This window comes from Gymnoscopelus microlampas, assembly GCF_963454915.1.
Source record: "Gymnoscopelus microlampas genome assembly, chromosome: 22".
NCBI lineage: Eukaryota > Metazoa > Chordata > Actinopteri > Myctophiformes > Myctophidae > Gymnoscopelus > Gymnoscopelus microlampas.
The window spans coordinates 35,712,129-35,856,307 of NC_139959.1; the positions used below are offsets into that span (position 1 = coordinate 35,712,129).

Consider the following 144,179-nt stretch of genomic DNA (forward strand, 5'->3'; position numbering starts at 1 on the left):
ATTCACGTTTTTCCTGCAAAGCAGAACATTGATCGAGCCGAACCATCTGGTTTCCCAAACTTTTTAGCTCAAGACCCCAAAGGAGAAATTAGACGTTTGACCCGCCCGGCCCGGCCCCAAACTATAGTAGCAGATCTACAACCTCACCAACACTACGCGAAGATCTGCTATTTTCACTACTTCTTTCAACTTTTTTTAAATGTATTTATGGAAATGAGTTTTTTTTTTAATGAAATATTTTAGAAAAATGTTGGAATCGTTTTTAATTGACCTCCTAAAACTGTCTATTGTGCATATTTCTTGTTTTTCATACCAGTAACCTGTAAGCTGATTGTATGATGTTCTGCATAGTAGTGTATATTTGTATGTCTTCTTAAATGACATCATGATTGAGTGCACGTGGATCTCATTTTAAATAAGCCATTGTGCTTTTATGAGCGATCCAGTTTAGAGGACCTTGTATTGTGAATTGTACTTCCATGTACTGTTTCCATGTCTTTCTAAATAAAGTATTCAATCAATCAATCAATGACTTTTAAGACCTTTTTAATACTAAATTGTCAAACAATACGTAAGAAAGAGGCAAACAATGTGTGCAAATAGCCGATCTGTTGTGAACTTGTTTCTATTTTCACAATATTTATTTGTGGAACTAGTCAAACTAAATGTAATGCCTACAATTCCTACAAAGTGCTTGTCTGGCTGGGGAGTCAGACATGTTGTGTGGTTGCTGATTGAACACCAGGGGGCGCCAGGACAACATCACTCAACGTTATGATCAGATCAGTCAATCAAATTGGATATTAAAGAAAGGATTTTGGCAGATCTAGATTAGACCACTATACTACCTCTCAGGCATCCACATCCATGTCTCTCAGTATTATCAAAGCGGGATTTGAACATAAAACCTCTGTGCCGAGCATTTGTTCATTAGACCACTAGCGCTAACACGACATGTCTCTTAGTTTGACGCATGCTTTTTGTATTTTAGCCATGAAAATGCCAGCCTTCAGTTAGTAAAGTTGCAATACTATGCCAAAGAGTGAAGAGTGCTTTTTCCACCACTGCTTTTTATAGTAGTAATATATAGTAGTTGTATTATAGTAGTTATATTATAGTTGTATTATAGTAGTTGTATTATAGTAGTTATACTGTATTATAGTAGTTGTATTATAGTTGAATTATAGTAGTTATACTGTATTATAGTAGTTATAATATAGTAGTTGTATTATAGTAGTTATACTGTATTATAGTAGTTATACTGCATCTTTCCCCTCCCCTTATCTTATCTTTCTCCCCCTAGCCCCATCCCCACATCTAGCCCCACCCCTCCCCTTTCTCCACCTAGCCCCTCCCCTTCCTCCCTGCCCCTATCTAGCCCCACCCCTTCCTCCGCCTAGCCACTCCCCTTCCTCCCTCCCCTATTATATTAGTTATAATATATCTTCTGTTATATTGTATTAGTTATCATATATTGTCTATTATATATCATATATTATCATATATCTTCTATTATATAGTATTAGTTTCCTTGACATGAAAAAGTTTGAGAACCACTGATTATAGCAACATATAGCAAAAATCTCCCCCAGATGCAAAGATTTGAGTTAGAAATGTTCGCTTTAAAAAAGATTTGAAAATAACAAAGATGATTTTTAGCGGCGCTCTATACCTGACTTTGTCCGTGTTCACCGTCAACGTTCTGATTGGTCAGACCCGTCAACGCTCTGATTGGTCAGACCCGTCAACGTTCTGATTGGTCAGACCCGTTCTATACTCTATACCTGACTTTGTCCGTGTTCACCGTCAACATTCTGATTGGTCAGACCCGTCAACGTTCTGATTGGTCAGACCCGTCAACAAAGTGATTGGTCAAGCTTCACGTGACACATGGCTATAAACACATTATAAACACATATCGATGACATAATGTATCAAAGGCGCCGCTACCTTCACACAGGGTGTGATTTTTTTTTTTAAATGGCAGATCTACAAGCTCATAGCGTGGCACTCTGTGCCTTGTAGATTTGCTATTTTTGAAGGTGGGTCATGGGCCCCAGTCTGAGAAGCAGTCGAATCAGTTTGGGAGGTTTGAAGCTTAGTCTTCAGTGACATTGAGATTTTGGAGTACCAATGTGACACTGCCACATAAATGTGTGAAATAATGTATTTCCTGTTCAGGTATGATGAGTATTGAAAGAAAAAGATACACAAGAAACACAACATACTTGGTGATAACAGGGGAATATATTGGTTAAGATACGGTTGAATATTTAACACCTAAATGTAGTGTACATTTTTGTTTTGTTTTGTGTAAGGTGATTATGGCCATTATGATTAATTTTATGTTGACATGGTTCACGCATGGGGGGAGCTTGTGGGGAAAAATCAGCAAAAGTTCCACAGGAAGTGAGGTATCAGGAACAGCTATAAAGGTACAGGAAGTGAGGCGGCGGGGGGTTCCATTTTAGGTATTGAATGTTTGGTGGTGTTTGAGAAGGAGACTCTTGTAAGCCTGTACTAAACCAAAATCAGGAATTGATAAACCACTGAGTAGCCGGAGAACTTATGGAGTTATGGATCTGGAAGGAGAGAAGTTTGGTCGAGGAATATTTCTGAGGGTTTAGCTCTGAAGCCAGTCAGAGCGTTTGGACAAAGGAACCCATGTGGCCTGAACCCTGACTTGAAGGTTAGGTGAGGATTATATCTTTTCCTTTTTATGCAATGCTTTGCCTTTGTATTTGCTGGATTATTGGATTCTCGGAAAATAGAAGATCTACAATACTTTTGGATTACTTTTGGGCAGTGGTGGAAAGTAACTAAGTACATTTACTTAAGTACTGTACTTAAGTACAATTTTGAGGTATTTGTACTTTACTTTAGTATTTCCACTACATCTCAGAGGCAAATATTGTACTGTTACTCCACTACAATTATTTGAAAACTTTAGTTACTAGTTACTTTGCAGATATAAATGATAATATTATGAAACATACCTTAACCATTTTAGCCCTATTTTATACCTAGGCTATTTGAAACCTGTGGAATATTATTTTTTGTCTTTTGAAAAGTAAAACTTCATGTACATTTTTACAACCGTCTGGAGTGAATTATTTTAAGAAGACATAACAGTTTTTGGTTAAATATGAAAGTGAGTGACCGAGTAGGCCACATGCTTCCTTCCAGTGGACAATTTAAACCTCTACAGTCAGCTTGTTTTTATAGAGTGACACCATCTGTGTCCATTCCTGATACAAGAGCCAGTTGCACCACCTCACACTAAGTCCAAACTTAGCCTAGTTATAGATGAAATGGCTTTTAAAAAGCCATTTAACCCATTTAGCCGGGAAAGTATCTGTCATTTTAGATTTATTTGGCTATTCAAAAATAATAGATCTACAAGCTCATAGTGCGGCACTGCTATTTAAAAAAAATATGAACATTTGTGCAAATCTTTAAATATTTATATTTAAAAAATATATATATATTCAAAGATTTGCACACATTTTCACGATAAAAATAAATAAATAGCAGATCTACAAGCTCATTGCGCGGCACCAAGTACCGCGCAATGAGCTTGTATATCTGCTATTTTTGAATAGCCAAAGAAATCTAAAATGACAGGGATGTGTCGCCGGATTGAATGGGTTAAACTATAACTATAGGCTAAATTTGAACTTAGTGTGAGGTGGTGCAACTGGCTCAAGCTGACAAGACCTTACCATGAAAATGAAATACAGTCAGCTTTTTTTATAGAGTGACACCATCTGTGTCCATTCCTGATGCAGGACAGTGGATAGTTAGCATGCTTGATGTAAGGGACACTTTTCCCCTTGGTGATCAATAAAACTCTAATAATGAGTGTCCTCATTCAGACCACATTCAAACCACTTTATTTTCCCTTTTCTTTTTACCTCAGCAATGGTGTTCTGTATAACAATAATACTGTATAAAATGTCTACAGGAAAAACACATGGAGCGAAGCTTTTCAGTTTTTGCACTGACAGCGTTTAAATCGGCTCTCTCCCTCCCTCCCCCTCCATTGTTCTCTTTCTATACTAATTATATAGGAAATAAAAGACTGTCCTGACTAATCAACTGCACCACAAATGATCTTCTTTCTTTGTAGATAAACTTTATTTGGCCGCACTACTCTCATAGACATATAAAGGTAGACGCCTCCTCTGGCTCTGAAGCGTCTGTATGGCGGACGTGCTTCCGCTTCTGGGTGGGCAGCTGGAAATTTCCGCGTGCGTCACAGAAGGGGGCGTTCAGTAGGCCAATCAGAGGCAGGTGGGGGCGGGACAACTAGATTCTGACAAGTCCTGGAAAAGACGCGCTGTGATTGACCAGTGCCCGTTCCCCCCCATTTCCGGCGGGAACGGGCACTGGCCAATCACAGCGCGTATGGCGGCCACCATACAAAACAGGTCGCTCCAACGAACTGCAGAGGCCAATGAGGTATCTAGGTTTCTATATCTATGGCACTACTCCTCCCACAGTTTGGGCCTGACAGACTGCACTGTATGCTTATGCAGACTGCCGATCACATAATCACCTCTGTGTCCTGTACAGACCACCATCGGAGGCCGGTCTCTTTGCTGTGGGACCTGAGACGAGGGCGTAGCTGCACGTCATTGAGCTGGACATCTGATGATGACACACAAAAGAAGGAAGACGCCTGAGTATCACTTCTGTTTGTAATATATTGTAATATATGTAATATCTGTTTGTTTATGTTTGTAATATATGTTTCATTTTGTCTCGCTGTTGATCTGCAGTGAACTTTGGAGTTACATCATGGCAAGGTAACTACACAATCCAAACCGCACACACACAGGCACACCGGAAAAACACACAGGCTGACCGGAAAAAGCGGAGTGGATTCCTGGAGCTACCCACCCCCCCCTCTCTCTCACACAAACACAGTATACCACTGGTTGCCTCATTCATTCGTTCGCCACCACGGTAAAGGTCGTGGGGCATTTTTATTTTTTATTTTTTTTAAATTTTGGTTAACCATGGTTTCAATACATTTGTGAATAACCTGTTTTGAAGGAACAGTGGGTTGTGAATAGTGACTCTCTGTGAACTGACGCTAAACTGTGTGGTATTGGACAAACTGTGGACTGGATTAGGGATTATTTTACCATACAAAGTCAAACTGAGTTTTTTTGTGTCTGTGCATTTCATTCATTCTGTTGTTTATTGAGTTGAAGGTATTTTGTGGGTAATCAATGCCTGGTTTCAGGTTTTAAGGTTCATTTGGTTCTACTAATTGTGCATTTAAATCCTCTGTAAGGTTGGCTTTTAAAAAAGCGTTTTTTTGTCCAAACTGGACTAAATTGGTGTTAGGCCTTGGCCTAACTGGCACCCCAAACAGTAAAATCAAAGCTAAACCGTTACATAAAAAGTGGCACCCCAGATGTTTAAAAGGACTTCAATCTCAAGCAGAGAGATGCAAAACCGGATGAAAAACCGGATCATTTTCAACAATCAAAGGAACAAACAAGCAAAACTGTGCAAACGAGCTCAGTGGGAAATAACAATTTTGTTTATTCAAACGCAATCGAAAAGGGAACATTTGCAATTTCAAAATGGCAAATTATGATGGAAACTTGCGGGACTTTGATGAAATGGAAACTCAACACCCGTGTTGGTGTCAAACCCACCACCCTCAAACAAATCAGCCTCAAACAATGTCAACTCAAGCTAACCAGCCTCAAATACATGAACCGGATGGAAATTCACCTGCAATAAGTGAAATAAATCAGATCAATGAACCGGATGAACATTCTGCTGCAATGAGTGAAATAATTCAAATCAATGAACCGGAGCAAATCCACGAGCCAGATGGACAATCAATCAATTACAGTCTAATTGATACGGACATTTGCGGCAATGTCGCGGCCGACCTCTTCTATAGCACCGGGACCCACATTGGTGGAACTGGCTGATGCTATGGAAGGAATGTGTAATGCCCATCACCACCTGGAAACAATGGTCAAAATCAATTTCCAACAAATAAAAAAAAGAGAGCAAGAACGTAATACAGAGTCACTGAGAGATGTCAAAGACAGCCTCACTCACACATTACAATCACTGAGTTCTTGAAATCACACCAAAATGCAGGATGAAATGAGAGCATTTAAGGACACCATGGTACACACAATAACCACAACAGTGGAACGAGGTCACACCAGACTGCATAAAGAAATGACTGATGTGTAGAGTTCATCCGTTTCTCAAGTAATTGTGTTAACAGAAACTGTGAAATGTGTTAACAGAAACTGGGCCTCACATTTTAGAAAATGTTTTATATCATGTTTTGTACTTTAACCCTTTAAGACCTGAGGCGATTCTTAAAAATGTTTTCTAAATCCTAACAGTTTTTTGAAAAAAATCAAAAAAATGTTTTTTCAAGATTTTTCAAAAATAGATTTGGAACCTGGAACGCATCTATGTCACTGTAGATTACTTTGGCTATTCAAAAATAGCAGATCTACAAGCTCATAGCGCGGCACTCGGTGCCGGGCTATGAGCTTGTATATCTGTTCGGTGCCGCGCTATGAGCTTGTATATCTGTCTGCTATTTTTGAATAGCCAAATAAATCTAAAGTGACTGGGATGTGTCGCCGGATTGAATGGGTTAAACTATAACTATAGCCTTAGTTTGAACTTAGTGTGAGGTGGTGCAACTGGCTCAAGCTGACGAGACCTTACCATGAAAATGAAATGCAGTCAGATTTTTTTTATAGAGTGACACCATCTGTGTCCATTCCTGATGCGTTCCAGGTCTTAATGGGTTAACAGAATCTGATGTTGATCTGTAACTTTTTTCAATAATCAATTTATAAATCCAATGTCAAAAATGTCAATCAAATGCTTTAAGGCTGTCTATTTTTAATATGGATATGTTTATTTTTACTTTATAGTGCATCCGTATAGGCGACCACCTTTCCTATCGCACCATGGAAGTTGCAGTCCAGCCAGGACAACAATGTGTTACTCAACGCTTGTTGAGTATTGATGTCAATTTATGAAATATGATACTGATGTATTGGGTACACACAGCAATGAAAGCAGTTATAAGCTGATTGTTTTGTTTAAGATTCTGAAAATCAAGCCCTGGATGGCCTGGTGGATGTCGTGGTGGACACCATGTCTGTCGAATTGGATCATGCTGAGGGGTCTCGGCACAGGGAAATGTCTACACACAGTGAGTATGCATCACATTTAAGCAGTCACCTTTTGTTTACAAATCAATATATGGTATCTAAGAAAATTCTTTGTCTTTTCCAGGCTCCCGACATGCAAGTGTAGCACCTCGGAGCAGAGAAATGTCCACGACCCTTTCTCCATTGCACCAACAAATTTAAAGTACATTCAGGTGTTACATGTTGTGTATACTAAAAAAAATCACACCCAGTGTGAAGTGGGCGGTGTGTGGTCATCACAACATGACTCACCTAAAAAAAAAAGGATAATTGACTTTTTTTTAAGTCCATACTGCTATTCATAGGGCTGCACATGTGTCATGTGTTTCGCTAGCCAATCAAAGTCCTGAATTTGCAAAGTCAGCCAATCACATTACAGCTAGTGGTGATGACACTTGCTGTAATGTGATTGGCTGACTTTGCAAAAGTATAGATTTGCATTGACTGTGGAAGGGTTAGGGGTGTAGACTGCGTTGTAGACTATTGGCCAATCACGGTGCAGGATTGGTCAGTGTCCAAAACTCACTTATAGGGGGCGGTTACACCGCCCCCAAAAAGCATTACCATACCTAATTCACAAGCAGTGAGTAAGTAGTTACAGGCTCAATCACGTGTTTCAGGCTTGCCTCGCCCGGTGGAGCCTGCTGAGGGATCGCGGTGCAGGGAAATGTCTACACACAGTGAGTATGCATCACATTTAAACATTTACCTTTTTGTTTACAAATTGATGTTTGGAATCTAAGCACATTCTTTGTCTTTTCCAGGCTCTGGACGTGCAAGTCTAGCACCTCGGAGCAGAGAAACGTCCTCCACACGCAGTGAGTATTTGTCACGTTTTAAAAGGTCACCTTTTTGCTTACTAACGGAGCCATGTTAAATCTAAGAACATGTGTGTTCTTCAAGAGCTCAATAAGCAAACCAAAAAGCAGCGAGAGGTCCTCCAAGGCATGGCTATCGCTCCAGGTAAGTTTAGGGCACAGCATCAGTAGCGACTGACTTCTACTGGTTGGTCTCCAGCCCTTATCGCTGCCCTAGTGATTTCCTACAGCTTGGTCTAGAATACCTGTCAGCAGAGGAGATGTGTGATTGTCAATATCTAAGACCAACCAGTAGGGGTGAGTCTCTTTCAGTGTAACATGGTATTGTAGTGGTATCAAAAATGAAATGGACACAAATGTTCTAGGTCTAGAAATGACAGATCCAGGGACACCATCAGGCATGGTGAGTTGTCCAAAGGCCACAAGTAATGAAAACCTTTATAAATTCAACAAGTAGTATTGTGCACCCCTAATTGTTACAATGTGACAGGTTTATCATTTCTCCTGGGTACGATTTATAGTCATCTGTCTTGGAAAGTTTTAATGCAAAAATATCACTTTGTAATTTCTAAAACATACTTTTTGTTCTTATTACAGGTGCTATGCGATGACTGAGAGGCCAACATGGGCATTGCCAACACAAGGTAAGTTCTGAGCTATTTCTATGAAGACAGGACACTGGCCAAGAAAACTGGGGGACACTTTTAATTTGCAACCCTTCTCTCTTCTGCCCTTTCTCAACTTTCTTCCTTTACTGTTCTCTTTGTCCTTGTCTCCTCTCCTATTGGGACACAACAACTGCTCTTCAATTATAGACATGTCATGTCAATGACATAATGGTTGAACATTAAGTGAAAATTAGTAGTATAAAGGGTGTATACCATGTTTTACAATAAATCCTAGTCCTACTACATTATTAACATAAATGTCATTTTTTTTTCTTCAGGCTCTTCAGTAGTTGAACACAGTTGAACATGAAGGGGAAAAAAAGAGAAGACTGCTTTGGAGAAGACTAAGACTTTTTAAAGCAATACAAGGTAAGCCCATATTTCATGTTGACCAATGACAGACAAGTGGCACCTGCCAATCTCTAAATTTAATTGGGTAAAACATGTCCTTCCCTGTTGACATAAAAAAAATACAATGCCAACTGTCTACTGTTGGCTATCATAACATTTTAAATAACTGTGGTGGTTAGGTGTAGAAGGGAGATGGCTTTGTATTAAACTAGTTGTGTTTTTGGGCCCAGCGGCCCACCGGGCATTTGCCCTGTACGCCAAATGGCCAGTCCGCCGCTGCTCAGACTCGTTTTATTGCCACTTCCACAATACACACTAGGCATACAGGGGAGCAAAATACCGTTCTCCACAACTCATGGTGCATATTAAAAAGTAGAGAGCAGACAACATTGGTAAAAAGTGCTGATGCATTCAAAGTTCAATCCATCTTTCAAGATGTTGGTTTTGGGGGCAATATATGGCGGGCATGGGTTCAGGGTTCTGATGGTTTGGGGCAGCTGTTGGATGCTTCCCCTTGAGCTTTTCAACCTCCTACCAGATGGCAGGAGTTAAAAAGCTGGTGGGAAGGGTGGGACGAGTCAGTCGTTATGCTCATGGCCTTCCTGACACATCGATCTGTGTATTATGTCAGATAGGGACTAGGACAGCATGTTGCCATTGCACATGTTTTATTGTCTTTTTCTACTATGCAGATGCAGTCATGAAATTCAACCCAGAAGCCAAAGAGGACCTCATAAGGCAGCATGCCGCAGACCACCTCAAGCAAGCTCCAACGAGAAGGGGACGCGGAGGACACACAGCAGTTACCACCATGGAGGCCTGTCTTTGATGTGGGACCTGAGACGAGGGCTTGGCTGCACATCATTGAGCTGGACATGTGATGATGACACACGAAAGAAGGAAGACGCCTGAGTATCACTTCAGTTTTTAATATATTGTAATATATGTATTATCTGTTTTTTTGTTTTTAATATATGTTTCATTTTGTCTCTCTGTTGATGTTCAGTGACCTTTCGAGTTACATCATGGCAGGTAACGACACAATCCAAACCCCTATCAAAGTGTGTGTGTGTGTGTGTGTGTGTGTGTGTTTGTGTGCGCGCGCACGCACACGCGCACACACACGCACACACACGCACGCACGCACGCGCGCACACACAGACACAGACACAGACACACAACACACGCGCACACACACACACACACACACACACATACAGATTTACACACTATATTCACTGTACTACTCCCACAGTTTGGGCCTGACAGACTGCACAGTATGCTTATGCAGACTGCCTATCACATAATCACCTCTGTCCTGTACAGACCACCATCGGAGGCCGGTCTCTTTGATGTGGGACCTGAGACGAGGGCGTGGCTGCACGTCATTAAGCTGGACATCTGATGATGACACACAAAAGAAGGAAGACGCCTGAGTATCACTTCAGTTTTTAATATATGTATTATCTGTTTGTTTATGTTTTTAATATATGTTTCATTTTGTCTCTCTGTTGATTTTCAGTGACCTTTCGAGTTACATCATGGCAAGGTAACGACACAATCCAAACCCCTATCAAAGTGTGTTTGTGTGTGTGCGAGCGCGCGCGCGCACACACACACACACACACACACACACACACACACACACACACACACACACACACACACACACACACATAGAGATTTACACACTATATTCACTATACTACTCCCACAGTTTGGGCCTGACAGACTGCACAGTATGCTTATGCAGACTGCCTATCACATAATCACCTCTGTGTCCTGTACAGACCACCATCGGAGGCCGGTCTCTTTGATGTGGGACCTAAGACGAGGGCGTGGCTGCACATCATTGAGCTGGACATCTGATGATGACACACAAAAGAAGGAAGACGCCTGAGTATCACTTCAGTTTTTAATATATTGTAATATATGTATTATCTGTTTGTTTATGTTTGTAATATGTTTCATTTTGTCTCGCTGTTGATTTGCAGTGACATTCAGATTAATTATACTGTGTGATGAAGCAAGGGAAAGTCATTCATCATTGGTGGTTTTGCCATTACCTGAGGAGGAAATTGCAAGGCAAAATGCATGGTTTCAACCAAAAATGTATATTCTGAAAGGTTTTGTACAGGATGTACACCTGTGGCTATCAGAGGTGAAACAGCAAATGCATGTCATTGTTCAGAAGGAACCACCAATACATGTCACTGTTGAAAAGGAGCCACAAACACCGGTCACTGCTGAAAGTGAAATGTTGGGTGCTGTACATTCTGATGACATTCGACCCCATGACAGTATATCAAATGTATCAAAATCCTCACACAAATCCACTCCATCAAAAGCATCTTCAACTTCATCTGCTCATCATAGCTCAGGCTGAAAAGGCTGCTCTCATGGAAAAGGTGGCTGCCTTACACAAAAAAACATGAAATTGAAGCACAACAGGAACAACTCAGAATGCAAAAGGAGCAACTGGAAATGGAGACTCAGCTGGCAGCAGCAAATGCAAAGGCCCATGTACTGGAAACCATGGGCCAAGGAACTCATCAAGAGTGTCAAGTGGGACAAACTCAAAGAAAGGAGCTGCTGCTCCAAAGGAAACAACCCCATTCAACCCAAATGCAAATACATGCCTACCTGATAAAACTCCACAAAAAGGAAATGTGACAATGGAAACCACAAATCCTCCCTCCGAGCCACAGGGCAGCTATCAAAATGGGAGGATGTGAATTGATTGCAGGCATTTTCTCTCTTCCTCAGAGGCTGCTGCAATGTGATGGAAAATATGGCTTATATGGAGATGAACGTTGTTTCAAATATGGGGACCAGTAACACCCATAGAAACAGCAGTGCAGTCAAATGGAGTGGAAAGAAGTGTATTCATCAGCTATCATAATTATTGTCTTTTCTGCGATAAAAGTGGTCACACATTGGAGCGGTGTCCACAGATGAAAGAGAGAAGATACAGAGAGAAGATGGACTACTTAAAGGAAAAGGGAGTCTGTTTTGGCTGTTTGTAAAGAGGACACTTAAGCAGAGTCTGCACAAGTCGTTTAACCTGTGATACATGTGAACAAAACCATCCTGATATACTCCACATTGAAGAAACAGAAAAGAAATCAATAGGAAACAATGCTGTCTTCTCACCTCACACATGTGGTCATATTGGGGCCGGTGATGAAACCTCCATCTTCTCCATAGTACCCGTTCAAGTGAAGAGCCACAGGGAGACAGTGTTGCAAACATATGCATTTTTGGACCATGGAAGCACATCCACATTCTGCACTGAAAACTTAATGAGAAGGCTAAACATTACCGGACAAAAAACAAATATTCTTCTCCGCACAATGAACCAAGTGAAGCCTGAGACCAGTCACCATATCTCAGGTTTGGAAATAGCCAAGTTGGACAAAAATGATTTCATACAACTCCCTAATGTGTTCACTCATAAAACCATGCCTGTTTCACAACACAATATTCCAAAAACAACAGGGCTTGACACCATGGCCTTATTTGAAACACATCAAACTGCAAGAAATAGACTCTGGTGTTGACCTACTGATCGGCAGAAATGCTTCAAAGTTATTGGATCCTTTGGAGGTGGTTAACAGCCAGGCAGATGGACCATATGCTGTGAGGACCCTATTGGGGTGGGTCATCTATGGTCCCTTGATAGGAGACAACAATGTCAGGGATGAGACTGGCTGCACTGCTGCGGCTGTCAATCATATCATATATCCAGAAATACAATCAGAACTTCAGTGAAAGAACAAGCAAGGAAATGGAAGCCAAGTCAGGGTATGATGAAAGATGGACTACTGCGTGAAACGGATCTGTTCCGCAAGGTGGCTTGCCTCCCACAAGAAACGTTGGTGGTTATGTCCTCATACCCTTTCGCCATGGTCTGGAACAGCAATATTAAAGGTTACATTTTCTTTTTCTTTCAGCTAGTTCCCATCACGGCTGCACCTTCCTCGATCATCACCTGCTTGTCTCTCTCAGCACACCCTAAATCTGCTATTTGTCTTGCGTGTCAGCATCCTTCTCCCAATGTCACCTCCCTCCGCCGCAGATAAACCATCTCTGCCTCACCTCTCGCTTTATCCACCTCTCTTGCTTTATCGTCTAACCTTCTAACCTGGGCTTATACTCAAATGTAATCATTTCTGTTCTCATCCCTCCATGTTGCTTCTGATGAGAATCGTAGCATTTTCAATCCGGCCGCCTCCCTCTAGTTGTTTGCCCTCTACTAACATGACCACTTGCCCGGTGATTTATTGACTACGGTTCACGTCATTTATTTTCTGATATTGCACTAACATGTTTGTGCTGTCTTTTTCAGGTCATGTATGCCAGGGATGTGTGGTTGGAGGATGGAAAGGAGACAGAGGGTACAATTCCTAATAATTGGATCGACAGGGGTAAGGGAACCGTTAGATGGCCAAATGCCAAACAAACACAACTTAGAAGATGAGAGGACTCATCAGGAGGACTGGCTGACGTTCCAGTTAGTCAAGATAAAGATGACTTCAGGCAGGTTTTGTTTTTGGATCATTTACTCAATAATTCAAGTACAAATAGTTGGATCAATGTTTACAGTTGAATTGTATAACTTCTAGTTAAAGCTTGTGAATGTGACAACTACAACCTGACCAGCCAAGCAGAGGAGGAAGAGGAGGATGTGGATGTGGTGATAAGAGGGAAGAGGAAACCTGTTAAAAGACAAGATGATGACTGATGTAGAGTTCATATGTTTCTCAAGTAACTTCTAAATATGAAACGTGTTAACAGAAACTGGGCCTCACATTGTAGACCATTCATGTTTTATATGACGTTTTGTACTTTAACAGAATCTGATGATGATCCGGGGGAGGCGAGCATTATGGGTAACTTTCTTCTATAATCAATTTATAAGTCCAATGTCAAAAATAACAATCAAATGCTTTAATAAGGCTGTCTATTTTAGATATGGATATGTTTATTTTTACTTTATATTGCAGCCGTATAGGTGCCCTCCTTTCCTATCGCACCAAGGAAGTTGCAGTCCAGCCAGGACAACAATGTGTTACTCAATGCTTGTTGAGTATTGATGTCAATTTATGAAATATGATAATGATGTATTGGGTACACACAACATGAAATCAGTTACAAGCTGATTGTTATGTTTCAGTCTCTGAAAATCAAGCCCTGGATGTCGTGGTGGACACCATGTCTTGGAGCATGCTGAGGGGTCTTGGCACAGGGAATGTCTACACACAGTGAGTATGCATAACATTTAAGCAGTCACCTTTTGTTTACAAATCAATATTTGGTATCTAAGAACATTCTTTGTCTTTTCCAGGCTCCCGACATGCAAGTGTAGCACCTCGGAGCAGAGAAAGAAATCATTACCATACCTAATTCACAAGCAATGAGTAAGTAGTTACAGGCTCAATGTGTTGAACTATAGACGGATTTCCGCGCGACATCATCACAGAGCAGAATGCGCAATCTGCGCATGCCCGGGTGAAAGGCGCGTTCGAAAATACAGCCCTGAGCGGCAGTGAGCGCACTGGCCAATACAAACTAATAGGCGAGTGTGCTCCGGTGCGTAATTTCCAAACGAACCCATAGGCTTCCCCCTCCTCTGCGCGGTCATATTCCTCTCATGTTTACTAACAGGAAACCCGTCTATGTGTATCAGAGATGTGTGATTGTCAACATCTAAGACCAACCAGTAGGGGTAGTCTTTTTCAGTGTGACATGGTATTGTAGTAGTATTATGTCCAAGTATTAAGTCTTTAGTGATGGCTCCAGACACAGTGTCAGATACCGGCACAGCATCAGGTCCAGGACCAGCCACGGCTCCAGGTACAGCAACAGCTCGGAGGCACTCTGTCAGGTCCAGACATGATGACAGGTCCCACCGCAGTGATGGGTCGAGGGACGCGGTCAGGTCCAGACATGACAGATCCAGGGACACGGTCAGGCATGGTGAGTTGTCCAAAGGCCCCAAGTAATCAAAACCTTTACAATTCAGCAAGTAGTATCGTGCACCCCTAATTGTTACAATATGACATATTTATTATTTCTCATCTAATGTATAGTCATCTGTCTTGGAAAGTTTTAATGCAAAAATATCACTTTGTCATTTCTAACTGAGTGGCCAACATGGGCATTCCCATTGCCAACACAAGGTAAGTTCTGACTTTTTTCAATGAAGACAGGACACTGGCCAAGAAAACTGGGGGACACTTAATTTGCAACCCTTCTCTCTTCTGCCCTTTCTCTCCTTTCTTCCTTTACTGTTCTCTCTGTCTCCTCTCGGGACACAAAAACTGCTCTTCAATTATAGCAGTGTTTTGTATCATTGTAGGGTGGTGTCTATAATGTCAGATAACATTTCTCTGTGTTAATGTACACTTACTTATTTTTCAGTATACCAGAAGAAAGTCCTGACCATATCAATATTCATTAAAGAACCTGCCTCTTCAGCGGCCAGTCATGTTGAGAGAATGGAGAACATGGAGGACTTCCAGAGAGAGGAGCAACTCCTCAGTGATGTCCAAGCTTTTAATACCCTGGTAGGCTTTTCAAGAGTTTGGAAATAATGAACAGCATAAGATGCACTCGCACACTTTTTATGTTCCTCTGGGATATGTCAGTGAAAGTTTTCATGGACTTATTCCAACAGGTGCTGCAACTTTCCCGTAATGGAGGGAAGGACGTTAAGGACTGTGTCCACAAAGTTCTTGACAGGTATCTTTCAACATACACTATATGAATTAACCCCTGTGTGATATTTGGGTGCGCTGTGGTTTTCAATGTCTGAACACTTATTTGGTTAATTCTTCTAGATGAGGGCCTGACTGCATGTTTCCATTAATTTGCCTTTTTTTTTTGCTTAACACCTGAATCCTCTGTTATATCATGTCAATGACATAATGGTTGAACATTAAGTGAAAATTAGTAGTATAAAGGGTTTATACCATGTTTTACAATACATCCTAATCCTACTACATTATTAAATGTAATTTGTTTTTCTTCAGGCTCTTCAGTAACAGTCTGATGGCACAGTTGAACATGAAGGGGGAAAAAGATAAGACTGCGACTTTTAGCGCAATACAAGGTAAGCCCATATTTCATGTTGACCAAGGACAAATCTAAATGTAATTGGGTAAAACATGTCCTTCCCTGTTGACATAAAAAAATACAATGCCAACTGTCTACCGTTACCGTTGCTATCATAACATTTTAAATAACTGTGGTGGTTAGGTGTAGAAGGGAGATGGCTTTGTATTAACACAAAGCCACAAAGCAACACATTTTTGCATGTCAATATGGAGACTCACAATCAGTTTTATTGTCACTTCCACAATACACACTAGGCATACAGGGGAGCAAAATACCATTCTCCACAACTCATGGTGCACATTAAAAAGAGGCAAACACTAAAAAGTAAAGAGCAGACAACATTGGTAAAAAGTGCTGATGCATTCAAAGTGCAATATAGATACAGTACTATTCAAAGTGCTATCCATCTTTCAAGATGTTGGTTTTGGGGGCAATATATGGCGAGCATGGGTTCAGGGTTCTGATGGTTTGGGGCAGCTGTTGGATGACCTGCTGGTGCTTCCCCCTGAGCTCTACCAGATGGCAGGAGTTCAATCGATCTGTGTATTATGTCAGATAGGGACTAGGACAGCATGTTGCCGTTGCACATTTTTATTGTCTTTTTCTACTATGCAGATGCAGTCATGAAATTCGACCCAGAAGCCACAGAGGACCTCATAAGGCAGCATGCCGCAGACCACCTCAAGCATGCTCGAGCGAGAAGGGGAGGCGGAGGACACACAGCAGGCACTCAGGACTGATTTAACTTGAACTTTCACTGTCCATTGTGGGGGATCTTAGTGTCACAGTATTGTACAGTATTGTGTAATTTGAACTTGTGTTCTGTTCAACGAAGTAGCTCTGATTGGACCTTACCCTGGTAGCTCACTGGCTATTCAGTACAGCACTTGTTTAATATTTTTCAGTTGTTGTGGAACCGGCCCAAGCAAAAAGGGTGTCCCTGCAAAGTAGGCTGTGCTATTATGTTTTATTATTATTTTATTTTCATTCGACTAGTGACGTGTAAAAACAAAAAGAGAAGTTAACTGTTCTGTTCTGGATCAAGCTTAATCAGCCCTAGTGATTGCTGTGTGTGTTTTTGTGTGTGTCCTTCTGTTTGACCTTCTGTATTCAGTCTTGAACTAGACTGCATGGAACAACATTGTGGGAGTTAAGTGGCTGTGGCTTCTGTTCTGTCAAAAATAATTCAAAGCTGGCTTGATCTGCTGTTTGTTTGAATACTTAATTAGTCAGAATGGTAAACGTCATGAGGTACAGTACGTTAAGGCTAAAAGGATAACACAAGTCCTGGGGACTTGTTTCCATTGTGGTCCTATGAACTAGATTCCCTTTCAGGGGGTCTAGTTCCAGTCCACAAATATTCCACAATCATATGGAATATTTGTGGAATACTGTAATTGTGGAACATTTGTTTGCGCAGCTGTGTATTCACAAGAAAAATAAAGAGATAATAAGGAAATAAGTGTGTATTGAATTGTGATTTATTTGTAAACCTCTGTGTACTGTATTCCCAGTTTTCAGAAGGTGGCATAACCATTTGATCCTGTTCATTCTGCACCCTCCAGGGACCAAAATGGGACGTTCAAAAATTATCTCTCATTGCACAGTGGGAATAAAATAATATACTGTATATGTGAAAACATCTGTTCCATTCCTGTTGTCCCCTGAAGATGAAAAGGTCGAGCTCGTTTCCCTGAACCCCAATTGTTATAATCGATCGTTCCTTCCGACCGACCGAGTACCACCCAAGTCACAAACTGTTCAAAACCCTACAACGACCGCGGCCGGGCAAGGGGTCCTACCGCAGTATCAAGAGTTCCACTACCAGGTTCTGGTGCAGTTTTAATCCGGCTGCTGTCAGAATGCTGAATGAGGCATGAGCCTTGTCCAGCAGCCTGACAACAGGCGGTACTGTCCAGCTTGGTTGCAGACTTTTTCTGGCTCTTCCTGAACACACCTGTGGATTATACCAGGGACAAATGACTTGGACTTAGCCCCCCTCGGACATACCTGTGGACTACACCAGGCACAATGATTTTTTTTGCTGCGCTCCCTCATGGAGCTACTTGCGGATTATACCAGGGTCAGTCCACCCTAGGTGGACACGCACTGACCTTTTGCACCTTAATCCCATGTATAACGCACTGACTTTTATGTATTTTTTTATTGTGCTCTTAACACCTAAGCACCTTAACGTCCATAAGTATATAATGCACAGTATACATACATTGCTGCTATGCTCAGGCACCTTAGTTTTTATTATCTCAGGTACTTTGTAAATATGTAGATAACTTGTTTGGCCTTGTGTTGTTCTCTTGTTTGATCTCCTTCCCACTTGCCCCCCACCCCTCTTCTTCTCCCCCCCCCCTCTTCTTTCTATCGAAATTAACGTTGCGATGGGAACGATGTACAAAAACGAATTTCACCCACTTTTTTACCTTGTAAACCTGTGATGTGACAATAAACCTGATTCTGATTCTGAGAGGCATACCAGACCGAGGTGGAAGGGCAACACTACCCTCTAGTGGATAAATCCAGTTTGTACATGCACATGTTAACCCAGAGTACAGAAATCCTGACGTCACTCGTCCATCCCCTGGGTCGTAAAGTAATTTCCCTATGGAGAATAACATTGGGTCATCATAGAATCGTCTCATATAAGAATTGTGGTCCAAAAGTAAACAAACTGCCTCGGCGATATTGTCAGGGAGGAGCCTCTGCATCGTTTATGATAGTCAGTCACTCATATTTGAAACAGTCCGTTTCTGGCGACATTTTAACTTATTCGGCAGAAGTAACATTAGCGTTTTCTCACCGTCAGTTGATGCTTCATGTCCATAAGAGTAAAACCGCCGGGGTCATTTGTTTATTTTTGGAACACAGTTCTTATTTGACGCGATATTAAACACGTCTATGGGAATTCAGAACGGTGGGAAAAGGTTTTAAAGGTTTACGGTTCTAGAGGTTTTTAATCTTCTAAAGCTCTAAGGTATTCTCTAAAATTCAAATGGTAGCCGATATGTCCTAAGTAGGCCGAACGTTGTAGAGTTGGAACGGAGTTTGTAGCTAAAAGTATGAAGGACTAGTTAGGGGTCAAAAAACGGGCCGAATAAGTAGTGACAATAACGTCAGTGCGCTCGCTAAGTATATACTGTCAGGCACATACGTGAAATGTGTCCTCTGCACTTTAACAACTAACAGCCTCAAATCACTCTAAGATTGCCACATTGTTGACCTGCCCTGGAATCGCACCCAGGAGATCCAGGACCTCTGGTTCACCAGGCAGGCCCACTAACCACTCAGCTATGGCACTCTGATTAACATCATGTCAGATAATGAAAGTCAGACTATACTAAGTTGTTATTTGTTTGTTTAAGTCAGCTATACTCTACTCAGAGTCATAAGTTTACAAAATGTACTAAAGTACAGTGAACGTCTGTGCGGTTTGTCTCCATCACTGAAAATAACGTACATGTAAACAGATATAAAACTGCTGTCCTGTGCAGTTGGGGTGAAAAAACACAACCATTTCACTCCTAATAATACCTATTTGATTTGACATCCTGACTTGCTGCTGTGGCTGAGCCTTGAACCTGGTATCTGCGGCTCACTAGTCAGTGACTCTATCCATTCACCTACAGCTGTTTCCTTGGAATCTGTGGTTCTAAAACGTTTTGTTGTCAACCCCCTAAATTGACATGTATTTGGGCAGTGGACCCCAATGTGAAAAGATGTAGTGTCAGGGCCCCCCATGAAAAAGATTTATATTTATGCTGTAACACATTTTTTTTAAAGTTATTTGTCTTGTTTGTTGTTCAAGTCAAAGCACCAGGAAGGCTGTATTTCTTGGCCAACAGTTAGCTCAATGGGTTGAGACGCAGTATTCATGATCCAGAGGCCATGAGTTCGAATCCCACTGGCGTCTTTACTGTGATGCTTTCCTTTGCAGACTGGCTTCCAGAAGATCAACTGAAAGGCACCAAGAAGGCTGTACTTGTCAGCCAACTGTTAGCTCAATGGATTGAGACGCAGTATACATGATCAAGAGGCCATGAGTTCAAATCCCACTGGTGTCTTTACTGTGATGCTTTCCTTTGCAGACTGGCTTCCAGTAGATAAAGCTAAATCCACCAAGAAAGGTGTATCTTTCAGCCAACAGTTAGCTCAATGGAAGAGCGTCTGTCCAATAACTTGACTTGACTTGAGTGGGTTCGATTCCCACTCGAGTCAAGTGTCCCCGGTAACTTGGGGCAACGGATTAATTGACTGATATCCTTAATGATGCTTTCCTTTGCAGACTAACTTCTAGAAAAACAAGTTAAAACCACCAGGAAACCTGTAACTCTCAGCCAACAGCTAGCTCAAGTGGTAGAGCGTCTGTCCAATAACATGACTTGACTTGACTTGAGTGGGTTCGATTCACACTCAAGGCAAGTGTCCCCGTCACCAGTCACCACCTTAGTAACTGAGACCGAATCTGGCCAATTCGGTCTCAGTTACTGAGATAGATAGAGGGTGTGTAGAGTAGGCGGAGTAGAGTAGTGGGCAGAGTAGAGTAGGGGTAGAGTAAAGAGGGAATATAGTCTGGGAGTAGTGGGAGGAGTAGGATTACGTAGGACGAGGAGTAGGACTAGGGGGAGGAGTAGGGGCCAGAGTAGGGGGAGGAATAGGGCCGGGAGTAGGGGGAGGAATAGGGCCGAGAGTAGGGGGAGGAGTAGGAGTAGGAGTAGGGGCCAGAGTAGGAGTAGGGGCCAGAGTAGGAGTAGGGCCCAGAGTAGGGGGAAGAATAGGGCCGAGAGTAGGGCCCAGAATAGCGGTCGATATTGCAAATCTCTAATAAAATTTCACCTCCATACCGTAACCATCCTTTGCCCTCTACTCCCTCCCCCTCTACTCCGGCCCCTACTCCGACTCTGTCCCCTACTCCTCCCGCTATTCTGGGCCCTACTCCTCCCCCTACTCTGGGCCCTGTTCCTCCCCCTAGTCCTACGTAATCCTACTATATTCCCTCTTTACTCTACCCCTACTCTACTCTGCCCACTACTCTACTCCGCCTACTCTACACACCCTCTATCTATCTCAGTAACTGAGACCGATTTGGCCAGATTCGGTCTCAGTTACTAAGGTGGTGACTGGATTTGAACCAGCACACTCCTACAAGTTATTCTACGGATATCAGTCAATTTATCCGTTTCCCCAACTTACCGGGGACACTTGCCTTGAGTGTGAATCGAACCCACTCAAGTCAAGTCAAGTCATGTTATTGGACAGACGCTCTACCAGTTGAGCTAGCTGTTGGCTGAGAGTTACAGGTTTCCTGGTGGTTTTAACTTGTTTTTCTAGAAGTTAGTCTGCAAAGGAAAGCATCATTAAGGATATCAGTCAATTTATCCGTTGCCCCAAGTTACCGGGGACACTTGACTCGAGTGGGAATCGAACCCACTCAAGTCAAGTCAAGTTATTGGACAGACGATTGAGCTAACTGTTGGCTGAAAGATACACCTTTCTTGGTGGATTTAGCTTTATCTACTGGAAGCCAGTCTGCAAAGGAAAGCATCACAGTAAAGACACCAGTGGGATTTGAACTCATGGCCTCTTGATCATGTATACTGCGTCTCAATCCATTGAGCTAACAGTTGGCTGACAAGTACAGCCTTCTTGGTGCCTTTCACTTGATCTTCTGGAAGCCAGTCTGCAAAGGAAAGCATCACAGTAAAGACGCCAGTGGGATTCGAACTCATGGCCTCTGGATCATGAATACTGCGTCTCAACCCATTGAGCTAACTGTTGGCCAAGAAATACAGCCTTCCTGGTGCTTTGACTTGAACAACAAACAAGACAAATAACTTTAAAAAAAATGTGTTACAGCATAAATATAAATCTTTTTCATGGGGGGCCCTGACACTACATCTTTTCACATTGGGGTCCACTGCCCAAATACATGTCAATTTAGGGGGTTGACAACAAAACGTTTTAGAACCACAGATTCCAAGGAAACAGCTGTAGGTGAATGGATAGAGTCACTGACTAGTGAGCCGCAGATACCAGGTTCAAGGCTCAGCCACAGCAGCAAGTCAGGATGTCAAATCAAATAGGTATTATTAGGAGTGAAATGGTTGTGTTTTTTCACCCCAACTGCACAGGACAGCAGTTTTATATCTGTTTACATGTACGTTATTTTCAGTGATGGAGACAAACCGCACAGACGTTCACTGTACTTTAGTACATTTTGTAAACTTATGACTCTGAGTAGAGTATAGCTGACTTAAACAAACAAATAACAACTTAGTATAGTCTGACTTTTGTTTCCTTTCATTTTCTGACATGATGTTAATCAGAGTGCCATAGCTGAGTGGTTAGTGGGCCTGCCTGGTGAACCAGAGGTCCTGGATCTCCTGGGTGCGATTCCAGGGCAGGTCAACAATGTGGCAATCTTAGAGTGATTTGAGGCTGTTAGTTGTTAAAGTGCAGAGGACACATTTCACGTATGTGCCTGACAGTATATACTTAGCGAGCGCACTGACGTTATTGTCACTACTTATTCGGCCCGTTTTTTGACCCCTAACTAGTCCTTCATACTTTTAGCTACAAACTCCGTTCCAACTCTACAACGTTCGGCCTACTTAGGACATATCGGCTACCATTTGAATTTTAGAGAATACCTTAGAGCTTTAGAAGATTAAAAACCTCTAGAACCGTAAACCTTTAAAACCTTTTCCCACCGTTCTGAATTCCCATAGACGTGTTTAATATCGCGTCAAATAAGAACTGTGTTCCAAAAATAAACAAATGACCCCGGCGGTTTTACTCTTATGGACATGAAGCATCAACTGACGGTGAGAAAACGCTAATGTTACTTCTGCCGAATAAGTTAAAATGTCGCCAGAAACGGACTGTTTCAAATATGAGTGACTGACTATCATAAACGATGCAGAGGCTCCTCCCTGACAATATCGCCGAGGCAGTTTGTTTACTTTTGGACCACAATTCTTATATGAGACGATTCTATGATGACCCAATGTTATTCTCCATAGGGAAATTACTTTACGACCCAGGGGATGGACGAGTGACGTCAGGATTTCTGTACTCTGGGTTAACATGTGCATGTACAAACTGGATTTATCCACTAGAGGGTAGTGTTGCCCTTCCACCTCGGTCTGGTATGCCTCTCAGAATCAGAATCAGGTTTATTGTCACATCACAGGTTTACAAGGTAAAAAAGTGGGTGAAATTCGTTTTTGTACATCGTTCCCATCGCAACGTTAATTTCGATAGAAAGAAGAGGGGGGGGGGGGGGGGGGAGAAGAAGAGGGGTGGGGGGCAAGTGGGAAGGAGATCAAACAAGAGAACAACACAAGGCCAAACAAGTTATCTACATATTTACAAAGTACCTGAGATAATAAAAACTAAGGTGCCTGAGCATAGCAGCAATGTATGTATACTGTGCATTATATACTTATGGACGTTAAGGTGCTTAAGTTAAGGTGCTTAGGTGTTAAGAGCACAATAAAAAAATACATAAAAGTCAGTGCGTTATACATGGGATTAAGGTGCAAAAGGTCAGTGCGTGTCCACCTAGGGTGGACTGACCCTGGTATAATCCGCAAGTAGCTCCATGAGGGAGCGCAGCAAAAAAAGTCATTGTGCCTGGTGTAGTCCACAGGTATGTCCGAGGGGGGCTAAGTCCAAGTCATTTGTCCCTGGTATAATCCACAGGTGTGTTCAGGAAGAGCCAGAAAAAGTCTGCAACCAAGCTGGACAGTACCGCCTGTTGTCAGGCTGCTGGACAAGGCTCATGCCTCATTCAGCATTCTGACAGCAGCCGGATTAAAACTGCACCAGAACCTGGTAGTGGAACTCTTGATACTGCGGTAGGACCCCTTGTCCGGCCGCGGTCATTGTAGGGTTTTGAACAGTTTGTGACTTGGGTGGTACTCGGTCGGTCGGAAGGAACGATCGATTATAACAATTGGGGGTCTGGGAAACGAACTCGACCTTTTCATCTTCAGGGGACAACAGGAATGGAACAGATGTTTTCACATATACAGTATATTATTTTATTCCCACTGTGCAATGAGAGGTAATTTTTGAACGTCCCATTTTGGTCCCTGGAGGGTGCAGAATGAACAGGATCAAATGGTTATGCCACCTTCTGAAAACTGGGAATACAGTACACAGAGGTTTACAAATAAATCACAATTCAATACACACTTATTTCCTTATTATCTCTTTATTTTTCTTGTGAATACACAGCTGCGCAAACAAATGTTCCACAATTACAGTATTCCACAAATATTCCATATGATTGTGGAATATTTGTGGACTGGAACTAGACCCCCTGAAAGGGAATCTAGTTCATAGGACCACAATGGAAACAAGTCCCCAGGACTTGTGTTATCCTTTTAGCCTTAACGTACTGTACCTCATGACGTTTACCATTCTGACTAATTAAGTATTCAAACAAACAGCAGATCAAGCCAGCTTTGAATTATTTTTGACAGAACAGAAGCCACAGCCACTTAACTCCCACAATGTTGTTCCATGCAGTCTAGTTCAAGACTGAATACAGAAGGACACACACACAAACACACACAGCAGTCACTAGGGCTGATTAAGCTTGATCCAGAACAGTTAACTTCTTTTTTTGTTTTTACACGTCTCTAGTCGAATGAAAATAAAATAATAATAAAACATAATAGCACAGCCTACTTTGCAGGGACACCCTTTTTGCTTGGGCCGGTTCCACAACAACTGAAAAATATTAAACAAGTGCTGTACTGAATAGCCAGTGAGCTACCAGGGTAAGGTCCAACCAGAGCTACTTCGTTGAACAGAACACAAGTTCAAATTACACAATACTGTACAATACTGTGACACTAAGATCCCCCACAATGGACAGTGAAAGTTCAAGTTAGATCAGTCCTGAGTGCCTGCTGTGTGTCCTCCGCCTCCCCTTCTCGCTCGAGCATGCTTGAGGTGGTCTGCGGCATGCTGCCTTATGAGGTCCTCTGTGGCTTCTGGGTCGAATTTCATGACTGCATCTGCATAGTAGAAAAAGACAATGAAAAATGTGCAACGGCAACATGCTGTCCTAGTCCCCATCTGACATAATACACAGATCGATTGAACTCCTGCCATCTGGTAGAGCTCAGGGGGAAGCACCAGCAGGTCATCCAACAGCTGCCCCAAACCATCAGAACCCTGAACCCATGCTCGCCATACAGTATATTGCCCCCAAAACCAACATCTTGAAAGATGGATAGAACTTTGAATAGTACTGTATCTATATTGCACTTTGAATGCATCAGCACTTTTTACCAATGTTGTCTGCTCTTTACTTTTTAATGTTTGCCTCTTTTTAATGTGCACCATGAGTTGTGGAGAATGGTATTTTGCTCCCCTGTATGCCTAGTGTGTATTGTGGAAGTGACAATAAAACTGATTGTGAGTCTCCATATTGACATGCAAAAATGTGTTGCTTTGTGGCTTTGTGTTAATACAAAGCCATCTCCCTTCTACACCTAACCACCACAGTTATTTAAAATGTTATGATAGCAACGGTAACGGTAGACAGTTGGCATTGTATTTTTTTATGTCAACAGGGAAGGACATGTTTTACCCAATTACATTTAGATTTGTCCTTGGTCAACATGAAATATGGGCTTACCTTGTATTGCGCTAAAAGTCGCAGTCTTATCTTTTTCCCCCTTCATGTTCAACTGTGCCATCAGACTGTTACTGAAGAGCCTGAAGAAAAACAAATTACATTTAATAATGTAGTAGGATTAGGATTTATTGTAAAACATGGTATACACCCTTTATACTACTAATTTTCACTTAATGTTCAACCATTATGTCATTGACATGACATAACAGAGGATTCAGGTGTTAAGCTAAAAAAAAAAGGCAAATTAATGGAAACATGCAGTCAGGCCCTCATCTAGAAGAATTAACCAAATAAGTGTTCAGACATTGAAAACCACAGCGCACCCACACATCACACAGGGGTTAATTCATAGTGTATGTTGAAACATACCTGTCAAGAACTTTGTGGACACAGTCCTTAACGTCCTTCCCTCCATTACGGGAAAGTTGCAGCACCTGTTGGAATAAGTCCATGAAAACTTTCACTGACATATCCCAGAGGAACATAAAAAGTGTGCAAGTGCATCTTATGCTGTTCATTACTTCCAGACTCTTGAAAAGCCTACCAGGGTATTAAAAGCTTGGACATCACTGAGGAGTTGCTCCTCTCTCTGGAAGTCCTCCATGTTCTCCATTCTCTCAACATGACTGGCCGCTGAAGACGGGAGGCATGCGTTAATCCGACAGACCTTTTCTCCGACTATGTGGCATCCGCGTGCGGTTAGGGTTAGGGTGCAGGTTTGGTTCGGGTTTACTGTTTAATGTCGGAGCACTGCGCTGTCGGAGGAATGCGCTGTCGGACTAACGTATGCACCCGCTGAAGAGGCAGGTTCTTTAATGAATATTGATATGGTCAGGACTTTCTTCTGGTATACTAAAAAATAAGTAAGTGTACATTAACACAGAGAAATGTTATCTGACATTATAGACACCACCCTACAATGATACAAAACACTGCTATAATTGAAGAGCAGTTTTTGTGTCCCGAGAGGAGACAGAGAGAACAGTAAAGGAAGAAAGGAGAGAAAGGGCAGAAGAGAGAAGGGTTGCAAATTAAGTGTCCCCCAGTTTTCTTGGCCAGTGTCCTGTCTTCATTGAAAAAGCTCAGAACTTACCTTGTGTTGGCAATGGGAATGCCCATGTTGGCCTCTCAGTTAGAAATGACAAAGTGATATTTTTGCATTAAAACTTTCCAAGACAGATGACTATACATTAGATGAGAAATAATAAATATGTCATATTGTAACAATTAGGGGTGCACGATACTACTTGCTGAATTGTAAAGGTTTTGATTACTTGGGGCCTTTGGACAACTCACCATGCCTGACCGTGTCCCTGGATCTGTCATGTCTGGACCTGACCGCGTCCCTCGACCCATCACTGCGGTGGGACCTGTCATCATGTCTGGACCTGACAGAGTGCCTCCGAGCTGTTGCTGTACCTGGAGCCGTGGCTGGTCCTGGACCTGATGCTGTGCCGGTATCTGACACTGTGTCTGGAGCCATCACTGTGCCTGATGGCTGGAGCCATCACTAAAGACTTAATACTTGGACATAATACTACTACAATACCATGTCACACTGAAAAAGACTACCCCTACTGGTTGGTCTTAGATGTTGACAATCACACATCTCTGATACACATAGTTCAACACATTGAGCCTGTAACTACTTACTCATTGCTTGTGAATTAGGTATGGTAATGATTTCTTTCTCTGCTCCGAGGTGCTACACTTGCATGTCGGGAGCCTGGAAAAGACAAAGAATTTTCTTAGATACCAAATATTGATTTGTAAACAAAAGGTGACTGCTTAAATGTTATGCATACTCACTGTGTGTAGACATTTCCCTGTGCCGAGACCCCTCAGCATGATCCAACTCGACAGACATGGTGTCCACCACGACATCCACTAGGCCATCCAGGGCTTTTCAGGAGTCTGAAACAAAACAATCAGCTTATAACTGATTTCATTGTTGTGTGTACCCAATACATCAGTATCATATTTCATAAATTGACATCAATACTCAACAAGCGTTGAGTAACACATTGTTGTTCTGGCTGGACTGCAACTTCCATGGTGAGATAGGAAAGGTGGTCGCCTATACGGATGCACTATAAAGTAAAAATAAACATATCCATATTAAAAATAGACAGCCTTAAAGCATTTGATTGACATTTTTGACATTGGATTTATAAATTGATTAAAAGAAGTTACGGATCAACATCAGATTCTGTTGAAGTACAAAACATGATATAAAACATGGTCTACACATTTCACAGTTTCTGTTAACACAATTACTTGAGAAACGGATGAACTCTACATCAGTCATTTCTTTATGCAGTCTGGTGTGACCTCGTTCCACTGTTGTGGTTATTGTGTGTACCATGGTGTCCTTAAATGCTCTCATTTCATCCTGCATTTTGGTGTGATTTCGAGCACTCAGTGATTGTAATGTGTGAGTGAGGCTGTCTTTAACATCTCTCAGTGACTCTGTATTACGTTCTTGCTCTCTTTATTTGTTGGAAATTGATTTTGACCATTGTTTCCAGGTGGTGATGGGCAATACGTATTCCTTCCATAGAAGAGGTCGGCCGCGACATTGCCGCAAATGTCCGTATCAATTAGACTGTAATTGATTGATTGTCCATCTGGCTCATGGATTTGCTCCGGTTCATTGATTTGAATTATTTCACTCATTGCAGCAGAATGTCCATCCGGTTCATTGATCTGATTTATTTCACTTATTGCAGGTGAATTTCCATCCGGTTCATGTATTTGAGGCTGGTTAGCTTGAGTTGACACTGTTTGAGGCTGATTTGTTTAAAGGGTGGTGGGTTTGACACCAACACGGGTGTTGAGTTTCCATTTCATCAAAGTCCCGCAAGTTTCCATCATAATTTGCCATTTTGAAATTGCAAATGTTCCCTTTTCGATTGCGTTTGAATAAACAAAATTGTTATTTCCCACTGAGCTCGTTTGGACAGTTTTGCTTGTTTGTTCCTTTGTTTGTTGAAAATGATCCGGTTTTGCACCGGTTTTGCACCTCTCTGCTTGAGATTGAGGTCCTTTTAAACATCTGGTGTGCCACTTTTTGCAACGGTGCAATGGTTTAGCTTTGATTTTACTGTTTGGGGTGCCAGTTAGGCCAAAGCCTAACACCAATTTAGTCCAGTTTGGACAAAAAACGCTTTTTTAAAAGCCAACCTTACAGAGGATTTAATTCAATTAGTAGAACCAAATGAACCTTGAAACCTGAAATCAGGGATTGATTACCCACAAAAGAATACCTTCAACTCAATAAACAACAGAATGAATTTAATACACAGACACAAAAAACTCAGTTTGACTTTGTATTGTAAAATAATCCCCAATCCAGTCCACAGTTTGTCCAATACCACACAGTTTAGCGTCAGTTCACAGAGAGTCACTATTCACAACCCACTGTTCCTTCAAAACAGGTTATTCACAAATGTATTGAAACCATGGTTAACCAAAATAAAATAAAAAGACAAAATACAAATGCCCCACGACCTTTACCGTGGTGACGAATGAATGAATGAGGCAACCAGTGGTATACCGTGTTTGTGTGAGAGAGAGAGGGGGGGGGGGGGGGGGGGGGGTAGCTCCAGGAATCCACTCCGCTTTTTCCGGTCAGCCTGTGTGTTTTTCCGGTGTGCCTGTGTGTGTGCGGTTTGGATCGTGTAGTTACCTTGCCATGATGTAACTCCAAAGTTCACTGCAGATCAACAGCGAGACGAAATGAAACATATATATATATATATATGGGAGGAGTAGTGCGGCAAAATAAAGTTCATCTAGAAAGAAAGAAGATCATTTGTGGTGCCGTTGATTAGGCAGGACAGTCTTTTATTTCCTTTATAATTAGTATAGAAAGAGGGGGAGGGAGGGAGAGAGCCTATTTAAACGCTGTCAGTGCAAACAGTGTATTATTGTTCTACAGAACACCATTGCTGAGGTAAAAAAGAAAAGGGAAAATAAAGTGGTTTGAATGTGGTCTGAATGAGGACACTCATTATTAGAGTTTTATTGATCACCAAGGGGAAAAGTGTCCCTTACATTAAGCATGCTAACTATCCACTGTCCTGCATCAGGAATGGGCACAGATGGTGTCACTCTATAAAAAAAAGCTGACTGTATTTCATTTTCATGGTAAGGTCTTGTCAGCTTAAGCCAGTTGCATCACCTCACACTAAGTTCAAACTTAGCCTATAGTTATAGTTCAACCCATTCAATCCGGTGACGCATTAAAAATATAAATATTTAAAGATTTGCACATATGTTCATATTTTTTCTAAATAGCAGTGCCGCACTATGAGCTTATAGATCTATTATTTTTGAATAGCCAAATAAATCTAAAATGACAGATACTTTCCCAGCTAAATGGGTTAAATGTCTTTTTAAAAGCCATTTAAGCTATAACTAGGCTAAGTTTGGACTTAGTGTGAGGTGGTGCAACTGGCTCCTGTATCAGGAATGGACACAGATAGTGTCACTCTATAAAAACAAGCTGACTGTAGAGGTTTAAATTGTCCACTGGAAGGAAGCATGTGGCTTACTCGGTCACTCACTTTCATATTTAACCAAAAACTGTTATGTCTTCTTAAAATAATTCACTCCAGACGGTTGTAAAAATGTACATGAAGTTTTACTTCTCAAAAGACAAAAAATAATATTCCACAGGTTTCAAATAGCCTACTGTAGGTATAAAATAGGGCTAAAATGGTTAAGGGATGTTTCATAATATTATAATTTATATCTGCAAAGTAACTAGTAACTAAAGTTTTCAAATAATTGTAGTGGAGTAACAGTAAAATATTTGCCTCTGAGATGTAGTGGAGTAGAAGTAAAAGTATTAGAAATTGGAAATACTAAAGTAAAGTACAAATACCACAAAATTGTACTTAAGTACAGTACTTAAGTAAATGTACTTAGTTACTTTCCACCACTGCCCAAAAGTAATCTAAAAGTATTGTAGATCTTCTATTTTCCGAGAATCCAATAATCCAGCAAAGTCAGCAAATACAAAGGCAATGCATTGCATAAAAAGGAAAAAATATAATCCTCACCCAACCTTCAAGTCAGGACTCAGGCCACATGGGTTCCTTTGTCCAAACGCTCTGACTGGCTTCAGAGCTAAACCCTCAGAAATGTTCCTCGACCAAACTTCTCTCCTTCCAGATCCATAAGTTCTCCAGCTACTCAGTGGTTTATCAATTCCTGATTTTGGCTTAGTACAGGCTTACAAGAGTCTCCTTCTCAAACACCACCAAACATCTTTTTCAAAACATAAAATGGAACCCCCAGCCGCCTCACTTCCTGGACTTGTACAGCTGTTCCTGATACCTCACTTCCTGTGGAACCTTTGCTGCTTTTTCCCCACAAGCTCCCCCCATGGGTGAACCATGTCAACAGAAAATGAATCATAATGGCCATAATCACCTTACACACACAAAAAAAAAGTACACTACATTTAGGTGTTAAATATTCAACCGTATCTTAACCAATATATTCCCCTGTTATCATCAAGTATGTTATGTTTCTTTCAATACTCATCATACCTGGACAGGAAATACATTATTTCACACATTTATGTGGCAGTGTCACATTGGTACTCCAAAATCTCAATGTCACTGAAGACTAAGCTTCAAACCTCCCAAAACAAACTGATTCGACTGCTTCTCGGACTGGGGCCCATGACCCACCTTTCTCCCATTCATTTTGCTAGGCTGGCTCAGGGTAGAAGACAGGGTTACAATAAATAAAGCAATAGCCAGCACTCCGAAGTCCTTCTGGTACGTTTAATTCATATGCACGGACAACACAGCACACACGGACGCGTTTCGGCGTCAAGCCTTCCTCAGCGTGTATGGTAATGCAAACATTTGGGGACAGTTAATTAGGGGGACCGGGGTGCAACACAGAAATCGGTCCGTCTAAAAACAAGCTCGTTCATAGGCCTCATCACAGTTATTTATACATCACATAAATCCCTATACCCCTTTTGATTGGGGGACTCTGATCCATTACATATAAAAAATAGTCAAATACCAGTAGATAGTTTTTAAACAACAGTTCATGTAAGTACACTTCCTTGACTTTATTGTGAATCTTTGTGAGCCGTGCACCCGCAAACTGCACCATATACAGACTGACAGTGCTCGCTGTTATTTTCTATAGAAGACGGGGTTAAACAACTAAAAATGGGATTGGTCTTCAAAATTGTAAATTAAAATTTGCCCGAAATGCCCCCTATACCCGCATATCTGACTAAAAACCTCCAAAAAGTTAGCGACACCCACAGTCACAAAACTAGAGGGAGCGTTAACAACGATCTGGTACCACCCACCCATAAAACAGACATGGGCAGATTCTCCTTCTACAGCACTGCCACGCAGGTTTGGAATAGTTTAACCCCATCCCTCCGGCCAAACAAAAGTTGTGTGTGATGTGTGTCATCACATGGCTCCAGAGATCACGTGTGCATGTTTTGGTGAGACTTGAAGGAAATCTGCAGGAGGAGAAAAAAGTGTGTGTGTAAAAGGCTTTTGAAAATAGCTGATCTACAAGCTCACAACTCTTCGCCATGTGACGTGTTGTGAGCTTGTAGATCTGCCATTTTCAAATAGCCAAAGTTTATATAGGGCTGAAGTGGTTAATGTATGTCTTGTAATAATAATCAAAATCTACAAAGTAACTCAAGTTTTCAAATAATTATAGCCTCTGAGATGTAGTGGAGTAGAAGTAAAAGTACTGACAACTGGAAATACTCCAGCAAAGTAAAAAATACCTCAAAACCGTACTTAAGTACAGTACTTCAGTAAATGTACTTAGTTAGTTTACACCACTGGTGACAACACACATGTGTGTGCGGGGAGGAATCAATTGGAACTAGAAAAAGTGCTCCTCGGAGCACAGGTCTCCGCCAGGTCAAGTAGGCTATTGTGGCTTCCTGGTGGCGTTATAATAGGCCAACGTGAAAAGGGTGCCATTTCTTCTTAGGCCTTGCACGACAATCGGACACTGACTGCATTCATGATTTGAGGCATTTTGTTAAAAACATTTGTTTCGCGAAATTAGACCTGTTGGTGGTGCTATAACAGGCCAATGTTAAAAGGGTGGCATTTACTCCTCAACATAGTGTGAATGTGCGTGCAAAGTTTGATAGCAATTGGACGGTGCGTTCATGATTTGTGGAATTTTGTTAAAAACAAGCCAATAATGCAAACTTTAGATGTCAATCTTAGCCAATCAGTATGGAATATGAAAAATCAAACAGATCCGTCGTGATCACATGACTATAGAGATCATGTGTACCGATTTGCGTGAAATTTGTATAAAATGGGAAGGAGTAATATAAAAAACATGTTTTACATAAGTCGGCCTCCTGGTGGCGCTATAAAAGGCAGATGTGAGAAATGCAGGGCAAAGGTTTTTCCTTGACCTCTAGGGAGTGTGCATACAAAGTTTTACACAGGTGCAGTTATAGGTAAAAACACAAATCGTCCTGTTATAGCGCCACCATGAGGCTGATTTGAAAATTTTAAATGGTAGTTCTTCCTCAGCCTAATGGGAATGTGCGTGCAAAATTTCACGGATATTGCATGCTGTGTTCATGATTTGGGGCATTTTGTTCAAAACAGAGCACTCCTGCAAACTTTGGAAGACATTTTTAGCCAATCAGGATGGAATATGAGAAATCTGAAAGACCCGTTTTGTTTAATGACTATAGAGATACTGTGTACCGATTTGCGTGATTTTTGGACGAAATCTGTAGTAGTACTGTAAAAAAATATGTTTTGCACAAATCAGCCTCCTGGTGGCGCTATAAAAGGCCCATGAGAAAAATTTGGGCCAAATGTTCTGAATTGGCATCCAGGGAGTGTGTGTGCACAGTTTCGCTACGATCAAGACAACGGTGCCGGAGATAAGCTGGTGACAGACGGACACACGGACACACGGACGGACGGACGGGGTGGAAAACATACTCTCTCGCCATGCCTTTCGGCCTGGCAGAGACAATAATGACTAAATTGTGGAGAAAAAGTGGGGATACAAAGCCAAAAAGGTCCAGCTACTGCCAGGCAGTAAGTGCCAGCTTAATGAAAGGGCTTTAGGTGCTACTGCACAGGGCACCCATCTTGGGGGGCACCAAATGGCGAGAAGACAGTGATAGAAGACTATTGCCGCAAGTCGTAAGAGCACCGAAATTTAGACGCAAAGGCTGCTGAAGGAGTGCTAAAACGGTTAGGGTTAGGGTGAAACGCGCCGGTGAAGCGTACATTTTCCACGCTGCACACCCCCTGGAACCCCCCCCAAGGACCCCTGGGGGTCCCCGGACCCCACTTTGAGAACCAACGGTGTAATGAACACTGAACATTGTATTGTCATAGTAACAAGGCAGACGTCTGCAAACTTTCACTTATCCATTAATAGGAACAGCAGGCTGAACGAGAACCCGGAAGTGCAGCTTCAATTCCAGCTAAGCAGAGGAGGATTACCCAACGGGCCGACTGGGCCCAGGCCCAGGGGCCCCTGAGCTAAGGGGGCCCCTGAGCTTGAGCCTTTTTTTTTTTTAATAAAAAAAAATGTTAACATATTTTTTTAACAATTTTAACATAAGAAAAAACGAATAATTTCCCTTATTAACCGCAATATAACCGAACAATTTCTTTGTATTTAAGTTATAGGTAAAACATGCATTATATTAGCCTATCTGCCGCCGTGCACAGACGTTTTTAACCGAAAAAAAACCCTATTAATTTCCATTATTAACCAAGATTTAACCGCGCTTTGCGCGCGCGGGGGTGGGTGCGTGCGCGCGTGCACCCACGGAAGGGGGCGGGGGGGCCTTTTGCGTGTCTCGGCCCAGGGGCCCGTTTCTTCCTAATCCGCCTATGCAGCTAAGTGGGTTTGCCCCTTGGTTATAACTAGATGTTTTGCAACAAGACACAACGTAGTAACATCTGAGGGCATAAGCGGAAGAATCAAAAAAAGAAACTCAAAGTTTTTTTTTGTTTTGGCAATATTTATTTGTATTTCCCCAAGAGATTAACATAAGCCATACTTCAGGATAACTGAACATCTGAGAGAAGCTATAGCACAGTGTTTTGCAGAAGAGGTGATCCATAACTGTGCCATATTCAATGAAGGTATGACATTATTATTAGAACTGCATTCTGAGAAGGATGGATTTACACAATATGACATGTTTCCTACTTGAAATAGACCAGTGTTAGTTTTCTTAAAGTCATACCGTGTAACACATACACACACGTGATATATAATATATATATCGTTCACTGGCATGTTTTTCCAACACTGTCTCACTGCCCAAAAGGCATATTGTGACTTCTTGACCAAACGGTGGCTTGAAGGAGGTTACCTTCCAGTGAAACGGTGACGTCCCGGGCACTTCCGCACTCCAGGAATGCGGAAGTGCAGTTCTCAGAACCAAGACGGCCCGCCAAAACGTTTAACGCAGTTAAAAAAGACCAAAACATTTTAAAACGACGGAGGCGTCCCCCCCCCCCCCCTCCCTTGAAGTCACCATTTGACGTTTGGTCACATTTGTCCCAAGAAGTCATAAAATGCCTTTTGGGGGTGAGACAGCATAGGTTTTTCACAACAATTCACATGTGTTCTGGAAATGTTTTACTGAAGCCAGCAGCAGGCAAGCAAACAAACTAAGAACAGATGCTGTAATGGCCATGTAGCTACTACCAGAACCAGAGGTGTCGTCAAAAAACACTCAAAAAGCAACGTTACACAGCATGACTTTTTGTTACAGGAAAAGAACGAACCGTGTCCTTTGGACTAATCTCTGAGCGACTGAAACATATCGATTAGGGTTCATTTATGCATTTTTTATCCGGTACATCACAGAGAGTGAAGGGCCTCTGAAAATCTGATATATTTTTTTAATTCACTTTACAAAAAACAAATATGCTACTTTGACACCATGACACAAATCAACATACTATCTCAGACATACAAATGGAACCACAGTGGGTAGCCAAGAAACGTTGTAGAGGAAAGTATTAGTAGTATATAGTGTTATATAATATGGCGTTAATAGGGCAAAAGCTAAAGAGAGAGAAAGAGAAAGTTCATATATGCACAAGAGAGAAGACAAGCTTTTCAGGAAGACATGCATGGGGGGCTACACACATATATATGTACTGTATATATAGCATTCTACGTACTGGACAGAGTGACAGACGTTTTGAAGCAGAAGAGAAAAGACAGAAGCGATAGACATAATAGAGACAGATATATAGCGCGAAGAGAGGATTATATAATACTATAGCAAGATTAGCATGCTTGCAGTGTGCGAAACATTACAGGAATAGGCCAAAGGTACACACACACACACAGGTCACATGTAAAGGCTAGAGCGACGGTAGTGCACTAATCTACAGGCTAAGCTATATATTCATCGGACGCTAGAAGTTAATTACAAGAGCTATACATACACGGTTTAGATACTTATATATATTTGTTGGGATTGTTTATTATACACAAGCTGGAGAGGCAAGGCAATTGCATGCACGTGCAAAAAGGAGGAAAGTCGGGCAGCAGCAGCAGCAAGAGAGAGAAGAAGATTAGAAAGATTATCTGGCTTTTCCGAGACTACCACAGTGTGGTTCCTTTGCATGTCGTAATAAAGCAGACAGTGGTGGAAAGTAACTAAGTACATTTACTCAAGTACTGTAGGCTACTTAAGTACAAATTGAAGGAATTTTCACTTTACTGGTGTATTTACATTTTCGATATTTTTACTTCTACTCCACTACATCTCAGAGGCAAATATTGTACTTTTTACTCCACTGCAATTATTTGAACTCTTTAGTTTGTAGATTTTGATTGTTATTACAAAACGTACATCAACCACTTCAGCCCTATTTAAACTTTGGCAATTTTAAAATAGCAGATCTAAAAGCTCACAACGCGTCGCATGGCGACGCGTTGTGAGCTTGTAGATCTGCTATTTTCAAGGGATTTTTATACTTATACTTTTATACTTATTAGACTTTCACTTTTGGTACTTTAAGTATATTTGATGCCAATACTTTGTACTTTTACTCAAGTACGTTTTGATTACCGGACTGTTACTTGCTTGCAACAGAGTATTTCTGCATTGCAGTATTGATACTTTTATTTACATGTAAGTAAAACAAATTTGTATTTGTCTTTTTCCACCACTGAAAGCAGATGCTTGTGTCACGGTGTGTGGGTGTCAATTCTTATTATAATAATTATTATTATTATTAGGAGATTAATAGATGGATAGGGCCCACACTAGATACACCGCCCGTTAATTATTTCAAATTTGTAGGCTCCCCTTCAGTAGGATGTAAGGATAATTCCAAGATGCTTGGTATAGAATACTATCTACAAACTGCAAAAGCAACAACAGAACAAGAAAAGAGAAGATTTGCAAAACAAAAAACAATTCTTTCACCTCCAACAGACCCCTCGAGTCGGGACACATTCAGACTAATGAGTTTAGATTAGACGTTTGTTTTTTAAACATCAACTTATGAACAACCATTGGACATTGCACATTATTAGGTCATGTGTTATTATACTCTAAAGTGCACAGACTCCCCATCGGAGGGAAAACTAGACGATACTGGCAATTGATACTAAGGCAACACAGTTACAAACACTTAAGGTAACACATCATCGGCACATACTGTCAAGTATCACTTGCGTACACAAAAAAAACACACACAGAGCTTCAGAGTCAAAATGGCTTCTTAGCGTATTCATTGGAAATCCAAACACCAGAGTCTTTGAGGATCTATGTCGGTTTTCCAAGGTGAAATCTTGTCACAATTCCTTTAACCATGAGTTTAAAGCCAGTCCCTGAAACATGTTTTCTTTGAAATAGCTATATTATATCCACTAAACCAAGTCAAGTATTTGACGCACATACATACACACACAGGGGGGAAAAAAAGCTTTTTTTTTTGTTTTGTTTTTTCTAACAGGGAGAAAATACAGGTCATTTATATTGAATAGAGAAAATATGAATAACTTTTACCTCACAAATAGTCTCTGGTTATATGTCTTATATACACGTTATGTATACACAAAGATATGTACTTAGGAGTTAGGACATCTTGAAATACTATTTACAGTCTATGATTAAAAGTGATTGTACACTGACGAACCATGTTGAGCTAATTGTGCTATTTCTAACTCGTGTTCAAATGCTACAGAACCTCTGCGCGGTAAGGACAGGGTTCCCCATCCAAACTACTCCAACGACAAATTTCTTTCTACAAACTACATGTGCATTTTTTTTTCAAGTGTGTGACAACAAAGCTTTCCAGAAACTTGATCTTCATTAAAGCAGCACTATGTCACTTTTTAACAACTATATAGCATATTATGTCCCTCAAAATCATAAGCAATAACAATCATCCTTCCATGAATGTGTAGACTCAGGGGAGTCCCTGCTAGGGGCTTGACTGTATTACTATGTATAAGGGACACAATGAGTTTCATCTTGGCATAATATTTTGCCAAGGCACCAAAGCAGAACTGACAGTCAAAGCGAAGACTGGCCAATCACAGCGCGTCCTCGCCGGACATTCGTGCAGAGACTCTTTGGTAATGAAGTCAAAGACGTTGGCTGACATGTTATTTGTGTCCAAAGTGGCCACTGATACCCCAAAACTACATAGTGCTGCTTTAACCGTTGTACATTGGAAATCACTGTTTGTATTGATATTTTGCAGGGTGTATTAGATTGGACCCATAATCAAATATTGCTTGTGAATGAATACAATAGAAAACTCAGTCACAATGGCAGATGCTTCCACCTCCTTTTCGACAATGATTTAGTGCAAGTGATGTCAGGTTAGCTGCTAAACTGGTTAAGTGCCTATATATTCTTGAAACAACGACAACCATTAGTTGCCCATGGCCCCAGTTTCTTGTGATCCTGGATCTTTCGTTTATAAGTGCTTTTATCTTTCAAAAGTAAACTAATAAAACCGCTCCCCACGCTCGTCTCTTTTCCAGTATTCCAGTAGGGGCCTAAGGTAGTGAAAATAACCCACCGACAAGCTAACAACGAGTTGCGACGCGTCGTTAGCTTGTCGACCGGCTATTTTCAGCGAAAGATTTCCCCACAATAACAGAAAACAGAAAATATACTCGTGTAGAGCCCTGAGGGACTCCGGTCAACCATAATATGGATTTAAGTGGTTACATGAACAGCTCAGAAGTCAAATCCACCATTCAACGTCGTCTGTAAATAATATAATCTCTCTCTCCCATGACTAGGCACTTTTCCTTTTTTTTCTGTTCTATATTGCCTTTTTTGGGGAGGGGGGAGCGGGGGTGGGACAGAACACTTTGAATCGATTTTGGGATTAGGACAGTTCCTTAAAGTGAGTAGTTCACCCAAAAAATGACTTACTTTCTATCAATTACACACCCCATTATATCATTTTTTCTTCACCTTCCTAAGACAATAATTCGATGACCGGGTCGTCGGTCAGAAGGAAACTCTTTGAGTCCATATATTGGCAGGCTCTTATTGGAGACTCTTTGAGTCTCCTACCAAAGACTCCGCCGGTCATCAAATTATTGTCTCAGGAATGCGACAAAAACTAAAGAATCACCATGAATTCAAGGCTTCATGGGGTGTGTAATTGATAGAAAATAAGTCATTTTTTTGGGTGAACTACTCCTTTACCGTGTGCTTGTCAGTCGATCATTCGTGCCAACAGAGATGCACAAATGAACCGTTTTCTCAAAGTCTACGTAGCTGTCGAGGTTATTTCTGAACGTCGGGTCAACAGTGGATCACAACCACATTTGGCACTTAACAACATTACCTGGCAAATGAGAATGGCTGAAAAATAATCTCTTCCTCATCGACCTTATATTGCACAAAAATACATATAAAGTTACATCGATTACACTAATACTTCTACACTAGGAAAGGCAGACAGAAGCACTGTTACAGAGCTTCGGACCCAAGTCCACCCGCCCACACAGCAAAAGCTAACAATACGTATAATATCATGTTCTACTTATAGATGTTTTTTTTTCTCAAATATACTGTTCAGTTAAGGGACTTCGGAGCAGTGGTGGAAAGTAACTAAGTACATTTACTTAAGTACTGTACTTAAGTACAATTTTGAGGTATTTGTACTTTACTTGAGTATTTCCAATATTCAGTACTTTTACTTCTACTCCACTACATCTCAGAGGCAAATATTGTACTTTTACTCCACTACATTTATTTGAAAACTTTAGTTACTAGTTACTTTGCAGATATAAATGATTACATTATAAAACATACATTTTAGCCTTAGCCTTATTTTATACATAGGCTATTTGAAAATGGCCGATCTACAAGCTCACAACGCGTCGCATCGCGACGCGTTGTGAGCTTGTAGATCTGCTATTTTCAAATATTTAGTACTTTTACTTTTGGTACTTTAAGTACATTTTGATGCCAATACTTCTGTACTTTTACTCAAATAAATTTTGAATTCTGGACTTTTACCTGAAACAGAGTATTTTTATATTGCAGTATTGGTACTTTTACTTAAGTAAATCATTTGAGTACTTTTTCCACCACTGCTTCGGAGGAAAGAAAGACCAAAAAAATGTAAATATATTACCAGTACATTCACGACAAACATTTCATCCGTCTAGGGGTGGAAAAAACAGGGACAGGATGTGTTTTGGTGAGATGATCGATGATGAGTCAGTTTATAGATCCTGGCTGAGTCGCTCGATCTCCTCGATCAGGAAGTCGATGTCCTCGAAGGTGGCGGCCGGGTTGGAGATGACCATGCGGAAGAAGTTGACCTTGTCCCCTTGGGGCTGGTAGCTCACCATGGTGGTGCCGTACTCCATCATCCTGGCCTTGATGACCGGAGCCACCTGATCGCCACACAGTGACACAAACATGAATACATTAGCATTTTTACTCGTGAACGATGATTGGCAATTCGTTGTTTGACTGCTGACACCTAGGGTTGGGACCCTTTGGGGTTTGAACGATTCCGGTTCTTTAACGATTCCCTCTTAATGGTCCGATTCCTTAACGATTCCCTTTAACAATTCCTATAGGGGGTCCAAATAGACCATTACAGGTCTGTAACTCTGAAACTTACAGGTCTGTAACTCTGAGACATACAGGTCTGTAACTCTGAAACATACAGGTCTGTAACTCTGAAACATACAGGTCTGTAACTCTGAAACATACAGGTCTGTAACTCTGAAACATACAGGTCTGTAACTCTGAAACATACAGGTCTGTAACTCTGAAACATCATACAGGTCTGTAACTCTGAAACATACAGGTCTGTAACTCTGAAACATACAGGTCTGTAACTCTGAAACATACAGGTCTGTAACTCTGAAACATACAGGTCTGTAACTCTGAGACATACAGGTCTGTAACTCTGAAACATACAGGTCTGTAACTCTGAGACAATGACATACAGGTCTGTAACTCTGAGACACAGGTCTGTAACTCTGAGAGTGCACACATGGAACCAAATGGAACCACATGGAACAAAATGGTCCCTTTTGGGTCCATTTGGTTCCATTTGTGCACTCTTCCATTTGTGCACTCTTATGATGGTCATTGAAATTAAAAAGTTAGAGAACCACCGATATTGTAACTGTCTCTCTGTCTGTCTGTCTGTCTGTCTGTCTGTCTGTCTGTCTGTCTGTCTGTCTGTCAATCGTTCTGTCTGTCGTTCTGCGTGTGCGCGCGTGTGTGTGTGTGCATGCATGCGTGTGTGTGTCTGTGATTTCTGGAAAATGTCATTGTTTTCCTGCAACTGGATTGGCTGGGCAGCCGCCAGCCAGGGCAGCCTTTTATGTTCCATGTTGATTGACGCTGAAGGAATGCGGATTCCTCCGCAGACCATTTGGACTCAATAAAAGTGTTGGCGTTGACAACAAGGCAGGCGCCTCAACAGAAGTGGCCTTGAGCCTCGGTGAGGAGGTGCGCCTGAGCGAAGGTGCGGGGCCATACACTGTACTACGTTTTGCTGGAGGACTTTTTATTTGGAATGAATGACAGATGAGGGATGTTGCTGCACTGGCTAGTGAAGTGCAGTGGTGTAAAGCAGGGGTCTTCAACAGGGGTTTCGGGACCCCTAGGGGGTCCTCAGAGCTACTATAGGGGGTCCGCCAAATCTTTGTGTGATAGGATTTAGTTTTTTTTACATGAACCAACCCTAGAATTCCTTTTCTGAGAGGAACATTAGCCAAAAATAGCCGATCTACAAGCTCTCAACGCCTCAAAATAGCAGATCTACAAGCTCTCAACGCCTCACGCTGTGAGGCGTTGAGAGCTTGTAGATTGGCTATTTTTGGCAAAGAGGCTATAGGTGTAGAGGGAAAAAAGAGCAGACTAAGTAAAAAAAAACTTTAATCTGAAACATAATTTTATACAATATAGAGTAGGGGGTCCGTGCTTCATCTCTCTCTCAGCTAGGGGGTCCTTGGCCTGAAAACGTTGAAGGCCCCTGGTGTAAAGTAACTAAGTGCATTTACTCAAATACTGTACTTGAGTACGAGTACTTGAGTAAAAGTACAAAAGTATTGGCCTCAAAATATACTTAAAGTACCAAAAGTAAAAAGTACTCATTATGCAGAATGTCTACTGTATGCAAAACGTTTTCAAATGTATAAAATAATCTTTTGAAAATTTCAGCTCTACAAGCTCTGTGTGAGCTTGTAGATCTGCAATTTTCAAATAGCCAATATAGAGTTGAAGTGGTTAATGTATGTTTTGCGATAATATTCAACATCTTCAAAGTAACTAGTGACTAAAGTTCTCAAATAATTAGAGTTGAGTAAAAAGTACAATATTTGCCTTTGAGATGTAGTGGAGTAGAAGTAAAAGAATACCTCAAAAGTGTACCTAAGTACATGTACTTGAGTACATGTACTTAGTCACTTTACACCACTGTAAGCTGGTACATAGTTCTCATCACATCATAATTGCACCCATTCCTCTGAAATCTGTTGCAGGTGTCCTGTTGCAGTTGGCAAGGATACAATTTGAGCTAAAATAACAATAAATCAGCAGCTGCAAATTTTCCCCTCAAATAAATCCTCTGTCAATGTTCTCTGTTTTCCCCCTCATCCCTCCAGTTTGCTTTTAAAAGTAATAGACATGGAGGAGTGTCGTTTGTCCCATGTGGGCCTCCTTCCTCTCTGGGCTATTAATTGCGCTAAATGGGAAACATTACATCACTGTGTGAGACTGTCAATGTCACCCTGTGTGTGTGTGTGTGTGTGTGTGTGTGTGTGTGTGTGTGTGTGTGTGTGTGTGTGTGTGTGTGTGTGTGTGTGTGTGTGTGTGTGTGTGTGTGTGTGTGTGTCTGTGTGTGTGTGTGTGTGTGTGTGTGTGTGTGTGTGTGTGTGTGTGTGTGTGTGTGTGTGTGTGTGTGTGTGTGTGTGTGTGTGTGTGTGTGTAAAAAGAGCAAGCTGGCTAAACATTCAGTCCAGTGAAGCGTGTCCAGGCTGCTTTTTAAAAGCAGATTTTGGGGAAACAAGAAAGGAACCTCTCGATCAGATCATCGCGCAATGACAGAGGTCACAGTGATTTATATGTTTGCTTTTTTGGAGAGAGGGGGGGAGAAAGAAAATGAGAGGGAGAGCAAGAGAGAAAGAGAAGGAGAGGGAGAGAGAGAGAGAGAGAGAGAGTGAGAGAGAGAGGGAGAAGGCTAAAGAGGCCCAGGGTGGAGGAAGCGTCATGGAGAGAGAGTTCTTTGTATGGCTAGCATACAGCACCATCTGTTGGTATTAATTGTCGATTAGTAGCCTCCCACTGCTGAGGGCCCCGTGGCCGCAGGCACCTCTGAATGACTGCTGAGGGCCCCGTGGCCCCGCAGGCACCTCTGAATGACTGCTGAGGGCCCCGTGGCCCCGCAGGCACCTCTGAATGACTGCTGAGGGCCCCGTGGCCCCGCAGGCACCTCTGAATGACTGCGTCAATGACAAGCTTCTTGTACACTACTGTTCCTCCCCTGACCTCTGGCCCCTGTCCTGTGTTAGATATCGTTGCTGTCGGGCAAAAAACAACTTTGTCCATATTCTAGCTTTTTGCCATTTTTGTGGTAAATGAACTGCCATTTGACATTTTCAAATGGCATAATGTCTTCCTAGTGCGTGCGTGCGTGCGTGCGTACGTGCGTTTCGTATATCTCACCTTATGCAAACGCTTCTTCTTCTCCTCTTTGTCCTCCAAGTAGCGGACCCCCGGTGGCAGGTACCAGAAGCACACGTTGGTGTGTTGGGGCTGTGATGAGGACACACACACACACACACACACACACACACACACACACACACACACACACACACACACACACACACACACACACACACACACACACACTTGTTTATTTCTGGAACACAGTTCTTATATGACGCGATCTAAGATTCCCCCCTCTGGGAAAATCCAATACAAAACAATTACGCTGACGTGACCCAGGGGGATATTGCGCCCTCTATATAGCGCCCAGGGATGTTAGACTTCGGTGCTCTATGCTGCCCTTTTTGTTTTGCATTGGATAAGTAAGCCTTGCCGAGCTCTGAGGCCCATATAGGGCAGGAGCCTACAGTATCTCTCTCCTGTTTCCTTAGTGTGAGGCAGCTTGATGTAAAAGTACAGTACACCCCCCCGGGACATGACGTTAGTATGTGGCAGGGACTGCATTCGTGCACTGGCCGTCATGCCAGTCCAGTGGTTTTCAACCTTTTTCATATCAAGGTCCATTATTTGTTCGGCAATTGAGCCACGGAACAGAACCACCGTTTGATGAGATTTAGACTCTCAGACCCCAAAACTTTGAATATGTTGTTGTCGTTGGATGAGATTTTGTTCACAAGTCCATGCTGTATTGATGTTGCTACCATTAGGAGAGATAACAGGCAAAACGTTGATCAAAATAACAATTCTTCTACATTCTCTACCTGTTTAAGACTTCTTGTAAATTAAGTAATTCAGATGTTTAACAATAATTGAACTCTTGGGAGCGTAAAATGAAACCAAATGGACCCGTAAGGGTCCATTTGGTTTCATTTTACGCTCTCAAGAATTAAAGATCTATAAGGGTCCATTTGGTTTCATTTTACGCTCTCAAGAGTTAAAGATCTATAAGGGTCCATTTGGTTTCATTTTACGCTCTCAAGAGTTAAAGATCTATAAGGGTCCATTTGGTTTCATTTTACGCTCTCAAGAGTTAAAGACATATAAGGGTCCATTTGGTTTCATTTTACGCTCTCAAGAGTTAAAGATCTATAAGGGTCCATGTGGTTTACCCTCATAGGTTAACCCCCTCAAGGACCACTGGCGGTCCCCGGACCACTGGTTGAGAACCACTAGTGCTAGAGGTTGATTATATTCATTCATTACCAATGGATGACCGGCCATGCATGCGTACCAGTGCCATTCATACAGCTGGGCCGGTTCAGGTCTGCTGGACTCTATACATTTAAATTGATGCAATGATTATCTGGGCCAACCGAACACCTGGGCCGAAGCTCAGAGGAGTGGGCCTCACTCCTCTGGACTCTGATGTGTTTTGACCCCTTATTATTGTGTCTCAATAAGTGGGAAAATAATGAGCCTTAAAACCAGTGTTGCCAGATGCGAGAGAAATAAGCAACCAGGTCTATCTATGAAAACAAGCCCAAAAGTAAGCGACTGTTATGGGCCACATGAGCACTTAGTGTACATCGGCTATTCGAAAATAGCAGATCTACAAGCGCACAATGCGTTATATCTTGTAGATCCGCTATTTTCAAAAGAGTACTGAAATAAAATGTGAAATATTTGGCACAATACGTTTTCAGATGGAGGTCCGTAGACAAATACATATTCATTTAGGGGTCCATGACATGAAAATATTTCACAACAAAATAAATAAGCAACTGAACTTCAGAAAGAAGCCCCCCAAAAAACCCGCAACTATACTGCAACTTTGCAGAAAAACAAGCCCAAAGTCGCTCATAAAAAGCGGACATGGCAACACTGCTTAAAACATCATCGAGGACCTTTCATTTCAAATGACTCTGGCTATTCAAGCAGCTCTGTTTTTTAAGTGTTCCTGTCTTTTTTTGGTGGAGGGGGGATGGGTAGAGGGGGTTGCTCTTTTTCTGGGTGGGGGATATTTCAGAAACCGGTCTATTCATATGGATATGAGTAATTAGGGGCTATTATGCCATTCATTGAACATAATAGCAACACATTATCGACACAGCCAGTGGGGGGAAAAAGACCATTCATCCTACACAAAGCAATAGCACACTGCTTGTCAGTCAAGTCAACCATTAAGTGACACTGAATAAACAGGCAATTGAAGTACAGTGGTGCATGAAGTACTGAAATTGTTTTAGTAACTAGTAACTGAAGTTTTCAAATAATTGCAGTGGAGCAAAAAGTACAATATTTCCCTCTGAGATGTAGTGGAGTAGAAGTAGAAGTATTGACAATTGGAAATACTCCGGTAAAGTAAAAAATACCTCAAAATTGTACTTAATTACCGTACTTGCAGTACATGCACTTAGTTACTTTCCACCACTGAACATTGCACTTTGATTACTGTATGTGACTGTGTGGCTAGGTTAGGTTAGTGTAATGTTTTGTTGTTGTTTTTTACAATAAGTAAAATAAAATAAAAATCAACGTTAACGTACCTTCCCATCAAAGACCATCTCGTATCCTTCTCTGTCCTTGATCTTGTTGTACAGGTACTCTGACAGCTCCAGACACTTGTCAATCTGGGCTTCGAAACCAATGGTACCCTGTCAATGGAAATGCAAAAAGTGTTTTTGTGTGTACTGTGTTTATGTCAGTGGTTCTCAAACTTTTTCACGTCAAGGACCCCTAAATTGACACTTGTTAGCCCGCGGACCCCCATTTGAAAAGATATGCCAAGGACCCCCATTAGAGAAGATTTTAAGGCTCTAGTAGTGATTTTAAACCATTTTCATTTCAAGGACCCCCAGTTTGACATTAGGCTACGGGCCCCCATTTAATGGCATTTCTATCTCTGGGATCCCAATTTCTATAGTCAAATCTATGTTAATTTAACTCTGAGAGTGTACAAATGGAACCAAATGGACCCGTTAGGGTTCAATTGGTTCCATTTTTACACTCTCAGAGTTACAGACCCATAAGGGTCAATTTGGTTCCTAACTATCTATCATTTAGCTGGGGACCCCCTGGAACTCCCTCAAGGACCCCTGGGGGTCCCCGGACCCCACTTTGACGAATGGTTTATGTTACGTAACATTGTGAGTTGACATGTTGGACATAGAGTGGTGCTAAAGGAAAGGTCATTGGGTCACTAAAAAATAACTTTAAAAAAATAGTTAAAAAAGATTGGAAATATAGCAGATCTACAAGCTCACAACGCTTCACATTGCGACGCGTTGTGAGCTTGCAGATCTCCAGCTAAAAGGTTTGAGAACCACTGGTCTCTAGAAGGCTAGATCTGTGTATGTTTAGTTAGAGTGCCTGTGTGTCTCAAATGATGCCATGCCTGCCCAGTGCCTACCTTGGCCCTCCACATGAGCCAGAGCTTGAAGATGTCCACATGGCGTCCACACTGCAGGGCCTTGTCTCCGGTGTCATAGGACAGGTCGTAGTGCTTGTCCTGCTGGAACAGGTAGCATGCATGCATCTGGTTGCAGCTCTGCATCAGACCCTGTTGAGACACAATGTTTATATATTAATGTGATGATGGGACAGAGTTGAACATGCAGATTTATGGCAATGGAATCAACAATCTAGAATATGGTTTATAAAATAATATACTGATATGTTCAATATATCGTCTCTGTCAAGTGGAAACACGTTACTTTTCAGGATTCAAATTCGAAAATAGCAAAGATAGCAGATCTACAAGCTCAAAAGGTGTCGATTCGCACTGCGTTTCAAGCTTGCAGATCTGCCATTTTTCATACTTTTCGTGTGATGCTGTAGTTGTAGTGTGATCAAGTAGGTCATACATTTACACAACACAAAAACTTCAAATATGGCGATGAGAGGTTTCTGCACGACAGCAACGATATGTTACTGTATGAACAGTGCTTGAATTTGTAATCAGGCCTAAATCCTAACCCTGTTGTGGCGCCACAAAGCAGTACAGCTTCAATCATGTCACTCCACATTGTTGTGCATATAGAGCATATATCGTGCCACTCCACATTGTTGTGCATATAGAGCATATATCGTGCCACTCCACATTGTTGTGCATATAGAGCATATATCGTGTCACTCCACATTGCTTCACAGTGTATACCATGCTATTAATTCTCATATCAAATCAATTCATAAATACAATCACATCACATTAGGTTGTGTGGGCAGCTTAGATGTAAAATGAACCTTACAGTACGATCTGGTAGTACTACCTAAATATAGAACAAACATGGGAAATGTCTCATTCTACTGCTCTACCACCACAATGTGACTGCCCTGAAACCATCCATTAAAGGATGTGTAACACTAGTTTCTGTCAAAACTGTCTTGAAAAAAAATCATCTATCAGGAGACCACAAGGGAAGATAAATGTAAATTCCCATAGAAAGGAGGTGAGGTGACATTCTCTGCCAACGTTTTTCCGTTTTCTCCTTTGTACATAATAGTGTTTTATATTTATTGATGACATGTATTGTTCTGTTATTTTTTATGACATGTTGATGAATTGAATACATAGGACCACAATGGAAACAAGTCCCCAGAACTTTTTTGTGTTATCCTTTTAGCCTTAATGTCTGACTGTACCACGCACTGTTTACATTTCTGACTGATAAAGTATTCATTCAATCAATCAGTACCTCTTCTCTGACCAGCAGGGCAGAACACTGCAGAGGAACCGACATCATCTTGTGTGGGTTCCATGTTACTGAATTCGCCCTGGAAATGGAATAGAAACAATTCTATTATATAGTATTCCCTATTCCCATCAATCGGTGGTGGAAAAAGTACTCACATTTGTTACTTAAGTGAAAGTATCAATATTGCAATGTAGAAATACTGTACTCTGTTACAAGTAAAAGTCCGGAATTCAAAGTTTACTTGAGTAAATGTACAAAAGTATTGGTTTCAAAATGTACTTAAAGTACCAAAAGTAGAAAGTACTCATTATGCAGACTGTTCCCGTTTCAAGTTTTCAAATGCATAAAAGGTAGAGTAATCTTTTCAAAATAGCCGATCTACAAGCTCACAATGCATTGTGAGCTTGTAGATCTACTATTTTCAAATGGCCGAAATATATATATAGGGCTGAAGTGGTTAATATGTTTTACAATAATAATCAATGTACTTAGTTACTTTACACCACTGCTATTATACAGTATATACAGTATTCCCATCAATCATATACAAAACATCAACAACGATTCACTGTACACGTGACATTGATGACACTGACCTATCAACCCCGTCCAGCTTCCACCGGTGCCTCCTGGACATGAGGAGACTTCCTCCCCACGCCCCCTGCAGGAGAACAGGACAAATGACAGTCAGACACATGGTATAAATAGGACGTGGCTTCAAGCCATGTTGAATTATAACAGGACAACAGAGGGGGGGGGGGTAGGAGCTTTACTGGAATAGACTTTGTACAGTGGCCTGGCCATAGGGGATTTTTGCCTCTGCCAGCAAGGGGGGGGGGGGGGCAAAGGAAATATATGAACATATATGTTTTTATATATGCAACATAAATGTTTATCATATATGTGACATTCGAAATTGTCCGCCTGCATATATGTACATATATATCCATAGATATTGGCTTTTTTTTTTTTTTATAATTTAAACAAAAAAAATGTATAATGAAAAAGAAATCGGCCAGCTGCCAGGGGGGGGGGGGTGGGGGGATTTCCCCTCTTGCCCCCCTCCCCTATAGAATCGCCACTGGGCCTGGCCACAGTGGTGGAAGAAGTACTCACATTTTATACTTGCGTAAAAGTATCAATATCACCATATAGAAAATACTCTGTTAGGTAAAAGTCAGCTATTCAACATTTACTTGAGTAAAATTACAAAAGTATCGGCATCAAAATATACTTAAAGTACCAAAAGTAAAAGTACTCTGTAAAGTTGCCCGAACGGCCAAGGCTCCAAAAATCGGACCAGTCCAGGATGCAGTTTTCTTTTTTGGTATTTATTTACCTTCACAGACACCAATTCGCTGACCAAGTCAGCGCAATTTAACAGTGCTCCTAGGCAGAGACGAGACAACAAACTTGACAAAAAATGAACATGGCCAAAATGAACATTCCAAGAATGTGGGGAACGGAAATGAACACTTGAAAGCTAACTAAGAAAATACAACAAACCAAGAACTCAAGATAACTGAAATCAGACTATGCCTTCCAGGGACGTGCACAGATAGACTCTAGGTGGTGCTAGAGCATCTGCCCTTTGCCCTCTTGACCAGAAGTGCCCTTTTTTTCAGTTTACAGCAGGGGTCTTCAACAGGGGGTCCGGGACCCCTAGGGGGTCCTCAGAGTTACTACAGGGGGTCCGCCAAATCTTTATGTGATATGATTTTTCTTTTTACCATAAGCACTCGAAACCTAGCATCCCTTTTCTGAGGAGAACTTTAGCCAAAAATAGCAGATCTACAAGCCCACAACGCCTCGCAGCGCGAGGCGTTGTGGGCATGTAGATCGGCTATTTTTGGCAAAGAGGTATAGGTGTAGAGGGAAAAAAGAGCAGACCAAGTAAACAAAAAAAAGTATAATTTACTTGAGCACATGCCCCTCAAAATGTCTGTGCACGCCACTGATGCCTTCCATTAAAGCCCTGGCAGCTCTCCCTTGCTGTTGTTGTTACTTGGCCTCTAGCCCAAGCTCAACTGACACTCTTTAACTGGAGCCTCCTCTTTATAGCAGGTGGGACAAACCATTAACAATTAGTAATTGGCAACTCACTAACTCAAATTTGACTAACTAAGGCCCATGAGTTATTTTACACAATTACCATCTTTTACCATCAACGTCATATTACTTTCTGGGGCCCAAAACATTCACAAGACAATCAAAAACAACGTTTATCTTAACCCATGCAATCAAATACCCCTCCTCCTCCACAGTACTTGGCACCTTCCAATTAACAGGATTGCCAGCACTGCAGAGGAGGCACAGGTGACCCACAATAAATTCAACATCAGTTTCAACAAATTAATAAACATGCTTAAAATATTATTTGCAGTCCTTCAATGTTCAACAATGCATATGTACCAAGGATAAAACATTCAACACTGATGCTACTAAAACAGTCACCTCCCAACCTGTTTGATGGTCTTCAATTAAGCCATTAAGACCGGGAAAGCATCTGTGTCATTTTAAGATTTCTTTGGCTATTCAAAAATGGCAGATATACAAGCTCATAGCGCGGCACCGAGTGCCGCGATTTGAGCTTGTAGATCTGCTATTTTTAGAAAAATCGTGAAAATTGGTGCAAAAGTAAATACTACAGTACTTGAGTACATGTACTTAGTTACTTTACACCACTGAGAATCAGACATGTTATAAATAGGACTTGGCTTCAGGCTATGGGCCATGTTGAATTATAACAGGACAACATGGAGGGTGGTAAGAGCTTTACTGGAATAGATTTTTTACAGTGGCCTCACTGGCCCGGCCGTTATATTATGCAGGAAGCCTCATTTACACGTAGTTGTGCACCAGCAGATCTACAAACTCACAACCCACGTCACACCTTTATGCTTGGTTGTGCGACACAACCCATAATCAAATATGAATCATCAACACAAACATCTGCTCAGGATAAAAGCAGCTATACCCTGCTCATTATGCTAGGGTGGGATGGCTCCGGGTACACCTACACCTTTCAAAGAATATTTTAAGACCAACTCGCAAGTCCATGATTACTAGATCAGGGGTCTTCAGCCTTTTGAGGCCAAGGACCCCCTAACTGAGAAAGAGATGGAGCAGGTACCCCCACTATATATTACATGAAATTGTGTTGCATATTAAAGCTTTTCATAGATGTTGGATTCATGTTAATGTGTATTTTCAGACATCTAACGACTTAAACCGTCAAAAACTTTCACTCTGTACTTGGTCTGCTTTTTTCCCCCCACTTTGCCGAAAATAGCCGATCTACAAGCTCACAACGCCTCGCAGCATAATACGATAATCTCCATCCTTCAGCCGTACCACTCGCCAGTAGCCAGTTCTCCATTAAAGACAGAGGTTCTTTAGTCTGGAATACATACATAGTTATCGCCAACTCCTCTTCTTCACTTGCACTTTAAAATGCTACATACTTGAATTGCACTAAGCCCTTTCTACTGTCAGTACTGTATACACGTGCCAAAGCTGCAGCTTACATTGTTCCTGCTGTTCTGTTGTCTGGATGTTGTTTTGTTTGTAGGGTTGTTTGGTTCTGTTTTGTTGTTTTTTTGTTTTTGTTTTTTTGTGTTGTTGTTTTTTGTGCTGTCTTGTATGTGAGAGGAATGACCAAGACAATTTCCTATCAAACTTGTTTTGAAATGGCAAATAAATACTTGAACTTGAACTTCACTCAGTGACTTTAAACATAGACTGAGGGCCAGCCTGATGAATCAAGCCTCTCCACTTGCTCCTACCATATAATGTAGCCCTACTTCTGCATAGACAAACACAGACACACATGTGCAGACACGTGCATACACACACAGGCGCACACTTACACACAAGACACACGCACCCACACGTTCAACTGCACACAAAGTATTTGTTGTTTGTCGTGTCTTACGTTTGATTATTATGTTTAACCTACTAATGGTTTATTATTTTAGGTGAGAGCCTTGTATAAGCCATATATGGGTTTCCTTTCTCACCTGCACTTATTTCTGTGTCTTTTAAAAATGCTACCTTTGTACTGTTTTTATTGTGCGAATAAAAACAGTACAAAGGAACCACACAGGACCACAATGGAAACAAGCCCCTAGGGCTTTTTGTGTTATCCTTTTAACTGTCATTGTAAACCTCTGTGCAATCGGCAAACCGTTCAATATATCAAACAATCCAGTAACACAAGAGGTGGAGAGTTTCCCTCCAAATTCTAAAATATGATATCCACCATCTGACAAAAAAAACCTAAAAGGCTTGGCCCTTATAGCAGATTATGGGTTAAAATTATGATTACAATGATAAATCCTGGCTTAGCCTATGTTAGAATCACGGATAGATACCGTAGATAGAATTGTCTGTGTGTTTCAAATAAGTAAATGATACATTTTAACTATACTACTGTCCCAATACATAGTTTATGTGGGGCGCGCGCGCGCGCGCACGCACGCACGCACGCACGCACGCACGCACACACACACACACACACACACACACACACACACACACACACACACACACACACACGTGCGGTATAGAAGGACGCCCCCTTGGAACACATACATTTATTTTCCCTTTCTGAGCTGGGTGAAAAATGACAGGCGAGGATGTTTATGTCTCTTAATAGAGCCCCCCCCCCTCCACCCCCCCCACCCTCTGTCAAGTCTAAATCACCTTCATTAATAGATACTGAGAGAGAGAGGCCATGATGGTGAAGTCAAGGGGAGGAGGAGGAGGGGATGATTTATGGCCTCTGTTCCCATTCCTCCAGCAGCGCTAGATAGAGGAAATGGCTCCTATCTAGGTCGACCGCTAGCAGCGGAGGAGAGAGAGAGACACATATATTCCATTTGTCAGAGCAGAGGGCTGCTTGCTCATCTGCGTGTCTACATTATGTCCCTGCTAAATGCCACTTGAAGTACTCGGAGGAGTAGGAGTGAATTATACACGCCATGTGATGTAACTAACAACCCACATTTAGACATGCAAGCATCCCCGCACCACGTACCAGATCCGACCGTCGCCATGAGTCATTCACACACACACACACACACACACACACACACACACACACACACACACACACACACACACACACACACACACACACACACACACACACACACACACACACACACACACACACACACACACACACACACACACACACACTCACACACTCACTCACTCACACACATCTCTGGAGCACACGACGCCCAAGTTCTTTTCTATGTGTTTTTTTTCAGGTGCCTTTGCTTTCTGTAAAGCACAATGTGATCGTGACAACAACCCTATTTGTTAAAAGTAGTTACATAAGTGAAGTGGACTTAATGTGCCTAAAACAGCCTAATTCCAATGGGTAGCTCATGATCGACCTGTGTAGAATAAATCTATAGTTGCAATTCTGCAATTTGTTCCTTGGGGTATACAAATGGAACCAAATGCCTTGGATAAAAACTATCATAGATGTATTTTATCGATTTTGACATTGGACATTTGCATGATCGTCTTGGACTTTACCCCCCAATTGTCACTGGACATCCGTGCGTTACGTCCGTATTAGAGGTTATCGTAGGTTAGAGAACCACTGATTTAGGAATAAATACAAATTAAGAAATATACAAAACTCTAGTGGAACATCAACTGAAGCATTAAAAATAAAGATAAATAATTGATTACTGTAAATCAGTGGTTCTCAACCAGTGGTCCGGGGACCACCAGTGGTCCTTGAGGGGGTTCCAGAGGGTCCCCAGTCAAACTAATAGTTAGGAACCAAATTGACCCTTATGTGTCTCTAGCTCTGAGAGTGTACAAATGTACACTCTCATTTGTACACTCTCAGAGTTAAATGAACATTAATGATGATGATACAGTGTAGATTGGGACCCCCAAGAAATCAAAATGGTTGAGTCCCTGGCATATCTTTTCGAATGAGGGTCCGTGGGCTAATATGTGTCAATTTGGGGGTCCTTGACGCGAAAAAGGTTGAAAACCACTGCTATAAATGACATATCATCATGTGATTAATTCGGTATCAGTGAGTATGCCAGTCAATGCCATTCAATGGCATTGACTGGCATACTCACTGATACCGATACCAGCATTTTAGGCAGTATCGGTAGCTTTTCCGATACTGGTATCGGTATTGGAACAACTCTATTACTCACGTCCACATGCATCCAGACGTTGTATTTTTTACAGACATCGGAGATGGCGATGAGAGGATCAAAAGCCCCGTACACCGTTGTCCCTGCAGTTGCACTCACGAAGAACGGCACGAAGCCCTGTATGCAAACACAAGAAGAAACATAATGATCGTACAGAAGAACGGCATAAAAGCCCTACGCAAACGCAAGAAGCATAATGATTGTACATGGTTCTTAAAGCACGAAGCCCTACGCAAACACAAGAACGGCACAAAGTCGATCATTGGGATAATTGACAAAGGATAATTGACGGGTAGCGGGTCATTGTTGATAAATAAATCCCGACAGGGTTATTAGGCACCAACACGTAGCGGAGGTGCCTAATCACCCTGAATCATCCTGCTTATTACACTGCTACTTAATAAATAAATGAATTGATCCAAAAGTAACAACAAAACAAAGTATTTCTTTGCTTATGGCAATGACAGTTTTCCATAAGTGTTACGCTGGGCGAACACGATCACCTCGGAAAACAAGGAAGTGTTGATCAAATAGAATACATTTTTGGTTACTGCATTGTCTATTTCTCGCAAATGTTTTCAAAAACATTCTTGAGAGCAACGTTTAGTTGTAAACGACATGGTGTGTTTGTTTACATGGCTGTCATGTTGTATACATCATAAAATCATGCAGCGCAGAATGATATGAAGCAGGTGCTCTGAGTCTTTGATTTAGACAGAGGTCTGTTATTGAGCCCATTGGTCATTATCCAGAAATAACACACAGCTGAATTCAGCGATTGACCAATCAGAATCAAGCATTCAACCAAGCCGCGTAATAAAGAAACATAATGATCATACACGGTTCTTAAGCGGTTCTCTGGAGCTAACTGGAGCGCGTTTTAATGTTACAGCCCATATTGATTCAGTTATAATGATGCTGCTGTTTTAGTTTATGTTGTCTCTTCAATGATCAAGGTGGTTTTGATGGAGTGTTTACCATAAATGCAGCCTTTCTACTTGTCTAGTACATTGGTCTATTTCACAGAATGAAACCGTACCTTCTGCTTGGCCTCCTGTATTCTCCTCTCGAGGTCAGCCGGGATCATCTTACCACTGCAAACGGTGGGGAGAATAGCAGGCTTGAATGCGTTTGTAAAAATGAATTTATGGATATTAAGTGTTTCATCTTTCCCCCGGCGTTCATCATAGACCCGCCATACCTTTGATCTACTTTGATGCAGATCACACTCTCCGTCCCGATGCCCAGGGCCGCCGCTCCTTTTTTGATTGAGAAATGGCTCTGAAAGATAATAGAACGAGAGAATGAAACAAGAGAGTATAAATAGAGATTAAAAGAGGAGAAGGAGAATACCTAATGGAGCTAATGCAGGGGTCTTCAACGCTTTTTTCAGCCCAACAAGGACCCCTTAGCTGACAGAGAGATGTAGCAGGGACCCCCCACTACATACTGTATAAGAGAGATGAAGCAGGGACCCCCCACTACATACTGTATAACAGGGTTCTTCAACAGGGGGTCCGGGACCCCTAGGGGGTTCTCAGAGTTACTACAGGGGGTCCGCCAAATCTTAGTGTGATTTTTTTCCCCCTTAACCACATGAACCCTAGCATCCCTTTTCTGAGGAGAACTTTAGCCAAAAATAGCAGATCTACAAGCTCATAACGCCTCGCAGCGCGAGGCGTTATGAGCTTGTAGCACTCGGTGCCGCGCTATGAGCTTGTATATCTGCTATTTTTGAATAGCCCAAAGTGTAACATAATGCTTTTTAGCTCAAATCAAAAATGACACAGTTCCAGGTCTTAATGGGTTAAGATGAAAGGTGAATATCTGAGAGGATCCTACATGTTCGGATGTGAAGGCCACCAGTCTGGGTACGGAGGACATTCCTTTCTCCTTCACCTCAGGGAACATCTTGAAGCGAGCGAGCAGCATGGCGTACATGTTAGAAATGGCCCCACCTAGAGGACAGATGGGGAGACACCACTCAATTCTCCGGACATGATTTGCTGTCACATGGTAGTGGTGTGGAAGAAGTACTCATATTTCTTACTTAAGTAAAAGTATCAATACTGGAATGTAGACATACTCTTTTACAAGTAAACGTTCTGTATTCACAATCTACTTGAGTAAAAGTACAAAGGTATTGGTGTCAAAATGTACTCAAACAATAACACTAATAGCCGATCTACAAGCTCACAACGCGATGAAATGCAACGCGATGTGAGCTTTTCGATCTGCCATTTTCTGCAAAAGCTTTCCTCACAATAGGGCATAGCAGTGGTGGCCATTTTGTGATGCCACAGGTAAAAAGAAATATTAATTTTTCCCCGTAGAGATTTCCGAAAAGGTGTCTATAAATGATTTTAAGCCTGGAACCAAGCCATCAGGCATTACCATACATTTGATTATGTGGCAAAAAAATATTTGAAAACTGCACCAAAAAAAGGTATAAGACCTGAGGCCACGTCTAAAAAAAATCTAAATCCTAACAATTCTTCTGGAAAAAATATAAAAACATAATTTTCACAATAAAAAAAAATAGCAGATCTACAAGCTCGTAGCGCGGCACTCGGTGCCGCGCTATGAGCTTGTATATCTGCTATTTTTGAATAGCCAATGAAATCTAAAGTGACACCCCCCCCCCCCCCCCCGCTAATCGACCGTTCCGTTTATGTCATCAAAATTCAAATTGACACATCTCATGCATGCAGACTGTTCCATTGTCCTGTGAGAGAGAGGGGAGAAGGGGCGGGGGGACTTGCGTCACCTATATTTATACGTACCAGGGGAGAAGATTCCATCCCCTCGCCCGTCCGTCCAACCAATGATCTCCCTCATCTTCTTCAGAGTGACGTATTCCAGAAGCACAAAGACAGGAGCCACCTCATAGGTGAACCTGAGTTGTTGCACAAAGGGGACATGACAGGGGCCGGGTTAAAGGAATAGTTTAATACCCAAAAAATTACTTATTTCCTATCAAGTACACAAAGAGTCTCCTTTGTGTCTCCTACCAGATACATTAGGGTCTTTATTATTATCATCAAATTATTGGCTTAGGAATGTGACAAAAACAAAAAAAAATCTCCATGAATTCAATGCTTCATGGGGTGTGTAATTATAGGAAATAGGTAATTATTTGGTGAACTACTCCTTTAATGACATTAAAACTGGGAAAGCATCTGTATCATTTTAGATTTTACCTGTATATATATGTAAAAGCACATTAGTTGGCTATTCAAAAATAATTCTAAAATGCATGTGTGCGAATCTTTGAATATATTTATTTTTAACTCAAGGCTTTGCTTCTGGGGGGGTCCCTATAAAACAAATATTTTGATATGGGGGGGCATGGAATTGATTGAGCACCTCTGATATAGCAACATGCGTTCTTTTTTTCAGAAAACTGTTAGGATTTAGGAGGCATTTGTTGAATTGCAAACACACACACACACACACACACACACACACACACACACACACACACACACACACACACACACACACACACACACACACACACACACACACACACACACACACACACACACACACAGGTATTTTCTACTTTACTGGAGTATGTCTAATTTGCAGTACTTTTACTTCTACTCCACTACATCTCAGAGGCAAATGTTGTACTTTTACTCCACTACAATTATTTGAAAACTTGAGTTACTAGTTGCAATTATCAATTATTATATTGTAAGACATACATTAACCACTTTAGCCCTCTTTTATTCCGAGGCTATTTGAAAATAGCCGATCTACAAGCTCACAACGCGTCGCGATGCGACGCGTTGTGAGCTTGTAGATCAGCTATTTTCAAACCTTTTAGTACTTCTACTTTTGGTACTTTAAGTACATTTAGATACCAATACTTTTGTACTTTTACTCAACACACAGAGATTCTAAATGTCATGATTCATCATCAAAAGATGCGGTTTCATGGCATTTCCCCCCCTTCCCTTTCTTGCTTATGTTGTTATGTTATGACACATGATGTTTTTGTAAGCCTGATCAAAGATGAAGGTTCAGGGTCGACCCAGACAGTAAACAACCGTCAGTGTCAATTTAACTCAGAAGCATGTACAGACAGTCAGTGCATTGACAGCATCCCAAATGGGTGCACAAATGCACTGTGGTGTTTTAAATTGGAAATACTCCAGTAAAGTAAAAACACCTCAAGATTGTACTTAAGTACTGTACTTGAGTAAATGTACTTAGTTACTTTACACCACTGTGTAAGGCAACCTACAGTATAGGGTTATAGGGGTTCAGGGTCAACCTATATAAGGGCTGAGTATTAAAGAATGAGTGGATTTATAAAATGGAATGCCATACAGTATCACAACATTGTTTTCTTGCATTAGGACACAATAATGAAGTTATAGGAAAATATTTCTAAAACAAAAAAATGATAAAATTAAATAAATAAATCTAATAATAATGATAATAATAATAGCACCAAACTATACATGTAGTCATCTGATAGATTGATAGGAATTCAATTTATTTATTTATTTTTTAATGTAAAGGATACACTTTACATTCAGAGGGTTATACTGTTTATTCAGAAATGATACAATTCAAAATTGCCTGTTCATAAAACAGCATTTGTATCTGGGATAGACCTATATGTGGCCTGGGCGCACGCACGCACACGCACACACACACGCGCACGCACACACACACACACACACACACACACACACACACACACACACACACACACACACACACACACACACACACACACACACACACACACACACACACACACACACACACACACACACACACACACACAGTCTAAGCCTACCTATATCCATAAATGGCTTTTATTTAAATTCAGGAGGAATTTTGCAGTTTTGAAATGTTGCCAATTCTCACTGTTTTATCAACTACCAACACAGCCTACAATTAGGTTCAGATTAGGGTGATTTACATTTCCCCATGGGTGATGAATCCCCATGGGGATGTGTGTGTGTGTGTGTGTGTGTGTGTGTGTGTGTGTGTGTGTGTGTGTGTGTGTGTGTGTGTGTGTGTGTGTGTGTGTGTGTGTGTGTGTGTGTGATAATTTAGGCTACTGCAATTGTCTGCCAGATTATCAGCCGCTATAGCCTTCACGCACGCGCACACGCGCGCGCGCGCACACACACACACACACACACACACACACACACACACACACACACACACACACACACACACACACACACACACACACACACACACACACACACACACACACACACACACACACACACACACACACAGTTTATTTGCTGAGTGAAAGCCCCGCTATCAGTCACTGCACAGACACACAGAGGATAATAGGGGGAAGTCATGGTCATTATTATCATTATTATCGTCATTGGAATCATGATGAAGCAGCAGCCATCAGAACCCCCCCCCCCCCCCTCATACACTTACATGTTGGTGTTGGCGGTGGACGTCAGCCAATCCGCGGCCAGGCCGACCATGTCTAGTCCTGTAGACAGCTGATTGAAGTACCGAGGGTGAGCTGATGAGCGACAGGGACATTGTGTTAGAGGGGGACGATTTCTTTTATCCAAAATGTTCAAAAATAGCAGATGTACAAGCTCGATTTCTTTTCCAAAATGTTCAAAAAATAGCAGATACAAGCTTCATGTTTTATTTTTTTCATAAATGTTCAAAAATAGCAGATACAAGCTCAATTTATTTTCCAATTTTGTTTTAAAAAAATGGCAGATGTACAAGCTCGATTTTTTTCTCCAAACGCCAACGCAAACATCTAAAATAACACAGATGCATTCCCAGTTTTAATGGGTTAAATGAGCGTATTTACACATTTTAGAATGTCACGACCATTTCATTATTATTATTTTTATATAGCCCATAATGTCTGTTTTTGTCGACTGTCGATATAAACGATCAGCCTAAATCTTTACCACTAGTGTTGATAATGTCGTGTATATTATTATCATGTGTCTTTAAAATGCCTCGATGAATTGAATACACACTCACAGCAGGACCACAATGGAAACAAGCCCTCAGGGCTTTGTCTGTTATCATTTTAGGATCATTGTATAATTGTAGGCCTACCACTGTAGGCTACTGCTTGCAAAACTGTTAATACATTATTCAAACAATATTAGGCTAATTTTCGGTAAGAGTAGGCCTACACGGAATATTTGGTTTATATATTGTCTCTAAATGTTTAGATTGAATTGAATACACAGGACCCCAATGGAAACAAGCCATATAGGCTTCCTTGGGTTTAATCCTTTTAACAGCCTTTTGTATGAAACTGTACCTCTGTGCCTTTTTTTTTTTTTTAACTGTTAAAGTTTTCAATCAATCAATCAATCAAGTCTAAGAAGTGGCATATAACGTGGTATTTTCAAGATACTCGTTAAATTCTTCCTTTAACGGAGATAATAATGATAATTATACATTTTGGCCAGGTGGCCCTGTTATAATAAACGTTTCCTCATTAAGTGCTTCAATCGACCGTATCATAGGCTATAATAGACTTGGCCCTGGATCTGGTCGGTGCCTCCAATAAAAGCCACATGTAAAGGCTTTGGCTATGATGGTAAAGGCTATGATCATAAGACAAAGGCTATGATCATAAGGCAAAGAGGCATAGAGACAGTTGTCTGTTTTGTAAGGAAAATGTGGTTGTATAAAAAAAAAAACACGTTAATGGTTTATTTATATATAAAAAAAATAAAAACACACACACACAAAAAAACTCCCAAAAAACATGCTGTTGGGTTTATTTATACAAAATAAAATAAAAAAGAACTGGACTATAATTCACAAAAGGGCCTTTATCTGGTTGGATTATATCCTATATAAGAAGCACTATTTCAGGTGGAAATAATTGTAAACAAGGGCAGGCTGAGAGAAATAAGCAGGTCCATGAAAACAAGCCCAAAAAGCAGCGACTAGGCCAAATGAGAGGCCTAATTGAAAATAGCAGATCTACAAGCCACAACGCCTTGCCATGGGACCTGCTGTGAGCTTGTAAATCTGCTATTTATAAATAAATAAATATCTTAGGAAAAAAAGGAAACATGTGGAATAAGAGCGGAATTTAGGCCCAGTGGGGAAAAAACGGGGGGAATACAAATAGGTTTCTCGCTGCCAGGCCAGAGATAGCCTATATCGATTATATTTTTATACTCTTAATAAATCACAGAGAAGAGAGACTGTCACGTTCTCTAACGACGATGGATGGAGGGAGGGGAAAGAATAGAAAAACCTTTAATAACGTCGGAGCCTAAATTAGTAGGCTATACCTGTTTTGATGGCGTATTTCAAGGTGGCCCGACAGCTGATCAAGATGTCATCCAGGGTTTCTGGCTCGTCCTGGAGCTCCCAGTTGTTCCTCTGGAGCAGCTCGTTGGGATAGTGGAAGTCAATGACCTTGGTGTCCCTGTCGAAGGACTCCACGATGTAAGCCAGCAGAATGTCCACGACCTCCTGCAGAAATGTCATTGTCTTGGTGTCGCCGTTCAGGGCAGGAAGCAGGTCTAGTGTGCAGTGGTGGAAAAAGTATTTTTTTTTTAACTTAAGTTAAATTATCAATACAGCAAAATGTAGAAATACTACCGTTACAAGTAAAAGTCCGGAATTTACAAAAGTAATGGTATCAAAAATGTATTTAAAGTACCAGAAATAAAAGTACTCATTATGCATTTGACAAGTTTTCAAATGTATACAAATCTTTTGAAAATAGCAGATCTACAAGCTCACAATGCGTATAGTGGCATTGTGAGCTTGTAGATCGGCTATTTTCAAATGGCCGAAATGTATAGGCCTATAGGGCTGAAGTGGTTAATGTGTGTTTTGTAATAATAATCAAAATCTACAAACTAACTAGTAACTAAAGCTTTCAAATAATTGTAGTGGAGTAAAAGTACAATATTTGGATCCGAGATGTAGTGGAGTAGAAGTAAAAGTACTGAACATTTGAAATACTCCAGTCAAGTAAAAATACCTCAAAATTGTACTTAAGTACAGTACTTGAGTAAATGTACTTAGTTACTTTACACCACTGGTCTAGTGTGAAACAAATGGTGCGGGAAATGATTTGCATTTTGATTTAACTCCGGGTTGACTTAATTGATGATAAAAAGGGATCGTGATTTAGGGAGAATGTCTTCCACTATAGGCTATAATGGATTTTTAAAGATATTTACACGCATCATTAGGTCGTATATTCACACCATCTCCCTAGGCCTCTAAAACAGTGGTCTCTCAACCTTTTTCATATCAAGGTCCATTATTTTATTCGGCGTTTTTGAGCCACTATTGAGATTTAGACTCTCAGACCCAAGACTTGGAATATTTAGTTGTCGTTGGACACGATTTTGTCCACAATTCCATCCATGCTGTATTGATGTTGGTACCATAGGAGAGACGACAGGCAAACGTTGATCAAAATAACAATTATTTAATTAAGTAATGCAGATTTTTAACAATAATTTAGCTCTTGAGAGCGTAAAATCTAGGGTCCATTTGGTTACCAACTCTCCATCATTTAGCTGGGGACCACCTGGAACTCCCTATCAAGGACCACTGGTGGTCCCCGGACCACTGGTTGAGAACCCTATATTTTAGAGTCTAAAATATAGGGTCATGCTCTTAAATTTAGCAATAAAAATGTATCTCGGCCTATAATGACGAATAAAAACATATACGACAGACTAGTCAAGCGTTTATTTGTCTTTAATGGACCTCGTTAATTGAGTGGCAGCATCATCTGAAGAGCATCAGGCTGACATGACAATGGGTTTTATGGCTGAAGGTGACCCTTGGAATATTGCAATGAAAGGCAAGGAAGGCCCAGACTTTAAGATCTAGTAGTAGACATATAAAAGATGATAAAAAAACACGGAGTTCTTGTATACCTGTTGAATAGAGATCGGAGAAAGCGACAGCATCAGCCGTTTTGGAACAATTGCAAGGTTTATTGCACCCGCATGGCTCAGACGACCTGGTTTCTGTTTCTTCTTTGGGGGTCGGTTGTTCACCAGCCGCTGTTTTTTCCATTTCCCCGACATTAAGTAGAGCTTTTGGATGGACATCACATCAAACACACGATATATTATATGTTTATATAGTGTTGAAAATAGGGCTGTCACGATTATTACACATTTAAGTTGACGATTAATTGTCACGCAAATAATTGCCATTAACGATTTTATTTGTGTTTTTGGCAATGAGCACTAACACATGAATACAAGTTTAATGTCTGTTTGGTTTTTAGGCCTCGTCATCACAAATTGTTAGGGCAGATATGATAAATAACTTAAATATATACAAATAGCTGATCTACAAGCTTACAACACGTCACGAAGTGACGTGTTGTAAGCTTGTAGATCAGCTATTTCTGCATTCCCCCCCCCCCCCCCGAAAATGCTTGAAAATGTCTGAACATTTTTTTACCATGGAATACGAATATGTAAAAAAAAAAAGAATCGTTTTCATCTCAAATAATTGCGATTAGGCGATTATGCAATAATTGTGACAGTCCTAAATATTGATTTGATTTAATTATAAAACAATATCGAAGCTATACAATTAAGCCAAATAGCAATGGAGGAAAAACTAAAAGTTGCCAATATATTGCTTGGAGACACACTCCCTCCCTCCCTCCCCTCCAGAACCAACATACCACATAATTTCGATCCTAGGCCCCCGGGAAATTTTTGGGCAGCTGCCTGGCACCATGCCCTGGCTGGAGAAAGACATATATATCACATTGGGATAAATAATAATGGAGCTTCACGTTTTATATCACACTACACATCTGAAACACAATTCGATGAATTGAATTCACAGCTAGGACCCAAATGGAAACAAAGCCATATATATAGTGCTTTCTTGGGTTTAATCCTTTTTAGCAGACCTTTGTTATAGAACTGTACTTTCTGAGATTTTTTTTGGAAAATTGCTAAATAAAGTATTCAATCAATCCACAAGCACAAAACTTGGAATAACACACAGATAGTCTTAGCCTATATTAATAGTGTTGTTATTGTTTTATTGCACGTATAACCATGCGATACAATAATTAACATCGAATTAATACATTATAGCTTAATAGGCCCGTGATGGTCGCACTGGTCTGGTATTTTAACAATGAAATGGAATGCGAGGAGGAGGCTGGCACCTGAAAAAAAAAACGACCGTGAAATGCCACTGGTGGCACATAAACATGTTTCAAGGATCAGGGATGTAAAAAAACAAACAAACTACTCACTCGCGCTGGGGCTTTGGTTCCCTGCGACCGCTGTAGGGTTCCCCGCATTATTATCTCCACCAAGAGACCAAAATCCGTGCGCTGCCATTGTAAAAGCCTGTCGTTTGTAGTCTAGTTATAGGAGCTGTGAGAGAGACGAGCGGTGCCCATCCAGACGGAATGAGAGCTGTTCACAGACGTGGTGCTGAATCTGTTATCCAACGCACCTCTCTGAATGGGAGCTGTTCACAGACGTGTGGTGCTGAAACCTGTTATCCAACGCACCTTCCCTGAATGGGGAGCTGTTCAGAGACAGTGGTGCTGAACCCTGTTATCCAACGCACCTCCCTGAGTGGGAGCTGTTCAGAGACAACGTGGTGCTGAAGCTGAAGCTCCCTGAATGCTGAAAATCCAGCAGCCGAGCAGCATTCGACTCGACGACAGACGCCCTTCTGAAAGCATTAAAGAAAAACGCAGCCACGTCTTTATTCGTCTCGTCTCTCTTCACAAGGACAAATCAGGTGTCTGTCGGTGTCCGTTAGCCGGAGGCTGAGCCCACAGGTGCACCTGCTGGAGGCATGAATGAATGAATGAAGCGGGGCGTTTGTGCGTTTCAGAGTCACTTTGCTGCGCGCTTCAACGCAGAGTGCAGCCACTGCCTGCAGCCACACACTGCTTTGACCTGAGAATGGTGGAATCTCACAGGAGATGAAGGGAGGCAGAATGCAGATCAAGTGTAAAAGCAGGTCTGGAAATCACAAAATCCTATGTCTGTCTGTCTGTCTGTCTGTCCAGCGTCTGCTTTTATCGACAGTTTTATATTGCGAATATTTTATTTTTGCCAATTGTCTAATTAAAGACCATGAAGCATAGAAGGACACTAGAGGTGAATTGATGCTTAGGTATAGGAGACTAGGAGTCAAAATGAGAGTCTCTCTATCACCCACTCACATGTGATAACCTGATGATTTCACGTCACCAAAGACATTCCTGCGTGATTCACATGAAGTTTGATGACGAGCTGAGTTTCGTCGAGAGTCGTGACTGACTCCTTGACTGACGCCAACTGTGTTGTAACTTGTGCCCCCGCGTGTTGCCAGATTTTGCGAGAGAAATGAGCAACCATGTCTATGAAAACAAGCCCAAAAGAAGCGACTGCCATTAGGCCAAATGAGAACTATTGGCCATTTGAAAATAGCAGATCTACAATCTCTCAATGTGTCAAATCGTGACGAGTTGTGTGCTTGTAGATCTGCTATTTAAGAAAAGAAAAATGTGGAATACTTTTTAAAAAAAAGAAGGGGAAAAAAAGGAAAAATAGGGGGACATTTTGGAATATTTTTGAAAAATGTCAACAACACAAATCTTGTATGGGGGTCCATGGCAGTGGGCCAAATACATATTAATTTGGAGGTGAAAGTGAAAATGACATAGAAATGTTTGAGAACCACTGGTTTAAACGACACTAAGATGGAAGCCCAAATAAGCAGCTACACTTTTAGAAACAAGCCCCAACTTTACAGAAAGAAAGTCACTTATAATAAGCAGACATGGCAACACTGAATGTGCCCTCCGGTGCAATCCGCTGAACCCCTGCCCCACACCACCCTCACCACCTGCATTTATGTTTAGCCAACTATCAAGTCCTATTTCTGGGGCAACTGCTATAATTGTCTGCCTCAGAAGAAACATTGGGCGGTCTGCAGACGCCATGAGCGCACGCAGGTCCCTCTGTCTGTCTGTCTGTCTGTCTGTCTTGCACGAATTAATTCAAGCCACATAATGTTTTGCTAAGCTCTCTGACTGAATCACACTGCAGCACCTTGTCATCATGTCCTACTGTCAGCCATGTGTCTGAAAGAGAGCAACGGATCCCTATGGGCAGTGAGTGTGGGCACCGAAATGACACTGACTGTGTGTAGATACAATTATAATTTAAGTATAAGCTGCTGTGCCAAAATTAACTGTATAGCCCTATGGCAAGATGAATTGACTACAGTAAATTCAATTTAAAGATCTGTGCCTATTATATCCAGTGTGTGTGTGTGTGTGTGTGTGTGTGTGTGTGTGTGTGTGTGTGTGTGTGTGTGTGTGTGTGTGTGCGCGCGCTCGTGTATCTGCTTTTATTTTTCATTTTGAATTTACACACACACACACACACACACACACACACACACACACACACACACACACACACACACACACACACACACACACACACACACACACACACACACACACACACACACACACACACACACGGCAGTCTGGTTGACCAGATAATTGTGCTATAGCTAGCAGGTCTTTGTCAGAAGGCTTGCTGTGTTGAGGCAGTGTGTGCATGTAGCACATTGCTGGAGACTCACCAGCATGCCTAGTGGGTTTATATTCTTCTGTAAATGTCATGCAAAGGTTATTTGTTGGTTCTCAAAGAAGTCACAATAAAGAGGGACGGGAATATGCAAGCCAGGTTATGACAATAAGACAATTAAATACATAATTAACTAAATAATATAAGTTTTAAACGTTTTCACCTGATGACATGCCCAAAATATAGGGAAACCATTTTGGGCATTTTGAGTTGAAATGGTGAAATGTATTTTATTCAAGTAGAAGGAAATGGTGGACTTTTTAATGCAAAAAATAAAATTAACAGACACATAGGCCTACATGTGGCCCACCCACACACACACACACACACACACACACACACACACACACACACACACACACACACACACACACACACACACACACACACACACACACACACACACACACACACACACACACACACACACACACACACACACACACACACACGTATATATCACAATAAAGAAGGTGGTGCACCCAGAGGCAAAAATATATATATATATATTTCTTTTTACCAAATGGGTTCCCAGATTGATATTTCTCTGAATAATCCATTTAGAGTAATTAAACTTACAGATATTATAAAACAATATTTGGTCTTTCAAGTGCATCATGATGTGACCAACCGGAAAGAAATGGACTGGATTCAAAAGTGAATCAATTATTATTATTTATTTTTTCAATACATTAAATGAATAAAGTAAAAAAAAAAAAAGAAATGGAAAAAAAAAAACTTAACTTATAACAACCCTCATTATTGGTACCAAACATACCCTCATTGGCATTCAAATTGCCTTTTTTTTTTACATCCAATTATTCACACGTTCTATTAAAAATAGCACAGACAATCTTTACAAAAGTGAAAGAAGAGGGGAAGATTTCATTATTTACAGTTTACCCTTATGACTATCATGTGCAGAGTTTAAGGCAATTTGCCTGGTAGTGACGTCATGTAATCTACACACAGTATATACAGTACATTAAGTGCAACAATGACTCAATGTTTCTCTAACACAGGGGTTTTCAACGTTTTTCAGGCCAAGGACCCCTTAGCTGAGAGAGAGGTGAAGCAGGGACCCCCACTAAAATATTGTATAAAATGGTGTTGCAGATTAAACTTGTACATAGATTTCATAGACTTGTTTGACAGCACTAGCGTTGTGTAGTGTAGTTTTTTGGGGGGTTTAATGACCTCAATTACAACCTAAAAACCTGAACTTTGAACATTCAGTGGATTTTCTGTGGTCTGTGGTTTTCGGAATAATTAGGCTAGCTAAAAAAAAGGGATTGGCATCTTGACTCATAGTCCCTTAATCGCGCCCCCTCTCCTCCCCGCCCCTCCCCGCCCCTCCCCTATCCTTTCCTTTGGGAGGGGGCGGAGCAGAGGCGATGATTGACAGGCAAAATCCCTCAACAGCGACACCCGCAGGTAACGATTTATTTTTTCATTGCAGTTGAAAAGGCTTTAGAAATCATAAAGAAAAAAAACCTGCCATGGATCACTGGAGTGGATTCTTCAGTTTCAGTATATTTTAATACACGTTTGAAGGACCATGATGAAGACTTTTAATGTGTTGTAAAACTGAATGTTATGAAACCTTTAATGTGTATTTTCAGACAGTTAACCACTTAAACTTTAACTTGGTCTGCTCTCTCTTCCCCCTATACCGAACTCTTTGCCGAAAATAGCCATTTTCCAAAATGCTATTTTCAGCAAACGTTCCCCTCAGAATAGGGATTCTATAGGGCTCAAGTGGTTAATGTAACAAAATAATGCTCCTATAAGATTTAGCGGCCCCCCATAGTAACTCTGATGACCCCCTAGGGGTCCCGGACCCTCAGTTGAAGACCCCTGCTCTAACATAACATTTCACCTTGGTTAATAGTTCCAAAAACAAAACAAAAACATCCTGTGATATCGTTGCTGTCAGGCAGAAACCTTGCATCTCCGTATTTCAACTTTTCATGTTTTTTCATAAATTAATGTCTTATATACTTACATCATACGAGAGAGAGACAAATGTAGTGCAAAATAGCAGATCTGCGCTCGGGTGGAGCAGTGGTAAAGTCCCTGCCCACCATCACGGAGGTTGTGGGTTTGAATCGACCGTTGTGCGCCCGGCTTTGTCGGGCGTCTACGCGAACAAAATTGGCTCGTGTTCGGGGTGAGGGAAGCCGGGAGGGGAGGATGATATTGGTCATTCCATGCACTCCTACGGGTTGGGGCGGGGAGTGTTGGGCGGGAGGAGTCGGACGAAGGCTCTTCGTCCTCCCGGTGGGGGCTCCTCACTGGCAGGTGAGTCAGTAGGATACGACAGCAGTGAGAACACATGAATGTGTGTGGGGAGGAATTAATTGGCATAACGATGGGAGAAACAGATATGTAACTAGAAAAAGTGCTCCTCGGAGCACAGGTCTCCGCCATGTCAGGTAGGTTATTGTGGCCTCCTGGTGGCGCTATAATAGGCCAATGTGAAAAGGGTGCCATTTCTTCTTAGGCCTTTCACGGCAATCGGACACTGCATTCATGATTTGAGGCATTTTGTTCCAAAAATGTGTATTGCTAAATTAGACCTGCTGGTGGCGCTATAACAGGCCAATGTGAAAAGGGTGGCATTTCTTTCTCGGCCTAGTGGGAATGTCCGTGTGAAATTTTACGGTAATCGCAAGCTGCGTTCATGATTTGAGTCATTTTGTTCAAAACGGACCAATCCTGCAAACTTTGGAAGCCAACCTTAGCCAATGAGGATGGAATCTGGAAAATCGGACATATCCGGGTTGATCACATGACTATAGAGATACTGTGTACCGATTTGCATGACGTTTGGATAAATCTTTAGGATTAATGTCAAAAAATGGGTTTTGCACAACTCGAGGGAGTGTGTGTGCACAGTTTCGCAGTGACCGGGCCAACGGTTCCAGAGATTAGCTGCTAACAGACAGGGTGCAAAACATACTCTAGAAAATAATAATGAAAAACAAAATGTTTTTTGAAATACAAGGTTTCCACTCGACAGCAACGATATATTTCTTTATGGGTATATTCTTCTTCTCTGCATCTTGGCTTCTTGATTTTTTTTTGGTGAAGTGATGAGACTGTTGGCCCAGAAGAAGACCAGTACTATTTGATGAGCCGTCGTCTCTGGGAGGTCTTCCTCAGTAAGTGTCTGTAATCGTACGGGTTGTCCTCGCTCTGGCTCTCTGTGGAGGGCAGTCTGGGGACGGAGTGCCTGTCATCCCAAAGCAATAAGAGATAAAAGTGACCATACTGTATGTATGCATAGGGGGGAAAAAGAAAGAGCTATTGGGGGGAAAAAACAGAGAAAGTGGAAATGGAGAACGTGAGATGCCTTGAGAGATTCAAGTTAACCCTTTAAGGCCGGAAAGGGAACGCATGTGTCATTTTAAGATTTCTTTGGCTATTCAAAAATACCAGATATACAAGCGCCGAGTGCCACGCTACGAGGTTGTAGATCTGCTATTTTTAGAAAAATCGTGACAATTTGCGCAAATCTTTTATATACATTTTAACTCAAATCTTTGCTTCTGGGGGTCCCTGGAACAAAATGTTTTTAGATGGGAGGGGGTCCGCGGTAAAATACATATTATTTTGGGGGTCCTTGACATGAAAAAAGTTTGAAAACCATTGATATTATCAATGGTTAGGATCTAGAAGACATTTGTAAAATCCCCAGAAGCAAAGATTTGAGTTAAAATCTTTCGCTTTAAAAATGTATATATATACATATTCAAACTAAAGATTTGCACACATTTTCACGATTTTTCAAAAAAATAGCAGATATACAAGCTCATTAGCTTGTAGATCTGCTATTTTCATATAGCCAAAGAAATCTTAAAATGACACAGATGCGTTCCCGGTCTTAAAGGGTTAAAGGACCGGAGTTGAGAGTAAAAGATGACAAGATTAATGGTAAAGAAAGGTTTCTCGTGTATGCGTTTATCCTCTCTCTCTCTAGCAGTCATTTATCATGTCTTGTAATCATGCTGTCATGGTTGGAGGTGTATTCTTTTATTATTGAGAGAGTTGAGACTGGAGGTGATGTGGATGATCTTATATTGTTGATTTTGTCTAAGAAGAAATTCAGGAATGAGTGTGTGGCTTTGTGTTGACGTTTGGGTCCATTATTTAGCTGTGTTCACTCTTCCATTGGAAATAATACTCCAACCTGCTTCCGGTCTCCTAAAAAAACGGCCACCTACTTCCAGTGGTGTAAATAAGTACACATACTCAAGTACTGTACTTAAGTACAATGTTGAAGTATTTTTTACTTTACTGGAGTATTTCCAATTTTCTGTACTTTTACTTGTACTCCACTACATCTCAGAGACAAATATTAATATTATTATTACTCCAATACGATTATTTGAAAACTTTTGTTACTAGTTTCTTTTTTTTTAACCACTTTAGCCGTATTTTATAGATAGGCTATTTGAAAATAGCCGGTCTACAAGCTCACAACGTGTGAGCTTGTAGATCGGCTATTTTCAAACATTTTAGTAGTTTTACTTTTGGTACTTTAAGTACATCTTGATGTCAATACCTTTGTACTTTTACTCAAGTCAATTTTGAATTCTGGATTTTTCTTGTAACAGAGTATTTCTATATTGCAGTATTGGTACGTTAACTTAGGTAAAGAATTTGAGTACTCTTTCCACCACAGCCTATACTTCACGCAGATACGGGAAGTAAACCGGAGATGGCAGGTCTTTCTTTTTTGTTTTGTCTTACAGCTTACAGCTGCCATAGCTGCATGGTTATGTGGTTGATAGCAGTATAGCAAACTTGACCGCACACTGACATTTATACTTCCATTTCTGATCAAGCACCTGTTGTCTTTCGCAGGTCTGGGGGGTGGTGGTTCAGTGGTGGCCCTCTCTCTGGACGGCCTCTGGTGGCCAGCAGGTATCTGCTGCTCTGTAGACGATGGTCTCCTCTCCATGGACTGTCTCCTGCCTACAGACTGACGTTCGTCCACGGACTGCCTCCTCTCCCCTGCTGTGGAGGAGGTGGACATGCCCTGGTAGTACTGGTCATCCACGTCCAACTGCTTCCCTGAACTGAAGAACACAGAACGACGTGAAATGTCATTTACAGCAGTGGTTTTCAAATTTTTCGTGTCAAGGACCCCCAAATTGACACATATTAGCCCACGGACCCCCATTTGAAAAGATATGCCAGGGACTCAACCATTTTGATTTCTTGGGGGTCCCAATCTACACTGTATCATCATCATTAGTGTTCATTTAACTCTGAGAGTGTACAAATGGAACGGGTCCATTTGGTTCCATTTGTACACTCTCAGAGTTACAGACACATAAGGGTCCATTTGGTTCCTAACTATTAATTAGGCTGGGGACCCCCTGGAACCCCCTCAAGGACCACTGGTGGTCCCCGGACCACTGGTTGAGAACCACTGATTTACAGCTTGGCTACCGATATAAAGAAAACAAGTGCATCTGTGTCTGTGTCCTCTTTGTGTGTGTGTGTGTGTGTGCGTGTGCGTGTGCGTGTGCGTGTGCGTGTGTGTGCGTGTGCGTGTGCGTGTGCGTGTGCGTGTGCGTGTGCGTGTGTGTGTGTGCTTGTGTGTGTTCAGACGATAGAAGCACGCAAGGTAGTGCTTTAAATGCTGAAGTCTTGCAATCCCAGATTTGACCACCACGCGATGGCATGAGCTTCAATGTTCTACCGCGGTTCTGGGGGCTTGGATTCAGAGTATGGGTGGGAAGCCATTGGCGACCGCTCATTGGCTGGCCTTTAGCCAACAAGGAGAAACTGAGAAAGTAACGAGAAAGTTACGAATAGCTGCAGCGTCTGTTTATTGACAGCTTGTTGCCAAACTGCACAAAATAAGTGCATGAAAGGATATTAGCTGTCAGGGGACAAGGATCACTCACTTAGAAAAGCATTAGTTTCATCTGTGATGTGGGAGTAGAGTTAGAAGTGCTTAGGCGTGGGCATATTTGTCAAAATGGGTTTTCTAACATCGGGGAAGATACATGTGTCGTAATTTAATCAAAATCAAATACATTTTGAGCTAGACTTTCATCTTGGGAGATCCATTTAGGCGAGCTATACATCACTGCTTGTGCCAAACAAAGCAAGCGCACCACATTAGGAGGAAGACAGATTGAACTGAATGAACATTAAACTACTGTATGGAGCAACATCAGCAGCTTTAACAGTGTTCACGTTGAAGACTTGCTTCTCTAGCCCATTGAGACCTGAAGCCGATTCTACATGTCTCCTAAATCTCAACAGTATTCTGAAAAAAACGTATGTTTCTATATCAGTGGTGCTCAATCTTTTTCATGTCAAGGACCCCCAAAATGATATGTATTTGGCCATGGACCCCCATGAAAATATTTTGTTCCAGGGACCCCCAGAAGCAAAGATTTGAGTTAAAAATGTTTGCTTTAAAAATATATATATTCAGAAGATTTGCACACATTTTCACGATTTTTCAAAAATAGCAGATCTACAAGCTCGTATATCTGCTATTTCTAAATAGCCCAAAGTGTAAAATAATGCTTTTTAGCTCAAATCTAAAAATTACACAGTTCCAGGTCTTAATGGGTTGTGGTTCTCAAACTTTTTCATGCCAAGGACCCCCCATCTGATTTTTTTGTGCCAGGGACCCTCAGAAAAGAAGATTAGTTTTAAAAAAAGTCTAAATTAAAAAATAATCCAAATAATTTTACGATTTTTAAAAAAAATGCTGTTTTTGAACAGCCAACTATAACATATAAATGGATAAAAGTGGTCAAAATGATTGTGATTCTACATTAACTACTTTAGCTGGGGACCAACTGGAACCCCCCCAAGGACCCCTGGGGGTACCCGGACCCCACTTTTTAAAACCACTGGATAGGTTCAAAGCAGGTGAGTAGAGCAGCCAAACATATAAACAAAACAATATAAGTGCTTGTCCAATAGAATCTAATAGATGGAATAGGGGAAACTCTATTGATTATAGCCTCCTCACTGCCATGCACTCCATCCAGTGTCCCTCTTCGCCGTCCATTTGTCTTTGTCTCTGCGTTCGCTCTCATTTATAACAGCGTGTTGTCCCCCGCTGTCTCTCTGTCCCTCACTCCTCTTCAGTTGTACTTTCTCTCTCCTCTTACCAGCCCCCCCCCCCCCCCCCCACCCCCCCTCTGCTGTCAGCCTCAGCTGGAAATGCGATCCGTCCTCCTGACCTTCTCCTTCTTAATGATGCATGTAAACGGCTCCTGTCCATCGCTGCCTTTATTTATCAGCTAACAAATTATTACCCTTGATGTTTAGAGTCTGGGCACACTGGTGTGTGTGTGTGTGTGTGTGTGTGTGTGTGTGTGTGTGTGTGTGTGTGTGTGTGTGTGTGTGTGTGTGTGTGTGTGTGTGTGTTCAGACTGCTGTGATGAAGTGCCCTGGCCCCTCCTATCTGTCTATCTGTTCAAGCCCTCCCATAGCTCCGATCATCACCTCTCCCCAGATGGTGGGATCACCTTGTGACCCCCGCCCCCCCTCACACACACACACACACACACACACACACACACACACACACACACACACACACACACACACACACACACACACACACACACACTCTTTCTGATCCTTTAATTAACTAGAGGTTGGGGCCCGTACACTACGTCGCACCGCCGATCCGACCGATATGCCCATATATGGAGATCTCTGTAACTGTCAGTCCTTGTTCCTTTCATGCCCATATATTTGGAAGCCAATCTTATAGCCAATCAGGATGGAATATGAAAAATCGGAAAGACCCCTTTGGTAACTAGAGATACTGTGTACCGATTTGCATGATGTTTAAATGGTAAATGGTGCATTTATATAGCGCTTTTATCCAAAGCGCTTTACATTGATTGTGCCATTCACCCATTCACACACACATTCATACACCGATGGCGGAGGAACCCGTGCAAGGCACCAACCTGCTCATCGGGAGCAATTAGGGGTTCAGCGTCTTGCTCAAGGACACTTCGACACTAACTTTGGGGGAGCGCCCCAGCCCGGGATCGAAATGGGAACCTTGCGGTTTCCAGTTCACTCTACCCGGCCACTCTACCCCTGAGCCACTGCCGCTGTCACGGAATACTGCCAAAAAAAGTGAAAGATTTGGGGCAGAGGTTCAGCTCCCTGCATCAGGGAAGTGTGTGTGCACAGTTTCGCTGCGATCAAGCCAACAGTGCCGGAGATTAGCTGTTCACAGACGGAGGGGGCAACGGACACACACACGGCCGGACGGACGGACGGACGGACGGACAGGTTGCAATATATACAATGCGTGGTGGGAGTGACGTCAGAAGACTTTGGTACTCTATGCCATTGGTTCTCAAAGTGGGGTCCGGGGACCCCCAGGGGTCCTTGGGGGGGTACCAGGGGGTCCCCAGCAAAATGTGTTAATATAGTGTCACAATAATTTTAACCACTTTAACCTTTTATACTTTGGCTATTCAAAAATAGCAGATATACAAGCTCATAGCGCGGCATCGAGTGCCGCGCTATGAACTTGTAGATCTGCTATTTTTGAAAAATCGTGAAAATTTGCGCAAATCTTCGAATATATATATTTTAAAGCAAACATTTTAACTCAAATCTTTGCTTCTGGGGTCCCTGGAACAACATATTTTGAGATGGGGGTCCGCGGCCAAATACATATCATTTTGGGGGTCCTTGACATGAAAAAGTTTGAGAACCACTGCTCTATGCCTTCCATCACAGAAGAAGATAACGTTCATGAATATTGGCTTTAATATTATAGTCTTATTACTGATGCCATAGATCATTACCATTTTCTCCTTGTCATTGCAGCACTGTGGTCATATAGCACTGATTTCATTGTCTATTATTCATTGCATGGAAAGGAGGTGAGAGATTAAGCCAATTAATGTCACTGTGGCAGTGTGATGTTACAGGTCGTTAGGTGTGGACCCACACACATTGTCCTCATGCTGGCACCGTGCCCACGGCCATTACTGTCTGGACGGAGGGCAGCGCGCCAGCCTTTTAGAACGCTGCCAGGGGGGTTTGTTAAGACCTGAGGCCCATTCTAAAACAGTGGCAAGGAGACCCCTACATTGTATTTGGCCCGTGGACGCTCCCATCTGAAAATGTTTTGTGCCAGGGTTAAAAAGTTTTAAAAGTTGTTTGTCTTATTGTATATTGCTGGATGACCCATGCCTCAGCCAAGAATGTAACTTCTGTAACAGAGTATGAGACTGATCTGTATGATAACTAATCACTGAATTACCCCTATTCACTACAATATGAATAGCTCAAATCTAAAATGGGTTTAATGCAGGGGTCTTCAACAGGGGGGTCCTCAAAGTTACTACAGCGGGTCCACCAAATCTTTGTGTGATAGGAACTCATGTTTTACATGAACATCTTCAACCCTAGAATCCCTATTCTGAGGGGAACTTTCGCGGAAAATAGCAGATCTACAAGCTGACAACGCCTCGCAAGCTTGTAGATCGGCTATTTTCGGCCAAGGGGTTTGGTGTAGAGGAGGGAAAAGAGAAGACCAAGTATAGAGCCAAAGGTCAAGTTTACTAAGTATTGACGGTTTAAGTGGTTAAATACAGTATATACAATGGAAAATACAGTATATGAAGCTATCTATGAAATCTATGAAGAACAACATTGTATGCAATATGTAGTGGGGGTCCCTGCTTCATCTCTCTCTCAGCTAAGGGGTCCTTGGCCTGAAAACGTTGAACCCCTGGTTTAATGGGTTAAAATGGGTTTAATGAGTTAAAAATAAAGGGTGAAATAGAAGCCATATACTTACTCCTGTTTCCTGGGCCGGCGCTTCTCCTCCTGGACCGACCGCTGAGAGGACAGACACATGGAAAATTAGGTGTCGATCAAGGACAACCAAATAATTGTGCCGTTTAATAGTAGACAGCACAATTATTGGGCTGGTATAGCAGCCTAATTATTAAACTGGAGTACAATCCAAAAATCCATTTGAAAACAAGAACACATTATCCTGAAGTTAATTAATTCTTGATGCCAAGTCTGCATCAGTGTTATTTTCTCAACCATAACTTTTATCGTATACCTACAATCATTTTGTGTGAAGCTTTTGATCATTTGTAGTCTCTCTTCATTCTAAATGGTTGACGTCTTATTTACAATATATATATATATATATATATATTTTGCAATTTTGAAACCTCTTTTTCTTTCACCCAGTGCTAATTGTCTAAGTAATCCTGGGCGCTACACTCCCTCTGCCAGCCTAGGGAGAGCCCAGAGCCGAGCTCATGCCTCTTTCAATGCATGAGAGCTAAGAAGCCTTCTCATCACCCGACAGGGGGTAGTTTCCCCGGTTCGACGTAACGCGTTATTCCAACCAGTTCCTTTCCCCTCCATCAGGCGCCGCGGCTGACCAGGGGGAGGCAGTATAGAGATCAGGATTACTGCATGTTTTTGTGAGGGTACCTACCCTAGGGGACACGGGGAGAACATGCAAACTCCACACAGAATTAGATTTGATTGATTAGTTGACTATACGTATGATTAGGCTGATTAGACCCTACATTACGGCGCATGTTAGAGTCAGACGGACGGCAAACAAACCTTGAGTGCTGCGAGAAGGGCTAGTTTACGTTGCTGAAATAATTGGACAAATAATTAAGCACTGAACACTGAATACCTTAACTCCTATTTATCTTGGCAAATACAGTAGTCTATTACACGATAAAAAACAATCCTCCAGGCAATTTGCTAAATCAATTTGTCTTTTTCAAATGTGTCCTCTGGTTCAGTGGTTCCAAAACTCGGGGTTGGGACCCCCAGGGGGGTCCCCAAATTATTGTGGGGGGTCCCCAGGTGATGTGCAACATTGTTTTCACACTCAACAGTAACCAAACCAACATACAGTATAAGTGTATACAGGGTAGCTGCACATTTATAAAGTGACAATTTAAAGACCTTTTGAATTCCAAATTCTCAAATATTGCCTAAGAAAGAGGCAAATATTGTGAAAAAAGCCGATCTACAAGCTCACAACGCCTCGCAGTGCGAGGCATTGTGAGCTTGTAGTTTGGCAATTTTCACAATATTTATCTGTGGACCCGAGTCAAACTAAATGTAATGCCTATAATTCAAAGTGCTTGTCAGGGTGGGGGGTCCCCAGTTCAAATATGATTATTTTGGGGGGTCCCCAGTTCAAATATGATTATTTTGGAGGGGTCGTGGCCTGAAACGTTTGAGAACATGGGCAATCAATAATGCATTGTAAATGCCAGTAGCTAGGAAAATGGTCACAACATCTCTCCTGCCTCTCAGCTGTAAGTAATGCTTAGCTGTAGTATCTGAAATCAGTCAACATTGACCTTAATCACACAGTGGCTATTTCGCACATGGTGGATGGGGTTTCCCACCCCTTGAGCATGACATAAGAGCAAAATTGCCATACCCAGACCCCCCCCCCGCACGCACGCACGCACGCACGCACGCACGCACGCACGCACGCACGCACGCACGCACGCACGCACGCACGCACGCACGCACGCACGCACACACACACACACACACACACACACACACACACACACACACACACACACACACACACACACACACACACACACACACACAAGAAGAATGATGTTGAAGCAAAATGGCCACCCTGTGAATATGTTAAATTGCTATTGGACTATTTGAGGTTGACTCACATGAATCAGGTTGTAATAGGTGGAGTCCTCTGGCGCGTGGAGGGTCTTGGGCTGCTGCGTTCTGCGCGGGGTCCGCGACACTTTTGGGTCTGCTGAGAGACGACAAGAGACCGTGAAAAACATCTGTCACAAGTCAACAATGTTCTGTCATTTCAACTCTTTAAACCTGATTTCCGTCCAGTGGTGTGTGCAATAGCTTTCATCTACACCTGTATACCTGAGTAAATGTACCGTTACTTCCCATCTTAGTCTGTTGTCTGGTCTGTCTCAATGGCCTTTAAATGATGGCCTTTCCAGGTGAGACAGAACATGGTAATTGTGCCGTGACTCTAGATAGCAAACTAAAGATGATGATGTCTTGCTTAAAGGCAGAGTATGTAACCTTTCCCTGTGTTTACATAACACAACAATGAATACATGTTTATCATCATTTCCCTCTACAGCAGCAGATATCAGCCACTGGTGTGGTGGTGTTTGCCTCCAAAATGTCCCGTCTACCAAAACAAACAGTGAAAACACCAAAATCCAGCGAGAGGGCAATGTGTTTCTGCAGGTAAACACCACCACACTACTCCAGTGGCTGATGACTGCTGCTGTAAATCGTGGGTAAAAAATGCATATATTGTTTTGTTATGTAAACATAATAAAGTTGCAAACTAGGCCTTTAATATCAATTCATTTTGGTTGTTCTAAATGGTTGTAGTTCCCAAAGGACACGGCCAGGGTTTCTCAAAGTGGATGCCGTGACGTAAGTCCAGGGGTGCCGCGGAATACTTTGATCATATTTGACTTTGTAAAACGGACTTGAGTTGCACTGTACTTGGTGCGTTCTTTTTCAGTCTACACCAAATCTCTTCGCCAAAAAGCTTGTGAGTTTGTAGATCGGCTATTTTAGGCGACTGTTTCCCCTCAGACTGGGGGTGCTGCGGTTAAAGGTAGGGTAAGTGATATTTTTGGGTTAAAACAAAAAGTATTTTGTTAAAAGGTTAAAGCACTATATTCTGATAGTAATCATTGCTATAGAGTGTTTGTTCAGTAACAGGAGTCTCCCCGTCTCTCCAGCTCTTTAATAAACAGAAAATACATTTTTTCGGTAGGTGTCAAAATCTCAGCCAATCAGGAGAAAGTACCATTTTTTAAGCTTCATTTTTATAGTGTTCCAGTTCCAATTTTGCATGCTCATTTCTTAGTGTCATCACTTCCAATTTCACTTGTTTAATCTATATCCTGATTGAGCTCTCTATCCTGATTGGATAAAATTGGAAATGAAACTGAAACTGAAACGAAAATGCATTTTCTGTTTTATAAAGAGCTGGAGAGACATGGAGACACCGTATATGGACAGGACACTCTATAGTAACGAGCACTATCAGAACATATACCAATTTTGCAATTATTTGAATAATTGCAAATCACTTACCCTACCTTTAAAGTAGAAAGTTATTTTTTCAACCTGTCCTAAAATGGAAACGGACATTCTCTCAGGTTTTCCTCGTGACTTACTGTATTCTAAGGAGGGAAGATTTACACAATTACGTACCGTAATATGACATAAGTGTAAGGTGCTATATAGTAATAATGTAATTCAGGGGTGCCCGTGGATGAAAAAGTTGTTTACAGAGGTGCCCTGAGTCAAACGTATTTGAGAACCACTGGACAATAGGCTACTAGAACGTTTGTGAGGTCATTCCACATGCCTGGTCGAGTTATAAAGAAAAAAACCTATTGAGTGTGTACTGCACCGTAGCGACCTTTTGACCCAATGTACTTATTGAGCTGCCCTCTATTGTACACAGTAGTTTAAACCTTAAGGCCTCTGGTGGTTTGCATTGTCCAACAGAGATTATTCATAATGACCCCTCTGCCCGGTCACAAAGTGTTCCGTCTCTCTCTGTGTGACCTCAAACCCTCCATTCTCCGGCATCATCATGCTATTGAACATGAAGCGACTGGCGAGTGGGCCGTTTGGACAACGTATCATCAGGGCGTATGTCATGCGTGACATATTCTTAGCCCATTCAGACCGGGAAAGCATCTGTGTGTCATTTTTAGATTTCTTTGGCTATGAGAAAAATCAAGAAAATGTGTGCAAATCTTTGAATATTTATATTTTTCAAAGTGAAAAATTGTAACTCAAACCTTTGCTTCTGGGGGATTCTACATATGTCTTCTAAATCCTAACAGTTTCTTTTTTTTAAAAACTTATGTTGCCATTTATCAGTGGTTCTCCAAAAAAAATCATGTCAAGGGACCCCCAAAATGATATGTATTTGTCCGCGGACCCCAACCCCTCTCAGAAAATTTTGTTCCAGGGACCCCCAGAAGCAAAAAATGGAGTTAAAAAGAATATATATATATATATATATATATATATATATACATATATACATACATATATATTTATTATATATATATGTATGTATATATATTCAAAGATTTGCACACATTTTCACAATAAAACAAAATTAGCAGATCTACAAGCTCATAGCGCTATGAGCTTCTATATCTGCTATTTTTGAATAGCCAAAAAAAATCTTAAAATGACACAGATGCGTTCCCGGATTGAATGGGTTAACAGTATGAGTTACAATCCATCACATTTGTCACAAGCAATGTACTCCCAAGCCATGTTTCCCCCCTCGGGGGGGGGGGGGGGGCATGTCTAACGTTATTGCAATTATGAATACATTACAATGACCTTTGGTTCTTGCTGTTTATTAACCCATTCAAACCGGGTACGCATCTTTGTCATTTTCAGATTTCTTTGGGCAATTTATTTGGAGAAATCCTAGAACATTTGCGCAAATATTTGAATATATATATTTTTTAAAGCAAACATTTGTAACTCAAATCTTTGCCTCTTCGAATTCTACAAATGTCCTCTAAATCCTAACATTCTTTTTTTGTTGAAAAAACATGTGTTGCTATAATATCACTGGTTCTCAAAAATGAAATGTATTTCATTTCAAAACATGTTGTTCAAGGGACCCCCCAGAAGTTGTAACAGAGTTACAAATGTTCACTTAAAAAGAACAACAACTAATATTTGCAAAAACTTTCACAATTTTACAAAAATAGCAGATCTACAAGCTCATGCTTGTAGATCTGCTATTTTTGAATGGCCAAGAAATCTTAAAATGACACACAGACGCGTTCCCGGTCTTAAAGGGTTAATCACTGTTCATGCAAGCCATAAAAATACCGCAACGGCATCCATCACACGCAGAAAGCCATCGGGTGAAAGGAGGCAAAAGAAAGTTCGTAATATTATCAAACATGTCTATCTAAAGGTCATTTCTGTATTGCTCAAGGAAGTGAGGGGCAATTTCCATCGCCCGCCATATTAATTCCTGTTAAAATTTCCACGACAACCTGCATGTGAGACGTGATTAACATTTAACGACCTTTCCTGTGGAGAGAGCAGTGTGAACGACATTCTCCCCTCTTTCATTTTGCCGGTCACAAATTAACAAATTGAGACCTGAAGCCGATTCTACAAAATGTCTTCTAAATCCTAACAGTTTTCTGAAAAACGTATGTTTCTATATCAATGGTTCTCACACTTTTTCATGTCAAGGACCCCCAAAATGATACGTATTTGGCCACCGACCCCCATCTCAAAATATTTTGTTCCAGGGACCCCCAGATGCAAAGATTTGAGTAAAAAAAATCGCTTTAAAAATATAAATACATTAATTTGCACACATTTTCACGATTTTTCAAAAATAGCAGATATACAAGCTCATAGCGCGGCACCGAGTGCTTTTTTTTAATAGCCAAAGTGTAAAATAATGCTTTTTAGCTCAAATGAAAAAGTGACAAAGATGCGTTCCAGGTCTTAATGGGTTAAGCTTTTAATGCGACGTATTGTTGTCACGGAAATTTACGAGGACAGCTGTGCTCCATCACTGGAGAACCAGATCCAATATGGCTGTAAGAAAAACACAGTTAACAGCACGACGACGAGCCTGTGGAAATAGCAAGGCTAGTTAATTCTGACTCCACCTCAGGCAACATGATAAAGGGCATACTCTACTGTACATACATGGCCAGATGTACTGTATGTTAGATTACGTTCTACTGGGACCCGACCGTGTGTGCATTTGTGCATGTGACTGTGCCAGTGCTTTTGTCTGTGTGCGGTGGTGCCAGGCTTTGCGAGAGAAATAAGCAACCAGCAGGTCTATGAAAACAAGTCCAAAAGAAGCGACTATTATATGCTACATGAGCACTTTAAACCTATATGCAACGCGGCTATTTGAAAATAGATGATCTACAAGCTTGTGACACGTTGTGAGCTTGTAGATTTGCTATTTTCAAAAGAAAATCTTGGAAAAAACATTTTGAATATTTTTTTAAGCATTTTAAATACACAAATCTTGTATGGGGGTCCCTGGCACAAAATATTTGCAGATGGGGGCTCCGTGGACAAATACATGTTCATTTGGGGGTCCTTCAATTGAAAATGTTTGAGAAACACTGGTCTAAACAACATTAGGAATGAAGCCCAAATAAGCAACTACACTTTAGAAGCAAACCCCAAAAAACACAACCTGCAACTACAGTACCAACATTTACAAGCAACTTCACAGAAAAACAGGCCCAAAGTCGTGCATAATAACCGGACATGGCAACACTGGGTTCTGTTCTTAGTTGGATATTCCTTGTCAACAAAATGAAGTTTAAATTGAATTAATATGCGTAACAATCATTACACAAAAGTGTACCATTGATATACTGTAGTCTACACTAGGCCTAAATAAAACTCAAAAGGTCCAAGTCATCATGATGACAGCCAATGTAAAGCAATCCTGGCTGACATAGTCATTACATTAATTTGTCTAGGCACCTGTTAAACTTAATACTGAAATATAAATGTCAGCTGTCAGCTCCACTTGGCACATGAACGTGATGTTGAACTTCCACTCTGCTGTCTCCCACTCACAGCCAGCGTTGCCATGTCTGCTTATTATCAGCGACTTTGAGCTTGTTTTTCTGTAAAGTTGCTTGTAAATTATTGGTAGTTGCGGATTGCGTTTTTTGGGGATTGTTTCTAAAGTGTAGTTATTTGGGCTTGCATCCAATTTTTTTCATTATTGTTTAAACCATGTCAAGGACGCCCAAAATTAATGTATTTCTCCGTAGACCCTCATCTGAAAAAATGTTTGAAATATATTCCAAATATTTAACTTTTTCTTTTCAAGATCTCTTTGAAAATAGCCGATCTACAAGCTCACAACACGTCACACCGCGACGCTTTGTGAGCTTGTAGATCGGCTATTTTCAAATAGCCAAATGTATACAGGTTTAAACTTCTCATTTGGCCTATAAGTCACTCCTTTTGGGCTCGTTTTCATAGACCTGGCTGCTTATTTCTCTCACAAAATCTGTCAATAGTGCTCACAACCCGCCCAAAGCAATTACACATATCACCAGTGAAAATCAGATGAACTATAGATTCTACACAGCTGAGGGAATGTTTTGATGACGAATCGTATAATGACGAATTGCCTTCAGTTTTGGTACTTGACATCCGCAGGGGTTTCTGATACCATCAAGCGTCACAAGAAAAGAAAAGAGACCACAGCTGGACCAGGAATAATACTATTAATCATCTGCTACTCTGGGTTTACATCCTAAAATCTGTGCTTTTACTGCTTTAGTCACTGTATTTCATACACATAACAAGCAATAAGAGGATAAAAAACAGCTCCATAGCTTAAACAAAAAGGTGGCAGACCTCACACCTCAAAGTATTGGAGTGGCTAACACTGAGGACACTGTTTTGGGAAAACAGACTCATTGGTGCGAAGTGCAGCGTGTAAGGCTGTCACGATTCTGACATTTTACTTGACAGTTAGCTCCAATCGGAACCTCTCCCTCCTCTACTGTATATAGCTCCGAGATGAGGTTCCACGCAGCTCTGTGCCGTTTGAGCTGGACATTTTCTAAATATTTTCCACTATGCATGATTCTTACCCTTTTCCGCACATCGTATCCAAAAAGTTAAGGTTTTCTGCACTGCTCTCAGATGTTTTAACTTCTGGCGGAAAATAAAAATCTAACTGACGGGTTGAAACAAGTGTTTAAATCGCTTAAAATGCCAGCCTGTGGCCAGTCAACCCCCAACCGCATGCGCAGTACTGCATTGGGTAAACATGGCCAATAACCCATAACTGGGAAGAAATATAGTTACTGTTAGTTTAAAGTTATAGATAGATTTCAAAGTGCCAATTTCACTTATCTTACCTGACTGGTTAAAGGTGGGACTGACGGGAGCAAGGCCATTGACTGCAGTTCCTTTTACAAACATCCCATTGGTCTCAGGGTTTAGTTGATGAGCCAGGATGATGTCGTTGAGCTTCTGTTGAACGGCTATAAAGTCCTGAGAAGTCTTTGCAATCTGTGTGGAATGTAAAAAGAAGATAAAAGACAACAGTACAACAAACAACAACAGCAAAAGCAGGGATTAAATTGGTACTTAAAAAGGTGTTTTGAATGGCATTACTTCTTTGGAGAACGTGTCCACCTCTTCAGCTTCACTCTGAGCTCTGGTTTTGTTCGTCTTCAACTCCTTCCGGTCCTTATTGCCCCTGAACTTACTCTGGATCTTCGTTGCCGCTTGCTCTTGCTCCAACCTTTCCGCTTCGGCGTCCATCGTCTCATCTTTGCGCTCAATCACCACGTCGTCAAGGTCCAGGGGCTTCGCGTCATCTATCGTTTCCTCCTCCACAACACTTGCGACCGCGTCGACTGCTTCGTCCTCGTTATTTTTGGTTTCCGTTTCAGCGTTCACGTCGTCAGTGTCCGGGGGCTTCACGTTATCCGTTGCTTCCTCCTCCGCAACACTTGGAACCGCGTCGACTGCTTCTTCCTCAGTATTTGTCACTTCTCTTTCTGCTTTCACATCGTTGTCAGTGTCCGGAGGCTTCTCATCATCCATTTTTTCCTCCTCCGCCACACCTGGAACTGTGTCCACTGCTTCTTCCTCCTTATTTCCTGCTTCCTGAAGGACAGTGGCGGATTTTTCTTCGTCCCCGTCCCCCTCCTGGCCCTCGGCCGATTGCTCTGCCTGGAGCTCTGCCGCCGCTGGCTCCTCCTCTTCCTGTATAACCTGCTCCTCTATTGGAGGCTCGACCGCGGTGTCTTTGTTCTGCTTATTTCTCTTGGGGATCTTTCCTTCGTCCTCCAGGCGTTTCCGTTCCTTGTGGCCGCGGAAGTTACTCTGAAGGACCGTCGCTGCTTTTGCTTCGTCCGCATCGTCCACAGTCTCCCCGCTTGCAGGAACGTCTGGCGTTTCTTGAGGATCCTTCGCTGCTTCTTGTTCCGCTGTCTCCCCGCTGCACAGCTCCTCAGCCGGAACTTTGACCTCTGGTGCTTCTTCGTCTCCGGCGGGAGGACTCTTCTCTTTGTTTTTTCTGGCAGGGATCTTGCCCTCTTCCTCCAACCTCTTTCTCTCCTTGTGCCCCCGGAAGTTACTTTGCAGAACAGTGGCTGCCTTGCTTTCATCTTCTAAGTTGACCTCTTCCACCGCTCCTTCTCCGTTCTCTGCCCTGACGTTGTCGCCCTCTGCCACCGGAGCCTCTCCCACCGGAGCCTCTTCCACTGGAACCTCTCCCACCGGAGCCTCTTCATCCTCGATCTCCTTGATCTCCTCCGAATTGTCCTCATCGTCGGCCACCTGCGTGTGATCACTGTCGTCTCCCTGCGGCTCTTCTTCCAAAGTATTATCTTCCTCTTCTTCTTCCCCAGCCGCATCCTCTCCTCCTACGGCTACCGTCCCCTCCTCCATACCGGTAGGCTCTTGACCGCTCTCCTCGCCAGCCTCTGCTACGGTCTGTGGTACGTCTACCTGGGCCACCTGGACCACAGCAGCTTTTTCTTCGTCATCCTTGTTGCTCGCTCCGGTGTCCACCACGGCAGAGGCGCTTTCCTCTGCTCCACTCTTCTCCTCCGCTTCTTTTGATGGCGTTTCCACAGCAGAGGTGCTTTCCTGCACTCCACTTTTCTCCTCCGCTCCACTCTTGTCCTCTTCTCCACTCTTCTCCTCCGCTTCTCTTGACGCTGTGTCCACGACAGAGGCGCTGGCATCCGTCTCCTCCTTCTCCTGCTTTTTGGCTTCCCTAGAGTCAGAATTAGTAAATTAATGGGTCGAACTCTTTGTCTTGTGTCTGAATCACCATGCTAACTGGAACACTAACATGAGTCCTCTAATACAGGGGTTCCCAAACTTTTCAGGCCGCAACCCCCCAAAATAATCAATGAACTGGGGACTGGGGACCCCTACCCTACACTTGGAATTGTAGACATTGCATTTAGTTTGACTCGGTTCCACAGATAAATATTGTGGAACATAGTCGAACTACAAGCTCACCACAACGTCTCGCACAGGCGTTATGGTCTTGTAGATCGGCTATTTTCACAATGTTTGCCTCTTTCTCAGGTAATATTTGACAATTTGAATGAGAAGAGTAGCTACAGTACACCAACTATCTTTAGATATAGTGTGTTTATTATTAAAGTGAATATGTCTTTATTTCAATGTTTTATGAATTTGGGTTTTTGCGTACCGTTTTCTGTTGAAGCTCTTCCTTTCCCTTTGCCCTCTAAACTGAGACTGAATCTTGGTCGCAGCTTTATTCTTCTCATCCACCAGCTGCTTGTATTGCTGCCTAGCGAGGTAGCTTCGACAGACTTAAGAGGAACGACAGGAGGGAATAAAGCAATATGTTACTGTTATGGCGATATTGGACTGTCAAATATTGATCTATCATTTCATGATTGTATGTATATTGAGAGTCCATTTGCTCCACACCGACTGCTGTCAGAAGTGTCACTCCTTTCATAAGGAGACAGGGGCCAACACCCCACCGGATACCCCCCTAACCCTGGCCAGGGGGGTATTTGTGAATTTTGTGAACTCCTGCTTAGAAATTGTTTAGTATATGAAGTGACTGGAAGAGACATGTAAGGAGACATGCATGGCTGAAGCCTTGTGAGGGAAATATGCCATTGGCTTGCTTGATACTCTTCTAAATAAACTTGGACTTATATGCATTCATCTTCTTTATGGACACAATATCATTTTTCCATAACATTACTCAATAATCTGGGCTTCTCTGGTTACTGATACTAATATGTCGTCCATACCAGCCTGAAGTTGGATGATGATGGTATCGAGCTTTGCTTGGCTTTTGTCATCAGAAGTTTTCTTCCGAACCTTGTGTCCTCTGTAGGCTGATGGCAAAAACACAGGGAGTTGGCTTAGATAAAATATAAGCTTAATGTGTATTTGTAAACAGCATTCATAATAGGATGTCATTCTGCATTCCCCATGTGTTTGGAGGAATACTGTACAACAACGCTTGCCCCAAAATACGTCTAAATGTCTAAACCTAACCTTATTCCTAAATGTAACCTCAGTAAAACTATGGCCTAAACCTAACCTTATTCCTAAACTTAACCTCAGTAAAACTATGCCTAACCCAAACCTTATTCCTAAACTTAACCTCAGTAAAACTATGCCTAAACCTAACCTTATTCCTAATCTTAACCTCAGAAAAACTATGCCTAAACCTAACCTTATTCCTAAACGTAACCTCAGTAAAACTATGCCTAAACCTAACCTTATTCCTAAACGTAACCTCAGTAAAACTATGCCTAAACCTAACCTTATTCCTAATCTTAACCTCAGTAAAACTATGCCTAAACCTAACCATATTCCTAATCTTAACCTCAGTAAAACTATGTCTAAACCTAACCTTATTCCTAAACGTAACCTCAGTAAAACTATGTCTAAACCTAACCTTATTCCTAAACGTAACCTCAGTAAAACTATGCCTAAACCTAACCTTATTCCTAAACGTAACCTCAGTAAAACTATGCCTAAACCTAACCTTCCTAAATGTAACCTCAGTAAAACTATGCCTAAACCTAACCTTATTCCTAAACGTAACCTCAGTAAAACTATGCCTAAATTTAACCTTATTCATAATCTTAACCTCAGTAAAACTATGCTCTAAACCTAACCTTATTCCTAAACGTAACCTCAGTAAAACTATGCCTAAATTTAACCTTATTCCTAATCTTAACCTCAGTAAAACTATGCTCTAAACCTAACCTTATTCCTAACCTTAACCTCAGTAAAACTATGTCTAAACCTAACCTTATTCCTAAATGTAACCTCAGTAAAACTATGTCTAAACCTATCCTTATTCCTAAATGTAACCTCAGTAAAACTATGTCTAAACCTATCCTTATTCCTAAATGTAACCTCAGTAAAACTATGTCTAAACCTATCCTTATTCCTAAACGTAACCTCAGTAAAACTATGGCTAACCCTAACCTTATTCCTATCCTCAATCTCAGTTAAACAAATACAAGAATCGCTGGGGGCGAGTGGTCCGTGATTAAGAAATGGTGTCGAGTGTGTTTTTAGGGCGAGCGCTCCGTTACCGTTTGGACGGCATAATGTTACCGACCTGACTGCAACACAAGTGCGCTGTGTGCTCTCTCCTCCAGCAGCCGGCGGTAACGCTTGACCCCCAGCCAGCCGTGCACGTAGGCCTGGACCAGGACGATGCGGTCCGTGTTCCGTTTCACCATCAGATTCAGATGCTCTACGTGGTAATACTTCAGGAACACCTGAGGACCCGACCGCCACAGAGGAAACAATTTCACAACACCATTGTTTGAAATTCTCTCTAACATGGAGATGGTAAGGTATTTTAGGCAGCTATAGTGCAGGGGTCTTCGACGTTTTTTAGGCTAAGGACCCCTTAGATAAGAGAGATGAAACAGGGACTCCACTACACCCCCACTACATATTGTATACAATTATGTTGCAGATTAAACTTTTTAATAGATTTCAAATATAACTTCATAGACTTGTTTGACGGACGCTATCATCAGTGTTGGATTCATGTTAAAGTGTATTTTCAGACAGTTAACCACTCAAACCCTCATTACTTAGAAAAATTGTACTTGGTCTGCTCTTTTTTCCCCTACACCAAACCTCTTTGCCAAAAATAGCCGTGAGGCGTTGTGAGCTTGTAGATCGGCTATTTTCGGCAAATATTCCTCAGAAAATGAATTGTAGGATTCAAGTGGTTAAAGGAGGAGTTCACCCAAAAATGACTTATTTTCTATCAATTGCACACCCCATGAAGCCTTGAATTCATGGATTTATTTTTGTTTTTGTGGCATTCCTAAGCCAATAATTTGATGACCGGGTGTGTATCCGGTAGGAGACACAAATAATCTACTTTGTGTCTCCTACCGGATACATCACACAACATTTGGTGGCCCCCCTGTAGTAACTCTGAGGACCGCCTAGGGGTCCCGGACCCCCTGTTAAAAACCCCTGAGCTAAGTGAACAGAATCGATCAGCAGTCACTAATTGAGTGGAAAAATGAATGAACACATATTATTTGAGTGGATCGTAAAGGGACATACTTTAGTTTTCCCCATGGCCCAGTTTTCCAGCCTGGCCTTCTCCAGGATAGCACCACATGTCTCTGGGCTCACTGGTGGTTCTTCATGGGCCCGGAACGCCAAGATGTAGTACCTGTATGTGACGAAGTGGACGAAGATACAGAACTTTGAAATGGGATATAAGGTTTGTTTTAGTAGGAGTTTTGTCCCCCCCAGCCATTGCGGCATAAAACAAACTGCCTCCCTGATAGGATGTTTTTTGTGTATTCTGGCATGTATTGTCTTGGTGTTGTTATGTAGCGCTATATTGGATCACTCCAATATGATATATCCCTCCGCTGCTACGGCGGGATATATCATATTGGAGTGATCCAATCGCTCACATAACCGTGGTTACCTACGTAACCATCGTTATGTGCTATGTTGTTCTGTGTTATATGGTTATGTGTTTTTCTGTTGGAACAGACTGTGAGGAGGAATATCCTTGAGTGGACAATAAAGACAATTAATATTCTTTCTTTCTTTCTTTCTTTTTCTTTCTTTCTTTCTTTCTTTCTTTCATTCTTTTTCTTTCTTCCTTCCTTCCTTTCTTTGTATGTGACCTGACTATATCAGACACAGTGCTGCTGACCTCTTGATGAAGTTATTAATGGTGATGCGGTGAGAGAAGCCCTGCCGTCTGATCTTGGCCGTCTCCAGGACTCCGGTGTAGCGCAGCTGCACCAGGACCTTCTCTCGGTCAAACTTGTTGGCGTGTCGGTCGTTGTTGGGCTTGATGCAGCGCACAAACTGGGGCTGTCCTGCCACCATCTTGGACAGCAGGTCCATCAGAGAGTACTAACAGACAGACAAAGAAAATCACACTGTAGCAATACAATAACATATTTTCTTACATACCAGATTGATAGTGTTACTTTTTAAATCTGTTGTATCCCTGTTGGTATCTCTTTTTATGTGATAATCGACTTTTGTAAAATGTATATATTGTTTTGCTGTTTTTAGTATTTCTTTGTAATACACTGTGATACGTTATATCTTTTTTTTGTTTATGTATTTAAACGTCTTGGACCCCAGGAAGACTACAGCCTACGTAATTGGTGACGTTTGGAAATCCAGCTCAAACAGGATGATAGCCAGATGGAGAAGCGAAGTGAATGCTGAACAGGCACCTCCTTCTGCATTCGAGGCTAGCTACAAAATCTGAGTAAGTAACAGAGAACTAGCAATGAAAGACACTTACTCTGAAGTAGGAGGCTACTGTCTGTGTTCTCATGTTGGTGGTTGCTCTGGGGTGTGAGGAGGACTCTCCAGGATCACCCTGGTGAACAAACAAACACTTACACTAGTCATAAAACATTAGAAACATTCGTTACATTGGACTCTTATGGGGATAGTATCCTATATTAAAACTTGCTAATGGGAGGGTGGGCAGCCATAAACAAACTATGACAACCTAAACAAATCACGGCCACGTCACAATCACAACATTACCATAAACAAACCATGAGTCAGCTCCATATATGGGCACAAAAGGGGGCATGCCCATATATGTGCATATACTGATGACATCAGGAATCTTCATAAACGGGCATGCAAGGGACACAGACAGACAAGTACAACAGGTACTCTGACAAAGCCCCCGACACTATGACTCAGACATATTGGTCGGATCGGCGGTGTGACGTAGGTGTGAGGGCCGCCTGACGGAACCTCTAGTGTGTGTGTGTGTGTGTGTGTGTGTGTGTGTGTGTGTGTGTACACACATGCATAGACATGTATATGGAAGCCTATATAATTCTACAATCTGGGGAATTATTATAATTATTATTATAACATTATTAAACTATGGCCAATCGGCCATCTGGGAAAAGAGCATGAGAGGTCTCAATAGCACAAAAATATACATTTCCCACCAAAATTTGCTTATGTAGGGTTTTTTTTGGTGGGGGAAAACTCACAAAAATGTACTCCTTTCTCATTGCCAGTAAACGAATATGCCTTTCTGTTTTGTTCATCACAATGTGTGCTTTTCAGAGGCAAGCAATTACACAATAACAACTATCCAAACCGATGACAATAATTGTTTTGGGCTCGCTAATTATGAACATTATGAAATGAGAATGGGTTGGGATATAATTATTACGCAATTATGGTTGTCTACATGATGGTTAAAGTGCATGGTTAAAATGATTGTGATGCCATAAAACCACTTTTGCTGGGGAACCCCCCCCCCAAGGACCCCTGGGGGTCCAAGGACCACCAATGTGCTATTATAGGTAGCTAAAATCTAAAATGACACAAAGGCTTTCCCGGATTGAATGGGTCAAATCACCATCATTGTTGCTGTGTCATGAACAGGCACGACAAGCAAGGTTTTTTTCACAGGGCTGAGCATTAATTTCCGAGTAGGCTGTAAAAGAGATGTTATGAAAAGGCATAAATGAAAAGAGCGGGCCAAATCAAGAGGATAATTGCAACTTGTTCAGATTACATCACTTCAAATACTGTAGCCTCAACAAATTCATTATTACTTAAGATCTGTGACATGTATGAAATACTGGTAGAGCAAATTATAATTAATTATGCAAATGTATGCTAATGTTGGTCATACAGTAGCTAATATTAATCTTGACATTGGATACAGTCATTGCATACAGTTGCTGTAAGGTGGATGTCCGAAACCATTCCTTTTTTTATTATTTAAAAAACATTTTAAAATAGTGAAAATAGCCAAGCTCACAACACCTTTATTGCGAGGCGTTGTGAGCTTGTAGATCTGCTATTTTCACTGCTTTTATGTGACACTGTTGTATGATGAAGTAGTGTGTTCACATTCAAAATTTGAAATTTGGGGACACAAGCGACGATAATAAATATATGGCATAACAAACATTTGCAAACTACATAGTACAGCGCAGAGCAAATATAGTGAACATCACTAAAAGCAACTAACAGCTACACATACAGTAGGCCTACAGTTTAATCCAACAGAGTGACTTCTTCAGAAGAAATCCTTTGATGGGCTTAATTTCTCAGGCAACATTCAAAACATATGCAGATTAATGCTAATAGATTCATGAACTCGTCAAAAAATAAAAAATCAGCTTGTGTCTATTGTCAATTGCTTTTAGGGGAACAAATTGCCTGAAGTCATACACGTGGCATCCCAGTGGGACTGTGTGCTGTGTGGCAATTTAGCTAAAACACAGCGGTCTCACACACTTAGGTTTAAAGAAAGAGACGTATTAATCTTGACAACTAGGAGAAACATATGTCGGGTTAACATCTTATGTTGATCGCAAAACATGATGGAGATTTAAAGGACGACTTCACTCGTTTTCTACCTATCTTCGTATAATTTGGTCCTCACTACTGCTCATGATAAAATGGTACCATTTTTGTCTACTAGGTCTGTGCCATTTCACATTTCAGAAACCCGCCTACCAGCGACATCATTGATGGGAAATCCAAGCTAATAGAAATCTGATAGAATTGACCTCATGTCTTAATGGGTTAAACACAAACCATACAGGTATGCATAGCTAATACCACATACTGTATATTCAAACACAAAGCACTGAGAACAATAGAATAGAATATACTGTCTCCTTTACCTCAGTGAGTGACAGAGAACTGTATAAAGGAAGCCCTCCCAACTTTGGGGTTAATGAGCGAGAGAGAGAAAGAAAGGATGAATACGGAAATGTTAAAAAAATATATACAGTACTGTATGTAGAGCTTGAATGGTCAATAACGGAGGACTGAGGGATATTTCACTTTCAAACATGTTTGTGGTCATTTTAACATCTACTCAGGCTTTTGTGTGCACCCTAGACAGCTTTTAAGTTGCTTGATTCAGTATTTAGATAAATGAAAAAAGTAATAAAAAAAGACGGCCCCTGCGTGCATTAGAAGGCCGATATCGGTCACCAGAAGCAAGGACATGTGCTTTCAATGAATCTATCATGGTTAAAATGGAGTTTGAAGTTACAATGGGTTTGTATAGGAAGGGGGCGTGTCTGGTTAAATTAATCAAATATCTAAATACTGAATCAAGCAACTTGATGTCTGGGGTGCTCACAAAAGCCTGAGTAGACGTTAAAATGACCCCAAACATTGTTTGAAAGTGAAATATCCCTTTAAAAGAGACAGATAGAGAAACCAGTAGCATGCTTGTAAAAGGCAAACCTGTAGAAGAGTGTTAACATTACCTTGGTGATGTTGATGGTGCGTGTAGGGTTCGAGTGGCGCAGGGTGTTTACACCTTTGCCCTTGGTGTGGGCAAGGTTGCCTGTGAAAGAAACACAGAGAGGATCATGTATAACTCATACACCAATCCTAAAAATAAACAAAATGGAGACACAAAGCTGGAGGCAAATCTGTGACTGGTAGTTGGAGAAAATAAATAGTAACACTTATAATAGCTTTTCAGTGTATGATCTAATGCAGTGTCTCAACCAGTGGTCCTTGAGGGGGTTCCAGGTGGTCCCCAGCTAAATGATGGAGAGTTGGTAACCAAATGGACACTTATAAATGAAACCAAATGGTCCCGTAAGGGTCCATTTGGTTTCATTTTAGGCTCTCAAGAGTTAAATTATTGTTAAACATCTGCATTACTTCATCAAAGTGTTGTTATTGTGATCAACGTTTGCCTGTTATCTCTCCTATGGTACCAACATCAACAGCATGGCATTTTGGACAAAATCGATAGAAAACGATAACACAATATTATAAGTCTTGGGTCTGAGAGTCTAAATCTCATCAAAAGGTGGTCCGTGGCTCAAATGCCGTATAAATAATGGACCTTGATATGAAAAGGGTTGAAAACCACTGATCTAATGCATTAACCTAGATCTTGTAGATCTGCTATTTTCGGTTAATGTTCCCTTCAGAATAGGGATGCTATAGGGTTCAAGTGGTTCATGTCTCCTATGACACAGACGATTTTGTGGCCCCCCCTGTAGTAACTCTGAGGACCCCTTTTGAAGACCCCCGCTCTGAGGAAAAGGAGCACCGTACCTGTTTTGGTGAGAGGATGGGTGACCAGCTTCTGAATGAGGGTGTTTTCTGATGACCTCAGCAGGAGAACAATGTCAGCTGGCAGGGTGTCTCTATTCTTGGCCAGGAAGCCTGCAGCGTTGTAAATCACCTGAGAGTAGTTCAAAGTACAAATATTTCTGTACAGCAAATTCCCAATTAGGGCAATTAGCGGATTAATAACGCATAAACACACCACTATGTTAAACCACGATTCATAATTTTCGCCACCGCTATGCCCTATAGCCTTGTATTTACCTTCCCAGCATAGTGTTGAATGCCGAAACCAAGATCTACCCTCTTTGGTCTCCAGAAATGTTTGGTCTTGAGGTTATCTTCAAACTTGTCTATGGAAAGAAAAGTGCTCATGAGTGAACAATCTTAACATAAAACATTGTACATGCTATTATAAATGCTGAATGAGGACCATCGTGTTTTCGAAAATTACCTCTTCCATGCTACGTCAAAAACCTAGTCACATTCTAACTGGCTCCAGCGATTGGATAGTCCTTCTGGTTCCTTTTGCCAGTTCGGAACTGGGAAAGACTGCTTTCAGCTTTGGTGCACCTGAGTCTTGGAACCTCTTGCAACAAGAGCTTAAACTGAATACACTAATACTCTATTGGCCATTTTAGGAATTTATATAATAACCGTGCATTACCTGTATGCAACTGTTTTAACTGATTGCTGTCAACATGCAACTGTTTTAACTGATTACTGTCAACATGCAACTGTTTTAACTGATTGCTGTCAACATGCAACTGTTTTAACTGTTTGTTGTCAACATGCCACTGTTTTAACTGTTTGTTGTCAACATGCAACTGTTTTAACTGTTTGTTGTCAACATTATTGTTTTTCTTGTTGTTCTTATGTTATTTATATGTGTGTGTAACCTCGGCATTATTGTAAATGAGGGACTCCCTCAATGATCTCTCGGAGAATCTTAAATAAAGGCTGAATAAAGGTTTAGGTGAATTAATCAATCACGACTTGCCTACGAGTGTCAGGTCAGTGGCCTGTGGGAAGCGACTCTCCTCATCCAGGAGGGCGAGCATCCCCATGGGCTTCTGTAGGAACATGTCCAGCAGGGGGCGGTTGTCCTCGTACTCGATCATGCGAGCGTCCACCTCCTCGTTGAGGTACTCCTCCTGAAGGGCATAGAAGACATGTGACCGTTTAGTAGTACTTGTACGCGCAGGCTGTACTTAGTTGTTAGTACTGTAGTGCTAGTGATTGCAAGGGAGGGGGCTTTGCTTGGAGTAGAGCTACTGCCACCAGGAAGCAGCTGACAGCTTTGCTCTTTAAACTGAAGTGTCTCTCATAATTATCTAGGAGGGGGTACATCCAGTCTCTATAATCCTTTTAACGAGACCAGATGAAACACATGAGTGCAGAATTTGTTCACATCTGAGAATATATCAGAGCACAAATTCCTCAAATTCATGTAAGTACGAAAACAAATTTGGTTTGTAATTAGCGACAGCTGGGTCTGTGCGGCAGTGGCTCAGGGGTAGAGCGGCCGGTAAAGTGGTCGGATGTTTGATCCCGGGCTCCTCCAGAGTTAGTGTCGAAGTGTCCTTGAGCAAGACGCTGAACCCCTAATTGCTCCCGATGAGCAGTTCGGTGCCTTGCATGGTTTCCTCCACCATCGGTGTGTATGAATGTGTGTGTGAATGGGTGAATGTAATGCACAATCTATGTAAAGCGCTTTGGATAAAAGCGCTATATATAAATGCACCATTTACCCTTTGGGAGATACAGATATGTTACTGCTGCTATATTGAATGAATGAATGAGAACCATGGAAGCCTTTTGTAATGCAAACATTGAATAATGTCAGTTGTGGAAAAATAATGGCATTCAGGGTGGTATACTGCCCCCCCCCCCCCCCCCCCCCCCGTCACGTGGTTATTGTCTCATAACTGCCTTGCTGCCAGTGCATTAACCCTCCCCCTTCTATCCCCCTCCTCCCTTCATATATATCTTGGCTGGAGGGCGCACAATGGGCTCCATACTGTTCTTTATGATGAGCAATAACCCTGATCTCATGGGGTTGACTGACTCTGAATGCTCATACGATGAGTCAGCAAAATTAAGTAAGTACATGCACACGATCACATTAACCCATTAAGACCTGAGGCCCATTCTACAAAATATGTCCTCTAAATCCTAACAGTTTCCTGAAAAAAACCTATGTTGCTATAGGTTAAACAAAATTTGTGCAAATCTTTAAAAATATATATCTTTTAAAGCGAACATTTGTAACTCAAATCTTTGCTTCTGGGGGGTCCCTGGAACAAAATATTTTGAGATGAGGCTCCGCGGCCAAATACATATCATTTTGGGGGTCCTTGGCATGAAAAGGTTTGAGATCACTGATATTATAGCAACATACGTTTTTTCAAAAAACTTTAGAAGACATTTTGTAGAATTGGCCTCAGGTCTTAATGGGTTAATAATACAGAAAAACATTTCAATACAGGGAAGAGATTGACATTATTGACTGACATTTACAGACTCACATTATTCTATTCATGAGCAGATTTTGCAGAACACATTTTTGTTCAGTGACAGTTTGGTCTGCAGAGCCAAGCTGTAATATATTATTATTATTTCCATTTCACACGGTTGACTTGGATTATTACTTGGGGGTCATTTGATGGATATGAAAACACTTTGCACATCACAAGCCCCTCCAGGCACTGACTGCATACATTGCTAGCGTCAGGACAAACTATATTTCTGGGCCTAGTGCCAACAGCGCCCCAGAGTGAGATTAGCTCCTGTACTAACCGTCTCCGATTCCTAATTGACCCTGGTTGGGGATGATTTATGGCGCCGCTCCACGGGGGAGACCAAATCATTTAACATGAGCAAACTGTTCTGAGTCCTTAGGGGGGCAAAACACCCCCACGAGAGCCTATAAGAGGGGAATGGCGTGCCGTGGCGTGTACACACCCCAATCTGCCGCAAATAAAGACGCCGACATTATTCACCCTCCTGAACCATAAGGTTACAGACAATCAGTGGTGGAAAAAGTACTCAATTTGTTTTACTTAAAAGATACAAGTAAAAGTATCAATAGGCCTAATGCAATGCAGAACCACTCTGTTACAAGTAAAAGTCCGGTAATCAAGATTTGCTTGAGTAAAAGTACAAAAGTAATGGCATCAAAATATACTTAAAGTACCAAAAAGAAAAGTACACATTATGCAGAATGTCCACAAGGTATCATATTATGTATAAAATGTATTAAAAGCTTTTGAAAATAGCATATCTACAAGCTCACAACGCTTGCAGATCTGCTATTTTCAAATAGCCAAAGTTTAAATAGGGCTGAAGTGGTTAATGTATGTTTTGTAATAATAATCAAAATCTTCAAAGTAACTAGTAACTCAATGTTCAAAGAATTGTAGTGGAGTAAAAAGTACAATATTTGTCTCTGAGATGTAGTGGAGTAGAAGTAAAAGTATTGAACATTGGAAATACTCCAGTAAAGTACAAGTACCACAACATTGTACTTAAGTACAGTACTTGAGTACTTAGTTACTTTCCACCACTGGCTGAGGGTGTGACCAGTATATTGTACTGTACCTGCTCCCATGCAAATATGTGTTGATTGAAGTAGAACTGGATCTGCTCGTTGGCTATGTTGATGCAGAGCTGCTCAAAGGAGTTCTTCTTGAAGTTCTCAAACCCAAAGATGTCCAGGATGCCAATGTTCAGCTCCTTGTCTTCCTTGTTGTCCTCTCTGGTGGAGGAGAGAGAGGAGAAGGAGTACAAACATTAAAGTAACAGGAGAAGATATATAGATATTGATCCTCATAATAATGACTCGACAAGGTTAAATGTCATCGAAGCCCTTTGAGACCAACATAAGTCACATGAATGAGTACAGGTTTTACAGGACTGTGTGTGTTATGGCTGTTCAGAGTGCCTTGAAATAAGTGAGCAGGCCGGGCTTTGGTGCCTTGTAGTTGTTTGCAGTTGTTTGCAAAATAGTCGGAGAGTAAAATTTAAGCGACGGGTTGAAACGAGAGTTATGCATATAACTAAGGTTCTACGAATTCCGGATGACCGCCAGAGGCAGTGTTTTCAACACCTGGATATTCATCGCGCGCTCGCGCATAGGTCGAATATTAATACCAACAAAGTCACTCGTGACCTGTGTACACGCACGCCACCTATATAGGTGCGGTGGACACAGCGATCATCCGCTTGAAATCTTTTCGTCGAGAATGAGATTCCGAGTGACAGTCAACTCTGGCGGTCATCCGGAATTCGTAGAACCTTAGTTATATGCATAACTCTCGTTCTACTTCATTCCTTCTGACCGCCAGAGGCAGTGTTTTCAACACCTGGATGACTAATACCAACATAGTCACGAGGAATCTGCGCTTACCGAGCTCGGTTTGCAGATAGAAAGAACAGACAACAGCACAGCCGTCGCTGCGAGACGGCCAGGTTGACACTGTATATATACATATATATATATACTAGAGGTCCGGGCGGCCTACGGCCGCCCGAAACCCCTAGCCGCGCACGGGGCGCGTGTATATATGGGATGAACATTTGGGAAAAAAAAAAAAAAAAAAAAGAAGTTGTAATGTAAAAGTAAAGAAATTGAGAAAAAAATTGGGAAGAAATAATATTTTTTATGTTTCAGGGGGTCCGCGGACCCCCTGGTGGTCCGCGCCAAAGTCGTCGGATGAAAATCTCCAAACGGTAAAAAAAAAAAAAAAAAAAAAAAAAAAAAAAAAAATCATGCAGGTTCTTGCTTGTTTCTGGCGTGGCATCCCAACCTGGCATCCCAATGCCGGCGATGTGTACTTCCGGGTTGCATAATGATGACATCACTGTCGAATCCTTTGCTGTCATGAACCTAGCCTGGTGTGTTGACCAGTAATGATGACATCACTGGCTAATCCTTTGGTGTCATGAACCTAGCCTGGTGTGTGGAGCAGAGCAGAGCAACGTGCTCTTGTTGTTTTGGGGATTTTCAATGGCGGGCCGTCGTGTTGTGTTGGCCTCGGTGGTACGCACGGTAAGCGGTAGGAAGCTGCTTCCACTTCCGTTGTGTCCGACATTTGGTGAGTAGAATTAATTATGTTGCGAGGTGGGAACGGTGTAGTGAGGCATGCCAGGTGCCCTACGCGAAACGTAAATTCAGGCCGCCCGCCGTGGCGACAGTGTTGGCGACATGTGGTGTGACGGTGTTGTGTTTAGTCGATAACAGAGCTGTGGGGTGTGGACACCGAGGGCACGGAAGTTGCTCGCCATTTATATAGTTAGATATATATATACATTATATATATAGGAGCGGACAAAAACCCATGACAGATGAAGCCCATTCGGCTGCATCTCCTGGCCTGCTCTAAGCCTGTATCACTGAGGGAGAGGCTCTGGCAACATCCCCGGTCAAAAAATGCCTTGGGGGAAACCTAGAGGCCCGCTGAAGACGTACATCTGCCTGAACACAGCAATGAAAGTCTCCATTGAGCCAAGGCACAGCTGTGCCCTTCACAGACAAATACAACCAAACTCCAGCCATCACAGCTATGTCCTGCCACAGAGCCCGGACGGGACCCAATAGGCAGGTACTAGAATGCAGTTGCTCCACAGCAAACTAACAAATCAATAGGCTAGCTGCCGTGACAGGCAGAAAGCCTCTGAGGACGTAAGGGGGGGGGTCTGCCATATGGTAAACCCAAAACCATCGGAATCACACTTTAACAGTCTCTGGCAATGGCCAGGGCATGAAGCGCACAGTTTACACTCACTGGCGTGCAACGCCCTGGTGTACGATGTACGAAAATCCAGTAATGTTCGGACAATAGTTTTGAGTTTCAGTGGTCAATGACGCAGCCGAAGGTTAGGAGTGAGGATGCCACATGCACCTCCCCCCCCAAACTGTGACCAGAGATCTTGTCTCCGTGGAGAGGCCAAGGCACTTCATTGAGAAGCTGCAGTAGGCCAGAGCATCTTGCCCTAACGGACTGGTCTGTCCCGGAAGGGAGACCTACAGTCAACAATGCGTCATGCCCCCTAGGCTAACGGTACTACCGCTCTGCCATACCTATGCACGTGATCCGAACTGCTATCGGATCCAAGAGGCTTCCAGTGGGAAACATGTCCGCAGCCTGGACTGTACACCCAGCAAGCGCATTGCTATGAAATTTGCAAGATGAGGCAAGGCCCACAGAAGGAGCTTCCAAGCCTCCTGCAGAGACTGACTGGGTCAAGCGCCCCAGAAGACAGACTGTTGACATATTGTGTTATTGAACACGGCATAAACATCCCGAGGGCCAGGTGCACCGCATGCAGGTCCAGTGCATCAACGACACTGGCTGGAGACCCTCACCATTCTGTTGCAGTTTTGGGGTTCGAGGCCCAAGCCACAAATATATATATATGAGTAAATCAAGTAGATCAAGCAGAAGCCTTCCAATTGAACTGAACTGCCTGTTCACTGTGCACAATGCTGCAAGGCCTGTTGGGTAGCAGCCCAAACGTCTGGCCTGGAATGACAGGCAGAGTGTGAAGTGTCTCACTGCCCCTCCATGAGAGTGGGGCCTGTTGGAATGGTCCACACTCCTTTCTTTTTTTTTTTTTTTTTTACCACATTTGTACACACGTGAAATTCATCCGCTGTATTTATTTACCCATCCTAGAACTACTAGGAGCAGTGAGCAGCCATTCAACGGCGCTCAGGGGGCAATTAGGGGCTCAGATAGGGACACACATCGACCCATTGCTGGCCTGGCATCGCACCCGGGACATCCAGAGGCTCTGGCTCCCCATGCGGGCCACTAACCACTCAGTTATGGCCACCCCTTAGAAAAGCCACACGTGGCACTGACATTATGCAAGTAGACAGTCTGCTGATTCCCTAATCACGCAAGCAAACGCCTAGAGTGATAGGCGCTGTATAGGCGCTGTATAGGCGCTGTGTCTGCGCATCAACACTCGCATGCCGGAGGGCCAGGGCGAGGTAGTTAAGGGAATGTCCAATACATCCCATTCCAGCTGCTGTGGCATGGCTCTAGGTAGCAGACCAGAGACTAACACTGTGGCCATAAGCAACAGTCATCAATAGCTTCATCTAGTGACACCATCAGAGAAGCAATGTTTACAGTTTAGGCATTTAGCAGGCGCTCTTAATCCGGATCGACTTACAGTAAGGTAATGTACGTAAAGTAAGCAATGTTGGCATCAACCACTAGCCTTAGGTCTAGGCCTTATTGGGCTGTACTCCCCATGGCTGGCCAATCAGCCAAACATTCACAGCCATAGCCTGTGTCAGGCACCATAGTCAGGACATGACTGGCGCAAGTAATGGACCTTCTCTTCTGGGACCAGAGGGGACCAGCAATTGTTGCAATAATCCATGGGCAACAGCAACAGAGTGAGACACTCAATACTACTGATGACGTAGCCGTAGCGAAAGCAAGAATCATTCAGGCTACAGTGTCAAGGACACAGTATGATAGTCAAGAAGTGGCGAAGCGCAACACTTCAATCGCCATATAGCATTATTTAAGACTATTGCACTACCAAGCACATAGTATTATCTGGATAGCAGCAGAGCGACATACACTCAAGCAATGATATCAAGTATTCACAGTATACTGCATATGTTGAATAGCAGTAGTGAGTACCAGGTACACACAGTATTAGTGGGCAACAGCAGAAGAGCGAGATACAGTCAGTGCTATTGATAACGTAGCCATAGCAAAAGAGCGAGAATCGTTCAAGCTACAGCGTCAAGTACCTATGTACTTGTTAATGCATTCCGTTGCCTTGGAGCCCCGGAAGAATAGCTGCTGGCTGTCCTTTAGCCGCAGCTAATGGGGTTCCACTGCCAATAAACAAAGCTTATTGATTATCAGTACACAGCGTACAATGTTACTAATATGTAACGTCGTCGTAGCAAGGAGCGAGAACCACTCAAGCCACAGTGTCATGTCATGTGTGTGTCAAATACACACAGTATGATAACCAAGTGATGGCAAAGCGAGACACACTTGAACCATACTAGTATTATAATTCCATTTTACTGCCAAGCCCGAAACAGTATAATCCGAATAGCAGCAGCTATGATACGCACTCAAACTGTGAGGTTAAGCACACACAGTGGCAGTATTGGCATATCCCTGTTATATCACAGGCAAAATATGCTGCTTAAGTCAGTACTGAGCAGCGTTTACTACTTAACATGTGTTAAAGCGCTCAGTTGAGTTGGGACCTGTATGCACACACCTGTCCGGTAGTGTGTTATTCTCTGGGCATAGCACCAAGTACATGTAGTAATAGGTACACAGTATATCGTCCAATAACGACCGAGTGAAGCACACTCTGGATGCTCTTTATTAGCTGCAGCAATCAAGCTAACAAGCACCACATGTCTGGTAGATAGAATGTCTGCGTTAGAGTGAGAACCACTCTCAGCCAAAACATTCACAGAAGAGGGCTCATACAGTGGTGTAAAGTAACTAAGTACATGTACTCAGTACTGTAGTTAAGTACAATTTCGAGGTATTTGTACTTTGATGGAGTCCAGTTCTCCGCCACTGCGCCCATTAACGCTTTGGTCGTCCCTTCGAGGCGAAAGAACACCTCCTATGAGACACATTAACCAGTCAATCTGGCTCCACCGCCGTCATGTCGTCGAGGGGAGAGCACCTCCTATGAGACATTAATCAGGCAATCAGGTTCTGCCGCGGTCTCTCAAAGTGGGAGTCCAAGGCTGCAATTCGTCCTCATGTTGATCAGCAACATCGACAGTATCATGGCCATAGTTCCCATCTCTGACCTGGAGTGGATGCGCTGGGGGCACAGCATCGGTGCGGGGAGCCCCAGGCTGCAGGTTGAGAAGAAGGGCCTCAATCTGAGCAAACTCAGAGGTCAATGTAAAGCAAAGCAAAGTTTGTTGTTTACCCAGGGTGTTGGACTAAGTGCGAAACTTATTTACAGCCAGACCCTGCATGGAAGCCTTGCTCAAGGGCTATTCAGCGGTGATTCATGATTGATGTGATGAATTGGGGAATCGAACTAGGGACCTTCCGGTATCAAGGCCGCCCCTCTAACCACTAGGCCACCGCTGCCTGTGTCCACTTTGCGGGACAACGGACTCCTGACGTCTCCTCTTGACGCCTGAGGTCCTAGTACATGGGCGCTGGCGCTTAGAAAGACCCCTTACAGGGCTCAAGACTGGCATTCCTGAGGGAGGCAGTGTGTATATCTGCCTGTCTCTCACATATCCTATGATTTGTGTGCATGGGGATCTCACCTTAACAAGCTCAGTGCTCAATGAGTCTTCTTTTTTTTTCCCAGCGACAAGCAGCAGTGGATGGGAAACACTCACAATGCTGACGCTACGTTGCGGTGGTCCGCACGTGGTTGTAAAGCGGCAGAATGGGATACACTCTCAACGCTAATACTTTACCCTCCTTTCGTCCAGCGACAAGCAGTAGCCGAGTGGGAAACACTCACAATGCTGACGCCATGTTGCGGTGGTCCGCACGTGGTTGTAAAGCGGCAGAATGGGATACACTCTGAACGCTAATACTTTCCCCTTCTTTCGTCCAGCGACAAGCAGTAGCGGAATGGGAAACACTCCTAATGCTGACGCTATGTTGCGGTGGTCCGCACATGGTTCCTCAAAGCGGCAGAATGGGATACACTCTCAGCGCTAATACTCTCCATTTCTTTCGTCCAGCGACAAGCAATAGTTCAGCGAGACACACTCAATGCTTACGCTATTTGGCGGTGGTCCGCCCGCCATGGCTTCGGCAGAGGGAGATGCACATTCCATTATATATTTTCTCTTTCAGAAAAACATGTTATCCAGCCCTGTAAACACAGCCCAATACATGCACTCACCGTCGCCAATGTACAGCCATGGCTCCAAGCTATCCGTGTCAGGACAAACAACAACAGTGCAGCGGGCTAAAGCTCACGCTGCTATTGTTGTTAGCTTCAGTGCTAGCAAGCTAGCTCCATTCACCGCTGCAGGGCTGCTCCTACATGCGTCCTTTCTTTTCCTTTGCGGTTCTTTCCGATGCCCCTATGAACGGGGTAATCCAATGTATAAAGCAGACTACGCAGTCTCTGGAGGACGAACTAATCCGTAGCCCCAACCGTGTCGGTTGCGAGACTCCATGCATAGCTGCAGTTGATCGACCTACGCCTCTTGGAGGCGAAAAGATGAAAGAGAATGATCGCTGTGTCCACCGCACCTATATAGGTGGCGTGCGTGTACACAGGTCACGAGTGACTTTGTTGGTATTAATATTCGACCTATGCGCGAGCGCGCGATGAATATCCAGGTGTTGAAAACACTGCCTCTGGCGGTCAGAAGGAATGAAGTAGAACAAACGTTTAAATGGCTTATCTAGTCAGCCTGTGCCATGTTTTTCCATTCAACCCGGAAGAACCACCGGCAGCAGGTGCCTATACTGCTCCCGATTCGGCTGCAATGGGAAAACATGGCACAGGCCGACTAAATAAGCCATTTAAACGGTTGTTTCAACCCGTCGCTTAACATTTTACTTTGCAACTATTTTGCAAACATCTGTAGGTGTCTCAGACTACCTTTACTTTGTGGATACGATGTGCGGAAAAGGGTAATAATCGGTGAGAACCTCATCTCGAGATTGTGGAATAGTTGTCTGGCTGCGCGAGACTAGAAGAGGTTAGAGTTCTCAACGGGCCTGAAAATCAAGGCTCGGCCCGGCCTAAAACATTACCATACTTTTAGGCCCGAAAACCCCCAAAGCCTGAAAAGGTGTCATTCAGTGCTTAATGTCCTCAAAGTCACGCATCCAACAAGCTTTGAACTGAGCAGATTGGACCTTCCGTTCCAGAGATAATGGCCAAAGCATCTTGAAAACGGACACTTTCGCTGATTTTCGATCGACAATTTTTGATTGAGTTTTGTCGCCCCTTTTTCTTTGATAACACAGGCTAGGAAGGTCGGACGCGACAAACTAGATCCCTGAGTAAAGTTCACTTTGAGCTGCATCCAACACATCCACTGTTTCTGTCTGCCTTACTGTTAGGCCACAAGGGGCAGTTAACATTTTATTTTTCGGGGTAATACATTTGTTTATCTTTTTTTTTCTTCACGGAACCCGAGGCTCGGCCCCGCCCGACTAATTGGCATAGATTTTGGGCCCGGCCCGAAAACGTCCGGTTTACGTTTACCTACGTCGGGTAGGGTCAGGTTCGGGCAGAATTTGAGAACTCTAAAAGAGGTAAGTCTTCAGATTACAGCGGAACATTGGGAGTGGGAATCTGCAGTTTTTTAACATCTCACCCCGGCTGGCTGTCGGGCCGCAGCAGGGAGTTGATGCGGTTGACGATCCAGTTGAACAGGCGTCCGTACAGGGCCTTGCTCATGGCGTCCCTCACCTCCGCCGCCTTCTCCACCGTGTTGGGCCGCACGATGGTCTCGCCTCGCGCCACCACGCAGTGGGAGGTCAAGGCCTCCTGGAGCTCCTCGGAGCGGATGCACAGTAGGGACGCCGCTAGAGGGGGCAATAAGCAGTGATGGAAAAAGTACTCACATTTTTCACTTAAGTAAAAGTATCGATACTGCTATGTAGAAGTACTCCGTTACAAGTAAACGTTCGGAATTCTAAATTTACTTGAGTAAAAGTACAAAAGTATTGGTATTAAAATGTACTTAAAGTACCAAAAGTAAAAGTACTCGTTAAACGGAATGTCCCATTTCAAGTTTTCAAATGTATACAAATCTTTTGAAAATAGCAGATCTACAAGCTCGGCTATTTTCAAATGGCCGAAATGTATATAGGGCTGAAGTGATTAATTTTGTAATAATAATCAAAATCTACAAAGTAACTAGTAACTAGATAAATGTAGTGGAGTAAAAGTGCAATATTTGGATCCGAGATGTAGTGGAGTAGAAGTAAAAATAAAGAAAATTGGTAATACTCCAGTAAAGTAAAAATACCTAAAAATTGTACTTGAGTACATGTACTTAGTTACTTTAGACCACTGGGCACAAGCACAGAAAAAAAAAAAAAAAAACATATTCATGTCAACGATGATGAATGTGCAGCCATTACTCACTGTGCGTTCAGCGTATTACAGACCAACATAAAACACACAAATATGTATACAGCCAGTCTTTTGACAAACAGACAGAAATGACTCCATTATTCATGGAAAAAGAGAGATAACACACAGGCTAGTTTGGCGGTCAGCAAAAAAAGCATGATATCTAGTAGAGAGAGACCTAGCTGCAGCGTCTGGTCCAGCATGCACTGTACTGTATTCCTCCTCATCCATCACATCAAACAGATAACCCCCCTGTCTAGACAGACTCTGGAAAAACTGCCTCGCTGACAATACTTCCATGTTAATCTATTAACCTATTAAGACCTGAGGCCGATTCTAAAAATGTTTTCTAAATCCTAACAGTTTTTTGATTTTTTTCTTTTTTTTCTCTCAAGATTTTTCAAAAATAGCAGATCTACAAGCTCATAGCGCGGCACTCGGTGCCGCGCTATGAGCTTGTATATCTGCTATTTTTGAATAGCCCAAAAGATCTAAAGTGACTCAGATGCGTTCCCAGTCTTAAAGGGTTAAGACCGGGAACGCATCTGTGTCATTTTAAGATTTCTTTGGCTATTCAAAAATAGCAGATAGCGCGGCTATGAGCTTGTAGATCTGCCATTTTAAAAAAAAGAAATCATGAAAATGTGTGCAAATCTTTGAATATATATAATATATATGTATATGTTTTAATTCCGAACATTTGTAACTCCGATCTGTGCTTCTGGGGGGTCCCTGGAACAATATATTTTGAGATGGGGGTCCGTGGCCAAATACATATCATTTTGGAGGTACTTGACATGAAAAAGTTGGAGTACCACTGCTATAGAAACATACTGTTAGGATTTAGAAAACATTTTTAGATATGTATTTGGCCGCGGACGCCCCCCCCCCCATCTCAAAATATTTTGTTCCAGGGACCCCCAGAAGCAAAGATTTGAGTTACAAATGTTCGCTTAAAAAAAACATATACAGTACTGTATATAAAGATTTGCACAAATGCTCAAGATTTTTCAAAAAATAGCAGATCTACAAGCACATAGCGCTAAGAGCATGTATATCTGCTATTTGTGAATAGCCAAAGAAATCTAAGAATGACACAGATGCGTTCACGGATTTAATGGGTTAAAGGGAAAATGTAACCAAGTAAGTAAGTAACTAAGTACATTTACTCAAAGTAAACCATGTGGGTCTCACCGTTCTCCAGGACAGAGCTGTTGGAGATATCGCTCTTGTCGGTCTGGTGTTCAGTGGCGACCGGAGTGAATTCTACATCTCCTATGTTGAGGATGGCTGCCAGGGTGCCGTACACACTGCCCAGCTCCTGTGGGACAGAAGGACATATATACTGTAGATCCAGGGGTCTTCAACGTTTTTCAGGCCAAGGACCCCTTAAGCTGAGAGAGAGATGAAGCAGGGACCCCCCCACCACTACATATTGTATAATTGTGTTGCCGATTAAACTTTTTCATACATTTCATAGATAACTTCATTGACTATCAGTGTTGTGTGTAAATTCATGTTTTGTGTCCTGTGTCATTTTTTGATTTGAGCTAAAAGGCATTATTTTACACTTTGGCTATTCAAAAATAGCAGATATAAAAGCTCATAGCGCGGCACCGAGTGCCGCGCTACGAGCTTGTAGATCTGCTATTTTTGAAAAATCGTGAAAATGTGTGCAAATTAATATATTTATATTCTTTTAAAGCAAACATTTTTAACTCAAATCTGAGGGTCCGTGGAACAACATATTTTTGAGATGGGGGTCTGTGGGCAAATACATATAATTTTGGGGGTCCTTGACATGAAAAAGTTTGAGAACCACCGCACCGATATAAAAACATAGTTTTTTTTTCAGAAAACTGTTAGGATTTAGAAGACATTTTGTAGAATCGGTCTCAGGTCTTAATGGTACAGGGTTAACAGGGTATGACACCCGATACGGTGCATCTTCTTTAACATTATAATAATAATGTTGAAGTTGTCTGTCTGTCTGTCTGTCTGTCTGTCTGTCTGTCTGTCTGGTAAGTAAGGATAATATTACATCCACAGAACATACATATCCCCAAAACTCTCCACAGTTGGTACTGGTGTCATAACACTTACAGTACATCATAGACTGACTTCAGAGTCTCTGACAATGTGTGCGGACAATACATCACCCTGTTTCACCTTATTTCACCACAACACAATAACCTGGGCAACGCTGGGTACCCCCCGTCCCCCCCAGCTACTGTACTGTAGGCCTAGTATTGATTTATAGGGACATAAATACTATGCAGTATCTTGTCACCAGTAGCATATTGTCGCTGTCGGGGACAGACCAGCTATCTCAGTTTTTCAACTTGTTTTTCTTCTTCAATAAATCAGTGCTATTGATCACCCTTTATGTGTGTCTGTGTGTGGGTTTTACAAATATTGAACCAACGAAAAGTATTAAAAAGTGCTTCTGACTAACTCCATTGGATCCTCAAACTGTCGGTCGAGCCATCCGACTCAAACTCAGGTTTTTTTCCCCTCTGACTTTGTTATTCTAATAATCAATGATGGACAAAACAACTATTTCCACATTAATGGTCAAAAACCTCCCAACTCCACTTGAGCTGTATTTGGGTAAAGTGATGATAATATAAGAACACGTTCAAGTATCTGACACTGTATAAAGTCTGATGAGGCAGGGTTGTGTTGTTTTCCCATTTCCTGACAAGCTAATATTTTGGACATAACTGACCACAAAAAAGTTCGGAAACTTAACTTCCTGGCAGGTCGCTCAAAACCAGTCACAGGTGTGTGACTGGCACCTGAGCATGGGTTCTGCAACTTTGTCGAGTTTGTGTTGATGCTCCAAGCAGTAACACTGCTCCCAAGGAAAGATGCCACGTTTGTCCCTTCAGGATAAGGCCCGTGCAATAGGGCAAGTGAAGCTGGTGTTACAAGAGTGATTACCAACAGAAGCATATTGGGATATTTTGGCTATTTTCTTTTAGGCGCTACCCACACGTTTAGCTGGGTTGTTCATTCCACGAATGCCCGATCTTTACACGCTGTACCTCGTTGTAAAGGTGACTAATCAACGATAAATTGATATAATCGACCGATGTTAAGTTAACATTTTGTGGGCAGTTTAGTTGGTTTCTGCCCAACACCAGAGATATTCAAGTGGCAAAGCTGTCCGTTCAACATGCTCTTATCATCCTGATACATGTAAAGTCATGTCTTATTTTTGGGGCGGTGTAGCCGCCCCCTATAAGTGAGTTTTGGACACAGACCAAAAAAATTGTGTACCCCCTACTTTTTTCATATCAGCCAATCACATTACAGCTAGTGTCATCACCACTAACTGTAATGTGATTGGCTGACTTTGCAAATTCAGGACTGTGATTGGCTAGCGAAACACATGACACATGTGCAGCCCTATGAATAGCAGTATGGACTTTAAAAAAAATCATTTATCCTTTTTTTAAAGTGAGTCATGTTGTGATGACCACAAACCGCCCACTTCACACTGGGTGTGATTTTTTATTGTACAGAGTCAGTGTCATCGGGGGACTGAACGCTGGCAACCTCTATGCTACCATAATGGGTAACTTCTGTCTCAAAAGCTATATATAGTATACTTCCAAATCAATTAAATCACCACCAGTTGTACACTTTAAGATGCGCTTTGCAATTTGAATAACTTCCAGTCCAGAAGTGTAATATTAGGAGTCAGCTCCAGCAGCACTGCACTGCCAAGTGATTCATTACAGGATAAGTGCTATTGACGTGCAGGTCCCAAAGGCAATCAGTTCTCTGGGCTCCACTAGCCTCCGAGATGTGGTTAACCCATTCAATCCGGGAACGCATCTACGTCATTTTGTGAATTCTTTGGCTATTCAAAAATAGCAGATCTACAAGCTCATAGCGCGGCACCGAGTGCCGCGCTATGAGCTTGTAGATCTGCTATTTTTGAGAAATCGTGAAAATGTGTGCGAATCGTTGAATATATACATATTTTTTCAAGCGAACATTTTTTACTAAAATCTTTGATTCTGGGGGGGTCCCTGGAACAAAACCTTTTGAGATGGAGGTCCGTGGTCTAAATACATATCTAAAAATGTTTTTTAAATCCTAAGTAGTAATATCCTAACATCCTAATAGTATGTTGCTATATCAGTGGTGCTCCAACTTTTCCATGTCAAGGACCCCCATCTCAAAATATGTTGGTCCAGGGACCCCCAGAAGCACAGATCGGAGTTAAAAATGTTTGCTTTAAAACATAAATATTATATTCAAAGATTTGTACACGATTTGTACAAGATTTTCCACGATTTCTCTACAAATTGCAGATCTACAAGCTCAAATCGCGGCTATGAGCTTGTATATCTGCTATTTTTGAATAGTGAAAGACATCATAAAATGACACAGATGCGTTCCCAGTCGTAATGGGTTAACAGGCCACATGTTCCCGTAGCTGCGTAGCATATCATAGCAGCAAGCCGCCATGCATTCATAGTAGTTTTTAAAACTTGATTTCTTTCCTTTAATCCATTAAGAACGGGAAATCATCTGTGTCATTTTAAGATTTCTTTGGCTATTCAAAAATAGCAGATATATAAGCTCATAGCGTGGCACAAGGTGCCGAGCTTGTAGATCTGCAATTTTTTTTTAAACCGTGATAATTTGTGAAAATATATATTTTTAAAGCGAACATTTTTAACTCCAAATTAGCTTCTGGGGGTCCCTGGAACAAATTATTTTGAGATGGGGGTCTGTGGCCAAATACATATAATTTTGGGGGTCCTTGAAAAAGTTGGAGCACCACTGATATAGCAACATACCGTTAGGATTTAGAAAACATTTTTAGATGTGTATTTGGCCGCGGACCCACCCATCTCAAAATGTTTTGTTCCAGGGACCCCCCCAGAAGCAAAGATTTGATTTTAAAATGTTTGCTTTAAAAGAAGTATATATATATTCAAAGATTTTCACAAATGTTCACAACTTTTCAAAAATAGCAGATCTATAAGCTAATATGTGAGCTTGTATTTGAGCATGTGTATCTGCTATTTTTGAAGAGCCAAAGAAATCTCAAAATGACACAGATGCGTTCCCGGTCTCAATGGATTAAGAGGTTCAGGTTAAATACTTGCACATGCACTTATCCAGGTACATACTATAGGTGCATAAATTAACCCATTAAGACCTGAAGCCGATTCTACAAATGTCTTCTAAATCCCAACAGTATTCTAAAAAGAACGTATGTTTCTATATCAGTGGTGCTCAAACATTTTCATGCCAAGGACCCCCAAAATGATATGTATTTGGCCGCGGACCCCCATCTCAAAATATTTTGTTCCAGGGGACCCCCCAGACGAAAAGAATAGAGTTAAAAATGTTTGCTTTAAAACAATATATATTCAAAGATTTGCACACATTTTCACGATTTTTCAAAAATAGCAGATCTACAAGCTCGTAGCGCGGCACTCGGTGCCGCGCTACGAGCTTGTATATCTGCTATTTTTGAATAGCCAAAGTGTACACAGATGCGTCCCAGGTCTTAATGGGTTAAGAGTGTGCATATACTGCTTGGTGCCCTATACATATCTGCAGAGAGAGCCCTCTTTTAGCTTCTATAACCAGTAATTAAATGTCCGTGTTGGTGCTTGGGTTACCTCCAGGGTAAATCCGATGACTTTGAAACACTGTTCCACTGCATCAAACTGCTCCTTGTAGAAAGCGTTGCTTACAATGTCAGGCCCTAATTTAATGTGCTCGTTGCACAGATACCTGCAGGACAGAATGAGGGAAACACAGAACAAGGTCAAGTTGAGTAAGGTGGGGTCTCGGGAAGTATATAGGGGAGTGAGTTTGATACATGAGGAGGAAATAATGGTGTTTGAGAAGAAGGTTAAAGGAATGTCAAACCTACTTAGGAGTCTTGCTGTCAGAGAGCTTGTAGTGGGCCAGCGTCTTCCTGTCCGCCAGGCCGGCGTAGATGTAGTAGAAGATGTGGAAGTTCTTCTCGCCGCTGTAAAGATAATGATAGATAATTGTATAGCGCTTTTTCAAAAGGAAGTTCCAATGTACTGCACAAAGCAGAACAGTGCTGCATTTGTTGTTAAAATGATCCCTGGCTAATAAGCCTTATATGCCTTTATATACATAATAATTGCCCTATGTAACTAAAATAAAAAAAATAAACTATTTTAGAAATAGTTCATCATTCACTCAATAGGGACTGCTCCCGTCTGAAGTTGATGATGTCATTTTGCCCATGTGTGGTCCATCCCTATGGAATGCATGTGCTAATAAAACATATTTAAAATATTGATTTGATGCTCGTATTAACCTTAGGAAGTATTACGTTGTTTTCTTTTTTACTATAATTTTTATCCCTCGATTTTGTAACCCTTTTTTTCACCCGGTGCCAATTTGCTAAGTGATCCTGGGCACTACACTCCCCCCACCAGCCTAGGGAGGCCAGGGCAGAGCTCATACCTCCTTCAATGCATGAGAGCCAACTGACCTTCTTGTCACCTGACAGGGGAGAGTTTCCCTGGTTGGACGTAGCGCGTAGAAGGAACACGTTATTCCAACCAGTTCCTTTCCCCTCCATCAGGCGCCCCAGCTGACCAGGGGGAGGCAGTATAGTGACCAGGATTACTACATGTTTTTGTGAGGGTATTACAGTTTTTCACTATTGTTAACAGACAAAAAGCAAAAATTCGGCACAATTTTCACAACCTTAACTTCATGTACTAATCGCTCGACCCAATTTGGCACTACTTCACACTCCCTTATCTGCAATAGACTCTGACTTTCCTTCTTTACACTCTGATGTCAATTACATTATCACCTTGTTGTCCAAACACTACACACAATGTTCAGTTGTTGCACACACTTCTCACGCAAAATCTCAAAGCATCAACCTACAACACATAAATAGTCAAATCTCTAAACATTCAGGTCTGGTGAGCAATTTGCACCACCGGGCTGCTCCAGTGCGTGAGTGGTTCCAGGACCACCCAATTTTTTCCGTTCTGTACCTTCGACCTTATTCTCCTTTTCTGAATCCCATTGAAGAGTTCTTTTCAGCTTGGAGGTGCAAGGTATATGAACGGAACCCACAGAGCCGGGTCCCACTGCTCCAGGCCATAGAGGAGGCTTGTGGCGACGGCTGATTCGATTCTTGGGGTCACGATTCCGATTCTTTTCCGATTTTTTCAAAACAAACGATTCTCAATGAAAACATGTTTTTTTCCAATTCAAAATCGAAAAATGTCATTATACAAAAATCGTGAAAATCACTGTTGAGGCCTGTCAGGGCTTTCTTCCAACGCTGCTTGGACAGGGAGAACATTGCCTATGATGTGGATGAGGCCCTCTGGCCAGACATGAACTGGAGGCATGATGCCCTAAATCATGTAAGGAAATACAACTTTTTTGGCTGCATATTTGTGTTTTGTTTTATGTTTGACTATGAAAAAAGTAGGCCTACACTGAGTCATTTTACAAAAGGAGAAATGGCTCATTCTCTGGAGTCATTATCATTCATATGGTGTGTTCCATTTCTATGATTGTGTTTTCAATTTTGCCCTGCAGTGTGCTCTAAATGTTTGGTAGTGTGCAGCACATGCTAGTTGTGTGTACTGTAATGAATGGTATGTGTGTGTCATTTGAAAATATGGCTGTGTGTACCAAATGAAAACACAAGTTCCATTTTGTGAACAAGTTAAAAGATTTGATGGCAAAGAGTCATCTTGCAAAGGGACTGTAGGGTTTAGCATTTTGTGTGTGAGGTTTTCAGTTTTGTGTGTGCAGTTTTGAGAAAGCCGTTATTGTTTTGAGAAACGTGTGTTAACAATAGTGAAAAACTGTAACTACCCTAGGAGACACGGGGAGAACATGCAAACTCCACACAGAGTAGGCCCTTTCGCCAACCCCACCTAGGGTATGGGTATTACGTTGTTTTTAGTTAGCACATGCATTCCATACATTCAATAGGGTGGATCACACATGGACAAATGACATCATCAAGGGCCCTTTATTATTTATTTATTATATCAGAAATTCAGTCCACGCAAACTTAATGAAAACTATTGGAATCCCATTATTTGCAAAGTAATTTTTTTTGTGACATTGGAGAGATACAGTGATGGATCGCTACAATATCATATATTCAGTGCAGGCGTGCATGGTATCTTTTGATCTCAATGGAGATCGACTATAATAATAATAATATCAAGCATTTTAGGGGGCGGTCGATGCATTCTCTCCCAATATTATAGCCCTGACCTACAGTAACCTGTTGTGTAGATTTTTGTTTATCGTCTCAAAGACCGACTTTGACCCATGTTAGGCTTCATGCTCACACATTTTTCAACATGCTCGCCATGTGATCCGTTTAGTGCTGCTGAAATATTAACTAGACATACCGATGATACCGAATCCATAATCCTTGCGTATCGGTCGATACAGAGTACCAATCGGATACCATTGTGTAATTACAAAAAAAACTAGGACAGTGGAGTCCATGCAGGGACCCTCAGGGTTCCTTGAAGGGGTTCCAAATGGACCCTTACAGGTATGTAACTCTGAGAGTGTACAAATGTGTACATTGGCAGAGTTATGGGGGTCCTTGAAATTAAAAGGTTTGAGAGCCTTGGACAAGTCTGCTCACAATACCCCAAGATGAGTTGCGGCAATTGAAAATAAATGACAAAATAAACAACCAAACAAAGTTCGAAATGTAAACATCATTTGTTGCCTTCAAAATTGTTCGTAATTGTTCTTGTCAGATACTCCAAAAACATGTTATTTAGGAACACCCAGGGGCTGCTATTTTAGTACAAGATTATAAGGTCCTGTCTGGAGGAGGAAAATCACAAAATATCAAGCGGCTGGCCGTCTTTGTTCATCATGTCACTGTCGTTGCTCCTCAGATGACAGAATGTACGACCGGAATCGAAATTCATTACAGAAACAAGAACATTGTGTAGTATGTTCAATACAAGCCTTCCAGTCCTTTGTGTCTCTGCCTTCTAATGATATACTCCAGCCTGCCCTTAATTGCCCTTTGAAGATCCAAGACACTTTGCAGAGATACAATCTTTGATCAAACAGGAAATAAACTTGACCCTTCCACTTGAACCTTTGTACTCCCAAGAGAAAAAATAATGAAAATAAAAGATAGATTCACTGAACTGCAGGAGGAAGTCAAGTTAATGAAAGCTGATGCAGTTGAAGAGAGAGAGAACGAGAGAGAGAGAGAGAGAGAGAGAGAGAGAGAGAGAGAGAGAGAGAGAGAGAGAGAGAGAGAGAGAGAGCAGGGGCGCCGATATTTGTCAGCTCTATTAGGTGCGCTACCTGGCACTCACGCACGCGCGCATGCAAACATTTTTGGTTTCTGGGCGGATATGTTACTTTTTTGGGGGGGTTTTGTAACTTTAATTTCGGTTTAATTACCTGCTAGGTGAAGACACAGCCTGGAGCCGGCCAAACATAAACAAATGGGAGCGCGCCGCGAGTACGAGCGCGCGGCTGCGCGCTGCGCGCCCCCCTCGACGGTGCTCGTCATTTCGCCTGGGTGCTTTAGCCCCGAGGCACCCACAGTATCGGCGCCCTTGAGAGAGAGTCCATAACGAACTGATCCCTTGCCAACAGGCTAAGAAAATAGGCCTTGTTCCGACGTCAGTCATGTATACTATATGGCCGATTCTATAAATGCCTCCTAAATCAGTAGTTCTCAAACTTTTTGACCCCCCAAATTGATATGTATTCGGCCACGTACCCCCCCCCCCCCCCCATCTATAAAGGTTTTGAAATTAATGAATTAAAAATGATTCAACATTTTTCAAACACTTTTTTTAAATGTTCAAAAATAGCAGATGCGTTTCCCGGACCGCTTTTTGGTTTGTCGAAAATAGCAGTTCTACAACTGCCATTGTAGAACAGTTTTTGTAGTGTTTGTCAAAAATAGCAGATCTACGAGCTCACGACGCGTCGCACCTATTTTCGATGAACATCTGCCTATTAAGACATGGTTTAAGATTTTAAAGGTTCCTCAAAGAACTTTGACAAAAAAAAGGTTCTCTAGAACTAGATGAAGGAACATGAAGAACCATTCACTAGATCAGAATGGTTCTTTAGTAGTTGATGATTCTAACTATTTAAGAACCATTCTTTTTCTGTATGCGTGCTACCTACCCAGCCTGGTGGATGACTCTGGACTTCTCCAGGAGGTACTCAGAGATCTGCGCTCCCACCACGGTGCCTCCGCTGGTGAACTTCATCTCCAGGTATTTGCCGAAGCGGCTGGAGTTGTCGTTGATCACGGTGCAGGCGTTCCCGAACGCCTCCACCAGGCCGTTCACCAGCAGGATCTTCTCCTGGAGCGTCTGGTTATTGGCCTGAATAAAACCATCACAACAGTCAATCTGTGATAGTAAGTAACTTGGGGAGATATGGTGTTGAATGAATGAATGAATGAATGAATATTTTATGTCCGTATCCAGACAATTTCTTGACCCATCCCACATGGGAAAAAAAAAAAAAAAAAAACATTCCAGTGTATGCCCAGCCAGCAACTCATAATACAGCCCGATTTTGAACAAGCCACATACAGTATATACATTCATATATACCTGCACATAGAATATATAGAGTTAATAAACTAATAATATACAGTAAGTAACCGGGGAGGGATCAAACAAATGCTTTTTAAAAAATCTGCTTAAAAGAATGTACCACAATAGTGTGCTACTGTGCCATTATGAGGCATTTTTTGTCTCTGGCAGATTAGTCTGGTTTCCAGGGTACATATACAGCACATTTTTCAGGTCGGGACCAATTTATTTTACCAATTTCATCCAATCAAGGAGAGAGAACTCAAACAGGAGAGAGAGGATAAACAAGGTACATTTGATGTGATGAAACACAAAATAATGAGCAGACAACATCGAAACTGGAACACTATACAACTGAAGCTGATAATTGGGTTTCTGATTGGATGAAAATGTGGTGGTTCCTGAAAATGTATATTCTGACCTTTACCATTTACTTGTCCTTTGAAGATTAAATCAATAGTTACAGTCGCTGTTCATGGAGGTGAACAACAAACAACAAATAAAAGGTTCTTTAAACTCCAAGTGATAGTTTTTTGGTTGTATTAACCTCTTTTCAAATTCTATTCTAACTCTGATAATCAAAGAGCAGTGACTCGTGACCAGCACCTACAGAAGCACTCTCTGAACATCCAGGCATTGTTATTAGAGTTTATGTGACTGCAAACCCATTTTGGACTAAGTCCAAACAGTGAATCCTCTACTGTACTACATACTGTGCAGTACAGTACATACAGTACATACCTACAAATAAAGTAACTCTGATTCTAATAGAAGACTGACCTTTCCAAGCACGGTGAGCTGCTGCACCAACAGATGAGCGCTCTCTGTCTTCCCTGCTCCACTCTCCCCGCTGATCACCATGCACTGTACATAGAAACACACTGATCACCATGCACTGTACATAGAAACACACTGATCACCATGCACTGTACATAGAAACACACTGATCACCATGCACTGTGCATAGAAACACACTGATCACCATGCACTGTACATAGAAACACATTCATTCATTCATCCATCTATTAATTCAGTGGTTCTCAAACTTTTTCTTCTCAAGGAACCCCAAATTGACAATTATTAGCCCGTGGACCCCCATTTAAGATATGCCAAGGACCCCCATAAGAGAAGATTTTTACGGCTCTAGCAGTGATTTTCAACCATTTTAATTTCAAGGACCCCCAGTTTGACATGCATTAGGGCTAGTGGGCTACGGACCCCCATTTTATAGCATTTCTATCTCTGGGACCCCAATTTATATAGTAAAATCAATGTTAATTTAACTCTGAGAGTGTACAAATGGAACCAAATGAACCCTAACGGGTCCATTTGGTTCCATTTGTACACTCTCAGAGTGTACCATGTGTACACTCTAAGAGTTACAGACCCATAAGGGTCAATTTCCCAACTATCATTTATCTGGGGACCCCCTGGAACCCCCTCAAGTACCCCTGGGGGTCCCCAGACCCCACTTTGAGAACCAATGTATTAATTCATTCAAAACTGATCATCATACACTGCACATATACATTCATTCATTCATTCAACCTTTTATTCATGTCTCAGACAATACTCTGAGGGAATGAGACCTTGTTTACATATATGCCGAAATAACAAAAAGGGAGTATGAAATTAAATAAGTAAATACCAATTAAATATTCAATATAAAAAACACTTACACCCTTAAAATGAAGCAGAGAGACTGGACTGGGTCCAGCTGCTGATTCACTGTTACCACCGGTAATAATAACTCTTTGCTGTCGGACAGAAACCTCTTATATCCATATTCTAACTTTTTGTGTTTTTTCGTTAATTAACTTGATCATAATACAGCGTCACACAAAAGCATCAAAAGTAGCAGATCTACAAGCTCGAAACGCGGCGCGAAGCGACGCGTTTTGAGCTTGTAGATCTGCTACTTCTGCCATTTTTTAATTAGAATCGTGAAAAGTAACAGTTTTGGAGATATATGTTTCCACCCGACAGAGACAAAACTAATTTCAAACATTTTCAAGTCACAGACCCTAATTGACCTAAAGGCCATAGAACACACTTTCCATTTATTCTGTCCAAAGCACAGCGATATGAAAATGATGTTTTGGTAAACATGTAATTACATTCCATCGTGGTGATATCGACAAACAATCCATTATCTTTTTTTTTTTACTAAAACAATTTCAAATTAATTCATTTGTAGGAACCCCAGGAGGTCCCTGTACCCCACTATGAAAACGGTAGATCTAAATGATACAAAGTACAACTCAATGTCTAACTAACAATCTAATGGTAACCGTTTCTATGATAACACCAGAATTCCAATACAAGAACTAACTCTGTGGCCCAGGTGTAGTGTGGGAGTGACGTCAGGACTTTGGTATTCTATGGCTTGTGAATTCTGATTTGTCAAAATCAGAATTTAAAAAAAGGAACTCGCAATTAGTTTTCTTTCTCATCCACCATGGATCAATATATCCTGAATACCCCATTACCTGATCAGCGTTGTCTGACACCATAGACTGGTAGGCAAGATCAGCCAGAGCAAAGATGTGTGGTGGATTGGATGTTCGTTTAGCTCCTATGTAGGTCTTGGAGTACTGCAATGGGAGGCAGAGAGAAACATGACATGTGCTGTACTTTTCACATTTTCATACGGTTTAAGAAATGGAGCGCTGAGGCACTATTATTATATATTGTACCCACAAATCTTAGTTATTGGAAATATGCGAAATATGTGAAATATGCGAAAAGTAGCAAAACATGCGAAAATAAGCGCAAATTGTGCGCTGCGCCCTTTTTGAAAAAGTGACCCCGCATAATTATGCGCATATAATCGCATATCATGCACATAATCGCTTTTTCTGGAGGGCCTAACAAACTGGTTGACAATGTCAATAAAGTTATTTGAAGCAGACGGCACACCGGATAGGACGTGAAATGCGGCATTGCATTTTCATTGTAGTTTGGACTTCGTGTCCATTTATAATGCTTTTATTTTGCGCATGCACAAACACACCTTAACGAAACACACACTGACCTCAGGCGTATATATGTCCATCTTGTGGAAAGGGTTAACGGCAATCAGGATGTCTCCAACATAGGTGTAGACCTGGTCCCTTCTGTAGCGACTCTGAAGCTGTTCTGTCACTACATTCTGAGAAAGAAAAGAAAAACACCAAAAGCACAACAAGCATTAACATGAACTACAAAAGTAGTTAAACACAATCATTTGGTTAAAATTTAACCACTTCATCCATTTATGTTGGCTATTCAAAAATAGCAGATCTACAAGCTCACAACCCGTCTACGGGCTACGTGCTACGAGCTTGTATGTATGCTATTTTTTTTTAAATATCAAAAATGTTTGTAACACTTTTAATAATTTTGAAATTGTTTTAACATAAATCTCTTCTGGGGGTCCCTGGCACAAGACTTTTTCAAATGGGGTGGTCCGCGGCCAAATACATATACATTTGGGGGTCCTTGACTAGAAAAATGTTGAGAAGCACAGCCCTAGAGGTGAATAAAGTATAGGCCTATAGGCTTAAAGTGATTAATGTCCCCAGACAGGTACATCAACAACAGGACTCCCTCCTATCTCGAAGGATGGCTGGAAATATCCGCTGGCAAGTGAGCCTGGTTGTATCAGTCAATACGTCAGAGGAACGCTTAGCGTTGATGAATCGCCCTACAGTACGTGTGATTTGGACAAACCGAGAACACAGTGCGTTTGTCACTCATTTCATTCGGCAGAAGAAAAGAACGGCCGACGACCATCCAACACAAGGGCCTTGGGAAGAAGGCAGTGCGCAGTGATGTGTTGTTGTTAAGACTAAAAACAGCACCATAACATCTGTTCTGAGTTACACACATTATATCACTCTGAGTAACTATAAGGTTCAAGGAAACAACACAAAAGATATTTTCCTGGTTTCTGATCAGGGATTTAGAGCTGTGAGAGATGTTATACATATTAAAACAACAACAATGACTCAGTGTCATGTCAGTGTAAAGTATGAACCATTGGTTCTCAAAGTGGGGTCCGCGGAACCCCAGGGGTCCTTGGGGGGGATTACAGGGGGTCCCCAGCAAAAGTATATAGTTAATGCTGCATCTCAATCATTTTAACCACTTTATACGTTGGCTATTACAAAATAGCAGATGTACAAGCTCACGGTGTGTCACTTTGTGCCACGCTACGAGCTTGTAGCCTACATCTGCTATTTTTGAGAATTCTTGAAAAATATTGAAGATTTAGATCTTCTTGGGGTCCCTGGCACAAAACCTTTTCAGATGGGGGTCCGTGGCCAAATATATATCAATTTGGGGGTCCTTAACATGAAAAAGTTTGAGAACCCCTGGTTTAGACCAGACTGGCAATAACCAACTAATACATTTTTGGGCTGGTCTCTGGGCTCTGTTAAAGGGCCATTCCGGCGGTCTGGTATGTTTAGCCACATTGACTATGACTCATGACATTTTTGACAATACACGAATGACACACGAAAATTAAATAATCAATCAAAATACTAGTGGAAAAGAGCCATAAGAAGCTGACAAATCATCTTTTTTACCTCATCTAGAAATTCCAAGGTGGCGAGGTCGTCCACCTCATCAAAGCCGCTCTCCGTCTTCATGTGGCTGCCTTTCTTGGTGTGGATGCGCTCATGCCTGCAAACCACAGGACGCACACCATATGAGCAGTATGCAATGAGGTAAACATGAGGCACAACAGGACAGGTTGATCCGGGGTGATGTGGCCGAGTGTTACGTAAAATATATCGAAGAATAAAGGAGTATATATAGCCGCACACTCGGAGCTGCCAATGCCAATATTTTTATCATGGACACACACAGAGACAGAAAACACCAACGTTTCGGACAGACTAGGCTGCCTTCTTCAGGGTGAAGGCGGCTCACAAGGACCGGTGTGCTGTGTACCCTTGGTAACACGTACAGTATATCCTACTATAATTCTAGTAACCTCTGTAGTGGTAGGTGAAGCTACCCGGTTCTCCTCAGTGGCTGGACCAATTGCTCTGATTTTGCACACAGCCATTGTCCATTACCATCTGAACTTAACTGTGAAGCCCGTTTTTCAATTTCATCAAATCTCAGCTTCTTATTAGCGTTTATGTGTCAAACAATGTCGCCTCCCGGGTTGCCAGATCATGTGCGCATATCCCCCACGGATGCGTCGACCGGGTATGGTCTAGTCCTACTATAATTCTAGTAACCTCTGTAGTGGTGTCACAACCCGGTTCTCCTCAGTGGCTGGACCAATTGCTCTGATTTTGCACACAGCCATTGACCATTACCATCTGAACTTAACTGTGAAGCCCGTTTTTCAATTTCATCAAATCTCAGCTTCTTATTAGCGTTTATGTGTCAAACAATGTCGCCTCCCGGGTTGCCAGATCATGTGCGCATATCCCCCCACGGATGCGTCGACCGGGTATGGTCTTGTCACCATAATTATTCTAATATAACATAAATGACCCAAATAAAGATCTAGCCTAGCTGGGGAGACTTTTCACTCTGCAGTTTTTTCCAATACACTAAAACAGGGGTCTTCAACAAGGGGGTCCTCAGAGCTACTATAGGGGGTCCACCAAATCTTTGTGTGATAGGATTTCGTTTTTTTTACATTAACCACTTGAACCCTAGAATTCCTTTTCTGAGGGCAACATTAGCCGAAAATAGCAGATCTACAAGCTCCTTTTGGCAAAGAGGCTATAGGTGTAGAGGGAAAAAAGAGCAGACTAAGTAAAATCTGTAATCGGATGTTCGTTTAGCTCCTATGTAGGTCCAATTTTAGACAATATAGAGGGGGTCCCTGCTTCATCTCTCTCTCAGCTAGGGGGTCCTTGGCCTGAAAACGTTGAAGACCCCTGGACTAAAACACATTGCATTGTATTTGGCTCCATCATTCAGTATACAGTTCTCCATGCCCTGTAGGGCTAAATGGAGGAAAGTGGCAGAAAAGACTGACACTGACCACAGTCAAGTTTGATTGGAGTTTAATCAGCCCTAAAACTACAGGACTCATTTCCATTCAACCAAGGAACAGAACCTCTGTTTTCTCTCTCAATTTATTCTGCTCTACCAGGTGATACGAGGAGGCAGCAGTCTGGAAGGATGTAATTCTAATCAATGTACTGCACAGTGAGCATAACTGATTTAGTTGTCTATGTAGTTATTTTGTTTAACCCATTAAGATCTGGAACGATCTGTGTCTCTTTTTGATTTGAGCTAAAAAAAAAAGCATTATTTTACACTTTGGCTATTCAAAAATAGCAGATCTACAAGCTCATAGCGCGGCACCGAGTGCCGCGCTACGAGCTTGTAGATCTGCTATTTTTGAAAAATCAAGAACATGTGTGCAAATTAATATATTTATATTCTTTGAAATCGAACATTTTTAACTCAAATCTTTGCTTCTGGGAGGTCCCTGGAACAACATATTTTGAGATGGGGGTCGGCGGCCAAATACATATACATTTCGGGGTCCTTGACATGAAAAAGTTTGAGAACCACTGATATAGTAACATACAATTTTTTCAAAAAACTGTTAGAATTTAGAAGACATTTTGTAGAAGAGGCCTCAGGTCTTAATGGGTTAAACTAGCAAGGGAACGTTGCTTTTTTCACAGTGTGGGGGTACAGGACCCACATTCAGAGGAACGAGCTAAGACACTGGTGATGATGCGAAACCCAAAGAGGGTATTTACAGTATAATGGGATATTTATCAGATGCAGGAACGAAGCAGAAACTCAGGACAACTGTGTTGACAACCTAACAATACTGTAAACTTGTGATTAAAAAGAAAACATGTACAGAGGCCACCTGGCTGTCATTGACTTCAATGCATTCCATCCAGTTTGCCTCCCAGTGCAACACATCTGCCAGCTGAGAATTGCTGGACAGAGAAAATGACGTAGATGTCCTTTCCTTCTGAAATAAGTTCCTTGCTGAATAGTTAAGGAGCAAACATACATACACATGGGACCAAACAAACATCAAACACCTGGGCAGATTACAACACGAGACACCTGGGAATAAAACAGACAAACAAAGACGTACAATAGGGTATAGCAGTGGCGGCCATTTTGTGGTTCCACGGATATAAAGCCCATTCATTTCCCCATAGATATCTCCAAAAAGAATTAATAGTTAATAGTTAATTATGTTAAGCCTGGAACCAAGCCATCCAGGTTCCTGGTGAATCATGACCATTTGATTCTGTGTCAAAACATATGTTTGAAAACCGCAAAAAAAGGGTATTTATTAAATATAGAATATAATATAATTAAATATTTATTTATTTTTTGACATGCTGTCATTTAACCACTTTAAACCTGGCATCTAAACGTTGTGCATGTGAGAATAGAAAATCAAACAATTTCAAAAAATCTTTCTAAAATAGCTGATCTACAACGTGATGTGCCGCGTTGTGAGCTTGTAGTTCCGCTACTTTTTTAATAATGTAGAATTTATTCGGTGGTTAAGTGGTCAAGTGGCTCGTTGGTAACTTCCACATAATTAGCTTCAGTGTGTTGTATGCTATTGACACAGGATTTGGTCACATCAGTCAGAATAGGAAATCATCAGCCTAATACTGATACATCTTTAAGCTGTGTCTGAGAAGTGGTTAATGCTTAACACTGCATGGTTATTAATGCTATATACTGTAAGTAGCCATTATTTGGAAGCTCTATAATGTTCTAAGAAAATCAATTGAGCTATAGTAAAATCAAAGTGACAGGTGATTGTTTTACATGAATTATTATGATTTTTATTATACAGTCGTGGTTGATTGCCATGTATGATCACAACTACAACGAGCAATTAGCCTGGACTATAAGAGGAACCGGTGATTGTCAACTACTCCTAGGAGGGGGCTTGGGGTTGGGGTGGGGGGGGGGGGTGTCCATTACCTGTTGTTACTGTCTGTGCCTCGCTCTGTGTTTCCATGAGGGCTTAAATGACAGAAATGACATTAGAAATAGTGTATACTTGAATATAAATAGTGTATACTTGAATATAAATAGTGTATACTTTAATATAAATAGTGTATACTTTAATATAAATAGTGTAATACTTTAATGTGAGATCTTCAGATAAGCTGTTGGCAATTCGATGTATGCTGTCGTCATTGGGGTTTGTTTGTTAGATTGTCAAACAGTGGTTGGGCACCCGTGTTTGGGTCTTGGACACATTTTTATGGGTTGCGGGTAAATATCCCCTTTTTCATTTCCTACATTAAAAATATATATTATTATTATTTCAAATGATTTAAAAGTTTAAACAAAAAAAGTCAACTTTTCATGAACTAAAAACTATTCCAACATTTTTCAAAATTATTTCATAAATAAAATTTAAAAAATCTAACAAGTAAGACGCGCGAACGCGGGAAGCGAACGCAAAAAAAAAAAATAATGAAAAAAATGTATTTAAAAAAAAGTACCCAATAAAATGTAAAAAAAAAATACAAAGAAATTCTGCGTTAAAAGGAGCATCTTAGAGAAATACAAATTCACAGAAAAAAAACTTTGAATGGTTTTGAACAAATCAACAAAGTGTTTGAAGTGCCTGTTTCACCCACTTCCGGGGGGCGGAACCAAAATCTGAGCCCAAAGTATTTGTTCGTAGACCGTAGAAAGTTTGGGAGCGATTCGGGCACTTTTCATTTAACATGGGGTTTCAATGGGGAGTTTTTAGGAGCCTTCTCCGGGGCGTGGCTTCCGGGGGAAGGGGCGGGCTTAAACGCAACCTTGACAGGTGTGTTCAGTTTTCAAAGACCTTTCATTTTGATGTATGGTACGTCTATATTGGACATTTACTTGGCTGCACACAGGCAGTGCACACAATAGTGCACACAGAGACACACACAAGCCGAGCACGGTGTCATAGTAAGCTCCACTTCGGCGCGCCTCCTAACGCTGCGTTCGCAATAATTTCCATAAATAAATTAAAAATAGCGTTTAAGAGGTAGTGAAAATAGCAGATCCACAAGCTTGTTGATCTGCTATTTTCACTAGTTTGTGTCCCGGGCAAACATCTAATTTCTCTTTTGGGTCTTGAGCTAACGCGTTTGGGAACAACTGGGTCAGATGATGAAGACTGGGGAAACGTCTCAACAGAAACGACAGCATTTCATAAAAGCAGGTCTGTCAGTACAAAATGTACCTGCTTATGCATAATGTTCAAGTTAAAGTGTATCTTGGACATAATTTCATCTCATTTTGACACATTGTGTGTGCTGTGTGCACACCCTCCATCTTCTTTAACGCCGCTGGTATACAGCCTAATAATAAACCACAGCAAAGGGAGACTTATTTTGGATTACTGTCTGAATCCACACACAGAAAGTCAAGCTGCTGACTACTGCATTAAAACCCACTGGCTGGCAGTCTTGCAGCTCAAAATGTCCCCCCAGTGGGGTTTGTACTGGAGACTAGAGGCATTCTAGGGGCAGGGCAGGAATTTCATGGAGGCCACGGCCGCCGTTTAGCCCTCATATTGGCCTTTATGCCCTTCCAAAAAACGATCTGCCCTGGGCCACAGTGGCCTTAATGCCCTGGCCGTACTGCCCCGGCTGATTTGACTGTTTTCTTATCTGCCTCTTTCTTGTCGATTCAGTTTTCAGACACCAGTGTCTTCTGTTGACAAGATATTATTATTATTTCTGTGGACTTAATATCATTGTCTTATTTGATGACCTTGCTGCTAGAGCTTGCATTTCTCTGTGATCAGTACCGGGGCGGCCATAGCTGGGTGGTTAGTGAGCCCGCCTAGGGAGCCAGAGGCCCTGGTTGCCCCAGGTACGATTCCAGGCAGAAGAGCAAATGTGTCGATGAAATGAAATTTGTCCCCAAACAAACTATACAATAAAAACTGGTCAAACATTGGCCAAATTGTCAAATAATATAGGAAAGAGGCAACATTAGTGAATGTAGCAGATCTACAAGTTCACAACGCGAGGCGTTATTTTGGGGGTCACCAGTTCAAATATAATTATTTTGGGGGGTCACCAGTTCAAATATGATTATTTTGGGGGGGGTCTCCAGTTCAAATATGATTATTTTGGGGGGGGTCTCCAGTTCAAATATGATTATTTTGGGGGGGTCCCCAGTTCAAATATGATTATTTTGGGGGGTCCCCAGTTCAAATATGATTATTTTGGGGGGTCTCCAGTTCAAATATGATTATTTTGGGGGGTCACCAGTTCAAATATGATTATTTTGGGGGGGTCTCCAGTTCAAATATGATTATTTTGGGGGGGTCCCCAGTTCAAATATGATTATTTTGGGGGGTCGCGGCCTGAAAAGGTTGAGAACCACTGTATTACATCTTTGTCAAGTCAGATGACCTGATGTGTCTATTAATCAGGTCCTGATGAAGATGTAATAGACATACTGTAGGAGCGTTGTCCTTCCTGCCTCGCACCCTGTTCTATTATAGGCAGGCCAGCAAATGTGTCGATGAAATGAAATTTGTCCCTGAGCAAGACTCTTAACCCCTAATTGCTCACAGGCCCTCATTGGAAACAAGACCGTAAGGACTTTCATGAACGGACCTGTTATAGGAATTATCCTTATCCTTAGTACCAAATTGGTGGAAGTCATTCACTGTTCAATTGAATTTCCTATATTGACCATTTTGTTTACATGCAGATTTATTTTCCTACCGTTGTACTGCTGTTGCACCCAGCAGTGTGTTCAATATTTCTATCTAAATGTTTAGCCTTTACAATATTTACTCTCATCTGATTGCCTTGAGGCCACTGGCCAGGCCCTCGTTCACAACCTTTTAAAATACCTATCTCTCTCTCTAGGGACAATTGAAAGTGCATTGTGTCAATCATCAAAAACCGTTGAGCCAAGACTAAAGACTATACTGTACAGTATGTGACATGTTTGAGTTTGACTAGAACTGTCTAGACAGGGAAGAGTGTTTGTGACTAAACAAGTGTCACACATGGAGAATGGTGTGATTTTACTCAAACTTTGGAAATGTATCTATACGACCTGAACTATACTTTCAACCACACCTTTCCCAATTTTGGGTATACTGTAGGCGAACATTATTTTTAAACATTTTCAAAAATGGCAAAAATAGCAGATCTACAAGCTCACAAATGTGTCATACTTGTATGATGAAGTATAAAATAAGGCATATATATTTGGAATAAAGGGAGGTTCCACCCTGCCTGGAGCCTAAATCAGGCTGGTCCGGTGCATCTCAGGAGCAGACACATACTGTACAATATATAGCTGAATAAAGAAAGCACTGGAGCAACTCGGATGATTGGAGCCTTTTTCAGTAATAGAACAGCATAACGCCTCAATGTTTTTTACATCAGTGGTTCTCAACCTGTGGGTTGGGACCCCCACATGATTTTGGGGGTGACAATTTAAGGACTTTTAAGACCCTTTAAATACTTAAAAAAGAAGGAGAAAACTGCAACTGCATTACTGCAAACAAACTATACAATAAAAACTGGTCAAACATTGGCCAAATTGTCAAATAATATAGGAAAGAGGCAACATTAGTGAATGTAGCAGATCTACAAGTTCACAACGCAAGACTTTATTTTGGGGGGTCACCAGTTCAAATATGATTATTTTGGGGGGTCAGTTTGGGGGCTCCAGTTCAAATATGATTATTTTGGGGGGTCCCCAGTTCAAATATGATTATTTTGGGGGGTCTCCAGTTATGGGGGGTCACCAGTTGAACTATGATTATTTTGGGGGGTCCCCAGTTCAAATATGATTATTTTGGGGGGTCCCCAGTTCAAACATGATTGTTTTGGGAGGTCCGCAGTTCAAATATGATTATTTTGGGGGGTCTCCAGTTCAAATATGATTATTTTGGGGGGTCATCAGTTCAAATATGATTGTTTTGGGAGGTCCCCAGCTCAAATATGATTATTTTGGGGGTCTCCAGTTCAATTACTATTTTGGGGGTCTCCAGTTCAAATATTATTTTGGGGGGTCCCCATTTCAAATACGATTAGTTTGGGGGGTCGCGGCCTTAAAAGGTTGAGAACCACTGTATATTACATCTTTGTCAAGTCAGATGACCTGATGTGTCTATTAATTAATCAAGTCCTGATGAAGATGTAATAGACATAGAAGCGTTGTCCTTCCTGCCTCGCACCCTGTTCTATTAAAGAAAAAGCCTCTCAATCATCTGAGTTGCTCCAGTGCCTTCTTTATTCACGGCATATATTGGTGTAATCACTTCAGATGTCATGGAGCGTGCTCTAAGGCCACAGCATTATCAGCCGTACCTTATCTTCTCAATGTTCCCTATTTGCTGGCTGAGATCGATGAGCTCCATCAGCTGCTTCTGAAGGACCTTCTCCCTCCCAAGGATCTGCTTGATGAAGCCATGCTGGAGCAAGTCTAGAACACTGGGCCTCAACTCAAAGTCCTTAATCAGGCATCTGGAGGGGAGAGAGAGAGACAGAGACAGAGAGAGGAGAGAGAGAGAGAGAGAGAGAGAGAGAGAGAGAGAGAGAGAGAGAGAGAGACAGAGAGAGAGAGAGAGAGAGAGAGAGAGAGAGAGAGAGAGAGAGAGAGAGAGAGAGAGAGACGAGAGACAGAGACAGAGACAGAGACAGAGAGAGAGAGAGAGAGAGAGAGAGAGAGAGAGAGAGAGGGAGAGAGAGAGAGAGAGAGAGAGAGAGAGAGAGAGAGAGAGAGACAGAGAGAGAGACAGAGACAGAGAGAGAGAGAGAGAGAGAGAGAGAGAGAGAGAGAGAGAGAGACAGACAGACAGACAGAGACAGAGACAGACAGAGACAGACAGACAGAGGGACAGAGAGACAGAGAGACAGACAGACAGACAGACAGACAGACAGACAGACAGACAGACAGACAGACAGACAGACAGACAGACAGAAACAGAGAGAGACAGAGAGAGAGAGAGAGAGAGAGAGACAAAGACAGAGACAGACAGACATGGAGAGACAGACAGACATGGAGAGACAGAGAGAGAGAGAGAGAGAGAGACAGACAGACAGACAGACAGACAGACAGACAGACAGACAGACAGACAGACAGACAGACAGAGGGGGGGGGGGGTTAACTGGCATCATGAAAAGGCGCCGACTGCATTGGAATTGTACAGTATAGAAATTATTTATCAGTTCACCATAATCAAAGTAATGAGCAAGAGGGCTTGTACACAGCATCAATCCAATCACTGGTGTGATCCAAGTACTATAGGCTTCATGGCCCGCACACAAACGCACGCACACATGTACACACACACACACACACACACACACACACACACACACACACGCAATCCCACACAGCATCCCTCCCACTCACTTGCAGATGAAGTCGTTGAAGTTGTCAGACCACAGCTCTGGCTGGTGGAGAGTAGGAGGAGGATTCCTGTTGAATCAACACATGGAACATTAGAGGGAGACGGTCTCATGCTGTTAGTGTTCACGTGTTCTATGGATTACATTGTTGATGGTCATAGAATATCGTCTCTGTCGGGCAGAATCCTCCTATCGCCATAATGTAACTTTGTGTGTTTTTCCGCAAATGAACGCCCTACTTGATCATACTACAGCGTCACACAAAGACATCACAAAGTAGCAGATCTAGAAGCTCCAAACGCGGTGTGAAGCGACACGTTTTGAGCTCTATATTGTGTGTGTGTATTGCAATGTAGGACAGTAAACATCTTGTTCTATGAAAACAAACGCGCACGATTATTATAATAATAATATCTCAAATTTGGTTGAATGCTCGATTCTGATTGGTCAGTCATCGGTCATTATTTCTGGATAATGACCGATGAGCTCTATAACGGACCGCTGTGTAATCAGAGACTCAGAGCACCTGGTCATATCAACCTGCGCTGCTTGGGTTTATGCTTTACCAACATGAGAGCCATGTAAACAAACACACAATGTCATTTACAACTAGACGTTGCTATCAAGAATGTTTTTGAAAACATTGGAAGTGAGAAATAGACGATGCAATGACCGAAAAGTGATTCTATTTAATCCACTACACTTCCTTGTTTATCGTGGCGCACCAACACAAGAATACCAAAACACTCGCCCCAAAACACAGTCACCCCGGGGAAAATCTGGCGGTATTATACACAAATCCGGTGGTAAAGAATGGGGGCGAGTGTGTTTTGGGGCGAGTCTTCCGGTTAACTTATGGACTACTGTCATTTGTTTTCAGAGGCGAACTTGTCCGCCCAGCCCAATACTTATGGAATACTTTCTTTGCCGTAAGCAAGGAAATACTTTGTTTTGTTGGTAAAACAACTTTATTGGGGGGGAAAACACGAAGACTAAGGAATAAAACCAATAAAACAGTGGAAAAAAGAGGGGGTGGGGGTGGAGTTAGCTGGGGAAAGTGATATTTAGGAGCGGTTTTGAAGGATTGAGGGGTGGGGGGGCATCTCTGAGAGTTTTGGGGAGTGCATTCCACAGGGTTAAGAGGCAGCAAAAGCAAAAGCTCTGTCGCCCCTACAGGTACGGTACTTGGTCCTTGGGGACCACAAGGAGGTTTGCGTCAACAGACCTGAGGGAGCGGGAGGGGACATGACGTCTGAGGAGATCGAATAGTGTAGGTAAGGGGGAGCCACATTGTTCAGTTCAGTAATCTTGACTTACGAACGTCATAACCAACATGACAATACAGCAACTCTGCTCTTTATTGAATGTCTTACCAAGGCTCAAAGCTGCTCAAGCCTGTGTTCAGACATCACCCTGTTCTATTGGGTAGTGGAAGAATGAACAGTCTCACCGATTCTGTGAAACAGGCTGGGCACAGACATGAAATGGCTGCCCCAGTGAATCCACAATTGGGTTCTAGAAATCAAACAATACCACACATCAAAACCAAAGTAATCTTAACTTATTTGTTACTCTTCAAATGAAATTGTTACTCTTCAAATGAAATTATAACAACGGGTGAGTTACCTTGCTTCTCTGTGGTTTGCATATATATTTTATTCTTCTAGATCTCAACTTCTCCTCTCTGTGTTCTGTGCTGTCTGCTCTGTGCAACAGTGGCTTTTTTCTGGCTGTCTCCAACCTCAACAGCTGAACTGACTCTAGCTTGATTGGGGAGTGGTTTGATTAGTGCAGGACTGCAGGTGTGTGTAACTGGCTGCCTTTGTAGGTCAGCATGACCTGATTGACTGCTAAATTGGCCAGAACCACTTGTCACTCTAATGTCAGTGGGAGATAATGTGCAGGTATTCTGCACCACTCAAGTTGTGTAGTCCATTCCATATCATGTGTGTTACATCCTCCCTTCTTGACGGTATGCACGTCTCTGTGCATTCAGATGACGAAGGTTTCATAGTCAAAGGTCTCCTAAATAGTCTGAGCAATCGAAACCTTGCATGGAACTTGCAAATGCCTCACTCAGGCCTTGGAAGAGGGAGTTCACAACAAATGATAAGGGTTGGCCTAAACTAGAATATTGAAGTCTCTCAGGCCTCTCACGTTGTCTCTGAGAACGACGGACAGAGGTCTCAGTATCTTGGGGTAGTTCATTCTGTGTCTCTACTGAACTGGACTGTTCAGGTGCAGTTCCATTTTTTCCAGATTCCTCCTCTTCTTGCACATCTGACAACATTGGGGATGGCTCATGTACAGTGAGGGCCGTTTCCTCAGGTGGTTGCAGACATGTGTCCAGAGGGGAGCTGTCAATGTCCTCCAAGTCATTTTCAGGTAAGGGGTCTGGTCCGGTTAAATCATCACATTCGGATGGGATGTCCTCATCAGGTAAGTTGACATGTTCGGGTAGGTTTTCCTTTACAGGTTCTTCAATTTCCGGTTCCACGGAATCAAATAAATTATGTAGAGATAATTCTCCATCTGTGTCCTCTTCAGGGGATTCAACTGCCGAAGGAACTTCAGGAGATGACACATCAGGTGCATGTGATTGTCTGGTCACACAAGGAGCATTCCTCAACTTGTGAGTATCTTGGTCTTGTGTCTGACTAGGATATCTAACCATGGTAGGTAGATTCTCTGAGTCAGAATCCTCGTCCTCTTCACTCTCAGGATCAGGATTCTGTCTTGTCCTTGGTCTCCTGACAGTAGGCTGTCTGACAGGTTCGTCCATTGAGGTTGCGGGTAGAAAGCCACAAGGGAGCAACAGGTCTCGATGTAAGGTGCGTACAGGTCTATCTTTACCCTCAGGCTTGACCGTGTAGACCGGCATCTCTCCAGCTTTCTTGATGACGACATAGACATCATCCTCCCACCTGTTCGCTAGTTTGTGCTTTCCACGTATCTTGACATTACGGACAAGAACTCTATCACCCACTTCCAGGGTTGACTCGGTGACTCGTTTATCAAATCGGTTCTTGTTGCGTTCAGCATTCTTCCGGGCGTTAGAGGTTGCAATCCTGTAACTCTCTTCCAACCGGCACTTCAAGTCACTGACATATTGGGAATGAGACTTTCCACTGGTATTGATGGGTAAACCAAAGGCTAAGTCGATTGGAAGCCTTGGTTGTCTCCCGAACATTAATTCGTAAGGAGAGAATCCTGTCACCTCGTTTTTAGTGCAATTATAAGCATGAACAAGAGGCTTGACAAAGTCCTTCCAGTGCTGTTTATCCTGTTGACTTAGTGTCCCAAGCATTTGGAGGAGAGTACGGTTGAATCTCTCGACCGGGTTCCCTCTGGGATGGTATGGTGTAGTTCGCACCTTCTTCATGCCCGTTATCTCACAGAGTTCTTTTATGGTCTTTGACTCAAAGTCAGGGCCTTGGTCACTATGTAAACGCTCAGGAAACCCATAGTGAACAATTAAGTTTTCCCAAAGACTTTTTGCTACAGTACGTGCTCGCTGGTTTGGCGTCGGTATTGCTACCGCGTACTTAGTGAAGTGGTCGGTGATGACTAACATATCTTTAGTGTTGGAACGGTCTGGTTCCAAGGATAAGTAGTCCATACACACCAATTCAAGAGGTCTACTGGTCTTTATGTTAATCAGTGGAGCGGCTCTCTCAGGTAGGGACTTGCGAAGAACACAACGCTCACAGGTTCTGATCATCTTTTCAATGGCCACGTACATTTTTGGCCAGTAAAATCTGGCTCTTGCCAGATCCACTGTCCGCTCAACTCCCATGTGGCCCATGTCGTTGTGGAGGCTCTTAAGTGCTACTGCTCTCAGCTCCTCAGGAAGCACTAGCTGGAAGACGATATTAGGTCCATCCTGCCTCCTTCGATACAGCACTCCATTCCGCAGTTCCAGGCGGTTCAGCTCACGTAGCAGTAAGGGAAGTTCAGGTAGTTCTTCTCTGAGACTGGTAGGTGGAGTTTGACCAGTTTCAATCTGAACGATCACCTCATTGATTGCAGGATCGAATCTCTGCTTCTCTCTCAACTCATCCTCAGAAAGAGAGGGAATTAGAGGGAAACCATCAACTTGTTCTTCCTGGAAGCTGTCTGGAATGGCTGTAGAATGATGAGCAAGGGACTCAACTAGAGCTAACTCGGGACTAGAGATTTCGGCATCGTTGCCTTCAGTAATGGTGACAATGTGTCGGTCACATATAGCTTGGACCACATCTTGAGGTACAGCCTGTGAATGTTCGGCATCACTTAGGTGATAATCCGTGAACTGCTGGATTCTTTCACTCTCCTTTCGTGATGTCGGGTCATCCTCCGGTGTACCATGAGAGCGACGAGACAGTGCGTCGGCATCTAGGTTTTGCTTGCCAGCTCTATACTGGAGTTGGAAGGAATAGGTGGAAAGGGCAGACAGCCACCTGTAACTTGTCGCATCGAGTTTGGCCGATGTTAGGACATAAGTCAGGGGGTTGCTGTCGGTCACCACCGTGAAGTCTGTACCATATAGGTAGTCAGCGAATTTATCAGTAACTGCCCACTTGAGGGCCAAGAATTCAAGCTTATGGGCAGGGTACTTGGTTTCACTCTTTGAAAGTCCTCGGCTTGCAAAAGCTATGACTCTCGGTTGGCCATCCTGGATTTGGTACAATGCAGCCCCCAAGCCAATTGTACTGGCATCAGTATGTAGGATGTAGGGAAGCTGAGGGTCTGCAAAGCCCAAAACCGGAGCTGATATCAGTTTTTGGATTATCAGGTCAAAGGCTTCCTGGCAACGGGGTGTCCACCTTTGCCCGAAGGACTCTTTTGGGTTGTGGTACTCTGAGCTTGCACCTTTTTCAGGTTTCTTTCTTCCCTTTCCAAGCGGTGGATATCCAGAGGTTAGCTCGTTAAGGGCCTTTACGATGTTCGAGTAACCCTTTATATACCTTCTGTAATATCCCGAGAATCCGAGAAAACTGCGGAGCTCCTTAAGATTGGTCGGGACAGGCCACGTTGTTAAAGCCATGATCTTTTCTGGGTCGGTTTCCACACCCTGCTCTGAGACTATATGACCAAGGTATTTCACCGAGGTCTGGAAAAATTTACATTTTTCTGGAGCCAGCTTCAATCCATATTCCTTCAGTCGCTGTAGTACATGCTTCAGGCGCTTCTCATGCTCTTCTAAGGATGATGAGAAAATGATCAGGTCATCAATGAACACTAAAACCTCCTTTAGGTTCATCTGTCCCATACACTTCTCCATGAGCCGCTGGAAGGTTGACGGCGCATTAGTGATTCCCTGGGGCATTCTGTTGAATTCCCAAAATCCTAATGGGCAAACAAACGCTGTCTTCTGTTTGTCGGATTCTTCCATTTCTATTTGGTAATACCCCGACTTCAGATCGAGAACAGAGAACCACTTTGACCCAGCCAGCGCAGAGAATGCCTCCTCTAGCTTTGGAAGGGCATACGCGTCCTTGATGGTTTGAAGGTTTAGCTTCCTGTAGTCTATGCAAAGACGAACGGAACCATTCTTCTTCCGTACGACTACAATGGGGGAAGCAAATGGGGACTCTGATTCTCGTATCACTCCTGAGTCGAGAAGTTCCTGAAGGTGTTTCCTCACTGCATCCACATCATGTGGATGTATGGGACGGCCTCTGAACTTAAAAGGTGTGTCATTGTTCAGCTTGATATGGTGTTTGACCTTATCTGTCTGTCCAAAATCCAGGTCATGTTGAGAGAAGACTTCTGGCATGGAATTAAGCATTTGTGTTGCTCGTTCCTTCCATTCGGCAGGTAAGGGAGAATCACCGAAATCAAAGCTCAACTTTTCAGGTTGACTGGACTCTTTCTGCATCTCTGAGTTTTGTTCTTTCACCGTCTGTTCTTTGTGAAGCACTCGCACTACGGCATTAACATCTGCCAGTACTGTTCTGGGTGGTATGACAATGTCATGATCGGTTTCATTTTTTAGCACAACCGGCAACCGGCAGGGCTGTTTCGTTGGCAAAGTGACTAGGCTGGTTGAAACCAGTAGGCCACCAGGTAAGGAAGAGACTGATGGTTGTTCAAGGATGACATACTTCTCAGTATGAGCATTGGACATGTTAACTGTTCCCTCCAGAACGATGGTCTGTCCTGCGAGGACAACCTCAGGGCTCTTTCCTTGCATCTTCACCCCGCCAAGGGTATCACTGCTGGAGATATTCTGACGCAGTCTGAGGATTTTAAGAACAGCTCGGTAGCCATAAGCTGAAGGCTGAAATGTAGAGAGGTTCTGATCAGCAGAGAAGTCTGCATAAAGCACGTCAAGAGTGTTCGTGCCAATAAGCACATCTTGGCTTCCAGAGCGGAGGTGGGGAATAACCAGGGCTAAGGTGTGAACCTCAATATCAGAGCCTACAAAGTCTTTAGAGAAAGTGATGGGGACCTCTATATATCCTAAGTAGGGGACTGATTCACCATTGGCACCCTCCACATCAAGAAGACCATTTAGTGGATGGATAGTCAGGTCTGAAAGATGGTTTTCATAGAAAGACTGGGGTATAGTTGTCACTTGGGACCCCGTGTCCAAAAGACAGTTGGTGTCATTTCCTTTGATAATCACTTGGGCTGTAGTTTTATTTCCAACAAGGCCCTTTGGAATTATTACAGACTGTTCTTTGGCCTGAACTCTCTTCAGGTCGGATTTGTTTGGTCTGGGACTAGATTTGTTTGGTGTTGCTCCCATATGTCCCTCGATAGGAGCAGCAGTCAGTTTAAATGGGTCTTGTCATCAGAGGCATTAGCAGTTTCCCACATTGCCTGCTTTTCTCTCAACTGCTTTTTCTTGGCAGCTACAAGAGAAGGATCTGGCTCATTGTCACAAGCAGTCTTGATGTGACCATCCTCACCGCATTGAAAACAATACCAAGGGCGTGGCATGTTGTTAGTCTTGGTGGAAGGTCTCTGTTTGGTTTCTTTATTTTTCACAGGTCGGGCCTCTGCACTTGCTGCAGGGGACTGAGATTTCTCTTGTTTCGGTTTCTGTTTATTGCTCTCACTTATGCTGCTCAGCTTGGCGCTGAGGTCTGCTATTTGTTTTTTCAGCATTTCGAATTCAGTGACATGACTAGAATCAGCAGTGGCATGTGCTGTTTGTAGATGAGACATTGTTCGTTGTTTAGTGACACTAGGAGCAGGCTTGACAGTGCCTAAGTGCTGCCTCATGCGGCTGACTTTCGCGGCCTGTATATCCTCTTCTGTTCTTAGCATCAGCAGGAGTTCTGGGAAGGAAGGCGGAGTCTCCCTTCTTTTTCCTAGCTGGAGGTCAGTTATTAGAGCATTATCCCAGCAGCCACGGCAGAACTGCTTTAGGAGCTGCTTGTCAAATTCTTGTGCGGACACACCACCGCGCCGCATAGTCAGGCTCAGACACACATGCAATCTATGGAGAAATGCGGATGGCTTTTCATCATGATCCATAAATGTACTCATGAACCTTGCGTAGAGTTCATCACCATCTTCCACCGTTCCATAGGCAGAGTCAAGTAGTTCAATATAGGCGGAGGGTTGAGCCTGTGGGCCTAGATGCTTGATTAACTCCGCAGCAGGTGGAAGGAGGCTGTCAAGTATGCGGTGTGTGCACTGCAAGTCAGAAACGTTAGGATCTTTCATAAGGACTTCAACGCTTGCGCGCCAGGTGTCATAATCCGCTTCGTTGTTGGGTCGAGGATTTTTCCCGGAAAATGCTCGAAGTCTACTTGTAGTGAAATGTGACGAGGTTTCGCTACTGCGGACAACATGTTCGACCACCACTCGTTGCACGTTGGGTGGATTTAAATCAATTGTGGGCGGTAATCTGCCCTGAGCAACAGCTGGTGTCGCTGACATTGAGAGGAAGTCGGTCAGGTTTTTAGTTGCTGCATCATGAGGGGATTCAAGGACTGGAGGATTAGAAGGGTGTGAACTTTGAGAAGACAACGGATCTGGTTGTAGTGGTTGTTCTGTGGAGAGGGATTGCATCTGATCAGAGGAAGAGGGGGGAGGGGGAGGAGTGAAGGACAATGTAAGACTCTCCAGTTCTTCTTTTAGCATTTGCGCCAGAGAATTTCCACTCAGGCTGGCAATTGCACGCAGCTCGTCCATGTATGTTTTGGTAGCATTAACACGGGCATTTAGCGTATAAACAGTTGCCAAACTCTGTATTTCGTAACCAGTATTTTCAAGAGTGGAACTATTAAACTTAAGCGGCAGCAAGGGCTCTAATGTTTCCATGGCAGTGCCACTTTTGAACTCTGCTATACAGTGTTGGTGAAAATCAGAATTTTTGTCATCAATGCGGATGAGTCGATTAATTTCACCATATTTCTTAAGATAAGTATCGACTTCATCATCAGCAGATGTGCCTGTTAGTCCACTAACTATTACTGAGTAGGGGATTTTGATCGATTCTTTCATTACAATTTCCATGTTGCCTGACTTTTGTTTAGATACCAGATTTTGAATGTAAACAGTTGCAGATCAGTGATAACCAAATAAGTCTGACAATTAAGCATCCAACACAGCTCCTGGCTAGCTCGCCAAATGTAGTGCTCACTTGTGCCACTAGTCGGTGAGTGACACTTCTAGTTATAACTTGTGTAATCTGGGCTAGTAGGTTTAGTTTTAGGTTCGACTGCTGGAGCTGTGGGGAATACTTAATGAGACTCAGACACACAAAAAGTTAACTGATTGCCGGCTATTTATATAGAAAACACCATAAACATATAAAACAAACAAACATGTAAGCAACAACAGGGGAATACAAATACAAAACGTTTTGGTACCAAACACTGTGGCGATTGCTTGGCCACTTTTACTTCTCAAGTTCACTGTATCTACGGGTGCACCCTTCTAACTTGAACCTTCAGTTGTCAACATTAAATTCAAGTTAGTTTCTGTTCCAGTTATATCAAATCAACAATGAAAATAGGACAATTGCAAAATACAAATCCACCCTTTAAATAGGTAACTATTTCCACTCAGTCACAGTTCCCAATGTGAGGAGGTAAGGTAAGTTTCAGTATAGGTGTCAAGGGGTCAGAGTTCCAAGGATAAACCAGGAGGGTAGGTCAGTATACGTGTCAGAGTTCCATGTGGGTTCCAATACCTAGGAGGTAAGTATCTGGGTTCAGAGTTCCAGGGGAGTGTGTGTGTGTGTGTGTGTGTGTGTGAGGGTGAGTGGGAGAGAGGGGGAATTGGGAGTACTGCAGCTGAGAGTGGGGGAGTCTGCAGTAGGCCTACCACACAGTAGAGTGCAGTAGAACTGTCCAGTGATCGCTGTCAATCACTCTCTAGATCCTGGGTGGGTTAGCTCGCCATCAATTGGAACGGTCACTGGAAAAGATCCAATCCAACAAAAAACCTGACCTGTCATCAGACAGGGCCAGAGAAATCCAATCAGTATCAGAGTATCTACTGTCTGTTTTCTATCCAGTTTTTAACCATGAAATAACATTACATGAAACTTTTTAAATGAAACAATAAATGAAATACTGTATGCAACACTCTGTGCATACTGTATGCAACACTGTGCATTTTTAAATCTTTGTACACACTTTTTAAACAAACAAATGTACTTTAAACAAAACCATCTTCACATGAATTCAATACATTCTTGTCAAATGCAATGCAAAATGGATTACATACATTTTGTAATCAACACTTGAAAACAAACTCCATTGTAAACCAAACATTAGAATGTGTTCACCATTAACTCAAATTGCAAAAAACATCATCCCTTAAATTAAAAAGAATGAACAGTCTCACCGATTCTGTGAAACAGGCTGGGCACAGACATGAAATGGCTGCCCCAGTGAATCCACAATTGGGTTCTAGAAATCAAACAATACCACACATCAAAACCAAAGTAATCTTAACTTATTTGTTACTCTTCAAATGAAATTGTTACTCTTCAAATGAAATTATAACAACGGGTGAGTTACCTTGCTTCTCTGTGGTTTGCATATATATTTTATTCTTCTAGATCTCAACTTCTCCTCTCTGTGTTCTGTGCTGTCTGCTCTGTGCAACAGTGGCTTTTTTCTGGCTGTCTCCAACCTCAACAGCTGAACTGACTCTAGCTTGATTGGGGAGTGGTTTGATTAGTGCAGGACTGCAGGTGTGTGTAACTGGCTGCCTTTGTAGGTCAGCATGACCTGATTGACTGCTAAATTGGCCAGAACCACTTGTCACTCTAATGTCAGTGGGAGATAATGTGCAGGTATTCTGCACCACTCAAGTTGTGTAGTCCATTCCATATCATGTGTGTTACACAGAGAGGAGAAGTTGAGATCTAGAAGAATAAAATATATATGCAAACCACAGAGAAGCAAGGTAACTCACCCGTTGTTATAATTTCATTTGAAGAGTAACAATTTCATTTGAAGAGTAACAAATAAGTTAAGATTACTTTGGTTTTGATGTGTGGTATTGTTTGATTTCTAGAACCCAATTGTGGATTCACTGGGGCAGCCATTTCATGTCTGTGCCCAGCCTGTTTCACAGAATCGGTGAGACTGTTCATTCTTTTTAATTTAAGGGATGATGTTTTTTGCAATTTGAGTTAATGGTGAACACATTCTAATGTTTGGTTTACAATGGAGTTTGTTTTCAAGTGTTGATTACAAAATGTATGTAATCCATTTTGCATTGCATTTGACAAGAATGTATTGAATTCATGTGAAGATGGTTTTGTTTAAAGTACATTTGTTTGTTTAAAAAGTGTGTACAAAGATTTAAAAATGCACAGTGTTGCATACAGTATGCACAGAGTGTTGCATACAGTATTTCATTTATTGTTTCATTTAAAAAGTTTCATGTAATGTTATTTCATGGTTAAAAACTGGATAGAAAACAGACAGTAGATACTCTGATACTGATTGGATTTCTCTGGCCCTGTCTGATGACAGGTCAGGTTTTTTGTTGGATTGGATCTTTTCCAGTGACCGTTCCAATTGATGGCGAGCTAACCCACCCAGGATCTAGAGAGTGATTGACAGCGATCACTGGACAGTTCTACTGCACTCTACTGTGTGGTAGGCCTACTGCAGACTCCCCCACTCTCAGCTGCAGTACTCCCAATTCCCCCTCTCTCCCACTCACCCTCACACACACACACACACACACACACACTCCCCTGGAACTCTGAACCCAGATACTTACCTCCTAGGTATTGGAACCCACATGGAACTCTGACACGTATACTGACCTACCCTCCTGGTTTATCCTTGGAACTCTGACCCCTTGACACCTATACTGAAACTTACCTTACCTCCTCACATTGGGAACTGTGACTGAGTGGAAATAGTTACCTATTTAAAGGGTGGATTTGTATTTTGCAATTGTCCTATTTTCATTGTTGATTTGATATAACTGGAACAGAAACTAACTTGAATTTAATGTTGACAACTGAAGGTTCAAGTTAGAAGGGTGCACCCGTAGATACAGTGAACTTGAGAAGTAAAAGTGGCCAAGCAATCGCCACAGTGTTTGGTACCAAAACGTTTTGTATTTGTATTCCCCTGTTGTTGCTTACATGTTTGTTTGTTTTATATGTTTATGGTGTTTTCTATATAAATAGCCGGCAATCAGTTAACTTTTTGTGTGTCTGAGTCTCATTAAGTATTCCCCACAGCTCCAGCAGTCGAACCTAAAACTAAACCTACTAGCCCAGATTACACAAGTTATAACTAGAAGTGTCACTCACCGACTAGTGGCACAAGTGAGCACTACACTGTACTTGTGAGGAATGAAACTCTGTTTAAAGCTTATGTGTGTGTGTGTGTGTGTGTGTGTGTGTGTGTGTGTGTGTGTGTGTGTGTGTGTGTGTGTGTGTGTGTGTGTGTGTGTGTGTGTGTCACACAGACAAAGCACTCCATTCCAAATGGCTTTTCAGTCCTTTCTTTTGAATGTCATAACACCCACACACCCCTCGCTCTTATCCCTTTCTTTGTATTGTGTCCGTGTGACTGCACGCGTCTGTGCATGCGTGCAATAGTGTGTGTGTGTGTGTGTGTGTGTGTGTGTGTGTGTGTGTGTGTGCATGTGCGTGTGTGTGTACAGGCAGCTCTTTTCTCTTCTCTATGTTGTGCTGAAGGTGAAAAAGTTATATTCTTTTATCGTCCTCCTGATCATGGGTTTGAGAGCTGCATACAGTAGACACTTATCATCACTGTCATCTCAATGGCATGGCACTCTGTCTGTCTACTGCTCCTGTGACACCCCGTACCCCTCCTCCATACACACACACACACACACACACACACACACACACACACACACACACACAGGTTGTAGTACTCGAGACCGGTCTCGACTACGCATTTTGATGTACTCTGTCTTGTCTCGGTCTCGCCCATGATTTGACTCGGTCTTGGACTAAGGAACTCGGGACTCTACCCCCACCGAGTCCACTCGAGTCCGAGTCACTACAATGCAATGAAATAATGTTATTATTA

At 42.1% G+C, this 144,179-nt stretch overlaps 2 protein-coding genes across 2 annotated transcripts; both read right to left on the reverse strand.

The window, feature by feature from the left end:
• Positions 1-40,579: 40,579 nt before the first annotated feature.
• Positions 40,580-65,225, reverse strand: gad2 (glutamate decarboxylase 2; the record flags this gene model as incomplete). The annotated part of the gene is made up of 16 exons (XM_084049053.1): positions 40,580-40,753; positions 44,046-44,135; positions 46,538-46,645; positions 47,401-47,550; positions 48,686-48,764; positions 49,282-49,346; positions 54,883-54,999; positions 55,922-55,976; positions 56,084-56,163; positions 56,725-56,840; positions 57,666-57,778; positions 60,313-60,403; positions 62,169-62,402; positions 63,783-63,944; positions 64,550-64,612; positions 65,138-65,225. The coding sequence occupies 16 exons, from the start codon at positions 65,223-65,225 to the stop codon at positions 40,580-40,582; spliced, it is 1,785 nt and encodes a 594-aa protein (XP_083905179.1).
• Positions 65,226-69,005: 3,780 nt separating this feature from the next.
• Positions 69,006-110,055, reverse strand: myo3a (myosin IIIA; the record flags this gene model as incomplete). Its single annotated transcript, XM_084048179.1, has 22 exons — positions 69,006-70,722; positions 72,341-72,571; positions 77,311-77,351; positions 79,205-79,296; positions 85,454-85,607; positions 85,713-87,327; positions 87,775-87,898; positions 88,355-88,441; positions 89,686-89,848; positions 90,660-90,771; positions 91,270-91,475; positions 91,879-91,956; positions 94,850-94,929; positions 95,658-95,787; positions 95,934-96,022; positions 96,670-96,823; positions 96,945-97,034; positions 99,270-99,426; positions 104,488-104,535; positions 106,993-107,203; positions 108,951-109,077; positions 110,047-110,055. 22 exons carry the CDS (start codon positions 110,053-110,055, stop codon positions 70,614-70,616), a joined length of 4,107 nt encoding a protein of 1,368 aa, XP_083904305.1. The 3' UTR covers positions 69,006-70,613.
• Between the last annotated feature and the right edge of the window lie 34,124 nt (positions 110,056-144,179).